The following is a 144,179-nucleotide window of genomic DNA, read 5'->3' on the forward strand; positions in this document are numbered from 1 at the left end:
AGGCAGTTATCTTACACATATAAACCACTTAGAGAGTGCTAGTTCACTGATAAGTGTTACAGAAATGTACTTCCTACTGCTATTGCTATTAGTGTAATACATTTTTTGTGAGCATTTTATCGTAATACATGGATTTTTGTGCATATGTTTCTAAAGTGAATATTAGCTTCTGAAAAGTGCAGGTTGTGTACAAATTTGTACCAAATAATCAGGCAAAATTAGTTTCCCCCACAGCCTTAATTACAACTATTGAAGTCGGTTACATTTTTTTCCAGGAAAAACTGTATCTTTCTACCAAGGGAACTTGGGCGAAGGTTATATTTTTGTAAATGGGTTATATTGATGTTGTTACTTGGAAACAAGCTAGCAATTACAGGAGTACAGCCCAGGTATTAGAATGAGGGGGATTATGTTGAATTCCCATGAAGTGTGTGCCCCCCCCTTCCTCCTTCTATCAAAGTGTAGAATTGGTGAGCAAACACAGATTAGGTCAGAATTTTCCTATTCATGGTTTTATTTCTTTGGCAACAAATACATCTCATCTCAGAACCACATTAGGAGAAAATTTATGTGGAAACCTTAGTTTAAAACAGGGAGCATAGTTCAGTAAAAGGTTCAATAATTATGCTTCAACCTCACCCCAACAACCCATGTTATACTGATTTTTGCAGTGACTCAGTGTTGACATGCAGGTCAACTGTTGTCATGACTAGCTTGTCTCTTATCATTTTTATTATTACTTCTGTGAAAGAAGAAACATTGGCAATCTTTGTACAATGATTGGGTTTGTATGACTTTGTTTGTACAAGTATTTAAAAGCTATATTAAAAGTGAAGCTGGCACCATTATTTATCTCAGCATAATTTTATTGCTCAAATACCATTGATAAAGGAAACCATGCAAGAAATATTGTCTTTTCACAATTCACTTACAGGTTTATTCCTGTGAGTTGCTTTTATAAATTGTTGTAGCAGAGTTTTATATGAGCTGTGCTGTTCTTTAAAGTACTGCAATGCATGTTTGCATTTAAGATTTTCTCAAGTGCCAGGTTACAAGGGAAAACACACAGTCCCTCAAACAATATCAAGTATTCTAAAAGTATTAATATCATTGTAGTACTTCAGTGCTTGCCAGAGGTCTCCCCCTCCTCTCCAACTGCTTTTTTCCAAGATTTTAAAAAAATGTTTACTTCTCTCTTGGGCTGAAATTCTGGGCACATTTAGCTGAACTCAATGGGTCTTGCTTCTGAGTAGAATTGTTCCTTCAATATTTAACTTTTACTGTGTCTGAAAAAATTACAAATACAAAGCCTTCACAAATATGAAATTTTGCTTTTGTTGTGCCTATCTATTAGGGAACAAACAGGAAACACTTTGTAAATGGAACAAGAAGTAATAAGTCAAGATCTTTTTGTACTAGCTTGGGAATTAACATTTATGAAATGTTAATAAGTTTAAACATGCAAATATTACAGTGCTGATTCTAATATAGCCAAGCCTGAATTCTGGACAACATGGACAGAGGAAAGTAGGACACTGAAACTGAGACAGTTGTTTTGGGACTTAGAATTTGTTGTTGTTGTGTGCCTTCAGGTCACTTCCAATTTATGGATACTCTTAAGATGAATCTCTCACAGTTTTCCTGGCAAGATTTGTTCATAGGGGGTTTGCCTTTGCCTGGTCTGAGGCTTGGTGAGCAAGAGTTGCCCAAGGTTATGTGGTCGGTTTCCATGGCCAAACATTCAAACTCTGCTTTCCAGGGTCCTAATCTAGCTCTCTAGTCCACTATACCATCCTGACTCTTTAAAAAGCCTCACAACATGTGATATATGAATATAAGAAATAGAAAAAACCATGTTTTTTGTGGGGGGTTTTGGGCTATGCGACCATGATCTAGAAGAGTTTATTCCTGATGTTTCTTCACCTGCATCTGTGGCTGCCATCTTCAGAGAATGCAGGTGAAACGTCAGGAATAAAATCTTCTACAACATGGCCACATAGCCTGAAAAACCTACAACATTATGGATGCTGGCCATGGAAGCCTTCAACTTCACACAGTAAAAACATGGATAATATCAAAATTATCAATTAAAACAAAGCAGAACCATAGTCACAACAACACTGCAGAAACTGTAGTTGAAGTTGTAGCTGACGGCACAACTTCTTTGGAGCTTCACTAGGTAACCATTAACTGGTTTCCTGGTTGTTTTTCAGATCAAAGATGGATATAGGGTCAGTGGTTTAAGCAGGAAATGTCCTTGATGCAGTATTCAGTGTGACAGCTTCTATTCCACCCTTTCTCTCTTGATCCATAAAGTAATGGTTCTCATTTCCTTCTGTCTTCTTTCCTCCAAGGTATACACTTGCTTATGTTACTATATAAAGCAGCATGTAAAGCAATGGTTTCTGATCAATGAACAAATGAAAATGAGAGCCACAAAGACAGCCTCACAAGCTAGATGGCTTCTTTGCATCTAGTCTCCTTGACTCTTCCTTTCTTCATTGTATATCCAGATCAGATATCCTTCTCTTGTGCAAATTCTTTTGAACTCTTTATAATTTCTTAGACATGTGTTGTACACATGTGCTTTTTTAAAAAAGATATGGGTTTAATTTATTCTTGATTATTGTTGTCATTTTGAAAAAATTCCAACAAATGAAGGAACAGTAGCTGCACAACCATTTAGTACAAGGAGGATGTTGCTAATAATCTAACAATTCCAGGTTGTATTTGGGCACAGTTCCAAATGTTGGATAGATTTTCCTTCTCCAGGAACTGCAGGTCCACCATGTATCTGAACATGCACTTGCTCAGTCACCAAGGGGTCTATCTGTGAAAAGCTTTTTAGCCCTGGGGAAATTGGTACTGTGATTAATATCTGTTTATCCAAGATCATTTTTAATACAGATATTAAACAGAATCTAGTCACAACTAGGCACAGAGTGCAGTGCAGTAGTATAGACTCAAGTCAGTTGACTCAGATTCAAATCAGGTTCAAGTCACTGCAATGACCTGACTTGCTCGATTTGGCAATAAATGACACACTGACTCAACTCAGCTCATGTCTTGAATACTTTAAGCAACTGGCTTGCTGGCCTTGATATAGTAATATAACACATTTATCCTTCACTATCCCCCACACTGCCTTGCTTTGTCTCATTCACTGCCTTCACCTCACACACAGAGCCCTTCTTGCTTCCACTCCTTCTTTCCTTTTCTTTTGGTTTCTTGCTTGTTGATTTGGGGTGGGACTGGAAAGCCAGAAGTCTTTTATCCTTTTGGTGCTGCTACTGTTCTTAAAAGACCCCTACACACACCCTTTCAAGCAATCTGGAATGAGATCAAAATAATGAAGAGGCATGGAAGTGTTGGCATGGAGGGATTAAGGGAGGAAAACCAGATGCCACACCACGGGGCGTGTAAAGCTGAGGCTGAAGGGAGAAGAGGAGGAGGCAGAGGAGATTATCATATGGGGAAAAGGATATCCTTTTTGCCGTCCTTTTCCTGTCCTTATCATGTGATTGCACAAAGATTATCAGATGATGTTATGCTTATCTGTTCATTATTCTGTCAGTGAAGCAGAATTGTTCTGTCATTTTTCATTAACGGAAATTTCCATTATTCAAAAGTGACAGGACCATTCTCCATCACTGATAGGATAATGACCAGATAAGTGTGATGTTGTGATATTCTTTCACGCGATAAGGATGGGATAAGGACAGGAGCGATCTGCTTTGCTCCTCCCCCATCTGATAATCTCCAGAGAGAGGACAACTAATAAAATCCGAAAGAACTCAGAAAGGGCAAGTGAGCCCCCTACAGCAACAAGGGGCTGAAACATTGACTGTCTGCCTCCTTCTCCTCCCCCACCTCCTCTCCAGTGGACAAAAGGCCAAGTGAACCAGCCATGGATGAGAGGAAGGAGGTCTGGAGGTCTTCCTTCAGCCTGATTCCTGTATAAATTCTTTTTACATGCTCTCCCACCTTCCTCATGTGTTTCTGCCTCCTCAGTCCTTCAGGGCTTTCCCTATGTATCTCTGTATACCCCCAACACACACAGACACAGCCCTCTCTAACCACAGACTGATCAAAGCCCTGATGCTCCTTTGGGTTGTCACTTCAACAGTTTTGTTTGATTACCTCCCTCTCCCCCCACCCAGAGAGTCTGCTGGCTGAAGGCAGGCAGTTAGAGAAAGGGAAGGAAACCAGAGAGGAGGTGACAAGGGAGCCGATGTAGGGGACCAACAACCAGTGATGAAGACTGAAGTCAATTGACTCTGACTAGTCACTTCAATGACTCCACTTCCACCTACACACACACCATCACCTCCTCCTTTCCTGCTGTTAATACTGGCTCCCAGATTTGAGAGTTGATTCAGTTTGAAAGTATTGTGCAAGGTCTTGAGACTTGACTTGAGACAATGATAGAGGCATTACAGGTGACTTGAGACTTGGAGTAAAAGACTTAAATACATCACTGTTTTCAGAGTGGATTCTCCATTCCCCAGTGCTATAGGGAGGAACCTTAGGGCACAAGCTGCTTTAGGTCCTGTACGGAAAGAAAGATGGGTTATGAAATAACTAAACTGACCTTGAAAAGTGAGGGTGAGGGTATGTTCTCTCTCTCTCTTTTGGTGTTTTTTATTTGAATGGCATATTCAGTAGAGCTGTGCTTGATATTTCAGGTAGCATGCTTTATGACACCACTGAGGGCTGGCCCACTGTAACATCCTTCTTGTAACATCACCAGGCCCTGACACCTGTGAAATCACATGGGGTCATCCCTGGATCTCAGGATGATATGAAATCCATTTTTAAAAATACTTGATCATGACATAAATGAAAAGTTTGTATGTTTTCCTACAGATCCTTTAGGAAGCAATTGGTTTACAGGATTAAGTATTACACCAAATGGAATTGTTAGTTTTTGGGTATTTTTTAGAATTTTATATACGTTTTCAGATGTATAAAAACAGAATAACAACTAATATTGAAAAAGAAAATAAAAAGGGAACAAAGAAGAAAAAAGGCAGATACAAATAGAAAAACTAAGAAAGATAAAAGTGACTCCCAGTCTTCTCCTTGGTTATTATTAGACTATATTAAACTATAAGGTCCATCAATTCCTCTCTCAAGCCAGAAAAAAACCCTCCTTCTCTATATGTTACAAATTTTGTTTCTCCAAACTAAATCTTTTACAAATTAAACCTTTTACATAGTCCCTAATCAAAAGTCAATCAAATATTAATATGCCTATTGCAAATATTAATAACTTTTATCATCTATCAGTCTTCTCTTCAACTAAATCCACTACCTCTGTTTCACTTACTTCTCAAATACTAATGCTTCTATTAAACTCATCAGATTACCCCCTATCTGCCGAAAACGGTGAGCTTGGGGCTTGCCCTGCTCCTGGCCCCTTGTGCCCCTCAGGGACCTTTTTGCCTCCCTCCCTTCCTTCCTCCAGGGCCAGGGGGCTTCAGAAAGAGAGAAAAATCCCCTCTTTTTATTAGCCCCAAAGAGTTCTTCTTCTTTCCCCATTCCTTCTCTTTTGGAGGAGGATGGAGTGGGGAAGCCTGAAGAATGGGGGCCTGTCCTCAGGGGCATTGCTCTGGGCTCACAACAAACTCCAAATCCCAGAATTCCATAACCTTGAGCCACAAATCAAATCAAATATGTTTATTGAATAGCCTGAGGGCCGTTTGAAAATACTCAAAACATAGTAATACAAGCAATGACACACACCTATATATAAAATGTTAATATAGTGCACTAAGTACAATATACCACAATACAATATAGATACGTATGAATAGCCTAAACATGGACAGCTTATACACAGACTATACAAATCTAAATAAAAATATATACTGAAAGATATACAAATAAACAGGTAAGAATAAAAATGTTCACACAATCGAACAATAATGTGTAAGATAGTTACCATGGGAAGTAAAATAGAATTAAAATGGGAGATAGAAATAACATTAAACATCTGTCATCATATGTTAAATCTCTTCATCACCCTTACAGTTAACACCAATCATCCCCACATATCTAGATCCCGACAGTGATGTTTTATGAAGGAACCGAGCTGTGGCAATAGATATTTTTGAATCTTATCCACTCATAAAGTATGATATTCTGATGTGAGTATCCCAGAATATTGTTCGTTTAATATAGGGATCAAAGTATTGGTCCCTTTCCTGTTGGTACAGCCTTGAGCCACAAAGAGTTAAAGCGGTGCCAAACTGGGTTATTTCTCCAATGTGGAAGTAGTCTTAGTCACCAGCTCTGGTTCCTGCACAGCTTCCCCTGTCCTTTTCCCTTCCTCTGACTCATGGCAAGGCAGCACCATTGTCTTCAGTGGGACTCCCAATGGACCAGGTTAGAACCAGAGAGGACCGAGGCCCCCCACAACCTGGCTGCAGTAAAACTCTCCCAAATGGCAGGGACCCCAACCCCCCATAGCTGGAGACTTAAAGGCACAGACACAACCATCTGGAGACCCCCACCTCATTTTTTGGGTTTTCTTGGCAGGTTTACTCAGATGGGGTTTGCCACTGCCATTTTCTGAGGAGTCTGAGAGAGTGTGGCTTGCACCAGGTCACCCAGTGGGATTCAATCCCTGCCTTCTAGAGTCATAGTCCGATGCTCAAACCAAGCACAAGGTTGCTTTGGACTGATTTTGAGTTGGTGAATTTCCAACATAACGTGAAATAAAGGGTAATGAATGAATAAATAATGTCAATTGCCTAAATAATGTGAAATAAAGGGTAATGAATGACAAATAACATGAATTGCCTAAATAATGTGAAATAAGAGGTAATAAATGAACAAATAATGGGAATTGAGTAATAACATGAAATAAAAGGTAATGAATGAATAAATAATGTGAAACAAAGCAAAACCATGGGAACCGGAAGCAAGCCCCACCGGAACTGTAAATAGGTCACAATCCGATTCTGCCCTCACTGCACATGTCCAGGGATACTAATTTGAATTCTATACTACGAAGGGTACGTACTCATATGATAATTTATTTTGCATTCGCACTACTTTGGCTTTGGGATGGGCACTGTGTTCTTCTATGTGTTTGATAACCATTCGCGTAATAGCATTAACTTTCAAATTGGCCCTACTTTCTTTTCTTTCGAACTTGGGAGACATTCCTCCCATATGATAATGTCCCAAATCTTGAGTTTGCCCCTTTCTCTTCACAGCAATTTCTCCAGTACAATAAATCACAGCACAGCCTGATAGTTAAACTCTTATGTTAAATTAAGCTGTAAACAATTAAGCTGTTTTCAACAAGAGGACTCGTACAGCCAAAACAATTCTGTTTTCTGAAAACAAACCAGTCTCCCTCTATTAATCTAATGTTACAACAAAACCATAAATATTCCAATTCAAGGATTTTGCTTCATAATTCCAAGTTGTAATTTCCTCTTCTCACTGAGAATCTTATTCCCCCCCCCCCCTTTTACTCATATTTCATTAGACTTTCTGATTTAGTCAGTCTTAAAACTCCTTAGAAGTAATTCTCCATTAATCTTCCATTAATATGAAAGGCAGAATATTCACCTCCAGATTATTGACAACTGCTGGTCTGAAGATTTCTTTTCATCCCACAAATCTCATTCTTCTTACAAAGATACTTAATTAAAGAAAGAAAGAAAGAAAGAAAGAAAGAAAGAAAGAATAATTCTGTCTTACTTTTGATAAGGTCTTTCTAACAGCAGGATGATGAGCTGATGGAATTTTTTCCTTGATCCCCCTCCACTTCAGTCATAATTGACTGCCACAGTCCCCATGAGCTCAGTAAAGTTTTCAGATGTTTCTGGATTATCTCCTTGCTGCCCTGCCTTATCCAGGGAGGTAAATCACTGGTAGGAACTCCCTGCCAAACTAGTGATAGTGCTGCAGTAGCTCTATCTCTGTCTCTCTTATCAAACCCTGTCAGCCATTAGCCATACCCAGAAGTCCCCCCTTTTTATTCATTTTAATTTTTTTGTATATGCCTTCAAGTTGCCTGTCAACCTATGGTGACTCCATGAATTTCATAGAATTTTCTTAGGCAATGAATACTCAGGTGTTTTTGCCAGTTCCTTCCTGTGAAATATAGCCCATAACACCTGGTATTTGTTGGCAGTCTCCCATCTGAGTACTGACCAGGGCTGACCCTGCTTACTTCCAACATCAGACAGGATCTGGTGCCAACATTAGAGAAGGATAAATTTTATGACTACTGTGATTCAACTGCTGTAGGCTGTTTGTACTTTTTCAGAGCTTTTATGCTGGACCAGTTCATTTAACTATGAATCAAGCTTACCACCGATCTTTGCTTTAACATTATGTATAGATTCAATATTTTTCTTTTTAAAGGAAGTTTTTGATTTATTCTGGGTTCTAGTATTTCAGAGTTGCTGATATTAACAATACTTTTATGTCCTAGGTTTGCATTTTTTGAGAATTTACTAGTCTATTATGTGCTGTATATTATTACTTCACAAATGTTAAACCATTGAGACAGCTTTTTTATGGTTTCCTCTATTGACAAACATTCTCTGCAGATGCCTTATATTTTAATGATGGCTGTAATTGTTGGCAAGCTCTAAATTTATGCACAATCAGCTTCCCACACCAAGGTAAGTAATTGACATACAAATATATATAGTGACAAGACTTTTAATGTAAGACCTGACATTTTACTTTCAAATTTTTGAACACCAGCATGAAATCAATCAGGCTCCATAGGATCCTTCAACTTACATATGGCATAATTTTGTTATTTTTTACAACTTTAACAAAGACAAAAAGATAGAAGCTAGACAACTGGAGGTCACAGCTCTCTTCTCTACAGTTGACAATCCTATCTACAAGAATATAAACTGAGCCCTGCAGAATCAGACCAAAGACCTACCTAGCCCAGCACTTCCCTTATCAAACTATGGCCAGACAGATTCTTCAGAGAAGCCCCCAGGCAAGAAGTAAAGATGTTACTATAACATCTGGTAATTCAGAAGCTAACTCTGAATAAAGAGGTAGCATAAAATCATCAAAACTTGTAACCTGTGACAGCCTTATCCTCCTTGAATTTGTCTCATTCTCATATACAGTCATTACACTCAGCCCTTCATAGCCAAAAATCTTTATCCATGGTTTATCCACAACTATCTACAGCTTGGAAACATTTTAAAAATAAAAATTCCCAAAAGCAAACCTTGATTTTCCCATTTTTTAAAAAGGCAAACCATTTTACTATGCCACTGTATTTAATGGGATATGAGCATCCATGCATTTTGGCATCTATGGAGGATCCTGGAACCAAACCCCAGGAGATACCAATAGCCCACTGTATAGCTATCACCAACCTAACTGTGTGTCTCACTGTGTGTTCTGCTGCATTGGCAGACTGGTAGGTGACATCCTCAGATGCAGAGGGAAAAACCCAAGGAAACCAAATGCAGTAAGCAATGGACTAAATCTTAGTATTGATCCCCAGTTAGAGTAGACTCGTTCAATAAATTGGGTTAATCTATGTGTTGACAATAGATCCTATCAATCGACTCTAGTTTGGGCTAATAAATACAGCATACACACACACACACACACACACACACACACACACACACAGTCTGAGGACCCTGCTTTAAAACTTTAATAAGCCACCATTAAATAGTTCCTTAAAATGGGAAAAGTACTGGAGGACCATTAATCAGTCAATAAGAATGACAATGGACATATCTCTCCCCCCTTCTTTGTTTCTTCTTTTTGTGTTGATGATGCTCCCACAAAGGTCATATTCACCCAAGGCAGTGTGAAATCAATGTATAGTACAGCTCAACCAAGTTATTCTATTCTTACCTCAAAAAGGCCGTACTATGTAACTTATTTTTTTTAAAAAATTATTACATATTTGTAGTTACTATGTAACTTAAAGGCTGTATGTAAAGGCTGTACTATGTAATTTCAGGACTTCCATGCCCAGTGGTACAGTAGCAGATACTTCTGCCAAAATGCACATCTCTCAAACTTCAGAGATCCCTTAGAGAAATGTGTGTGATTTCATGCACATGTCTGGAAAGCATGTTTGTTAACATATTGATATTTTTATTTTTGGAGAAACATATTCAGGCTTATCATACATTAGGGGGCTTGAAAAAAGCTCCTTATGACAGATGACTATTTGTAAGTATCTGAGTTTTCATTTTGTCTTCTGTGAGCGAACTGTGTTAATTGTACTCATAAGTGCTTTTGTATTCACAGGCAAAATGCTCATGGAGGAGTGTGGACAAGCTGTCCAGATTCTATCCTTCTTTGAAATTGATTAGATAAACTTAAATCAATAGATAAGACTAGACTGAAAGTACTTCTAAAAAGCTCATTAATGAGTACACATGACAGTAGAGGAATCTAATAAAGGGAGAATTGTTTATACTTGGGATAAGATGGAAATCACAAAATCCCTGAGTTGAAAAGGACCACAAGGGCTATCTAATCCAACCCTCTGCCATGCAGGAATACATAGATAAAGCACGTATTAGTAATAGCAATCTGTTCTCTGTTTAAAGATCTCAAGTGAAAGAGAATTCACCACTCTTCGAGACAGTCTACTCCACTGTCAAAGAGTTCTTACATTAAAAAAAATTCTTCCTAATGTTTAAGTGGGATTTCTTTTCTTGACATTTGAATTGATTGGCTAATGTCCTGGCTCTAGAGTAGTAGAAAACCATGCTCACACCATTGTTAATATGGCATCCCTTCAGCTATCTAAAGATGGGTATCATGTCACCTTTCCATTTTCTCTTTACATCTTAGCAAAACATGTCAGTTGTTCCTCTTAGGGCTTGGCCTCCTTACCATCTTGGGCACCATTCGTTATTGCCAAATAATCTGCCATATGGTGTCATATTAGAGGTTTGTTGTTGGTTTTTTTTTTTTTTAAAAAAGCTAAATAGAGAGGGGCAGAAAGAGAAAGAGATATTAAAAACTCTAGTGAGAAGATAGTGCATCTACTAAACTCTACCTTCTCAATAATGTTTGTCTAAGAGCACAAGAAGATGCTTCCTAGATCAGACCAAAGGTCCATCTAGGATGAAGTGGGCAAACTGGGGCCCTCTAGTTGTTGCTTACTGCAACACTCATCAGGCCTAGCAAGCATATGCAATGGTGTGAGATGAGATGATAGGAGTTCAGCCCAACAAGATCGGACAATGTGCAACTTGTCAATCTCTGTTTTAGCAGTATTACTCCATTTTCTACAGGAGCAGATACATCTGGGAGTAGGATATTGTTTTGTCTTAATAACTGGTACTAATGGAGGCATCCTGACTGCAAAACAGAAAACTGCTTGAAATCATCTTGACCAGTAGCCAGTGATAGATTTTACTGCCATTAATTGTTGTATACCTCCCTATACAGCCTTCTGAGCCATCACCAAATGTTGCAGCAACATGTTCTATAAATTGATTATATGCTGTATGAAGTACATTCTTTTTCTGTCCTGAATTTCCTGCCAACTAGTTTCAATGGCTTGCCTCAAGTGTTACAATTGTGAGAGAGGAAAAGTCTGTGTAGAGAAGCTTATCTTTCTATGTAAAGCTGGGCTGTGATAGAGCAAAAGGAAAGGATTTTTTCCACACCATTTCCTGTATTTTTTAGGTTTCATTCCTATATTTTAAAACACTCATCTAGGCCCTTTGAAATGGTTTGGATTTCTATCATCATCTTCCTTAGAGAGGTGGTCATTTGATAACATGGGAATCATCGCCCAACACATCTGGAGGCTAGGGGAAGGCCTGTATAAAAACTAGGCATTTTTAAAAGTTATATAAAATGGCACAAGAACTCTCTATTTAATGTAAAGATGTAAGGGACCATTGACCATAAGGATTTCTGTTGTCAGGGCCAAAAGACACAGCTATTTTGAACTTCCAGCTGAAGCTAAGTGTATCCCTGCATGGATATGTTACATATTCATTGCACATGATAGCAAAGGTGTTCACATATTTATGCCAAAATATCATTCTGCAGCAATAGAATAGAATGTCTTATGCTGCTAGGCAATAGAAGTATATGCAGAAAACAACACTTAGCTCTCCATCTGCAGCAATTTAACATCTTTTATGTAGTAGCCCTATCTCTAGACAGTGAGGAAGAGGACCTGCCTTATGGGATAATAAAGTTCAGGGATTTATAGAGAATGATGGAATGAAATCAGACTGGTAATTTATGATGTGCAATGTGGCATAACTCTAGAGGAGCCAGCAGAGGGGTAGAGATGGAATGCAGCAGCTGGGCAACAAGCCAGTTTGCAGCATCATTTTAATTGCAGATGAAATAATAATTATTTGTGATAGCTTGCTAATCAGTGAAACCATAGAAAAGGCTGCTGACAAGTGCTATCAAGGTAATTAAGGTGAAGCATTGCATTTGCATACATTTACACTTTGATCATTGTTCACTAGGCACCTTTCTCTTGGAATGGAGTTTTCTGGTTTCAAAAATGAGCAGTAAATCAAAGCCAAGGAAGGCAGCAACTGAAAAACATCAATACTTACAAAATATGCATCCACCTTACATAGACAATTACCTTTTCTAAAAAAAACAAAACCCAACAACAACAGTGTTGTGCTTAATCATAAGATCATGCTCAACTTTATTCTATTAGTAAATAATATTCATCAACATATGTCTTTGTTCCCTTGCTTATGAGTCTTTAATTAACCTATGAAATGCATTTAGGCTGGGACACTTGGAAGAAAGAAAGCATTGCACTATATTTTTCTTATCTATTCCTAGTCTGCTTGATAGTACTAGCAAAATAAGAGGTACAGTTCCTAGTATCCTATTTGTCATTATTACGATATGCTGCCTTTAAGAGTTCTTGCAATAGTTGCACCTGTTCTGGGGGAGACATATTGAAGAAGGAATGGCGTGGCAAGTGAGGGAAATTTAAGATCCAGAAACATGCATTTTCCTTTACTTTTACCAGGGTCCTGTCTACACTCATGCAGGGCAGCCTGGAGGCTCCTGGCCCCAGAGCTGCCAGACCCTCCTTCATTGCAAAGGCCCTCTGTTCCAACCCCATGTGGCTGATCATATGTGTATCCCACTGAAATGTCTGATGTGTCTGTCACCACTGTGGGTCATTCATTCTGAATGAGGCACCCCACCTCAATCATATGTCTGGGTGCCTCATTCTGACCTCAAAGCAGGCAAAAGAGTGGGATGCATTTCAAATAGTTGCCTGGCATCAGAACAGCAGGCTGTTCTGTTGTTGTTGTTGTTGTTGTTGTTGTTATGCTCTATTTATATAGCACTGTAGATTTAGAGCAACTGGTGAGATATTTTGATATGTTTTAAGGGGAGTACTCCACATTTCTGGTGCGGAATAGGCTGCATATTGTCCAGTCTTTTTTGCACCAGAACTGGGGTTTGGGCTATGTGTCGTCCAGTCTCTCCACCTGGAGGATGGTGGAAGGCAATCTTATTTGGCCTGTGAAGATTGGGCCCTATTCATACTTTGCCCCTCCAGTTCTGAGGATTAACTGATAAAATGTGTAATTCTTATTAGTGTTCTTTGAGGAGCCTCGAAGTTTTATCCTTGACATATCCACAGTTCATACCAAAATCCATAACATTGGCCCCAAAACTTGCCCTCAACTTATACATGAGATTGACTTATAGTCAAGTATATATGGTAGGCAAATCACAGTGATATTGTTGGGTTTTGTACATATCTGTATCCTTAGGTCTCACTAGATCTCTGAGATTTAAGCAGGCTTACTATTTTCCAGTTACTATACAGTAAGTATATTTTATTCAGATAATTAATGCAATTACTTAAAAAAAACAAGATGAAAGGTGATCCATGTAGAACTCTAGAGCATGTATTTACACTTTCTCATAAGTTACTTTGACTCACAAATGTATCTTCTGTCAGTCAATTTTAAAATAATATACAGTAATAAACATGGTCCTTAAAACTGTTTGATCACAAATGTGATAAAAGAAAAAGAAAACTACAAAGTATATATGATTTGTTAATTTATTAAGAAATGTAGCTCTTAGTGGGTTGCTCTTTTTTTTAAAAAAAAAATCTCATCCCATTTTAATTATTAATGAGTAAATTAGCATCTTTGTCATTCATAATTTGCTTGTAAAGTTACAAAACTGACATTATTAATTGGGCTAAATGTTTCACTATGAGTTCTTATATTATTTTTCAATTTATGAGCAGGCATATGGCAACAGTACATCATGATCATATTTAATGTGGCAATGTTTCCCAATGGAAGGCAGTCTTTCTCTGACTGTTATCATATGTATTTTGTTATCCTATGTACCAGTAGTAGATCAGTGTGAGGCTCAGTGTCATGTAGTGGTTTGAGCATTGGACTATGACTCTGGACACAAAGGTTTAAATCCCTGCTCAGCCATAGAAGCCCACTGGGTGACCTTGGGCAAGTCACACATTGTCAGGCTCAGAGGAAGGCAAAGGCAAACACCCTCTAAACAAAGGAAACATCCATGATAGGTTAGATTTAAGGTCGCCATACATTGGAAATCACTTTAAGGCACATGACAACAAAGTAGATTGGCATGCCCTCATGGGGCAGAATTTGTGGTTACAGAATTAGAGAAAAGGATGTGTTTTATGAATTCAGTTCCTTTGGCAAAATGTCACTGCTTGACTAGAATCCAGTGCAATAAATGTGGCCCCTGCCACCAAGCAGCTGAGTTGTCAGCATCATGGCAAAACAGCTGTCCAGTGGCACGAAAGGATTAATTTGTAATTAGTAGGTCATGCTAGATAGTTTCACTTTACCCTAGCAATTCCAGCCATGGAACAGACCAGCAGCTAGTAACAGAGATGGGGAACAACTGTTCCTTTTACAGCAACATTAACACATACATACATACATACATGCTTATTCCTCATACCTATGCATAGCTGTTAGGATAGGAAGTGGGTTGAATGCCTACAGTTCAATTTCCTTTTGTCTTCTGACATAAATTAACCTGAGGATTCAGTTGGCTATCCTGGGATGACAGAGGATGTACTCTAGCCTAAGGAATCCATTGCTCAGCCATGGGAAATAGGAGGTTTGGCCCTGGGGTGGTCTGGGTAGAATTTATTGTTTCGGGCCCCAGTTATTTCACTTGCTGTGAAAGCAGCCCATCATCTAAAGAGCTGTGATGCTTCCTTTGCCACCAATCAAATTTATCTTATAGCAGTTATAGTGGGCCAGTTCGCAGTACCAAATTCTAGCTCACAATTTGTCCTGATGGTGACATACACTGGTATCCTCCCTCACTGTATCAGCATGTATCATTTGGAAACTATAGCGGAAGTATAGTATCTAGTACCTCCTTCCTGAGTGCCCTTATCCTGGGTGGGAAACAGAAACTAGAAGGGGGAGGCAAATCCACTCCCCAGTATACCCTGGGATGTGCTGGGTGCCCCTTAACAATTAGGGAAGAAGGAATAGCCTTAAAATAGGATCACAGTGTGGAGATATAGCCAAGAGCTCACCTTCCAACTGCTGTTGTGGACCCATAGAAGAAGAAGAGAAGAAAGGGCATAAATATGCTGGCAGAGACCTACAGGCACCAGTGAGCTACTTGGGTTGCTGTTTTGGTCTGTAGCTCATCATCTCTCACTTTTGGCAACACTGGCTAGGGCTGATACAGGTTATAGTCCAACAACTAGAGGGCTACAAATTGTCCACCCTGAAATAAAGTTCACATGAGAACAGCAAATGATATCCTTTTATTTGTTTCTGAAAATGAACATTTGAATGATCTGGGGTACTTAGTCTTGCAAATCTTGCCAGCATCAAAATTTTAAATGCACTTATAATCAAGCTCTATTTGAATGATGAAAATATTAAACTGCATTAGATCAAAATCATGACTTGCTATACATTTGAAAATTATGCAAATACCTGATTTGACAAATCAACTGAATTTCACTTTCAGTAGTATCGCTAATTCTAATATGCATACAGAGATACATATTATTGGACTAGGACTCTGGAAGCCCAGGGTCCAAATACCCACAGTCATGGTGATGCACTGGTGACCTTGGGTAAATCATGCTCTTTTTGCCTTTCAGAACCATTCTTCTGAACAAATCCTGCTAAGAAAATCCTATGATAATGTTACCATATGTTGGAGTCACCCTGAAGGCATATATTTGTGACAAACATAAAAATAAACAAAATATACACTAAGAATAGCCCCCTAAATATCCTAAAGCTACCGGATCCCATTTGAACTTGGAAGCTAATGAATGTCAGCCCCGGCTAGTACTTGGATGGGAGACTGCCAATGAATATCAAGTGCTCTAGGCTATATTTTAGAGGAAGGACCTTGGAAAACTACCTGTGAGTATTCTTTGCTTACAAAAATCCTGTAAAATTTCTGGGGTCCCCAGTTAACAAGCAATTTGAAGGCACATATATACCAAGAACATGTTTTTTTCCCCCTCAAAATAAATAAATAAATAAAGGTAGAAAATTGGTTTGTTTTTGTTTTTGTTTTTAAAAAGGTGAATGTTTTGTATTATGTTTTATATAGTCCAGCATCAAGCATTCAGACTGTGCAACAATGACAGGAATATGATCAAGCACAAGAATTATTCAAAGGGAGACAAAAATGTAATGTACAAAGTGTTCCTTACACCTCCTGTTATTTACGTTTATAAATAAAAATAAAGCACTTGCCATCATTGCCACAACATTAAAGTGACCCTTTGTACTGTTCCTTTGAAAGATTCAGTAGCTAAGTTGGATCTTTACATCAGGTTCCTTGGTTGTCAGCACATGTTTTGTGGATTTGAGGTCTTACTACTTGAATCCAATGAGCAGTTTCATAACAAACACCCCCGCCCCTTGTACAGGCATCTAAAAACATCTAGAAACTCAGCTAACATTACCAAGCATGACAAAAATGTCATGATTCATCAAACTGACAATATCGAGGGAGGAACAGCTTGGGAAAAATGTTGCTGCAAGTTAAAAAAGCACAGTATCCCCCATTAAAAGCTGACTTATATGAATGTAACTCTAAAAATGCTCTTTCCACCATATTGTTAGTTCAGATTCAACACAGTATGGAGCTTGACAATTTGGATCCATCTTAGACCAAGGTGGATTATCTCTACATGCTTCAGTTTTTGGAAGTTGAGGACAACTTATCAAGTAGCAACATACTCTGCCAAGCCCCCGAAACCTAGGAGGTTTCCCATCATCAAGTGCATTTCCCTATCATGAAATGTTGGTATTGTTATAAAATCTATTGTCCTTCATAGTACAGCTGTTAGTGTTGTTCATCTATTTAAAGTGTCTATCATCTAGTTAAAGATCTGAAATATTTCATGCATGTTTATGTTTCATGTTAGAACTGATTACAGAGAAACAGATTGGCTAATTTAGCCTGTACACAGAAAATACCATATGCAGGTTAATTTGTCCCCATCTCCCAAAAGAGGGGGGGAAAGATGATCCTAACAATTATCGTCCAGTTAGTCCGACATCAATACCAGGAAAGATCTTAGAGCAGATCATTAAACAGAGAGTCTGTGAACATTTAGAAGGAATGCCATAATCACAAAAAGTCAACATGGGTTTCCCAAAAACAAGTCATGCCAGATGAATCTGATATCTTTTTTTATATATATAATATTACTAGCTTGGTAGATGAAGGAAACACTGTACAGTGGACCCTTGTTATACGCTGGGGTTTGGTTCCAAGATCCCCTGTGTATAACAAAATCCGTGTATGCTCAAGTCCCATTAAATATAATGACATAGTAAAATGGTGTCCCTTATAAAAAATAGAAAATCAAGGTTTGATGTTTGAAATTTATACTTTTTTTGAACATTTTCAAACCGTGGATGCTTGAATCCATGTATAAAAAATTGTGTATAAGAAGGGCCGACTGTAGATGTAGCCTATCTTGATTTCAGTAAGGCTTTTGACAAGATCCCCCATGACATTCTTGCAAACAAGCTAGTAAAATGTGGGTTAGACAATGCAACTATTATTTGTTACTGGTTGACCAGGCAAATCCAAAGCGTGCTCAGTAATGGCTCTTCTTCCTGGAGAGAACTGGAATTCCACAGGGTTGTATCCTGGGCCAAGTGCTATTCAACATCTTTATCAGTGACTTGGAGGACAAAATTGGGGGCATACTTATCAAATTTGCAGATGACGCCAAATTAGGAGGAATAGCTAATACCCCAGAGGACAGGATCAAGATTCAAAATGACCTGAATACATTAAAAGCTGGGCCAAAGCTAACAAAATGAAATTCAACACAGAGAAATGTAAGGTACTGCACTTAGGTCAAAAAAATGAAATGCATAGATATAGGATGGGTGACACCTGGCTGAACGAGACTACATGTGAAAGGGATCTTTCCCTTTCTGGTCACTTCTCTCCAGGATGAAAAAGAGCCATTGTTGAGCACCCTTTGGGTTCGGCCGGTCAACCAATTACAGATCCATTTTACAGTTACTTTGTCTAGCCCACATTTTACAAGCTTGTTTGCAAGAATGTCATGGGAAACCTTGTCAAAGGCCTTACTGAAATCAAGATACAGTGGGCCCTCACCTTACGCGGGGATCCGTTCCGGATCCCTCCGCGTAAGGCAAATTCCGCCTATGCTCAAGCCCCATTGTAAACAATGGGACTCGTGCACAGTGGCGCGGCGGCGCTGGGTGCAACGGGCGCGCGCGCCCATGCAATTGAATGGGATGCCACGCCACGCGCACGCCCCGTGGCTTGAGCGCGTATGCTCAAGCCGCGTAAAGCGCGCCTGCGTATGGCGCGGGCGCGCTGTATACTATATCCACAGCATTCCCTTCATCTACCAAGCTGGTAATTTTATCAAAGAAAGAGGGATGGTGGACAAGAGATCATAGAATCACAGAACTGGAATGGACCCCAAGGTCTACTACTCCAAACTTGATCACACAGCCATATGAAACTAAAGCATTCTGGAGAGACTGGCTGTCCAACATCTCTTTAAAGACCACCAGAGAGGAAAAGTCCACCACCTAATGTTTCTTCCTAATGTTTAGGTGGAATATCTTTTCTTGTAATTGAGTCCACTGGTTCATGTTCTAATCTCTGGAGCAGGAGAAACAAGTTCTCTCCATTTTCTACATGACATCCTTTCAGATAGTTAAAGATTGCTATCATATTTAAAAACAAGTGGGAAAAAGCTTTTACAGAAATGGGGAATACATTTCACTTGTATAATGTAAGACAAGACAGTATCTAACAATAATACCTATTTTCAACAGAAAATTCTAAAACTAAAAGTAGGTTTCAGAACTTTTCTAACAGGGGTAATATTCATTCTGTATATCTAAACCAGCAGTATAGCTCCACTATTTTTTTTAAAAAGTAAAACAACATAGAGCTTTGTGGCACTGACAACATGTATTATAGCATACATTTCTATGGACATTGTCCGCTTCATCAAATGCACTTATTTGCATTACTTTTCATACTTATACAAATATAAATCTAGATACCTCATATAATGTTTTAGATGCAACTAGTACATCTAATCAAGGCAAATGTAAACTCCAGTTGTAACTGAAAGATGGGCTATAAATCAAATCAATCAATATATGCAACTTTTGTTGTGTGTCTTCAAGTCATTTTTGACTTATGGTGACTTTATGGCACACCTATCACAGGGGCTTCGTGGCAATTATCTTTAGAGGGAGTTTGCCATTGCCATCCTCTGAGGCTGAGAGATGACTTGCTCTAGGCCTCCCAGTGGGTTTTTTTTAAATGTGTGAGTGGGGATTTGAACCCTGATCTCCAGAGTTGTAGTCCAGCACTCAAACCACAAAACAAGCTGAGTCTCATATTACTTAAAAACAACTGATGTTCATCTGATTCAGTAAGAGATAATCCACTGAACATTTTTCTATGTCACATCAGCAATTGGGGTTCTAAATAATTTGCAGCATTTGGTTCAAGGTGCTCTCTTTCTAAGGAAATACAGAGTAGCTGTCAAGGCACAAAGCCATAATGCCTTTAATAATTATAATGCTTTTTACAACACTGTCTCTATATATGACATCTCATCAATGCACTTCTTAGAGATAATGTCTCTTTGTTATAGTGGAGAGACATCTTGTGAAATATTGTTCTTGGCTCAATAGAATTGATAAAGCGTAAATGCTGTTAAAGTTCTACATTGGGCTATCTGTTTTCTTAGCTTCATTTGGTTTGCATTTCTAACAGTTCTGTCACCACATTAACTCATAAAAATTAACATTTTGGAAAGCATGACTGCAGACGTTGTTTCTACAGTACCATTAACACAGTACAACAATTCATCCTAATACAAAATTTCATTATGTTTGTGAAACTACTGTTTTAGCAATGCTAAAAGCACTGAGACTTTTCAGGGAGCAGCACTTACTTTAGACCCTCAGACATCTCATAGACGAAAACCAGGACACCTTTGGTCAAATTGGCAAAAGTTATTAATGTGAAAGAACATACAAGCTAGGAAAGGGTGCAGAATTTTGCTTTTGTCTGAGCCTAGTGCAGTGCTTCTCAATTATTTTCTGTCATGCCCCCCCTAGAAAGAAGAAAACATTTCACGCCCCCCCGCGCGACTGTAAATAGTATCATTTGTCTATAAAATTGTTATAAGTACACCTCTGCATAACAGAGCCTCCCGCCCCCCTTTACAGAGCCTCGCGCCCCCCCCTGGGGGGCCCGCCCCACTATTTGAGAAAGGCTGGCCTAGTGAGATGGGCAAGACTCTGCCCTCTCCTCTCCTCTCCTCTCCTCTCCCCCTTTCTGAGTTAATTGAGTGAATACTACTGTATAAACTCATGTATAAGTCTAGAGATTTTAGTCAAAAAATTGTCCCCCAAAAAACTGAGTTGACATATCCATGGGTCAATGTGAGTACTGTACTTTAATTCTTACTAAAAAAATAAAAAAGGTACCCTATGAAAGGCAAGTGTGTAATCTGTCCTGGAAGCATGGAGTCCCTTCTACTCTCTCATCCATCCAGCCTTTAGTGTGAACACAAACAGTTATGCCTGCAGGGATTATGTAATTTTTTTGGCCTTGTTTTCCTTCATCAGATCCTTTATTACATGTCCTTTGGTTTTACTGTTAGGAAGTTTCTAATTAGGAGAATTTCTTAATTTAGCTCAAATTGCCGAGGGTGGAGTCCTGACAACACCCCTCGCAGGACCGTGTCCCGTAGTGTTTACAAGAGGGCCAGAATGATCCCTTGAGAGACGACGCTGAGACAGACTGCTACAATTAAGTCTAAATATTTATTAAAAGGGAAACAAAGACACAGCATAGGATACACTCACACACACCCACTTCTCAATGAAAGCAAAGAAGGGAAATTCAGGAGAGAGATGAGAGAGAGGCAAATCGACAGGAAATACATACTTCCGAAGCCTTCTCCGGGAACCCAATGTACATGTAGATGATGGAAAGACACAGCTGCCAAAACGTGGGGGGAAATGGCTGAGGCAGCTAAAATCAGAGTCTGGTCTGACCTGAAGCCAGGCTGTATTCTGACTGTAGCACACCAGTGTAACTGGATCTAAAGGTATATAGGCAAATTCTAGCCTCTGGTGATGAGATTAATGGCTTGGCTGCAGCCAAGACAAAGGGTATAAAGACCTGGGCCTTTGTTAAGCCAAGGTGAAGAATAGTCTAGCCAATGTACTTGGATCTGGACACCATCGAGGAAGGCAAACAGATGAATGGGTGGCCATTGATTTAATCACTAAGCCATCAAGTGTGAGGCTGAAAACAAACAGCTGGTATTGTGTTGGTTTTTGGAGGTGATGGCTTTCCTATTTAGCAAACTTCCTGTGTTATTCTCTCTAGGTCTCCTGCTTCCTCCTTTGCAAGCTGCCCACATGACCTCTTCGCTTTGGAGAAATGGTGGTGCCCCTAAAAGGTCAGCTTAGGGTCAAAGTGAATTCCACACACACTCCAAAATTTAATAAATCTATATGCTGCAACATTACACTCAACTTGTCCATGGGTCAAATCAAAATCCATAATTTTTACCCCCAAACCTGTTCTTGACTTATGCATGAGTCAACTATATATACTTATAGTTGACTATACAGTAATTTTGCACTTTGAAGTTAGTTTTCAACAACTGAAGTAAACTGAAGACAAAGGTGGAAAGTGAAAGGAGGAGAATGAAACCAGGACATTTTAAAAGCAGCTGAAAAAGTGAGACAACAGAGGATTAAGGAGGCTGAACCAGCATGTAAATTCAGCAGATAAGCTTAAGCAAGATATAGGTTTTTAATAAAAAAAAAGGGGGGGCTTCAGGAGGCTCCCCTGGTTACGATTGCATGACAGCAACAGAGCGAGGAGCCCAATTCCACTTCCGTAGCCCCACAGAGGATCTCATCCATGGCACATGCATGAAGTTTGGGGGAGCGCTTAGATGACATTTATCACATGGAAGGACGGCCGTGGCAAACCCATATTGAAGAAACTTGCCAAGAAAACCCTATCATAGGTTTGCTGTAGGGTTACCATAAGTTGGAAATGACTTGAAAGCACACAACAAGAAGAAGCCCTTGCCAAATCAAGACTGTTGGAGGGTGTCAGTTGTGCTTTACACATTGGCATCCCCACCCACGGTGTCACCAGGTGCAAGGAGTGAGGCTTCCAAGCAGGGGGCAGGGCTCCAGGTGGGGCAGGGCTTTCTGGGGGCAGCTGTGCATTTCATAGAATCATAGAATCGTAGAGTTGGAAGAGACCACAAGGGCCATCCAGTCCAACCCCCTGCCATGCAGGAACTCTCAATCAAAGCATACCCAACAGATGGCCATCTAGCCTCTGTTTAAAGACCTCCAAGGAAGGAGACTGCACCACTCTCCGAGGAAGTGTGTTCCACTGTCGAACAGCCCTTACTGTCAGGAAGTTCCTCCTAATGTCAGTATGGAATCTTATTTCCTTAGCTTGCATCCATTGTTCCGGGTCCTGTTCTCTGGAGCAGCAGAAAACAAGCTTGCTCCCTCCTCAATATGACATGCCTTCAGATATTTAAACAGGGCTACCATATCACCTCTTAACCTTCTCTTCTCCAGGCTAAACATCCCCAACTCTCTAAGTCTTTCCTCATAGGACATGGTTTCCAGACCCTTCACCATTTTAGTCACCCTCCTTTGGACACGCTCCAGTTTTTCAATGTCCTTTTTGAATTGTGGTGCCCAGAACTGGACACAATATTCCAGGTGGTGCCTGACCAAAGCAGAATACAGTGGCACTATTACTTCTCTTGATCTAGACATTATACTTTTATTGATGAAGCCTAAAATTATATTGGCCTTTTTAGCTGCCGCTTCACACTGTTGATTCATGTTCAACTTGTGGTCTACTTGAACTCCTAGATCCCTTTCACATGTAGTCTTATTCAGCCAGGTGTTCCCCATCCTATATCTGTGCATTTTATTTTTCCGCCCTAAGTGCAGTACCTTACATTTCATCATGTTGAATTTTATTTTGTTAGCTTTGGCCAAGCTTTCTAGTCTATTCAGGTCATTCTGAATTTTGATCCTGTCCTCTGGGGTATTAGCTACTCCTCCTAATTTGGTATCATCTGCAAATTTGATAAGTATACCCCCAATTCTGTCATCTAAGTCATTGATAAAGATGTTGAATAGCACTGGGCCCAGGACAGAGCCCTGTGGGACCCCACTGGTCACTTCTTTCCAGGCTGAAAAAGAGCCATTGTTGAGCACTCTTTGGGTTTGGCCAATCAACCAATTACAAATCCATGTAACCGTTACCTTGTCTAGCCCGCATTTTACAATCTTGTTTGCAAGAATGTCATGGGAAACCTTGTCAAAGGGAAACCTTGTCATTTGCCCCTTCTCTGCTGCTGCTGCTCGACCCTTTCCTCTGCTGCCCCAGGGTCATTCTCCTCAGGAGGAGAGCAGCATTGCATCATCACAGCAGGGTTGGGAGAAGTGCGGAGGAGGCACCCTCCAGCTTGGGAAGGGCCCAACTATCTTCTGGGATGTCACCTGTTATGGGCCAACCACCGTACCCCCTCCCCCCATGATGTCACTGGTTTTGCATATGTCATCTCCATTTCTTTATTTGAGGCCTATGGTTATTAGGGATAGCACTACACCTTGTAAATATTATGCAAATAAAAGATTTTGTGTGCCTTATGATCTGTGAGTAATTTATGACTTATTTGTCCCCATTAAGTTCTTAAGTAACTAAAAGTCCCTTTGAGCTTCCACATGAGGCACAGAGCTGTCAAGAAGAACAGGAAATATAATTTCTTTCTTTTCTGATATCATTAGCAGGACAGAGGTCTCTAGCATTGCCAAGTTAGCAAAACACAATTTCCTGAGATTTCAGGGCCCCAAAAAACTGAAATGAGAGATTGAGTCCTTGTGATGTGACAGAAGCAAGGTTGGAAAGAATACAGGATTGTTACTTGATTAGGTGATTGTGAAAATTGACACAAGAGCCCAGATTCTGATAGAAATCACATAACTAGGAAATATGACAACTCAAATTTAGGGGAGGAATAAATGTTTGATGTCTGGACAGATGGCAAATGTGCTTAATAGTAGCACTGGCTATTGCCATTCCCTCTAGGTCTCACTAACCACATAGACTTATCTATAGTATGGGGAGATTTTCCAGGCCCTCTGCAGCTATGGCTTGTGGAGGGCTCATTACCAGCCCAAAGGTTGTTTTTCCAGGGTCTTGGGCACAAAGAAGACTCCTGAGTTATAATGCTGGACTTCTGCTCCTTTTGGTTTCTCTCTTCCCAGTGATCTCTGCTTATATCTGTCTTTTTTGTGTGCTGTTGTATATGCAAGCACAGCATCTATACAAATGTTTTTGTGCTGAACCAGTAAGCCCTGGTGCGAACTGGGAGATTACAGCTGAAACATTAATGCAGAGGTATGGATCCAGTATAACTCTTGGAACTCCACTAACTTTCCCAATAGCCCCTGCACAGCCTTTTTCTACTGAAACAACCCACAGGACTACTGCACGGGGCTCCCCATGCTGAACATAGTAAAGAAAAATAATTAAAAACAGCCAGAAGATGAAGAGAAGTGATGCCTGTCACTTTCATTGTCCCAAAATGGCAATTATAATAGTATGGCTGTAGTGATCTGGAGGACACAAAAAATCAGATGGATTGGCCCTCAAGGCTCCAAAGTGTGCTATCCCTGCTTTCAAGCCACCTTAAAAAACACATATAGAACACTTGGCTCTCTTAGTATTATCTCCTCATCTGGAAACCCAAGAAAAGTATCAATTCACTGGGACTTCTGCCAGCATCCTGATGCCCTTCGACCTTTGGTTCTTGATATTCTGTGGTCCTTCTTTTGGCTGTTTGTGTAGTGTTTAAAACTATCTGGAGGCTCCATCACTATCCTAAGAGCTTTTAAAAAGGTTTGAGGTAAATGTCTTTCAACATTTTTACATGGGTAATCTGCTTGGCAGTGGGGGGGGGGGGGGGGGGGGAGAAAGACAGGACTGTTTGCAGAAGTTTACCAGGTTTACTTTGTAACAGGTCTAGGAGAAAATACAGGAAATTTTGAAAATGGTATTCTCATCGCTGGGAGTAAATTTACTGAACATTATTATTATTATTATTATGTTTATTATGTTTATTATGTTTATGTTTATTTATATCCTGCCTTCCTCTTAGTACAGGGACTCAAGACGACTAACAAATTTCAAACAGTCTAAGTTAAAACAGTATAAAACATGAAAAATACAAAGTTTAAAAAACAATTAAAGTAGTCAAACAATTAAAAACATGACATTAAAATTTTAAAATTTAAAACTCTTTAAAACAAAAACAAAGTAACATCCATATCAATATGCGAAGGCTTCGTGCCATAAAAATGTTTTTTATTTGCTGTCAAAAAGTATGCAAAGATGGAGGCATCCAGGGAGGAAGTTCCAAAGCTTGGGAATATCCACTGAGAAGGCCCTCTCTCTTGTTCCCACCAAACGCAGCTGAGAAGGTAGTGGGACAGAGAGAAGATCTGTCTTTTGACTGACCAGGAGCACCTCTGTCTTGTCTGGATTAAGCTTCAATTTGTTTTCCCTCATTTAGTCCATTACAGCAGCCAGACACTGGTTTAGGACAGTAACAGCTTCCTTGGAATTAGGTGGAAAGGAGTGATAGAGCGGGGTATCATCAGCGTACAGGTGACATCTTACTCCAAAACTCCAGATGACCTCTCCTAGCAGTTTCATGTAGATGTTAAAAAGCATAAGGGACAGGACTAGTCCTGAGAGACTCCACAGGCCAATGGCCAAGGAGTCAAACAGGAATCCCCCAGCACCACCTACTGAGAGCGCCCCTCCAAGAAAAAGCATAGCCACTATGGAACAGTACCTCCAAGCCACAGCTCAGAAGGATACCATGGTCGATGGTATCGAAAGCTATTCAGAGGTCCAGCAAAATCAACAGGGGCATGCTCCCCTTGTCCAGTTCTCTGTGTAGGTTACCCACCAAGATGACCAAAGCTGTTTCTGTTCCATAACCAGGCCTAAAACCAGACTAACATGGCTCTAGGTAATTCATCTCATGCACAAATGCCTGGAGTTGGGAAACCATCACACACTGCAGCACCTTGTCCAAAAATGGAAGATTGAACTCAACAGGATTTCTGAGCAGAAATGCATAATGCTATGCTGTGAATTTATTCAGAGGAGGAAAATCTGGAGAATTTATTTGAAGGACAACAGTAAGTTTAAATTATTTCCTCTGTGCTTGTCTATTTTATAGATTACAAAGAGTAGTCAGTGCCTTTGCAGTACAGACACTGAAAACTGGACCCAGATACAATCACATTCGGAGCAGATCCATTGAAAACGATAGTACTTATGGTAAATTTGCATACCATCAATTTCAACAAGTCTGCCCTAGGTATAACTAAGTCTGGGTCTTACCCAGTGAACTGGATGAACAAGTGAACAAGTGCCAAACAAGTGAACAAGTGCCAATGAACCAGTGCCAAAGAAACTTGTATGTCCTGCATACCTACTTTATTATTTCAATAGGAAAATTCAAGCCTCTGCTTTAAGGGCTCTCGTACATGTAACAGCAGACCCATGTATCAGAATGCAACTTAAATCCAGAGAGGTGGGCAGCTTAAAGGACACTAGCTGGAATTCCTTTGGGAATTTATGTATGTGCAAACATGTTGCTACATAGTGAACCCCATCCCAACCCCCCAATTTCCATTTACCAGGAAGCAGCTGCTACACTTGACAGGGTTCTATTCCTCTGTCAGTCAGGAAGCAACTGGCTGCCATGTCCTCCCCCTCCCATGAGTGTGTGATAAGCAGAACCAGGACACTTGTGCTGTTCTTCCTCACCACTTGCATGAAGGAAGATGTGACCATCAGCAGCTGTACAGATCCTGATTTGATCTCAGTGGCTACTTCCCAGTAAGTGGAGACTGAGGGACTTCCATAGTCCCTAGGTAATCCATAAACTAGGGGCTACATAGGGATCAAGAATATGAAACAGTTACAAGCGTGTAACTCTAGATTATGCATTCATAACTGCCCAACAAGATTCTGGCCTCTATGTGTAGGTGCTGAATCTTTTTACTATTTGAAATTTATCCTCCCTCCTCCCCATAATACTTCTACAGAGATGGATTTTCTTTCACTAATTAGCTTTGAGACCAGATGAATGCCCAGTGGGAGGACAATTCTATGGAAGTATTTTTGGGGGGAAAGAATGTGAGGGTCAAAAGTTATTTCCCCTTTCTTTCTTGGGTTAACACAGTGTAAACTTTCAGCCATCCAAATCCAGAAATAAAGTAGCAAGAAGAAATCAAGAAATCAAGATTTAGACAGTAAATCTGTCTGTCTATGCTACTCAACCATCCTCGCTCCATCTCAGATTAGAATGAGAAGGCAGCAATTGCCATTTAAAATCTATTTAAAATATGCAACTTTTTTGACAGAAGAGATTCAACAGCTGAATATCCTGTCTGAATTTAAAAGAACTTTAAAGACTAGTCTCTTCTGGCAGGCATATCTAGATTATTTTTAAATTGAGAATTGTAAGTGATGAATTTAAATGTGCATTGTTTTAATATGTTTATGTCTTATATGTCTTTTAAAACTGATTTGTTTTAGCTGATGTAGCATGTCTGTTAATTGTAGTTGTTCCCTGCCTTTATCCATAGGAAGTGACAGGTAAGAAAATGTTATTATTAAAAGATTTCCAAAAATTTTAATCGATACTTGGAAATTTCCTCAGTGAATTTCTGAGGAGCATCAGTCACATCTCCATTTGCAGCTCCCCGAGAAGAAAAACACACACACACACACACACACACACACACACACACACACACACCCAGGTTTCAAGCCAATATTATGAACCCTAACACCCCCCCCCCCCCCAAATGTGTCTGTTTCAAATGCATAAGCATTTGAGATTATCCATGAGTCCTAGATATCTTGATTCTCTCCTGAATCCCCTGGATGTTATGGTTTATGACTAACCCTCAATAAAAAGGCAAGTGGTTCAGAAGAACCTCCCAAATTCTGTCAGCACATTGACCGCTTGGCATAAAAAAATATTTCTCTCTCTTGCTGTTGATTCCATGCTAGGGGCACTGACTGTTGATACAGTGGCCTGAGCTTTTAAAATTTTTTTGTCAATGATTTACAATGTGCTTCTAAATATGGGAACTTGGGAAAAGGTAGATAAAAAAGAGAGTACATAGAGCTACAGCACCATCAAGTGTCAATTACTTCTGCCACTGTAAACTCATATCCCCAACAGTACCACTTAAACATCCATGTGATCTCTCTCTCTCTCTCTCTCTCTCTCTCTCTCTCTCTCTCTCTCTCTCTGGCAAGATTGTATATAATCTTGATGGGTGGCTGTGGTTGGTTGTGCAGTAAGCTGATTGATTCTTTTTGAAAGCATAACTCTTAACACTGCAATCTCATGCATGTTTATTTGGAAGTAACACTTTCTGCTGTGTTTGATAGAAGCATATATAGAGGTTTTCAGGCTTAGAAGGTTAACAATCAGTTTACTAACACTACCCTTGATATTTCAAATGGTAAATTTAATTAAGCCAGTACTTCTAATAGTTAGCCTAATAGGCACCAACAAATAAAACACATGTACTATATTCACAATTAAGTCTTTGGACTGTGATTTGGCAAAGCAGAAGCATATATTCAAAAGAAGTTGTTAATGAAAATCAATACTGTTGATGTCTCTGGGGTGTTGTTTTTCCTGTACTGTATCTGGCAACAGGCATTGTCTTTACATTGCATCCAAGATCCATCAGAATCCAGTTTAAATCTGTAAAGCAGTTGCATTGAAAAATCATGAGCTCCACACTTGTGTAATTTTTAATTAAGGAAAACTATTGAAAGTATGGAAGACATACTCTGGAGAAAGAATGTGGAATGTAATTATTATTATTATTATTATTATTATTATTATTATTATTATTATTATTTCTATCTTCCCACCTCTCCCCATGGATCAAAGCGGGATCACAACAAGGTTAAAATCATAAAGTTAAAATTACAACAACATTAAAACCACAATAAAATAAAAACATCAAATCTAAAACAATAGCATTCATCAATCAAGGAGTCAGCTGGACTCGTTCCATACTAATGATCTTCATAGGAGGTCAGGAAGATAAGCACGGCGAAAGAGTTCTGTCTTTACCACCTTCTTAAAGATTTCTAGAGATGTAATAAGGCGGGTCTCTTCTGACAGTCCATTCCAAAGTTTGGGGGCAGCTATACTAAATGCCTTAAGGGAAGTAGAAACATGTTTGGATGATGGTATTTCCAACAAATTCTTCCCACTTGTTCTAAGGTAGGGCAGAAAAATAGAAAGGAAAGGCTTACTTACATACCTTCTTTCCTGACCCATCTGACTATAGTGTAAATCACTCCTTTGTGCTTCACAAGGGAGAAGAGCAATCAGAGATTCATTAGCTGTTCATTGTTGTTAACTGCCCTGCAGTCATCCCTGACTCAAGGTGGCCCTATGGATGAGACCTCTCCAAGCCCTCCTGTCCTCCACTGCTCTGCTTAAGTCTTGTAAATTCATGCCCATGTCCTCCATGATTGAGTCTATCCATCCCCCTCTCTTTCTAGTGCCCTCCACTTCCCCTAGCATCATTATCTTTCAATTTAGACAATGAGGAAATCAAAATAGTTTTAAAATTCCCATATTTTAGATCAAACACTGGCCAGAATGGAGACTTCAGTCAAGAAATCAGAAGAAGACTCTATAAAAACTAGACAACAATAATCAACTAGACATTAAAGTTAGAATCATCCAATCAATTGCATTCCTCATCAACATGTACAGATGTGAGACCTGAATAATGAAGAAAGCAGACAAGATGGAAATTAACTCTTTTGAGATGTGGTGCTGGAACATAGTGCTGAGGATTATTGGTGCAAATAGCTGTCAAAATTCTTCTTGTCCCTGGAGAAGGAGGGGAAATATATTTATTGTTCTCCCCACAGTGAATTATGATAAAATTAAAATGTTTTGTCTCGTACACAGATCTTCTGGGTGATTTTATTTCCTCAGTACTAAGTTGTGCAGTTAAACAGAAGGGGTGCAATTGAATTGCACTGGTCTAGTTTTGCTGCTGCTGCTATTCTGTGCCTTCAAGACATTTCTAACTTTTGATGGCCCTAAGGCAAACCTATAATAGGGTTTTCTTGGCAAGATATGTTCAGAGGGGGGTTGCCATTGTCTTCCTTTGAAGTTGAAAGAGTGTTAAGTTTATCGCACAGACCCCTGGAATGGGCCTGCCGCATTATGAAAGGGAGTGGGATGGGAATGGGAGGAGGCATAGAACATATCTCACTGCACAGGAGAATGTTGCCGCCGCCGCTGGAAGTTCCCATTCCATTCCAGATGCGTTCCCCAGGGGTCAATTTTCGGGAACTGTTTAGAAGCGTTCCCCAAAATCAGCCCCTAGAGAACACATCTGGAATGGAATGGGAACTTCCAGCAGTGGCGCCGTTCTCCTGTGCAGTAAGATACGTTCTATGCTGCCTCCAGTTCCCATCCCACTCCCTTTTGTAACACGGCAGCCTGTTCCAGGGGCCTGTGCAATAAACTTGTGTGACTTGCCGAAGGCCTCACAGTGGGTTTCTGTGGTCTAGCTTGCCTGGTGCTTTTTGGGGCCATCTTAGATCTAATAGATTTAATAAATAAAGGCAGACTTGTACATACATATTGACAATGAGATGTTGAAATACTGTGTTGTTTTTGTTTTTGCAAATGTCTGAATTCAAAGTTATCAATTCTAAAACAGAAAATGTCACACAAAGGAAGGGGGAAGTATCTTTTATGGGAAGGCATCTTTTATGGGAATATAGTAAAGACAAGCTGGAATCAGTTTTCCATTTCAGCTTTTTACAGAAAGGATCTTCATAGTACCTGGAATACCAGCAGCCACAACAAAAAATCCCACAATCTTTTAATAAGAAAACCCATTACATTTCAGACCATACAGCAACTTTTAAGTTCACCTCACCATTCTGGATTGTGGCCAGAAGAGATGCACATATACCAAGAGAGAGAGAGAGAGAGAGAGAAAACAAATTCATACATTTTAATAAAGATATAAAGAATTATTAAATATTCAGGAAGGGAATCAAAAGCCATGAAAGATCCCCACTTCACCATTATCCTTCCTTGTGGATGGGAGAAAAGTTAAATGTGTTCTAATGTTTGAACATTATAGAAAAGTACTTTGGCAATGGATCAATCATAAGCTATTATTTCTCTGTCTCTCACAGGGCCATGTGTGCATCTCCAAAATGCACAGTCTCCCCAGATGCCTGATCTGCTAGCACATCTGGCCTCAGAAATGTAAATGTGACTGTAGTCTGCCTTGTGGGATTTAGACTAATATGTTTTTCTCAGCAGGAGCACAAAAAGCTTCATGCAAAAAGAAAAGGGAAAAAGATGTGCCACTGAATTTGCTAACAATTATGAGGAAAGTGTTGAGGGTAATTTCTTTCTGCCAACCACCTTGTGAATATGTGCATGCAAACACACACAGGGAGAAACATTTACAAGATGGTTGGCAAAATGATTCTATCTATCTATCTATCTATCTATCTATCTATCTATCTATCTATCTCCTGGCATCCCACAATATTTCTCCAGTGTATAAATAGTTTGGGGATTTTGTATTTGTTTTCTAACTTAAAGGCATGTAAATCTTGACCTGTAAATAAGCATTGTCAGAACTTTTTTTTGTGTCATACTTGAGAGAATCATTTCTACTTGCTTAGATTTCAGGTGATGAAGCTCTGATGCCCCAATGCTACAATTCTACATGTTAAGCATGAGAATATCCATCTCTACTCCCATGTTGAACAGGAAGGTCTGCCAGGTTTTACTAAGTGGATTCAACTGAATATGTTCAGAAATATCATCCTGTCTATCTCATTCCATGCCTGAAAGTTGGAGACATGTTGGGTGACAATGTTTGGGATTATGCAAACCACTACTGTGGTTAGAAGAAAGTCATTAGCATTTCTGTGAGAAAACAAATTTCCGGTGCAAAAAAACCAGCATTTGTTCATTTTCTGGACTAAAAAAACACTTCGTTTTCTCTTCTTTTTTCTTCTCTCATTTTTAACAGATATTTTTCAAAAACTGCACAGTTTTCAATGAGATGTCATTCTTCACTATTTTTCTTCTCCAAGAAAGTAATTAGTAATTTTATCCTTACTGTGAGAAAGTCTTTGAGACTTGTACTTTTTTCAAAGACTATTCACAGTTTAGAACTTATGTATTGATTGTATCTGTAAAGTGCCATGTAAACTTATGGTGCTATACAAATAAATGATGGTGATGATGATGATGATGATGATGATGATGATGATGCTACAAAAACCTTTTTTTTTTGCACAGAAATATACTTTTTGTGCATAGCAAGTATAGAAATGTACTTGCTATTGCTACTGGGTAGAGCTGAGTCAGCATGCTTCCCCCCTATGAATTACTGGAAACAAATTTGATTTCTTTATCAGCCTGAACCTACTGTAAAATCTGGCTCTGTGATTTAAGACCCTGGACTGTTTCTTGACCTCATTATCTGCTACTCATGGACTCTGCTTAGCTTTATGGCTTCTGACTCGGACTGTTTGGTTATCGGATATTGCTTGCTCCTTTGGCTTCTAAACTTCTGGCACTCTGCCTGCTGGTGCAGTGTGAAAACATGAAAAGTATTAGTTTATTTATTTATTTTTTAAATCAAATTTTAACCAGATATAATCAGCATGAAGAAGTTTCCATTAGGATATTGCCAAAAATGGCTGGAGTATGTTCATTATCCCAGTGACATGGAAGCCACCAGACTCCATCAATTTAAGGATATGGACAATCTTTTTTTTCCCCTTTCAGGAACAGAGCTAGAACCACAGACTAAGTCTGACAGGTAAGTGAGGTAAGACCTAATAACAGCCTACTGCTGTGTCTGTAGAAAATCAGCAGAAGAAAACAAACTGATGTATGACAGATTTCAGACCCCTCCTACCCCCCCCCCCCAAAAAAAAAAAAAGCTTGGTAAACTAAAACACATTCAGGTTTGAGAAATGTGTCAGCTGCAAACTTTGTCAGCAATGATTTCATGTCATCTTCTAAATAACTGATAAAAACAATCCCAGAGACACATCACACTCACGTCATGCCATCTCTGTCAAAGAACCACACAAATGCTGTTTGTAAATTCTTCCACACTGGTTTGAAAGACTACTTTTAGGACAGGTTGCATCCTGTTGAAAAAGTGCTCTATAACACATCTTTCTTCTCTTTGGGGTGTGGCTTCACAAAAGCCATTTATTGACAAGTCATTGCCACCGTTTACTCATAAACACACAAAAATTGTTTGTTTCTGAAATGTGCAAATTAATGGTCTCAGAACTCACATTAGCATAGCTGGGTATTTGATTTTGGTTTTGTTATGGTACTTGCCCAGTGCTCTCATTTCTCATCTTATGCTTTTTTAAGTCAGTCAGATATCCCTGTCTTTACTCCATTTGTTCTTACACTTCCCACTTTTTCATCAGAATCCTCTTTCTTTGTATTATTTTCTCTTCTGCCCTTCTTTCTTCAGATCTCTGCCTCTTATTGGCTACTGTATTACTTTGTTGCTTCAGTTCAAATGCCTCTTTTCTCTCTTCCCCATGGTTTTCTCAGATCCTGGGACTTCCAAGAGCTATGTGTCCCATCTTTCTCTTGTTTTATACCTCTATGTGGGGATTCCCTATCCAATATTTGGATGAACGTATACAGTCTGGATTCAAAAAGATATCCAGAGGCACTATGAAACAAATACTATTTTAAATCCCCCATTTTTTGAGAGAGAAACCAGTCACTATGGGAATAAAAGATTAATGATCTGGAAAAGGAGGTAAACAATCTAAAGATAAACCTTTATTGTGATTTCTTTTGTGTTACTGGAAATGACATTTGGACTTAAAGCCAATTGTTAGTCCTAACCCATCCGATCAATAGAAGTTACAGCTGAACTGATTTACCAAATTTCTGTTGATTTAATGGGTTCAATTTAGTTGAGATTACTAACTGAATTTAGGCCTTCATTTCAGCATTATCAATTTGAACCTGAATGAATATATTGAATTTTCATCACTGTGACCAATGGGATTTGTTAATCATGATCCATTACTTTCAACAGACATGGAATATGGCTGAATTGGTTTATCTCTAGTCCTATGCCTTTTGGTTTTGGTTTATGAGTTTCTGTTTACAGTTCACACTTTGGGTTCATCTTCTCACAATACATCAGGATTATAAAAAATATACCTGCTGGACCATATCAATGGCTTATCTAATTCACCTGTTTCATTGAGCAGCCAAGCAGATTCATATAGAAAGCCCACAAACTGGACATGAGAACACCAGTTTTCTCCCATTATTGTTCCCAAGCAACTGGAGTTCAGATTATGCTATTTTTGATGCATGAAATAGCATACAGCCATCATGACCAGTAGCCACTGGTACATTAAACTCCATGAATTTGTGTAATCTCTTTTGAAAGCCATCTAAACTGACGAACTTGTAGGAAAGAAAACTGACTATCTAGTGGTGGGTTAGTACAAACAGAATAACAATTGAATGCTACTGTGACCTTGACTTCTCACATATCTTTCTTAAGGCTGGGGGGCTTGTGAAAGATGGAGGGCAGAAAGATGTTTGTTAGGCTTGCAGGGTATTTTGGAGAAGAAAATGTGCACAAAAACTATGTGTACCTTAGAAAAGTTCACAAAACTAGAGATGTATACAATATGCAAATACACTTTAATGATTGAGGAACAGGCATACAAAAATGTGTACCTTATTAAAACTTGATGCATTCAAAACATTTAAAAATAGGCATGGATTTCTATGCAGAAAAGGTTAAAAGTTTATTAACTCACTATAGAATCAAAACAGAATGCCAGTGGAATCCTGTAAAACAAATGAGGAGATGACTGACAGATTTTCACATCACTATCGCTATAATTTTTTTTGTCTAAGAGAAACCAAACTTTAAAAAAGTGCATGAAATCCAGTTAGGAAATTGTCTGAATTAATGTGTTTCTCTTCTTTGTTGCTTTTGCATTAACATGTCCCTGTAGAGGCTTGAAGAAGAAATAGTTCAAGTATTTGCTGCCATAAGCTTTTGGCTTATACATATGATGTAAAATGGACATAAATGCTGCTTTTGCCCTGGTGAGGGGAATGAAGTCATCTTTCACTTCCATAATGGCAATGACAAGAGTTGCTGAATTGAAAGGTCACAAGGGAAAAAAAAGGCCATTTTCCTGCTTCTTTAAGATGACTTGCAAGAACTGTTACATCAGCAGCTTAGTTAGTTGGGTCTGCAAGGTGAAAGTTTAGTTTTTGTAACAGCAAAATACAGTTTTGTTTTTTTAAAAAACAAAACAAACACAACCCTTTGTTGGATTTTGCTTTCCAGGGAAGTGGCACACCAGTGGATTTTTTTGTTTTGTTTTGGTTTGGTTTGGTTTGGTTTTTAAAAATGTGTATAGGGAACTAGGCTATAAGAAGTAACCACTGAAGGATTTCAAAAGTTTGGTCAATTGCTGACACTTGATATTCCAGGGTACCTATGTCTCCTTAGACCATTATTTTACCAGTATCTTTGCTGCCAGCACTAGCCATCTGCCATGTCATGGCCACCAGAAAGTCCAGGGATTCTGCTGGGATACACAAAAAGCATGTGCCTTGTTCCTGAAAAGTGCTCCAAATATGTGAAATGTTGACAAATGAAGTGTATCTTTCCTCCCTGACACACTCAGAGTGTGGTGGAGTCTCCCTCCTTGGAAGTCTTTAAACAGAAGCTGGATGGCCATCTGTCGGGTATGCTTTGATGGAGAGTTCCTGCATGGCAGGGGTTGGACTGGATGGTCCTTGGGGTCTCTTCCAACTCTAGGATTCTATGATTCTATGTTTCCCAAAAGAATAATTGGGATGTCTATAGTGGTGGAAACCTTGACAGTGGTGTCATGGGTACCTGGATGTGCATGTGAATAAATAGCATGGCACACAGCCAGTGACCAGCTTGTTGCCCTCTTTCAAGGTAAATACTGAAGTAGTCTAATTAATCACTAGATTATAGAAGACAGCAGACTTCCTATCAACACAGTACTTATCATCTATAACCCTGTACATGCTTTAGCTTTCCATAGAGCCTTCTCATGTCAAGGACAATGGGACCAGTCTTTTACAGCTCACCGTAGTATCACATCACTGTTATTTCACATCTGTATGTTAGATGCAGTTATTTTAAAAAGGGACATAATACAACTGTTTCAATGCACTGCAAGTGGAGAAATGGGGGTGGTGGTCAAGGGGCACTTTTCGGTCCTTTAGACACCCCCCCCCCCCATGGCTATAGAGACTGCCAAAATGGGGAGGGAACAAAATCCCACAAAAGCTATTGCAAGTCCACTACTCAGTTTGAAAGATAGGTATATTTTAAGCAGTATGTGGGATGTCTGTAGCATATTTTAAAATCATGCTACTTAAAAATTAATTGCCAAGAAAAGCAATTCTCCTTTTGGAGAAGAAAAAGTATAGACAAGGGAATCTGGCAAAGTCAAATGCTGCAAAAACAGCCTTGGGGACCATATGGGGTATCATTGGTTGTTTTTGTTTTTGACATACATTGCAAAAAAAGTGAATTTCTAAGAAAATAATAATGATATTCAAAGTTCTGTATTATAACTTGCTAAAGTGGCCCACCCTTGCTACAAGAGAGAGCAACACTGGGACTGCAGTGAGGGAAAGGCAGCTGCAGGTGAACGAAGTAATACAGAAGGGTCAGTGAGTGGGGAGATAGAGGAGAACAGTGGGATGGAGTTTGAAGAAGTCACAAGTATAAGGTTGGCAAACACCCTCCTTGTCCAGGGCATGCCCTTTCTTTCAAAGCTAAAACTTCTGTCTGGACAGATTTTTAAAAATGTTGGGGGATTTTTAAAATGTCCATTGCTGCTTTGCTTCCTGCCTGCTGATGTTGCCTGGGAGTTATCATAGTGATCAGTGGTTTGAAGTAGTCACTCACTAAACGTGTCAACTTAGTTGCTTTCCAAATTATGGTAATTCTACACAGATAAAACACATATTTTAAAGTTATCAGAGGTAGTGCATGAGCACTGGCTTAAGTGAGGTGCAAAAAAGGTGCACTACTGGCACACCCTTAAAGCACTGATGGCCCTGACTTTTGATTCAAGAAGTAGCTAAAGACGCTTCTCTTTAGGCAGGCTTATCCCTAAGCCTCTGCCTTGTGAGCCCTTCCCCCCTCTGTTAAGTCCCTGTTAAGTCCCTTTGTTAGTTCCCCTGTTAGCCATTGGTGAGTCATCTGTGATTTGGCACAGACTATTTTTACTGTATTGATGGTTTTAATATGTTGTTTTAATAATTGTATGGATGTCTGCTGTGAACCGCCCTGATGTTTCGAAGGGCGGTATACAAATAAAGTTTATTTATTTATTTATTTTATTACCTATCATAACTGATCAGACTGACTTATATGGGAAGAGCCAGGGTTCATCAGACAGAACAGTTTGGTGATGATTGTGATGATGGCTGAAAATCCAAAAATGTACAGCCCACTATGGCCATAGCTGCTTAGAGGAGGAGAAGGAGGATTGGGTGAGTAGCGTCCCCTTTCTACCACTGAGAATATACCCAAATATCTCCTAGTTGTCCAGGCCTGGACACTAAGGGGCTTGCAATGCTAGAGGGAAACAGTCTGTCTGTGGGTCAACACAAGAAGCTAGTCAGGTTGCTAGGAGTGGGGGGATGGCTAACTGTGGGTGGAAACGATTGTATGTATCTCCCCTCTCCACAAAGATCCAAAGGATTTTGAGTGGGTGAATGAAATTTCGGGGGGGGGGGGGATCATAGAGGCTCAGAGTAATTCTTGGTAGGCCTGAATAAATATTAGATGGACAAGGCTGGTGTGAGGAGCATGAATAAAAAACCTAAAATTTCATTACAATGCCTATAAATTCTATAAATTCATCTGAGTAAGAACACATTCTCAAAATGGCACAATGTTGGCTGCCATAGTCATAGAAAAGCAGCACAGATGGAAAGCTCTTTTTCAGGCCCATAAAGGTAAGACTGAATAGGTGAAAGGGTGTGAGGGTATTCTGGGACCCTAGGATACATTGCAAAGCAGCTGCTGCTTCAATATTTTCATAATTTGTCTGTGAGTCACAATGTCTAAGACTTTCAGGCTTCACAACTAAACACTGTGAAATCACCATCTAATTGTGAAGTGGTAAACAGACCTAGCCAGATTAAACAAGGCATTTAAATTGCAATAGTCCCTGGAATTTATTTAGGACTCAAGTACAATAAACCTTAATGAAGACTTTAAAGGATTTGGGGATACTAGGGTGATGCTGAAAGTCAACAGCTATCAATTAAGAGATTTTACACAGCAAGCTTTCAAGTGAAAGCAACCATTCTTTGTAACTCAAATGTGGCATTTTTTCTGAAGAAAAGGTTTTTTAAATGTATTAGGCTTTGAGAAATGCTAATAAAAGGGCTTCTTGAAACACAGTCAGAGCAAGCCAATATTAATTTTAGACTGACATCAGAGATACATTGCTGTTATGCTGCTGAAACATCTACTGTATCAAAAGTATGTTCAGCCCAGGAGGGGACAGAAACGCACACACAGCACCATCATGCAAAACTATGTCAAAATTACTGATAGACTTCTATGTTTCCTTGCTGTTTACCTAGGAGGATGATGTCAGTTTTCTTCCACCAGCTGCAGGGCTGTGACCAAGTATTGCCTGGGGTATCTCTCCTGGATCCAACAGCTAAATGGACATGATAGCTACAGGCCAGAGGGAGAAAGGACATGTTTCTGCACAGGTAGAGTGATATTCTTCCCCTACATAATGCAGGTTGAGTATCTCTTATCCAAACATTTAAAATCCAAAATGCTCCACAATCCAAACCTTTTCTCATAGGAGACACCTTTGCTTTCTGATGGTTCAGTGTACACAAATTGTTTTATGGACAAAATTAATATAAAATAGTATCACATTACCTTTGGACTATGTATACAAGGTATATATATAAAACATAAATAAATTTCATGTTTAGACATGGTCCCATATGTCATTATATATATGCAAATACTCCAAACTCTGAAAGAAAATCCATAATCCAAAACATTTCTTGTCCCAAGCATTTCAGATAAGGGATTATCAACCTGTATACAATGCCAGTCATTGCCTCCTGACATGGTGGAATATAACACTTTCAGTCATTTCACTGGAGCAAGATTGTAAATATGAATTGCAAAAGTTATGCATTAATAAATCTGTTTTACTAAATCATAAATACTGAACAGGATGTCAGCGAAGATTTATTGTTGTTGCTGTGGTTGTTCATGTTATTTCATTTATATCACACCTTTCCCCTATACTGGAACTCAGGGTGGGTCCCAAGATATTTGAGCCACCTTGGGTCCTTTCTGGAAGAAGGGTTGCATACAAATGAAACAAACAAGCAAATATTAAAAGAAATACAGATTAAAATTCAAAAGCTTTCTCAGCAAAAAAAAAAAGGGTTTAAAGAAATTTCATCTCATGTCTGCCTAACACTACTTAGCATTTATTTAATATCCCAGCAATATATTTCACACTAGCATAATCTGATGTCTACTCACTCTTAGGAAACAGACTTTTGTGGGCATGTCATTCACTAAATGGGATACAGAGTTCAGGGATGTAGCCAAGGGGGGGATCTGTGGGGTCCGTACCCCCCTTCCGTTAGATACAATGAATAGTGCGCACAACTGCGCCGCCACGCCCAAGCCCCATTGTAATGGTGGCACTTGGTCTGGACCCCCCCCCCCCCTTTCTAAAATCCTGGCTACATCCCTGCAGAGTTGCTTTCTCACCCTGTTCCTTCCTTTTATTGGATCTTCATTCTCCACTGAAGATGGATGGAGAATTTATGTGACTTTCATGGAATTCCTGTTAGGATACAGCATTTGGGGGGACAGGATACTAATTACCTCATCCCCCAAAATGCTGTACCCTTAACAAGTGGGCCAACTTGTTTCCATCCTTTTTTTTTTCTTCATTGAAATTTTAAACAAGGGGAAGCCACAGCAGCAATCTACAGGCCAGTTAAACATTTATGTTGAGAACAGCATTTGGAACAACACTGTACATATAATAAGTTGGCATGGTTCCTAGTAAAATTGTAGATAGGGAAAATGACTACTTGTGGAATCAGCAGCTGGATTCAATCCTTCAGGTTTCCTCATTAAATTAGTTATCAGCAAGGTGCAAAGTTTCCTTTCCTGATTTACACTATAACTCTGTAACATAATACCCTCCATATTTCAGACCACATGGCCCATTAGCCATAGAAAAAAGTATTCATGCTAGCTAGGAATGGTGAATGTTGTAGTCTATTACATCTCTAGGGTGCTCTGTTTTACCCATGTTTGTGCATCACTTAATTACTGGGCTCACAAAATGTAAGATGGTAATAGTTTATTAAATGCTTTGGGGGGTGGGGGAAATGGGTTAATTAATTAAGTTCAAAAGTTGTGGTTGATGTGGGGCTACACAGCACACTATGAACAATGCTGCTATACTACCACTTCTATTAATGATTTAAGAGATTGACAAAGGGTTTGGTGTATACAAACCTACTTTGGTGAAGAATCAGTACCTAGCAAGTATCCACAAGATGCATAATTGCTCACAACTATCATGGACAACCACCACCCCCCCTCTTCCTTTTCTTTTTTTTTTATGGTGCTGGACCTACAGCTGTAGTACCCAAGAATAGTACCCAAGAATACTGGGTAAAATAAGCAGATGGAGATTGTTGGAGCTGAGATGCAGTTGCCTCATGGCATTGGTGGCATTTTTAGTGTGATGATTCCTGACTGCATCCTGTAATACAACTGTATCCTGAAAGGGGTAAATTGCTTTATTTTGAATGGGATAATCTCCATAATTACACTTTTGTCTCATTATACTGGCTGGAAACTCTCTTCAGAAGCAGGCACGCAAGAGTCTTAAAGGGCAGAATCAAGAGCTTGAGGTGCCAAGTAGACATCATAAGGTATAAAGATGGGGGCATCTTGCTCATCTTAGTAAATGGGGAAGTTAGAATACCTTGCATTTCTCCAAGGGCCATTAAAAATGTGGTGTGTGTATGTGCATGTGTGTGTAAAAAAAAAAGATTGGATGAACCTGAGCAAGCAAAGGAAGAAGAAAAGCCTTCAGAGGTTGATTGCTGATAGCGAGTGAAAACTTGACATAATTACTCTGGAAGCAGAGCCTCTTAGAGGAGCTATCAGTATTCAGTTGCTGTTCAGTTTATCCCAGATGGTCAATATATATTTCGTCTGTTTTTACAAACTTTAATAAAGGATCCTGCACTGATGAAGTCAATTGTGAGATTATGCAACAATAAAGATTGGGGAGGGTGGTTGATTTTAGCTGAAACATTACAAATTATGAAAGAATGGCAACATGTCCTGAGGGCTTTCCTTCATTCATATATTGTGCCTCTGATATATATTTCATACATACTATGCCTTTGGCCAATAAACAGTAAATCTTAGGTATATGTTTTAATTCATTCTTCCATTGCTTTCTTGTTTGAACAATATTCATTCAATTTGTTAATCTATCCATTGCATGGTATTTAAACCATTAATCTTTTGCTTGTTTTTGGAGCCAAAGTTTACAATTATTGATTTTTTTACCCTCCCAGTTAGGTATTTTCAGTCTTTTCTTCCTATTTTCTCTTCTCTCCCCTCCCCATGACATGAATTACAATGCAAACAGTAAAGCCACCTTAAATGAATTATATATCAAAGAATTTGTCTTGTCGTTCTGTGGAAAAACAGGTCTTTGGTTGTTTGATTTCTTTGTGCTAAGGTACAAAAACAGCACAATAACAATCAGTAGTACAAAATACTTAAGGCAGTGCACGATGCATGACAAGCAAATTGGGACATTTTGTTCAGGGGAGCTTCTGATTTGACAGTCTGAATCTGGAAATGCTGTGCCAAGGGCTGTCAAGAACCCTTCAGAGAAGACAGGCACTTTCTAAATCAAAAGTGTCTCTGTTAAAGGATTTGCTGGAGTTGGCAGGATGTCCAGCCTGTCATACTTTTAAGAATAGCTCCTGGAGATACCAGATAAATGGAAAATGACCAGTCACAGATCGTATATACGAGTGACTTTGTCAAAATCACCTTCATGTTTCATCTTTCTTGTTCAGTCTTTCAGTCTTGATAGAGATGAGGCTTGGCCCACACCTAATAACTGAAGTTCACATGCTAGTGTTTGCAACAGTTAGAATGAGAGCCATACCTGTATTCCAGTGAGATGTTTTCAACCCCACCAGCAATTTCTATTCAGTTTGTCATTTAAGACAATCTTGGAAGGGGTTACACTCTCTCTTCATTTCTGTTACTGCCTTTTGTCTGAACTGTGGCTGAGATTATGTGATATATATATGAGAGAGAGAGAGAGACTGACTAGCATATGCAGAGATTTGTGGAGTTATGTTGAATGTACCAAGTGTTTTGAAATCCTTGGTTAAGTTAAACAAAGGTCACATGGGCACTGTCATACAAATTGACTACCAATAGTTTTTTGTGGGGTTTTGGGGCTCTGTGGCCATGTTCTAGAAGAGTTTCTTCCTGAAGTTTCGCCAGCATATCTGGCTGGCATCTTCAGCCACGGATGCTGGCAAAACGTCAGGAAGAAACTCTTCTAGAACATGGCCACAGAGCCCCAAAAACCCACAAAAAACTATGGATGCCAGCCATGAAAGCCTTCGACTTCACATGACTACCAATAGTTTCAAAGGAAGGTAAAATCGAATGGATTTTTAAGACCTCACACTTTCCATTGAGCCTCCTTCTGAAGATACAGCATTTATAAACTGGTATTAGGTTGCTAAAGGATTTTGATTGCAAGTAGTTGTTAGGAGTGTTCATCATTATATATATTTCCCTCTTCCTTTAGACAACTTGGAATGACCTACATGGTGTTCAGTGGTTTCCTACCAAGGCAGCAATCAAAACATTATCTGACAAGCTTCAGTAATTCAGGAGGTCTCTGAAGCCAGATCATATGTGCACCTTAATAGAATAAATAACAAGGTCAAACCATTTCAGATTTTACAGTATGAGGAAAGTTCACAGAAAATTTGCTGTAATCTCTAACCAGTCCAGTGATTTTGTACACAGACATTTAAGAAAAAAAACAACTAAAACCCAATGCAGGCATTTCAAAGAATGTATAAGGGATAAATTTAGACAGAAACATATCGTGATGCAAACAGCTTTACCCAAAGACCATCCCCTTTATTGATTTGTTGAGCTCCAGTTGGCATCAGCCAAAGTCAGTCTGGGCAATGGTGAAAGTTGAGGGAGAATAATAGCTTATCAGCACCTTGTCAATCAAATGCTCCCCATCTCTGCTGCAAATCTACTGAGAACTTTCTTCATACTGTGAAATCTGCATGACTTTCCCCTTGCTTCTTTATCTACCTGGATCATTAATGCCTCCAATACTCTATGGCAGGTTACAGACCGCCCATTTGGGGCGGGCTGTACCCGCCCCTTTCCCCGGTGTATCGGGGCCTCAGCTGCCAGAACGGCAGTAGCTGAGGCCCCGATCCGCCGCTTTTCAGGCTGCGGGGAAGCGGCAAAACGCCGCTTCCCCGCAGCCTGAAAAGGGGTGTCCTTGGCCCCTTTCTCCCTTGCTTCGTTGGGCGCAGCCATCTGAAGGCTGTGCCCAGTGACGCAAAGCGGTGCTGCAAACCAGGAAGGAGCTCCGAAATGGAGCTCCTTCCTGGTCCGCACTAAGGGCGCACTAGGCACCCTGGCGTGGAGCGAGGATGTCACATCCGCGCCACCCTGTATAGAGGTGGCGCGGCCGTGACGTCCTCATGGCGGCGGCCGTCTGGAACGGCTGCCGTCATTTTTTACGTGCGGAGCACGTATTAGGGTTAGGGAGGTGTGGAAGCACCGCACCTCCCTAACCCTAGTACGTGCTCTGCGCGTACTTTAATGGCGGTGTGTAACCCGCCTATATTTCCTTTTCCCTATCAAGCTCTGCTTCTTAGGACAGCCTCTCTAACTGTTCCTTCCAATGCTTATGTCATTCCCCAGTAAAACCTTTAAACTTTTTCTGCATTTTCAGCAGTAGACCAAACCCTCCAGTCTTCACAAATCCTTGATGAATAAATGTGTTTTCAAACTCAGGAGCAGTCCTGTGGCACTTTTATGTTCTTTAGGATGTCTGATGCAAAGCTGAGAGTTGGGCTGCCCCCATTCTAGTGGGTGCCCCGTTGACAGATTTCAGAGCTCCTGAAAACTTGATTTGCTTGCAATACAATTAAAGGCAGCACTCTAATTTACTGTTGTATCGATCACTTAGAACGTCTTCCTTGCAACATGTGCAAGGCAAGCTATTCCTTCTAGAAAAGAGAGGAAGAACAATGATTTAAACTTAACTGTGGGCAATTAAGAGCTTAAAATGAATTAACTCTTCTTGTAGCTCAGCATCCTGTTTGTTAGTGCAATCCATACCTTTTGGAAATGTCAGGGCATGTTCAGTGGTCCTCTGAAATGGTATTTCTGGGGACTGGTAGGAGATACTTTGAAGATGAAGGTCAGCAACAGCATTCATGGTATTCATGATAGCTGATGTTATATGTACTTTAAAGGTCATTTTCTATTGCGGGTGTTAAGATATTCCTAAGTGAGGGAGGGCTGTGGAATCAATAACTACTTTTTCTCTTCTCTTCAGTGAGCCATACAGTATGGGATAATTAGGAATATTAAATTCTTCTGAAGTATAATTTTTCCAACTGCTGTGAGACCAAAAATCGACATTCCAAGTAGAAATTCACCTAAGATAGTGGACTCCTCTTAGGGTGGGGATGAGCAATTGATAGGGGCCAGGGGCCATATTCACTGTGTGAGCTTCTCAGTCCTTTCAAGAACAGGGAAGAAAAGAAAAGATGCAAAATAAATTGTAACGGGAAATCCAAAGCAATGGTTCTCAAGTCTGCTAGTCTTTTTGCTAGGGTGTTCAGTCCTATGCCTTCAATCAGTTTCTTAGTGTGTGGTATTATATGTAGAGATGTGAACATTCTGGTGATAATATTGCATTGCACTAAGCACAGCAATGAAGGCTTGTAGAATGTGTATATGTAACTAGGTAGGGGTGTGCGTGTGTGCGTGTGTGTGTGTGTGTGTGTCTATCATGCGATAATAACAAAATGTGGCAGCAAAGAATTGAGAATTTGGTCTGTTTTTATGCAATATGTTCGCAATTACATAATATACAAGGGCAAGATTTACCTTTAAGAGTAAAGACCTGTATTGCATTATGTTAACACAGTAGCATTATCATCTGATAATATGGAATGAAGGATAACCTGCCATTGCTGTAGCTCTGTGTTTGATTTATTTGATTGTCAGCAATTGTAAAAAGGCAAAACAGAATCAAGATGTAGCAATTTGTGCAATCGGCTTAGCTCTATGAAATGAACCAGTGACATTTATGCCAGATGTTAGCTTCTGTGGATTTTCTGCTCTCTTTCTGCTCTCTGAGTACATTCTTGACTTATCTTTTTTCTCTGAACATAAGGAAATCCATCGAAATACCTCACTTCCAGAGCATTCTGTAGTCTTTCCATCAAAGCTGACATTACAAATGGCTGAACATAAAATGCAATTGTGTGATACAGCTAATGCTTTTCTTAGTGCACAGAGCTATAGTAATTCAGAGTTATAAATCAAACTATGCAAAACTAGTTTAAATGACTGAAGATGTAACTCTTTGTAAAAATGTCACATTCTTTCCCAGTAGGATATTTCAATGTAAATTTTTATATAACATATGGGTGCTCAAGTTAGATTCTTTCAAGCAATTTTATGGGAAAATAAGGCTGCATGAGAAAATTGCCCAAATGCTCACAGTCTTTTTTAAACTCGCTTTGTTAATGATATTTTCATACATAGTGCATTTATAATAAAAAGCAACATTGGGCCCTGAATTGTCAGTGACATGCATGTGGGTGAGTTGCAAGCCCATCTAAATAGATGTAACATAGACTACCAGAGGTAGAGAAATTTTGCCCCTCTAGCAGCTCCCCTACACACTTTTTTTAAAGGTCAGGGAGCTCAACACTGGCAGACAGGTGATAATAAATTTTGCTTACTTGCAGGTATGCTTTTACAAAAACAATAAAAACACATAATACATTGTAGCTGTCATACTGTTGAATAGTAACAATATGGTAAACCAGACAAGTTCTTGTAACTTGTGGGGTTTATGTTTACAGATGTTGTAGACTGTAATATGACACACACACACTCCAGATCCCTCCATTTTCAGCCAGACAGTGCCTGGCTGAAGGGTTTTTCAGATACAGAAGATTAGGATGCTGAGAAATAATGTCTATTTTCCTCCTGGTTACAGGGTGCCTTGAGAGAAACAGCTGTGGCAGGAACTCAAGACAGTCTCCCCAGCTGCCTGTCCTCAGTATGTCCCACTACCGGGAAAGCTCTGTAGATGTCCTGCTAGTGTTCCAAACTTCAGTGTCTTGGATCTAATCTCCACTGCAGAAATAATGCAGTTTGACATTGCTTTAACTGCCATGACTCAATGCTATGAAATTCTGGGATGTGTAGTTTTGTGAGATATTTAGCCTTGTCTATCAGAGAGCTCTGGTCCTACAATAAACTCAAAATCACCATGACAGTTAAAGTGTTGTCCAGCTGCATAATTTCTGTAGTACAGATGCAGCCTTAGAAACCCTTAGTTTGGGGCACTGCCTAGCAGAAAATATAGGGGGTTTTTTGGTTTTGTTTTCTTTTGTTTTGAGGGGGTGAGTGGCCTTATCCTTCATAGCTTATGGAGCTTTTGTTGTAGCTACATTTGATGAAGCAAACCTTGGTTTGTGTTAAAATAACAACAAGAATAACCAGCAGAAGCAGGCAACTACCATGAAAACAATGGCAGACTAATACATTAAATTTTAAAAAATCATAAATGAAAAGAAATAAATGCAATTAACTCAACTTAACTATTGACTGAAGGCAAAAGTGGTACAAGGTCTCATAACAAACCCTTCTCCGCCCCTCTGCTGTACTATTTTAAAAGGAAACGCTGTGGGAACATGTTAGAGAATACAAGAGTATAGACAAACTACTCAAAGAAAAGGCAGAGCATATACTTTATATCTACCAAGCTTGAGATGTAGCTTATTTCCTGATGCAAAACATGGATTTACAAATGCAAATTGAAACAGTCTCTCTGACTATTGCTGATGACAATAAATAATTAAGGATGCTGAGAAGAAAAAGAGATTGTGAAGTGTTCCAGAGATGAACAGAGAGGATGGACTTTAAAAAGGCAAAGAAAAATTCATAGCAAACAAGTGTAAAGTTGTGCATACTGAGGCAAAAGAAAAAGAAAATGATGTCAACTTCACATATGTACTGATGGAAACAGCTGGCAGCAACTGACCAAGGGATCTGGGGGTCATGGTCCCTATCTCTCTGAAAATGTCAACCCACTATGTGACTGCTTTTTTAAATGGCAAATTCAAATTTAAGCACAATTAGAAAAAGAGTTAGAAATAAAACTGCCTTTTACAAATCTTTGGTGCAACCACATCTTGAATACTGTGTACTGTTCTAATCACTGCACTTAAAAAGGATATTTTAGAGAGCCAGAAAAAGTGCAAAAAAGGGCAACCAAAATGAACAGAGGACTGGAAGAACCACTTATGAGGATAGACTGCAAAATCTGGGGCGGATCAACTTGAGATAAAGGGATGTGATAGAGATGTGTAAAATTATGCATCTCTCAGAATCTTAGAAGCAATCTAATTCCTTTTAGACCTTAAGAAATTCAAGACAGATAAAACTAACTACACAGGACATAATGTAAAGTGTGGAATTCACTACCACAATATAAAGTGGTGGTTGTTTGGTGGATGAAAAAAGGGCAGAATAAATTTATAGAAGATGGACTCATAAATACAACTAATTAGGATGGCTATATGTCACCTCCAGTATGAGAAACAGTATGCTGGAGAATTCCTGGAGAGTGCAAGATGGAATATGCACTCATGTTCTGCTAGGAGACTGCCTGTGGATGATTGATTAGTCATTATGTGCACAGAATATTGGACTAGATAGTTCTTCAGTCTAATCCAGCATGCCTCTTATGTTTCTAAATCAGCCCAAAGGATGAAGAAGCAAGAAAATTTCTGTGGGGTTCGAAAAGTACTCTTTAAGCAATATAACCCAAAAGCAAAGTTTTGGGAAGAATGAAGGCATCTTTAACAAATTAATGTACAATATGGTCTTCTTCTGCATATATTATGCAAATACAAATGACTGCCTTGGAAGGCTGTATAATGTCCACTGGAAATTTCTAAGCAGAGGTTGGATGATTTACTGTTGATTAAATGGGCAGGGGATTGGACAAGATAAACTTTGAGATCCCTTCTTGTAACTGTACAATTCTCTGATACAGATCTGTGCCATCAATATCCCAAGGCCCTAAAGTATTGAGAAAAACTAGTATCAGAGAATATTCAAATAAAAATCCAGGAAAAATATTTTGTAGCTGCAACTCACTCAAGGATAAATCTGAGCCACAATATTAAAAGAGATTTTGGACTGAAACAAACAGGCTGCCACAAGCTCTTCTACCCAATTCCCCTACTCCAAGGAGTAAATTCACCTTTGGCTCAATGAAACAATTAAAGAGTGTAAATGTTTTCAAGGATCACTGAGACTAGGACAGTCTGCCTCTTGTAGTGATATGGGATCTCCAGTCAGGCCATCACAACATCTATCATAGTGCTGAGGACACAGGCAAGGGGAGAGTAGATTACTTTCCCCATCCATTATCACTCAATCAGTCATAAATATGAAGGTATTTACAAGCGCATATGCTCTATGTGTTCAGTGTAACGTATTCTGCAAAAAAATCAATTTTGCATGATGATGGTTGGTGGTGTCTCAGACCTCCAAGCCTACTCAAAGGGTTGCCGCCTCTGCCTTCCACCATTTTGGGATCCATTCCTTCCAGATGTTTTGAAGAACAAACCTTATCACTGACCATGCTGGCTAGGGTTTTTGGAGCTGAAGTACAACATCCATGGAGACCCAATTTTTTCCTCAGTGCTGGCCTACATGGAACATTTGACACACTTTGCTAGTGTTCTTGTAGCCATGTGCTTCCATTGGTGTTTACTGCATTGTTTTAATTGTGAGGAACTCTGGAAGTAGTTATCCAGTACATCCAAAAATCAGTCCTTCTTTATGGGGAGATACATTTTAACTTCTTACTTTAAATTAGAAGAACACCAAGACCTTAAAGATTTCCTTCTTAGTCCCCTCATTTTTCATATTTTTCTTCTTTCCTTCCTTTAGTTTTCCATATCCCTACCAATGTTCATTCCTGGTTTTAAAGTAATCTAAAATGAGATTTAATGCCAAATATGATTGCTAGAGGATCCCAATCCAACACTCTAACCATCACAAGTATAGCATGTTGGCTTAACGCACTGTTCTTCTGCATCCTCCAAAGCCCTTTCCCACTATACAATTATAGCACTGTGATTTCACTTTAACTGCCATGGAAACAACCCAATAAATTCTGGGTTCTGAGGTTTAGGAAGGGATATTTAAAATTCTCAACTGAAATGCTGAAACTTTGCCTGCCCCTTTTCTTCAGATGTCTAAACTGTATTTCTAAATGCTCAACTAAAATTCTAAGTTATGGCAATGCTAGAAATTTCGGTAATGAAGGAAAATTTCACGGAGGAGGCAAATGCTTATTTGAAGTAGTAATGCCCTCATTTTGCCCATTCATGTAGCTACACCCCTGGGGTTAGCCAAGTTTCCACACGTCTATCTTTAAATAGCAGTACACTGGTAGAAAGTGATCGCTGGGACTGCTTGTCAGCCTTCCAATTTCTCACCTAACAGATATTATCTACCTTGTGTGCTGCATCTAGTCATATAAAAAAATGTTGTGTGATGATTCTGTGCAGACAGCTTTCAGATAGTCCAAGCCCCTTTCATTTTAAGGAGGATTGATTTGTAACCTCCTCAGATACAGGCTTCAGATTTCTGACTTCACAGGAATGATGTTTACATTTACACCTTGTGAGAACTTTGACTTCTTTTAATTTGCTTTAACAATTTCATGGCATTTAATTTGCTCTGAAAACCCTGCATAAGATCAAAGAAGACATTTAGTTTCCACTAGAGGGACACTTGATGTGACACACAGTTAATTCACCACAAGCTCCATAAACAAGTCTCAATTCATAACTTTGAACAGATGAAACAGCAAATTGCAATTCATGAATAGAAAACATCAGATTATGAATTCACGAATGGAACAATGGGAGCTATGAATAATGAAATAAACATCTATATAAATATGCTAATAGGAAATTCATAGATAGGGTGGATTCTCTTCCCAATTTAGAAATCACATGTTCATGTGAATGTCAGATGTCTTTAATGCTTTCTGTGAAGTTAGCTTTTATACATATTTCAGACCACGCCCCAATAACCCAGTAGCACCCAGCGATATTTCCACAATAGCTGATTATTAATATCCCGCCTTTCTACCAAAACTGTAACTCAATGTGTCTCACAAGAAGATTTTAAAAAATGGTACAAATGGAACCTCCCCCCCCCAAGAAAAACAATTAAATGACAATACTATAAGAACTTAGTCTTTAGTGTATAACAGTAAAGTATAGCATGCACCTGCTAAAATTATCTTCCGCCAGTTTCAATTGTCAAAAGCCCAACTGAATAAAAAAGTCTCTTTGTCGTGTTAAAAGGGAAACAGGGAGGGGGCCAGCCTAGCCTCCTTTGGAGGGGAATTTTCATATACTAGGAGCAGTTATCAAGATGGTATTATGGTCATCATGTCTTCACTGAATTTGCCTCTGGAAGTGCCAGAAAGGGGTCTTTGAATAGCCCAGGGAAGTTTTAATGGGAGCCCAGGCATGTTTGCATGACAGAGGAGATGTGATTTCAACATGCTGTGGTACTTGGCCAAACACGTATTGCGTAAGAAGGAGCTAATCAAAAGAATTCATCAAAGTAAAATCGTATGTCAAATCATCCAGTTGGAAAGATTATAACACTGTTATCTCACCTGCAGCAAAAAGTTTAACTTAATGCTAAAATTCTTCTGGGAGTCACAGGAAAAGGTAGAAAAATGGCTTGCATTAAGATGTCAAATAATTCAAACATACAAACATCTCAGGAATCCTAAATCTCAAGATTTAGAATCCCAAATCCTGCAAATGTAGTGCAAAAGATTGAAAACCAGATGAATAAACCATTTTTTAAAAAAGTATTCAGATTATACTGTACAGAATGTACCATAAAGAAAAGGCCACAGACTCACGGTTGGATGGTATTCAACTCCCAAGACTGAAAAAGTTGTCCAAAAAAATCTTAATGGCTTTACTCTTTATAGTCTCTGAAATACAGGAGGAGATAATGAAGACATAAATATCTCAAGGCATTGATAAGCATCCCACTGAATGATATTAAACATCTGGGGCAGAACTAACCTTAGTAATATGTGAACTGGGGCATTCCTTCCCACATTGTATGAGGCCTGCATATTTTTATATTACTATCTTCAGGTTTTGACAGCAGGCAAGCAACCTTTCAGGTACACCAATTACCTCAATTGTCTTTTTAATAAATGGTGGTGGAGAAGTAATCTTCATGGTCTTGTCTGCATGCTTGTGGAGATATGACTATATTTATTCATCCAGCACAGCTGGAGTTTGTACACTCAAAAGGAGTGGATTCTTGACACATTTTGATCAACTGAATGACAGATAGTAGGGATGTTTTTTCATACAAAATCTTTTCCTTGAGTATATGACAAAGTTACAATAGAGTGCTCTGGGTTGCATTTGTGCTAGTACTACAGAGGCACCTCAGTTATATTTCTGTATTATAAATAAAGGCAGACTATCCAAAAGTTGTGACAATGGGCAGGAGGCAGGTCAGTAAAAGTTAGTCATCATTGTCTCATTTGTGGATTTTGCTGTTTTATTGTTGTTATTGCTCCTGCGTCTTCTGCTGCTGTTGATGTTGTTGTTGTGTGCTTTCAAGTCATTTTTAGACACATGACAACCCTATCAAAGGGTTTTCTGTGACTGACAGTCTCCCAAGGTCACCCAACAGATCAAATGGAAAATCCAGCTCTGATCTCCAGAGATGTAGGCCAACATTCAAACCACTACACTGGCTCTCATGGTAATATTATATATATTTAGGAACCTTAATCTAATACTTCTCATATATTTAAAAAGGAATAGTATTGTCAATTCCAGGTTTATTGTTCTAGAAGTATAATGAGAGTGTCCTCAAATCCTATTTAACACTGATTAAAAGGACATTTTTATGATAAAGTGTTAAGACAGGCAAATTACAGCAACTGGCTTAACAAGAGAAATTTACCGTTTTATAATCTATTTTCATCTTAACACTAGATATCCTTTTTTAAAAAAACTACTAAAATCTATTTTACCCCTTATTTTCCTTTGTATGATTGGAACAGGTAGTTCTTTTATATTATAAAGAAGTCAAGGAACAACATTCATTGTGAATGTTTTAGATTGCCTCCCACACTTATTTTTACAGATCTCCATCTGTTCAACTCTGCTCAAATATTTTGAGTCTTACCGTAAATTAATTCTTAGTTCCCCTTTAATATTTATAGGATAGAAAAGCAGTTTTATGCTCCAGCCTAAGATGGATGCTGCTTCTCTAGTTGGTGACATGAGCTTTCTTCAAAACAATGTTACAAGACAATGATAGTAGGCAGTAATCTGATGAAAATGTCATTACCAATGCAAAACATCAACAATCAAGCAACAATTTAGAGACTGTCTTGATTTAATAATCCACTTAACACATTCTATACCCTTCCTATGTCCTATAAAGAAACAAACAAATAAATAACCTAAATTTCTTGAGCCTGCTATGAATGCATAAGCTAGAGTTGCAACAGGGACTCTGCTTCTGCCTGTTGCACTAGATTGCTCATAGGAGGGGATGGGACTGTCAGTCATCTGCTTCCTGATTGACAGAGGAACAGGCCCCTGTTGGTCATAGCAGCTGCTGCCTGGTAAGTGGCAGCTGGGGGGATTGGGCCACCACCACTGAGTAGCTACAGTGCTCCCTTGGCTTACGCAGGGGATCCGTTCCAGACCACCTCCCCTCCCCCTGCATAAGCCAAATATTGTGTATGCTCGAGCCCCATTCGAGTGAATGGGGCTTGTGCATGTGGCAGCACAGCGGTGCACATGCGCCACTCCTTGTGCCCTGTGCGCTCCCACATGGCTCTACGCAGCTTTGCGCGTAAGCTCAAAGCCATGTATAATGCGAGTGCACTGTATAGTGCTTACTCATTCATAACTACCCAAATGAATTACAGCCAATATCCCTATAAATAAATGGTCAGAAAAATTTTTCCAGTGGTACACAGAAAGTTAATAGTTCCTCATTTGGTTTCCAATCCTGATTTGGAAGAAAATATCCACTATAGTTAGTTAATTCATCCCAAACCAAGAAAGGGAGCAGGAATAGGAGTGGATTTCTGAAAGTTTGTAACTTGTGAATACCTGAAGCACCTTGGTGTTTATAATCAGAATTTGAACAGTTTAGGTCCCTTATGCCAGTAATGCCAATCTTGTCTACATGTGGTCCCAATGTTGTTGTTATGTGGGCAGAACAGCTGCAAAATATGTTTGCTTCATATGTTAATGTTTTAATATGAGCTAATCTAACTCAGACTTTCTAACTAAAAATGCTTTCATTTTTGCACTTCACCAGATCTCATGATGTAGTTCTCATGTGAGCCAGTGGGTGTAGTACTTTGAATCCCTGTTTAACCATAGAAACCCACTGGGTAACCTTGAGCAACTCATACTGTTTCAGTCTTAGAGGAATGCAATGGCAAAATACTCCTGAATGAATTTTACAAAAATAAATAAATAAATCCTAAGACAGGGCTTCAGTAAGCTGAAGTTTACTTGATGGCACATAACAACAAACAGTTATAAAATCTAGGAAAGACTGCATGCAAAAATGTGTACCTTAAGGGAAATAACACACAAAAGGTTATTCATAGGCTAGTGTTTCCCAAACTTTAGCCCTCCAGATGTTTTGGACTTCATCTCCATAATTCCTGACTGTTGGCCTGGCTAGGGACTCTGGGAGTTAAAGTCCAAAACACATGGAGTAAATCTGCAAAGTTTGGGAAACATTGCATTAGGGGAAAGTACTGCAAAAATACAAAATGACAAGTATAGATTTAAATGTGCATTAAATGTTCATGAAAGGACATATGGGTCTTTCTTGCCATTTATCATCAACAACCCTGCAATACTTTCCAGAATAACAGAGATAGCTCATATCAATATGTTCTTGATGGAAAAATTGTTTTCTTACAACTACTGTAAGGAATGCAATTACAGTCAGAGGGAACAAAGAAGTTTTGGGGGCTGTGGTAGATGGCATAACTATCCCTGATAATCAAATAATCCCAGTACTCTAGAGGTAAAAGCTCTAGCCCTTGCCCAAAAAGCTAGGAAAACTGGCATAGTTGTGCATCTCACAGATAAACACTTCTATAATTCCAGTAGATTTTTTCAGGCATATAAATAGCATACTTATATATGTAGCATATGAGAGCCAGCTTGGTGTAGTTGTTTTGAGTGTTGGATTAGGATTCTAGAAGACCAGGGTCTGAGTCCGTGCTCAGACATGGAAACTCATTGGGTGATCTGAGTGTACAAGGCAGACGTTATGAGAAAATGCAATACCATAGGTAACCTAGACACAATTCAGAAGCATCCCTAAACTGAAAACACAGTATTTTGGGGTGGGAGGGTGTAACCCCATCAAGGACTGGTTGACACAACTCAAACCTCAGGTTAGAAGCATTAAGAGTATAAACCAACAGAAGTCTTCATTGCTTTGTTTGAATTCCCCAAAAGATTTACAAAAGCAGTGTCAGGAAAAAACTAAGCTAAGGCTGACCCCTTCTGGTTTTAGATATCTAGGGGTTTTAATAACAAAGGACCTGTGCCAGATGGTGCCCCACAATTATAAACCCCTTACGAAATGGCCGAAGAAGAAATTACAACTGTGGAGGTCCTTTCATCTTTCCATGTTGGGGTGGGTAGCATTATTTAAGATAGCTGCATTGCCAAAAATTATGTTCTTTTTTCAGACTACCCCTCTCCACCCTCCCAAGCAATATTTTGATACGTGGCACTCAGAGATAAGCCAGTTTCTCCAGGAGTGTTAGGCATGGCACTTTGGAAAATGGCAGCCTAGGGTTGCCTGAATTGGAATTTTATTTCAATGCCTTCCAGATCAATAATGTCATTCAATTTTTCCACCAAAAAGACAGACCTTCCTGGGCTGCTCTGTAGCTAGATCTGTCGTCCTTGCAGAGTGCATTTTTTTTACCTTCATTGGGGAGGAAAATTCATAGAAAAGATATTATTGCATTTTTGTTGGCATTTGCCAGGATTGAAATTGCCAGGGCTTGGAAAACTGGAAAGGTCAATATGACTGATTAGTGGTCTTGATTTTGGAATTTTTGGTTTATGGAAAAGCTCACTGATCAATCTAGAAGGTTGTGGGGGTGGAATCCTCCTCTGCCTTTTGAAGATTGATGGTCCCCACTTATATTTTATCTCAATAACATTGGAGCAGAAGTGGGTCTTCCTTTATAATATGATTCCCTTTCGACAACTGAACTGGTGCAAAGAAGGTATCTCTGTGTTCTGAGTCCATCCCTGTTTTTATGTAATGTTGCTCTTTTATATCCCATGTGACTTTGAATCTTTGAAGTTGGTTTTTAAGGATTTGCATTTTTAGCCTGTTTTTGTTTGTATTTGATATTGTTTTCTGCCTTTTTTGGTAAGAAATAAAATTTTAAAAAAAGAAGCATTAAGAATAAGCACCTCTATCTTGTCTGGATTCAATTTCATTTTGTTTTTCCTCCTCATAATACGTAGATGTGGTGGCAGAGGACAGTCTGAAATCCTGTATTTACCATGAAATGTTTCTGTATGCTCATCTGTATATTCCTACATTTGTTATGATGCACACCTTTTAATAAGGGAATTGTGCTTGAGTGCTTTCCAGATGACAATAAACCACACTCTCTTCATGTCTCTTGAGATTTTGCTTTAGGAAAGAATCTGTGAAGTATGACTAGGCTTCCTTAGATATATGTTTACACTTCCCCAGGCTTTTGCATAATAACAATCTGCCACATTGGAACTAGCCTTCATTATGAATTATGCATCAGTGTCTATGAGCAGTAACCAGGCTAAAAGCTTCCTTGGTGTTTAAACAGCATGAACACAGTTATAAGGATATGGTTGGAAAATATTTAGGCACCTGGGTTCAAGCAAATATTGTTAAAAGCAAGAGCAAAGCTGTTCTGGTCAACATACCAGAAAGGAGATGTGCCAAAGAGAATGTTTCACTGCTTATTTTCAAGTCAACTTGGTGCCTGCTCATATGCTCCCCTCAGCAGGAGGCAAAGGCATCCTATAAGAAATTCAGCTTGTTCTTAGTAGTGCCTTGCCAAAAGCCAGTAGGGCTGGATGCTCTTGATGATTCGACATTATTTGATGTGGGCAGAATTCAGCATAGGCTGACATTTTCCCAACAGATACCCAGAGCCAAAATGGTTATGTGAAATCACCAGACATATTCTGTCACCCATGGCCTCCTACACTCCAGAAGGAAGCATAGTTTTCTTCTCCCTGCCTACAAAGATGATTGTCCCTTAGAAAATGTCACGAAACTGTAGGATATAAAAACAGGGCTGTAATTGTATTGGAACACCATACCTATGCAGTTATACTAAACAGCTGAGCTTATTTTAGTTTGAAGTATTTGTCTTGGCTTGTTTGCTCCAATTACTTAGAGCACTGCATAACTACTACAGTGCTTTTGCCATCTCCTTGTAGTTTACTTTTGTGAGGAGAGCTATGACAGGCTGTTCTTTCTGCCCATTACAGAACTGGACTAGTGGTTTTTTGTCTCCATTAACAACATGAGTCTAAGAATAAATACAATGTTGTTTATGCATTCTCCCATGTTTGTTGGTTTGTCTGTCATAAACTTTCATTTTTGATTATGAGTCTAGGCCATTAAATATTGACTATAAATTAGGCTTTATTTCTGAAACTGAATCCATAGAGGATAAATTATTATTAGCCACCCAATTAAGTGTCACTGTTTGCTTTATTTTTTTCAGTTTACTTTTATCTCTAACCTTACCCTTGTCATTGACAACCAAAGAAAAAACATTCCACTGCATCAGGGAACACTACAGCTAACCCTGCCCACAGAAATTGTCATTTATTTATTTTCAGAAAACTGAGAATAACTGTTGGTGGCATCTGCTTGACATTAATATCCCAAGAGGATATCTGACTATTTGGATGGTATGAGAGTGGGCCTTTAAATGTCAAACAAAACTTGTCCTCTAAGAGATAAAGGAGAAAGGAGATCCATGTTTATCACAATGGCAACTCAGTTTGATCTTTTACCTCTTTTTAAACATGGTTTCATTGCTCCTGGAGGTGTTTCTCTCACTTAGAAGTTTGTCTCACTGATTGATTGATCGAGTGATTGATTTTGCCTTACTCCTCACAAAGCAGAGAAACACGTTCTTTTACTGAAACCTTTAGGCTTCTGATCTGCAGATATTAACAGCTTATTACTCAGTTATGAACCAGGATTTAACTCAGAAGTGCTTTCCATTGTATAAGGAGCAATCAAGGCCATTGGATTTTTTAAAAAAACTATTTCATAGTGAAAAGCAGTGAAAAGCCTGAATTTTAAGAGATACATTGGATTCCATCCACTGTTCAGGCAAGCACTTATAAGAACCTATGAGTGCTAAGTGTTAAGCCAGGAATAGAATAGTGATCATATTGAACTTCCCCACTTTGTACCTGTGCATGCCCAGACCTTCATTCCCTGCTCTTGTTACATGAAGTAGCAACATCTGGATGTAGCAATTGAATACAAAGAGAACATTCTATTTGTGACCCTGTTTTATTACAGTCCCTGATGATAGGGAGCATTCTGCTCATGTTCAATTCAATGCGAGAGGAACTTGCATTTGCATGTCCTGATTAATGTTTTCATAAGTTTGAAGAAGGAAGAAAGGAGGACAAGAAGGTATTTAAGATCTGGGGATTTGGGGGTGCTGGAAGGGTTTTTGTGTATTTGCACACATTGGGGGGGAGGGGGTTTGGTGTGATATTTGGCTGAAAATCAGGCTGACTTTTTAAGGGGCCACACTACACCACCACCAATTTTCAGAAGCCACAAAAGTAGGGTCCAAGCAGGCCACACTCTCCCACTAACAATGAAAATGAAAGGAGATGATTTCTGTTGATTCCTATTCTCACTGCAGCTTTAACTGAGAAGTATTTCCACTGTGTAAGGAGCTATGGAGGGGGGTCAATCTGGTGGAAGTTCACCATATTTTTAGAGATCATCAGGGAAAGCAGAAGGAGAACAGCATAACACAAAATCTAACTCCCTTCTTCCCCAGTTCTATGAGTGAAAAACTCCACTAAACCAATAGCCTCTCTATGAACAACAGACACCCCCCCCCTTACATTAATGGGACAACTGGATCACACCCACTGCTTTTCTCCCTCCTTCTTTATCTATGCATCCCTTTATTTATACCCTGCCACAGAGATACCCTCCCACAGATTGGGAGTTGGGGTAAGAAAAACTCTTCCATATTCTTTGGTTTGGTTTGTAATGATTCAGACCTGTGGGGACATAGGGATAAACTGAAAGATCGATCCAGCTTACTCTTCTTCCCATTTTGTTTATTTCAAAATGAATTAACTGGTCAATAGCTTTCATTCCTCCTTCACAGAACTAAGCTTTAAGCACTTCTTCCTTCCCTTCACATAACCATCCAAGTCAAAACACCTTTGACCTTCTTTGAGTTTTTAGCCTTCCTTTTAAAATTTTACGTTATCCCACAGAATTTTAGGGCTCATTCCCACTTACAAAATAATCCAGTTCGAAACTGGATTATTTTGAAAGCGAATTCCCTCCGGGGCCATTTACTTCCCTTTTACTCCCCTTTATCATTCATATTAAGGGGAGGAAATACAGCCACGGAGAGAATGGATGGAGGAGGAGGAAAGAAGAGGGGGGGAACAATTTCTTTCTTTCTTTCTTTCTTTCTTTCTTTCTTTCTTTCCTCCTTCTCCTTCCCCCCTTCCTCCCTCCCTCTGCCGGCCAGCCTGCCTGCCTGGGTGCTGCTGGTGGATGGGCCTCAGTGGTGGCGGCAGTGGCAGCAGCTCTCAGGGCTGGGGCTGGCCCTCTCCTCCAGTCCTCCTTCTCCTTCTCCTCCAGGCCAGACCTTTCTCTGATGCCCAGATTCCTTCTCCGGGAGTTCTCTGCCCTGGTAGGCCTGCTTAGGAGGAGACCTGGGTGGAAAGAGACAGGCAGGCAGGGAGGACACAGGACTGGAGGATGCAGGATGGAAGCACGCACACCGTGGGGGCACAAACGCATGTCTTCCGTCCTCCAGATCCGATTTAAACCTCAGTGGGAATGAGGCCTTAGAGTTTCCTTCAACCCTGTAAGGATTCTTGTAAGTATAATTCGTTATGCAAAGTACATTCCATGTCTTTGTAATATACCCCATTAAATTATGATTTTTTACTGAACACACATGGAAGGAGCACAGTCTTAATGCTCCACATTTCAAGAGACAAGCTCACATTAAAAACTGACTCACCTTTTTAATGTTTCCATTGTACATATTTCCTACCACCTTTATATAGCTGCCTGGCCTGCTCACCCTGGATCATGCAACCATTTTGCACTTCTCTGTGTAATATAATCCTATTCAGCTCACATTCTCTTTTAAAATTAAACTCAGAAAGTCAAGCTGCTATCTCCCAGCTATATAATTGAAATTCTTTAGCTTTTAGGCAGCCACACATAAGTAACTCAATGTAAGAGGAGAAATAGGTAGTTATATTGACAATTATTCTTCATTTGTATCGACAATTAATCCTCCAATTTGTCCTCAACATCCCTGCCCATTCTGTCCTAGTCACCCACAGTCATGTTTTTTAAAGTAATTTTATACCATTGTGTATAATGTTCCACTTTGAAAGGCCATTTGGACACTTGAATGAACTCTGGGAAGATGTTCTTCTGACTAATTCTGATTTAAGTGAGAAGGTAATAACCACTCCTCTAGTATCAAAGAAGTGTCATATGTAAAGGTTAATTCATACACTTAAAACAGGACTCTGATCACTCTCAAAAATGTCAATTGGAAACTTGTTCCATCAACTTAATTTATCCATGTAACTTTCACATAATTTCTGTCACCTTTAGGGTATCAAAATGCTCTAAGATATTGCGGCCACCTGGACCTCTAGGAAGATAAAGGACAATGCTGGATCTAGGAACAACATACTTCTTCAAGCGATGAGTGAAACCACTGGTAGCCAAAGGACAGAAAATAGGCCTGAAGCCTCATAGTATAATTTAGGGAAGTAAATAGAGTTAGTCTTGAGGCCTGATTCTTTGTGGTAGCAATTGACATTCCTTTCCTTGCACTCCCCTTCTCTCTTTCCTGACAGAGGCCATTCATCAAGATAACCAAATTGAGTTCATTGCCATACTCTGGTTTAAACTCAATCTGAAATGATTTTAGATAATTGGCTTTTTCTCAAAATACCACAACCACCCTATCAAATACTCTGTCCAAACAAGGGATATTTGACAGTTGTTACAATTGCCTGTGCCCAGTGAGGCTTTCTTAAGAAGTGGTCTCACAGCTTCTTATTTCAAGGCAGCTGGAAGTAGTAAGTACCTGTATCTTCTCCCACTTCCCACAGTGCTGTCTTTGTTTCACTGCCATGCTGTCTTGTGGACTTGATCAGGCTTGTATATGGAGACTGTGATTACAGTTTTATTCAGGAGCTCCATTTTAACATAGAGTAAATTCACAAAGGCCAATGTCCCATATCAAGCAAGCAGAGTATAACAAACCACTTGTACAGTTTTGTGTCTTCCCTCCCCCATTTACAGCTACATCATTTGTATTCCTTCCCCTCTCTCTCCCTTCCCCATCAGTAAGCAGCAGCAGTGTTCTCTCCTAGGGCTAGATAGCTGTGTTGGGTGTGCTGATCTTGTGGAAAAGGCTACAGAATAGCACCTTACTCTTTATTCCAAAACAGACATATATGGATGTAAGATATACTTACACACACATAATCCCACTGACAGAATCCTGGCCAAGAAGAGGAAGCCACACCATCAACATTTTCATCATCCCCTATATGTGGAGAATGACAATTTACAGTCAAACTACAGAATTCATTATACCACAAGGTATAGTGTAGACCATGAATATGCATGGCATTAAGAAGGGAATAGAACATTTCATGGAGAATACTGTTGTGAGTGGTTGCCAGTTTGCATATCATCTCCAGTATCAGGTGCATTATCCCTCTGAACAACACTGCCTGGGGAATATGACTGTGGTGATAATCTGTTTGTGAATTTCCCATGGACTACAGATTGATTCTCCCTTATCTGGAATTCCAAAATCTGAAATCCTCAAAAACATTTTAATGGTCTAGATAGGTCAAGGCTTTTCTTCCATTAGCCCTCATTAGCACTTTCACTAGCACTAGCTCCATTGAAATAATTGAAATGAATGAGGGAACTCAGACCTCCCCACTCCTAGAACAGTTGTTAATTGCCCTTGAGTTTGACTTCAACCCATAGTGACCCTGTGAATGAGACTTCCCCAAGACTCCCTGTCCTCTTTGCTCTGTCCTGTAGGTCTAGGCCCAGGCCCATGTCCATGTCCTCCTTGATCAAGTCTCCCCATGTGGTCTTCCTTTCTTTCTATTGCCTTACATATTTTTAGCATCATCACCTTTTCTAACAATTGATTTTCCCTCATGATGTGTCCAAAGTACGACAGCCTCAATTTATTGATTCTGGCTTCCAGGGGTAGTTTGGGCTTGATCTGTTCTAGCAGTAGCTAAAGCATTATAGTAGTTTTAGATCTATTGGGTAGCCAACCCTGATATACCAATATCTGTATATGTGGTTTCTTTGTGTGTGTGTGTGTGGGGGGGGGGGTTAGTCTTTCATTGCCAGTGATGCAGTCATAACATTTGTGGCAGAGATTCTCACCAGAGACTCTTATAACAATCTCTGAACAGGCTGTGTTGGTTTAAAACATTTAATGGAAGTATTCATTTCTAATCAGGAACAGGTTCTTTGTAAAGTCATCCTCAAATGCATTGGAGTACAAGAGGGATAGCTCAGACACATAGGTTATCCACATTGCCTATCTAGTTACATATGCATAACTAAGTAACATCTCTTGGGACTTTATCAGAGAAGGGAAATTGGAAGTATAATCCAATGGCAACCCGAACGCAATCATGGGGTTTAATGTTATTGCGTGATAGACTACCACACACAAATTTGGGCAATGGGGAGTCAGTCTGAGTGCAATCATGGGGTTTCACGTTATTGCATGATAGACTATCATATGCAAATGTGGCATGCTATTTTCAGGCAATGAGAAGCCAGTCTGAATGCAATTCACATTCACGTAAATTCACTGAACTAGCAAATTCAAGTGAATGCGTTCTGGCACCACTTTCTTTCCATTTGAAATTAAGAGAAATTCCTCATGTGTGATAAAGTCCCTGGTGTGTGTGTGTCTCCCCCCCCACCCCCACCCACTTTACCAGGCAACAGATGCACTGAAAGATGAGGCTCTATTAAGCTAGTAATCAAGGAGTATGAATAGGATGTTTTCACCTTTCTCCTGACAGCAAGTGAGGCTGTGTCAAGGAAATATAACTGAGGACTTGCTTCTGCTTATCACAGCCACTCATTGGAGAGAGAGGGTGGAAATCTGATATTCCTGTCCTCTGGTCACCAGCTGAACAGACCTCCACCTCTTGGTGTGGCTGCTGCCTAGAGATGGGAGGGCATTTATGTTTATTTACAGTTGTAGAATAGTGTTTGTGAATATGGAGCAGTTATGGATCTGTAACTCTAGATTATAAATTGGTGAATGCAATACAGAATACCAGCCATAATTCCTGGGAAAATTCATTTTCCCTTCCATTTCCTGTGGAAGTTTCAGTTAAAAAACTCAAAGGGAATAGGGAAGCCATGAGGGTGGCAGATGATAGTCATGGCTAATGAAAAAAAATCACAGATCTTTATAACCTGGTTCCAATAATGCCAAAGAGCAAAGTAGAAATCTTGATTCCACACCAATGTTGTTGTTGCTGTTTACCTTCAAGTAATTTCCAATTTATGGCAACCTAAGATGAACCTATCACAAGATTTTCAGGGGCTGAGAGTAAATAATAATAATAATAATAATAATAATAATAATAATATGCTTTGTTTATATACCGCTCTTCCAAAGCGATCAAAGCAGTTCACAGAATCATTTAAAACTTTTACATCATAAAAGCAGCATCTCAATATATATATATCAATATGACTTGCCCGAGGTCACCCAATGAATTTCCATGGCTGAGCAGGGAAATGAGCCCTGATCTCTAGAGTTATAATTTAATACTCAAACTACTACACCATGCTAGCTCTCCCCTAGTAGCACCATTTCAAATTCCTGTGTGTGATTTTATCACATTCATGGAAGAACTTTTTTTTAAAAAAAATCTCTGCCTTCCTCAAAACTAGATCATTTAAAATGAGGTCATTGGTAGTTGCTGGATAATCTCAGCATGGCCAGAAGTTGATTGTGAAGCCTGGGGTTTGAAAACTTGCGACATTTGTTTCTCACCCCTTTCCTTAGCATCTTAATGAGTTCTCCCTCCCCGTAGTCCACACTCCCTGTTTTCCACAACAGCATTTACCTCAGTTAGATCCCCTTTTCCAGTCTGTTAAAGTGGTGTCAAGCTATTTTAACATGAACCTCTGCTATTATAATGTGAACTTCAGTCCCCAGATACAACAAGGCTGGCAGCACTCTTAGCATTTTAAATACATTGTTCTCCTCTGCATCAGTAACCACAACAAAGATCTGTAATCACACTGAGGAACTACAGGCTTTGGCAAGTTGCTTTTTAGCTTTAGGCTTCACTCTTTCAAGGCAAGATTTTAGCAACACAGGCCCACACCACCCAGCCAATATTGGCCAGAGTCTTCTGGCACACAATGCTGGTGTAACTATGGCAGCACAGGCATTGGCAACAGGAGGGAAAAGGCTGTACGCTCAGTGACTGTAAAGGAAATATGAGACTGAATAAACTGGCTTCTCAGAACTGGCAGATTTTGTCAGCCTTCTCTTGTCACCATTGCATGACCCTGGAAAAAGTACAACCACTTAACGTAGCGCACCAACAGAAATCTAGTCATGGATACATTATCAGCATTTACTGTTTGAAAGCAGTAGCAGAAATGGGGAGATCTGGAGAACCCCCAGCTAGCATGTAGGCCAAAACAAAGGGAACTTTTCCAACCACTACTTAATAGTAGTGATACAGATTTTACTGACTATGTCATAATATATTTCATGCCCAAGACAAGCTTGACTGAAACAAAATAAGGATTTATACAGTCCATCATTTTTGCATTTATAAATCCCTTGTATCTGCCCTCCGAAGTCATAAGTAACCAGTGCAGAAGGACAACAGCCCTCTCTTTTGTTTGTCCCCAGTATCCAACCAGTGGCTACTGGTGGTTCCCATAACAGTGGAGCAATGAATTCACTCTGTATTTTAGCCTGAACTTGAAAGAAGCTATCCAAAGTGCTGGATCGATTTTGGGGCTAGGGTTCCTCATGTTGAATTGTGCCTTTAAATTTTGGATTAAACTTCACAGGGATTCAGCGCTGTGATAACATTGAAGCCACCAGCTGCCACTGCATGTAGCCTCTAGAGCTATATTGCCTTGGAACATGGAGGCTCCAATTAGATATCCAGGTGGTGGCATCATGGCTAGATCAACAGTGATTTGGGTCTGATAACATCGGAGGACATCCCAGATCCTGAACTGAATGTGGAAGAGGTAAGCCAGCTTATTTCTTCGTGTGATAAGCTCCTTCCATTCCCTGTTAATTTTTTTCAAAAGACTTCTCTTTAGACCAGTGCGTAAATCTGTCCATTTCCATTGTGCCTGCTAACTTCATCAGCCATTCTTCTGTCCAGGGTGGTTCCTGTAGCTTCCATTTTTGGGCATATATCATTCTAACGACTCTGATCACATGTAGTATTATTCTCCATGTTCCTTTTTCCAAACTTTTTTTCAATTTTGTCCATCATGTTGAAGAGATATAACTTGAGTTGTAGGGGAAAATTATTAGCCATTTATCTCTATAATCAGATTATGAACTTCTTTCCAATATTTTTCACTATTGGGTGTGTCCCCCACATATAGTAAAAAGATTCCCACATTCTCAGTACACTATAATTCCTTTTTAACTTTCATGACTAGATCCTATGGGATCCTGGCTTGTGGCTTGGCGAGGCACTAGAGCTCTCAGACAGAGAATTATAAACACTCTCTAAACTGCAAATCCTAGGATTACATAGGATGGAATCATGCACAAAAAGTGGAATAATGGCACAATCACTGTAGTTTGAAACACCCCCATGTCTAGGTTAACAGAATGTGTGATATGTAGATGTTCATTAATTAAGGGTTGAGGGTGAGAGTGAGGGAAGACTGTTATACTATTTACAAGAAATTTCTCTCTCTCTCTCTCTCTCTCTCTCTCTCTCAAAAGTTAAGGATCAACACAGCGTTTTGCATTTTTAGACTTTTCTAGATGGCGTAAGAGATGTCATGATGAGTACCTGTACTTCCAAAATTACTTTGTTGATGACCTTGGAACAGTATGTCAATTTGTTTTAAACATACACACATAGATGTGTGTGTTATGGATTTTGGGGAAAAGATTTCCAGACAGTGGCACTATTACAGTCCAATTACCATGTGCGGATAAGGTTGACAGATAATAGCATGCTGTTGTTGTCATTGTTTTTCTCCTGATAAAGCATAAAGCAACCTCAAGGGTGAGTGAGAATGAAATAGACTACAAGAAATTGAAGCCTCTCCAATCAATCAATACATAATTGATGCTGGCACAACAACTGGGAACTAATAGACGGAACAGTTTTATTTGTCTGTCTTCTGTTCAAATTACAGACTATCCATTTTGCACAGTGATCAAACCCTGGAAACCCATCCCTGAAACTGAAGCATTCCCCAGCTGAACATTTCTCTCAACAAGAGCCCCTGAAGAGAAATTAATTACTTCCATGCAGCCAAGAGAAGCTTTATAATGGAGCCCTTGGGTTAGGTGCCACTCCTAAGACAAAAGAAACCATTTGTTAAAGCAATCTTGGGAATATTTTTCACTCAGACTGCTGTGTACAGCTCTCTGACCTAGTCAGGCACCATGTGAACTCCATGGTGATAGACAGCGCTGAAAAGCAGGAAGAGAAGGCAGGTTCACACAGTCCAAGTTCAAGCTTGACGTGTTTCTTTTGTAACCCTAGTGACTGCAAACTGCCAACACTTGGCAGATTCATTTATTCAGAGTGGTTCTTTGCTAGGTTACTTGGAACAGCAGTCAGAAAAACAGTAGACGACATAGTGTCTGAGCCTGGTTTCATCCAGATAATGGCACTTAAGAAGGTATTTTTAAAATTATGAAAATGGAGGCAGAAGAAGGTATTTTTCACTGTTGGGGGGGGGGGACTGCCTTGAGGGCAGACATTCAGGTTCTGAAAGAGCAATAAAAATGAGAAAGGGAAGCTAGACCATGATATTAAAATGAGAAATTTGTATGCTGTATTGTGTCCCTCTTAAACTTCTAAAATAGAATAAAGAAGACCCAATACACTACTGTCGGTTTTATAGGTTTTTTGATTTAAAAACAAGATGGATCAGTCTATTATACATTCCAGGTCTATCTTGCTTGTGTTCATTCTCATACCTATGTCATCCTGTTCAGAGCAATCAGCAATAAGACACACAGAGGGGGGGGGGGGGGGAGAGAGTGCATTACATTTTAGCACATTTCCTCTAAAATATAAATATTTTTGTTTCCATCTTACCTAAAATTCAGTTTGTTCATAGATTCTATCCCAAAATATGCATTTTAATGCACTTAGTTTGATACTTTTTTGAGCAAAGAATTGCACTATAAAACCCAGAGAACTGCAAAAATCAACACTTTATAAATTCTGACCTGTGGTATTAATCTAGGAAGTCCAAATCAGGTTGGTTTGCTCAAAATATGAATTGAAGGAAGTCCTTCAGCTTCCATAGACTGTCTCTGTAACTTTTATTATTATTATTATTATTATTATTATTATTTTAAAACTATATTGATTGCAATGATTTTTAACTATCTCTCTACTTGTCAGTTTGCAAATAATTGGACTTCTAAGCATTCTTCCCTGGAGTTCAGTGATGGAATTCAACTCCAATTCATTTTATGATTTAGTGAATTAAAACAATTAGGACTGGCTGCTTTGGTTTGGGATCAACAGCCTAAATCCTATTGTGGCTATTTGCACAGACATTGCTGTGTGAGTCTATTTCAGTATAAAAAGAATTATTGAGTTCCTATTTCAGCATAAGCTTCTATGGACTCCAGTCCATATATTCATATGAGGCATCAGTAGAGAGAGACATGTATTGGGGCGGGGAAGTGGTGAGGTGAAATGTAATACAGATGCAAAATATGCTGGGACCATTAGGTACAATCTTAAGTAAAAAGCAGTAGAAAAGAAAAAGGTTGGTGACAGGTTTTGCATACCAGCAAGACAGACTTTGCATACCAATAAAGAAAGGAAACACATCTGTGGTAGAATAAACTCTGATATGTAGATATACTGTTGGCCCTCCTTATCTATGGATTTTTTATCCATGGCTTCAAGCTTCCACAGCTTGACAATATTTTAAAAAATATATAAATTCCAAATAGCAAACCTTTCCATTTCATATTAAAGACACCATTTTTTTTCCATTGTATTTAATGGGACTTGAGCATCCATTGATTTTGCTATCCATGGGGGATGCTAGAACCAAACCCCAGCAAATACCAAAGGCCCACTGTATTACCTTGGTTCTTGATGTAGGGGGGAAATACAAACATTTTCACAATGCAAGTCAATAGTTTTCTCGATGAAATTTGTCTACACACAGCAACAATGAAAACCAGTATATTACTATAAATACTGCGCAAAGAACAAATTACCTTGCTTCAAACTTTTTCTGATAGATATTTCTGAATCTATCCCAATTTAATATTTTTCTTGTTCAGTCTTCCTCAAATCCTTTTGTTCCACAACAGAGGACTTTAGAGGTACCACAGTCAATGGATTCTTAAGGTAGTGCTACTATTTCTTTTTGCTTTTCTTTTTTCTGTACATGTATCATGAACTAGGAATAGAAAGAATATTTATTACTCAGATGAAAAGGTGATTTCTTGAGCATTAGGAAACTCTGCCAAAGAGAATCCTAGATGGGCAAAAAAAATTACATTTCTCTGCCTATTCTGCACGAGGGAAAGAAAGATGTATTTATTTTTATTTTTTGTGCAGAAAACATCATTTTCTAGCAGGCTTCATGCACAGAAGACATGATCTTCTGATCAGAAAATATTTCTTAACAACCCACGTGTAGTGTTTTTAAAAAAAGAACAGAATGAATGCTAAACTGTGAATAGTCCTTGAAAACTGTACAATTTTCAGGAACCTTCTCACAGTGAGGAGAAAAAAATGGTTAAATTATTCATTCTTGCACATGAGAATGAAATATATGCACCTTTACATCCCTATTACGGACATAGTTGTACTTCTTCTCTCATCCCGCTATACTATCTCCTGTTGCTTTTCAGGTTTTATGAGGAAGCAAAGCTGAAAAGACCCTATTACTACTTCCTGCTTCCAACTCAATTAACTTCCTTAATTCACAAATTGCCAGCTAAATGACAGCTTTGAAGAAATACTGAGGAGCAGATAACACTAGATTCCACAATCATGAAGAATAGCTACCTAATTTCTATCAGGAACTGCCCTGTTATCCTTTGGGCAGAAACACATATTCATCCCTGTACTACAGACATTCCCAAAGAATATGGGCTGGAATTCAGTATCACGCTAACAGATGCATACGTAATTTGGTGTTATACAGCTGTAACTGATCTAAATTCATGATCCCAACCAACTTGAAATCATTGCCATGATTGTAACTGCCCCCACCAATTTTACTTTACTGGGCATCAGCCATACAGACAGAAGGAGGTCTATTCTCATAGCTATCAGAAACCACCTGTTAGCAAAGTTGAATCAATGAGAAGCAAGATCCTTGTCACCCCTCCATGTTGCAGCCTTGCTCACTGGTAGGAGAGGTGTAGAAAAACCATCTACCCACTCCCTGATCACCAGCAGAACAGACTACCTTCTCTCAGTGGGATGGGGATTGGCTAGGAGACATTACTAGATTTTCACACTACACTCTTAGGAGTTTATTTCACACTTTAAAAACCTGACTTACCCCTTCCATTTTTAAGTCTGTTATGGGATAAAGTTGGGTATTATCGCAGGAAAAATGACACCGATGCCACCGCCTGACTGCATCCCACCTAAAACCTGGCTAGAAGCCATGCTCAGCTGGTCGATTTATAAAGTCAGGAGCTTCCCAACCTGTTGATAGCAAGATTGGCAGGTTGGCAGTTTGAGGCCCCGGTGCCCTATGATGGAGTGAGGTCCCATTACTAGTCCTAGCTTCTGCCAAACTAGCAGTTTTAAAGCATGCAAATACAGATAGATAAATAGGTACCACTCTTGGTGGGAAGGTAAACAGCATTCTGTGCAATCATGCTGGCCACATGATCACAGAATAGTCTCTGACAATGCTGGCTCTTTGGCTTAGTAATGGAGATGAGCACTGAACCCTATGGCTGGACATGACTTGACAACCTTGTCAATTGGGAATACCTTTACCTTTACCTTACTAAACTCCTTGTGGTTTGTGAGTGAGTGGCTGCAGTACAGGCATTTAACCACTGCCCCTCCAGGGCTCCTATTTGCCACCAGGGTTCCTATTTGCTGCTATTTTGATATTTGCTTCCCAATGTCCTTTTAGTAACCAAAGATGATAGACCTGTCATCCTCAACCTTGTTGATTAAAAATACAGGAAAGGGGTGGGGGAGCAGGGGGAGGAATTATGTTCAATTCTCACTAGTTTGGGTATTTATTCTTTCAAGACTTCCAGTATTTGTGGAATACAGTGGACCCTTGTTATACGCTGGGGTTTGGTTCCAAGATCCCACATGGATTACAAAATCTGTGGATGCTCAAGTCCCATTAAATATAATAACATAGCAAAATAGTGTCCCTTATAAAAAATAGAAAATCAAAGTTTGATATTTGAAATTTATACTTTTTTGGAACATTTTCAAACCGTGGATGCTTGAATCCATGTATAAAAAATCAGTGTATAAGAATATACTTCGAAAGCTTGCACTATGTAATTGTGCATTTTGCTTGGCCCAATAAAGGTATCATTGTTTGGATGTTACTAGATTTGCTATATGGCCAACACAGCTACCCCTTGATGTTTTTATCCAATATTTGTGTTGTGGATAAAGGCAAAGATATGAGATATGAAATTTCCCGGATAAAGCAGCTAATTCGATACGATCCAAACATGAGTAGGTATCCAAAAGAAATCAACCCAGATGCCCATGGATCCAAGTTCCATAGTCATGTTCCAAATTTTATTAATCACATCTTTGTTACTAGTTAATCCTACAGCTCAAATTGGCAATAGTCCCAAAAGAGAGTCTGACAAGATCAAGGAATTATCATGTTTTGGTCCTTAACTTACAATAGTGACATTACAACAAACATAAGTTCTGCCATCATGATCAACAACTGGATCAACAGTCAAAATCTTTTTTGATTCCCCAACCTAGGGATACAATAAGCCGTTTTCACTCTACTATCAAAGAAATCCTGGGAGCCACCAGTATAGATCATGCAACAAAGACTCCATCAATATATTCTGAAACCATATCCTTTATACAATGAATACTAGACTGTTGAGATACAAAATCACTTATACAGTATGCACATCCACCAGAGGATGAATCCATGACCAGCCATAATAATTAAGCAATCTTTCCTGGAACAATATAGTTGTGCTATGTTTTTTTGACACATATCAAACTACAAGAGTTTGCTGCTTCAACTTCTCAGAATCACCAGATTTTCAGAATTGATCATATAGCTCTCTAAGAAGGTGAGGATGGAAAGAATATTTGTTTTAAAAATGGAACCACAATTGAAAAGAGTTTTTTTTCCAAATGTTGTGAAACTCCAGACAAGGAGAAGCACAAGCAACAAGAATCCCCAATGATAAGCCCTGAAACTGACTTGCCAGACAACTGGCTTTCTATGGTGGTGGAGTGGCAGAGGGCCTCCATCTTCTCTCTCTGCATGTTAGCTTCCTTCCCAGAAACTCGTGTATACTATGGGCTTCAGGGAAGGAGCAGCCAGTCAGATGCATAGAGGTAGGGCAGTACTCATAGCAGCTCCAAGGCTATTCAGGGATGGTCCAAGTTATTTGCTGATCTTGGCAAATGAGCCAGAAAAAAGCATCTCTCCTCATCCCCTGCAGCAAGAACACATTATTATTATTATTATTATTATTATTATTATTATTATTACTATTGGCCAGGATCATACATAAAACAGGTGTAAGGTTCCATCCATGTAGATCTGTATTATCTCCTGTCCCAACAGCTGTGAAGTCCTGAGAGGAGTGGCTATTGCTGCTTCTGTTCACTAGTGAACAAAGGAAGGAGGGAGAGACAATGAAGATGCAGATGGTTTTGGCTCACGTGGGGAAGAAATGAAACTATATTCACAGATGGAATGCACCATCCTTTCTGTACCCTCAGAGCTACAGACCAGCTGCATTTCCAGTGTCTGACTTGCTTCTCCTCCACCTCTCCTGTCGCCACTGATAAGCAGCAGAAATTATGACTGCTTCTGGGGCTTGACAGCTGCCAAGAGTGGGGGGTTGTGGATAAAGTACGAAGGGCTGGACAGTAGCTTCCTGCACGTCATCTAAAAAGAAGCACAGGCACATGTCTACATGGTTTGAGTTCAAGTTACCTACAGGATCACTTCCTCCCATACAATCCACCCATTTATTCCAATCAACCAAGACTAGGTTGGCAACTGTCAGCCAGAGGATGTTTTCTTCAGCCACCCCTAGACTTTAGAAAAACCTGCTGGAAGAGATTCGACAGCTGAACACACTGGCTGAATTTAAAGCAGCACTGAAGACCACTCTCTTCCAGCAGGCTTATCCAGATGATTTTTGGGCGGGCTACAGACGGGCAGGGGAAGACGTCTTGGAGGTGTATTCTGCTGAATATGGAGCCTCCAGACCGCCCGCCCCGGGGGCGTGGCTCAGGTGATGGGGCTTCCACATGGGGGGCAGTGAAGACGCCTCACCTGGGGCCGTTTCTGACCCGTTTCTGACCCGCAGTTTCCAAACCGCCACCTCGCAGGACGCTGCAAAGAGAGAGGCAGCTTCTGCACGGGCGGCCAAAAACGGGGCTTTTTTTTCTTTTGCCGGCAGAGGCGGCAGAAAGCCTATGTGCACATTTAAAGTGCCCAAGCCCCTTTAAAACTTTTTCCCTCACCCTGCCCAAGAACAATAGTGGTCTCCTGCCAGCTGGTGATCAGCTGGTGTTGGCATCCTTGTCCGCTTGCACATTGCCAATGTCACCAGCATCATGGATGCCTCCTCTCCTTTGGTCCCCGCGCTCTTGCTGAATCTGCAATGCACAGCCACAGCTGTCGCCGCTGCCACCGCTGTCCCCCTGCCATCCCCCATCACCTCCCTTGTACATATGTAAATATTTAAAGTTTTAGGGGTTTTTATTGTTAGGTGAAAATGGCACAGGAATGTGTGTAGGGGTTCACTTTAAATTCCAAACTTTCCCCGATTCTAGCAGCGCATGCGTACATGTTGCTCTAGGGTTAGGGTTAGGGTTAGGGTTAGGGTTACGAGTCTTAAAATGCGCTGCAGCTGTGCTGCAGCTTCCACACCTGCATGACAGCTGACGCTACAATTAAAGCCTGACTGCAAACTGCGCATGTTTCAGGACCCCGACTCATTATGTGACGCAGCAGACATGGAGCTTTTAAATGGGCAACTTAAATTAGCAGCATAGCAATTCTGGCGTACCGGTGCAGCAGCTTACAGACAGAACTGCGCAGCTGCGCATCATACAGAAAAGAAGCGGGGAAAAGCAGCACCTTTTTAATGCCGCTTCTTCCCGCTTGGGGCGTGCGGGTGGCGTGTTCATGGCGGCATTCAGGTAAGGACCGTCTGAAGGCTCTACCTTCATGACGTCATGAACACACCCCTTTTTGCCCGTCTGTATCCCGCCCTAAATTGCCTTCCTGATGTGTTGTACTAAAAGCCTTATTGTCACCTCCTTGCATTGTATGCTTTCTAAGCATGATGGGAGGTACAGTTAAGTTATCCAGAGGTGCCAGGTTGATGTACACTTCGCTGCTCAGCTAATTTTGACCTCTATAATAAGTTCATGGGACAAATTTATCAGAATTTCTGTTAATTTTTAATGCGGCTTTCTTTCTGAATAAGTCAAAGCTATCTGGGCATTCTCAAGGGAAAAACTGCATTGAGACAAATAGATCCATGATGTTTGGCCATAGTGTGGCAATCATGTTACATATTCATTCATGAATAACTTAAGAGGCTGTGGTTTTTGTCTGGATAAAACCTTTGCTCTTTTTCTCTGGCATGAAGTGAATGAGGTTTGATCTTTTTAATTATTAAGGATAGCATACTTCTTGTTTCTGTTGCAGTTTGAGCCCTGGATTATCACATGATCTGAACCAATACAAAACCACAGAGTTATTCAGCTGGAAAGAAATCCAAAATCTATGAGCAGTATTTTATGAAATATTTGCCAGTGGGATGTTGGTGAGAGCATTTAATCATTATTATATATTGATTCTAACACAGCAGCTCTGCATAGTCTGGAGCCCAGTATGTCAGGAAGATGTTTTATGTTCAGAGCTTGAAAAGGTTATCCTTTCTGCACTACAGCTACCAGAATCACCCAGCCAACATGGCCAGTGGGAGTTGCCACCCAAAAACATCTCCAAATTCTCCTTACATTGCAATAATCTTCAGGTTCTGCTTATACTGAAAAGCATTTCCAAGCTGTGCTTATATGGAGTGAGGCCCTTGGTCAATATTTTCTCCACTGTCTAGTAGGATCTCACTAGGGTATTAGCCAAGGGGCCAGTCACAGTTGTACCTACTCAGTCTAATAGCTTGTCTATGCAAAATGTGTGTTCTATTATAGCCGAAATAAGATGCAGTATGCCAGCCATATATGACAAGTCACCATGAATGGAGCAAACCTCCTGTCTGTCATCTGCTGTGGAGCGTATGTGTGTGTGTGTTTGAGGTACCTGTCAGGCACAAATAGGCAGATGACAGGATGCATTATAGATCATGATCTTTGCTAAGCCTTTATTACAGTGAGGTAGTTTTAAATATGTTCATCATATTTTGTTCTATTTCATTAGATGTATCTTTATTCGAATTTCCCACCAGAAATGCATATCCAAACTTTTTTTTTTCTGCCTAAGTCTAGTATTTTGCATTTCCCCCTGCTGAAATTCATTTTGTAAGTTCTGGCCCAGCTCTCTAATCTGTTAAGATCATTTTTAATTCTGATCCTGCCCTCTGAACTATTGGCTACCCATTCTACCCCTGGTGTCATATGCAAATTTGATATCCATTTTTCCCTGTTACTTTCAACAGAGTTCTTTTGGCCATCATATTTAGTGTTGCCTGGGTCAGACATTTGTTCTTTACCACGAGCAGGGACTTCTTGGAAGATTAAATTGTGTCCTTTTATTTGTCAATAAGAATGCCATAGGCAAGAATCCTGTTGGTAACATACAGAAGAACTGCCTTTGTATGCCTTTTTCTAGTAATTGCAAAAGGAAACATACACTGTCCTGAGCTCTTGTAGTGATACTGCAAGTGCGTAATTTCATCTTCTAGGGCCATGATGACGAACCTATGCCACGCATGCCGGAATTGGCACTCTGGGCCGTTTCGCCGGGCACAGGCCCTTGGGGAAGGAGAAACAGGCACGCGTGTGCCAGTTCCTCCTCCTCACTGCCATTTTCAGGCATCCCTCTGTCTTTCAGAGACAGCGGGAAGCAAGAAAATGGCGCTGGGCAAAAGGAGCCAGAGGGGCACATGTCTGGCTCCTTCTCCCAGCCTTTTCCCGCCTTCAGCTGCCCACTGGAGACAACTGGAGGCTGGGAAAAGGTCGGGGGGAGGCGGAGCAACCGGCGCGTGCCAGTTGCTCCTCCCCAGAGACCTTTCCCAGCCTCCAACTGTCTCCAGAAAGACAGCTGGGGGCAGGGAAAGGCCCCTGAGGAGGAGCAGTGGTGGCGTGCCGGGTCCTGGGCTCCGTCATGGCCCCTTCCTCTCCCCAGGGCCCCCTCCTGAGAAAGAGATCTGGGGCTGGAAGGGCCGTGGAGGAGCAAAGGATGGCGGTGTGCCAGGTCCTGGGCTCCTTCGTGGCCCTTCCAGCATCAGAGCTCCCTCCCGAGAGAGAGCTCTGGGGGAGGAAAGGCCGTGGGGAGCCCAGGATAGCGAGAGAGAGCTCTGGGAAAGGAACAGCTGTGGGGAGCCCAGGACGGCGGCATGCCGGCTTCTGGGCTCTCACTAGGCCCTTCCTTCCTCAGAGCTCCATCCCAAGAGAGATATCTGGGGGAGGAACAGCCATGGGGAGCCCAGGACGACGGTGTGCCATGTCCTGGGCTCCGTCAGGGGCCTTTCCAGCCCCAGACCTCCCTCCCAAGAAAGAGATCTGGGGGAGGAACAGCCATGGAGGAGCCCAGGACGGCAGCGTGCCAGGTCCTGGGCTCCGTCAGGGGCCTTTCCAGCCCTAGACCTCCCTCCCAAGAGAAAGATTTGGGGCTGGAAGGGCCGTAGAGGAGCCCAGGATGGTGGCGTGCTGGGTCCTGGGCTCCGTCGGGGGCCCTTCCAGCCCCAGCCCTCCCTCCCAAGAGAGAGATCTGGGGCTGGAAGGGCCATGGAGGAGCCCAGGACGGCAGCATGGCGGGATGGCAGCGTGCCGGGTCCTGGGCTCCGTCAGGGGCCTTTCCAGCCCCAGACCTCCCTCCCTAAAGAGAGATCTGGGGCTGGAAGGGCCGTGGAGGAGCCCAGGATGGCGGCATGCCGGCAAACTGCAGAGGACAGCGCGCCTGGAGGGTAGAAGCCCCTCCCCTTGGATGGAAGCCCTGCCCCCAGCACCCAGCACCCATCCTGGAGGTAGAAGCCCCGCCCCCACCACGTAAACTGTAAAAGGTTCGCCATCACTGTTCTAGGGTCATGGGAGATCTGGGAGGATGCCATCTTCTTCATGATCCTGCTGCAAAAATGCAGCCAAAAATACAACCAAAACAGACTGTTTCGCAATTCCCCTTGCCATTAGATGGCTATGGGAGGAGGTGGTTCAGCTGTAGAAAAGTATACTGCAAAACAACACATGCAAATTTTATGCAGAATAAGTCCCGAAATGTGAAGATTCTCTTCAGTCCAGGATTCTTCTCATCAATAGCCAAAAACCATGTTTTTCATTCATTTTTCAAATATTGTTGCATATTCTTTCACCACTAGTGCCAGCCCATATTGCCTATAGCTATGATTCCTCTTTAACACATATTTAAACACTAAGAATAGTTGATGAAGGTGACACTGTATTTCTTTACTTCACTGGCTTCTTTCTCTCCTGCTTGCAAGGCAATTAAATCCTAATGGCTGCTGTGAGGGAAGAACATTACGATATAACCTGAGGGCTCAGAAGTCCTTGATTCACCTAGTCATGAACTCATTTGGATGCCTCAGGCAAATCTTTCCATCTAAATTCCCCATTGCATTAAGGGGAGTAATGCAGGTGTACCTCATAGGACTGTTGTAAAATGGTGATGGTTAGAATGATCCTCCAGCCTGGTGAAAAACTGTCAAGGAAATGGAAACAGCTTCTTATAACTATGTGGATTAATTCTGTCTGAAAATATTATGGTGACCATAAATTATATGAAACCTGTTCATTGCAAGTGGATACATTCAGAAATTACTATTCAGTACATATTTTATGCATGTTTCTATTTTAATTAGAAGGGTTTTTTATTTTTAATACAGTGCTGAATACATTGAATAATATATTGAATAATATATTCAATATTTCATATATTGAATGTTTTTACAGTTTTTAAAATTACTTTAATAATAGTTTCTCTCCTTCCCACACTCATAGCCTTGTAATACAATACATAATTTAGAATCTTAGATTTTGTTCATAGGGTTTCAAAGATTTTATGTCTTCATTACGATATCACAGCTACCTGAAAAGGTTTATTTTTAAAAACACACACCTTTAAATAAATGATTTGCTAAATAGAAAGGAGAGATTCTGAAATAATTACTACTCTAAATTATTTTTGATGTTTTTTAAACACAACTTTTCTAAGTATTTAAGATTCTTTTGATGTTCCAATCACTCTGATCTTTGCTCTTTATTCTCTCAAGACTTGTTAGTGAAATGTTTTACAAAAGCACCTAATCTTCTGTACAAGTACTGAGAATAGGCTATAGAAGGTGTGCTCCTTTATTTTCACTGGTTAGCATTCAGTCATGATACTCCTTTTGTGTGGAAGATACAATAACAATATTTTCTAAAACCCAGCCATGTTATCTTGAAAATCTGCATGCGGAAAAAGTCTGATGTTCAAACATTGCAATCATCAGAGTAACTAGTGCAGATGGATTGTTATCTTTTATTGAGGATTGTATTAAGATTTGATGTTACCCTTACATCCATTTTAAGGGGGGCCTAAACATGAATTTATTGGCTTTTCCTTGTCTTTGCCTAACTTAGTCACCCCAGTTCAGCAACTCATGGGCAGAAGAAAACCCCTGCATCTCAACTGCCTTGCACAGAGGAGACACATTGAAAACAAAATGAAATAAAGTTTTTTTTAAAAAAAGACAGAAAGAGGAAAAGGAAGGGAAAATAGGAAAAACAGTTTTGTGGAGTAGAAAGAAAGAAAGAAAGAAAGAAAGAAAGAAAGCCTACACTCGTTTATCAGATTCTTGTTGGACCAGGTCTTCATATGTCATTGAATGAACTGCTGTTTGATAACAATTGCTTAATGATCAATCATCAGCTTGTGGAAGTGGGGCAAAGTAGCCAAGTGCTGCACGTTACACAGGACTGTCAGACAACAATCTCTACCTGAAGTCTTCCACTTGAAGATATCTTTTGTTTGAAAGATCATTCTAAGCATGGTTTAAAGATAAAATCATCTAAGAAAGGAGAGTCTGTTGTGTTGCCCATCAGTGTTGAAACTGTTGAAAGTAACCTTCTGGAGTAAGAAGATTCAGACACCGAGGTATCAGATTTCCAGGAATTCACTACTCCTCATGATTGTAACTGGAGTCCAGGGGTGTCACAAGTTGGTTCAGGGTGTGTGGACTTCACCAAGTGACATCTCAGAGTAGGGATGAACAGGTGGGACAGTTGCTGCCGTCCATTAAAAGACACTTCCCGGGCCAACCCCTCCACCAGCCAGGATGCTAATGCCATCCATCAGCTGCAGGCACTGGTGAGGGTGGGGTACTGCTGCTCCCTGGTAGCGCCTTCTGGGACTGGCTCAGCTTGTAAGTGAGCAAGAAAAGAGTGGGTGAGCAGCCACGGAATACTTGGAAGGAACAGGTTGCTAGGCAACAGTAGCTCCACCTTCCTCACCAGTGGTGCTGGTAGGTGTGCAGTGCCTTTTCTGTCTGCAGTGATTGCTGGGTGCATAGCTGTGCCAAACCCAGCAGACTGACTCCCCACCATAGCAGAGATAGTTTTGCTGGTGGAGGGGGGTTGGGGGTGTTTGGCAGCCAGGAAATCTGGAAACTTGGGGGGTGACAGCATGAGATGGCACCAATCCTAGTGACACCAATCCTAATGATGCCACTACTATGGTGTGAGGCAGGTGAGGACCCTACTCCCCAGTAAGAGGTGGCATATATTGCCATCCTTTCATAATCATCAAAGAGATAAGGACAGACTACGGCAATTCCAACAGCTGTTAAATAGGAGACACTGACTCATTAATTACCTAGTGTCTTGAAACAGCTGCCTATAAATCTCCTAGCAGCTTGCTGGCATAATTGCTCTTTGCAACTGGTCTATCTTGCTTACAGGCAGTCCTCTTCAGTGTTAGTGTTTTCTTGACCTTAGACTGGCTATGACTAGTGGCTCTGTTCTTGCTGGCTTCATTTAGCTGCACTATTGATTCCCTGTAACAAATCCGTCTACTCAGAAGTAAGACTCATTGAGTCCAGTATGGATTACTCCCATGTAGGTGTGTATAGAATTGCAGCCCAACTGTGGAAAAAAATCATGAGAGTCACTAGGCAGAAGAGCAGATGCTATTGGATCATGGGAGATGGCTTCTCAGCCATGGCACTCCAACTTGGAAGACCTACTGGCATCAACACTCATGTCATGTTAAAACTTGCCCCCCCCCCCCCAAAGGCCTTTGGGCTTTATTAATTATCTCAAATACAGTCCTATGTGTTTTTTTTTAAAAAAATTAAAATCTGTTTTTAACTCTATAGTATAACTTTATTGTAGAGATCAAGCATGGTGCAATGGTTTGAGTGTTGAACTATGACTCTGGAGATCACAGTTCAATTCCCTGCTCAGCAATGAAAACCTACTAAGTAACTTGGGCACGTTACAGACCGCGTAAAAGCGGCTGTCTGCCGGCGGCGCCAGTTGCTGCGTCCAGGAACCGCAGCGGCCAAACTGCGTGATTCCCGGGTGCAGCCGAAAAGAGATGCCAAAATGGCGCTTCTTTTTGCACCCCGGAAGTGGTGCCGCGAGGTGCTAGTCACGCACTCGTGGCATCACTTCCGCCGTGCGACGTCTGGATGCTACACATCCATGACGTCAACATGGTGGGCAACGTGTGGAATGGGTGCCGCCATTTTGTGCACGCTCCGCGCGTACTAGGGTTAGGGGCGTCAGGAAGTGATGCCCCTTTCTAACCCTAGTACGCACAGAGTGCGTACTTTATGCCCGTCCGGAATGGGCCCTAGGGTGAGTCACACTAATCAGTCCCAGAAACCCCAGGGTAGAATCACCTTCAGGTCACCATAAGTCAGAAATGACTTGAAGGCATACAAAAACAACAGCACGTTTTAACTTATTTAATTATTTTTATATTTCAAACTTTTTAAAATGCTGCTAAAATCTGGAATGACCTGCTGGATGAGACCCGCCATCTAACATATTTGGAGGCCTTTAAGAAGGCAATAAAAATGGATCTCTTCTGACAGGCCTTTCCAAACTGATCTCCTCAGAATTTTCACTCTCCATTTGTTTAGCTGTACCCACTGGACTTTGATCTCGATTTATTTATTAACCATTTTATTGGGAATTGTTTTTAATGGTATTTTAGGGTGGGAGGGAGATTGGGGAACTAGGATCTAATATGTCCTGTTATGCTTTTATCTATTGACCTTCATGTTTGATCTTATTGTTTTTGTTTGCTGTTTCCCGCCTCAATGCAAAATAGGGAGAGGCGGGGTACTACTACTACTACTAATAATAATAATAATTGTTATTATTATTTGATAGCTGCCTTGAGATGTCTGATATACAGTAGGGAAGAAGAAAGGAGGAGGAGGAGGAGGAGGAGCTCCCTGTGTCCCATCCAAAAACGGATGTATGACCTTGTAAGCCACACTTATATGTACATATATCTGTAACAGGATTCTGGCCCTATTCTGCATCTGGTGAGAATTGTACTAAAAAATACTACTTGAAAATCTTCTATCACAACACTGTGCATCCAAGTATTTCATCACTAGTGTATATCTGTGTGAAGCAACAACTTTTAAAAGTGGAAGGATAGATAGAGTTTATCGCATTAAAACAAAATAGGGCTTCCAATTCCACCAATATTATACATATAATTGAATGCCACCACCCAAATGCAAGAAACAATATGTGGGGGGAAACTCAACTGATCTGTGCACAAGATTCAGGAACCATAACGTTTGAACAACCTGTTGCTAATCAGTTTAATGCTGAGGGACACAGTCCATTCCAACATTTCTATATTTCCAGTACAGAAACCCCATCATCTAACCAAACCTGAGGAAATTTCTGGAACTATAGACGTGACATCTTGATGTCCTATGGCCTTAATTCAGAGGACAAGACATCTTGTCTATATTTCAATCCTCTGAATTTCAGCAGCATCCTCTGAACTCCATTCCTAGACCCTAGGGATTCTATGGCCTGTTACAGACTGCCAAACTAAAGCTGCTTCGGGTCTCTTTGGAGGTATGCTATTTAAATGATGCATGGGTCCTAAGAGTCCAGAGGTTGTGCCAAAGCCACACTCCATTCCTAAGCACTGGAGTGCAGCTTTGGTGCAGCTTCCGGATTCTTAGGATGCATGCGTCATTTAAATAGCATACCTCCAAAGAGACCCGAAGCAGCTTTATTTTGGCAGTCTGTAACAGGCCTATCACTGCCACTGCATGTTTATTTCTCTCACTTCATTCAGAATCACCAAGGAAGGTGGAGGCTTTCTATAAACCTCTCTTTTTACAATTTTATTAAAATTAAAATGATTTAACTCCAGTTTTATAGCAGCCTTCTGTGATCCAGTTTCTATTGGACAACAGTGCTGTTAGTTCCTTTTTTACACACAGTAGGCCCTCCTTATCTACAGATTTTTTATCCATGGATTCAAGCATCCATTACTTGAAAATACAGTATTCAGAAAAGGCATAAATTTCAAATAGCAAACCTTGATTTTCCATTTTATATAAGAGACATTATTTTGATATGCTATTGGACTGAATGGGATTTGAGCACCCACAGATTTTGTTATTCACGGGGGGTCCTGGAACCAAACCCTTGTGGATAACAAGGGCCCACTGTACACATATCTCAGGGGACATAACATAGAAAGTCTATCAATGACTGACTAGATTCTCTCATATTTTAGATCCTTTGGGTAGGAGAAATGCTTTTCTGGGATTATAGATATGACTGCAAATCACATAGTTTGTTGAGGTTGTTAGGGTATGCAAAACTTCAAAGCTTAACTTAATATATACTATGGAGATTTCAAAAATAGAACAGAACAAGTACTTGTATATGAGGTGGGGAAGTAAAGTGAACTGAATGGAAAAATCTGGCAGACATGTTGGCGTTTTGTATTCATTAACAGTTGCACGAATATATATTTATTCATATATGTTCAGAATACTGAAATGGGAGGAAACCCTCTTTTCCAAATACTGACAGTTTCAAAAAGAGAAAATGCTAAAAAATGTTTTGAGAATATTAATGACCATAATGGTACCAGCACTAATTTATAAGCAAGGCTGAGACATATTCTAAAGATTTTAATAGAATTTCATGCAAATGGCCCTACAGGACCATTAGGTGAACCAGTGAAGATAGTTACCAATGGCTACAATTGTCGTATGCCTCTTACCATTACTTGTTGTTGACCACATGCATTGTAGTCATTATTGAATTATTAACCATTCTTTGTTGCGTCTCTTGTCCTTCAACCCAATAGTTCCATTGCTTTCAGTACAATCCTTGCAATCTTCATATGATCTACAAAACAGACTTCAGCTAGATTTTCCTCCAAAGGTAGACTTTCCTGCAGTGTTATTAATTAACCCAGGATACCTGGAAATTAGAAATAATTGAGGACACATCACAAATATCAAAGTATATGTGTGAAACTTCATTCATTAGCTAAACACATTCAAAAACAGGGAGGAACATGCTTCTGGACCTCAAAAACAATTGCACATTTTGTGACTGCACATTTTACTCAATAGCTGTTTTCTTATAGGGCTGGAGACTTACATTTTAAAAAAATGAAGACTTCATGATGATCCAAAGACACAAAATGGCATACCTAGAAACTGGATCAAAACTGTCTATCTGACTAGAATGACAACCCTAGTCTTGATACTGCCAAAAGTCACTGAGGGTCTGAACAGACTGGCAAGATACTCCAGCATCAGGATGGAGTGGGGGCATAGCGACCTCATGTTGCATGCCCTGACTCTTGCCCGATGCCGGCATCGCACCACCCTCCCTCCCGCACAGCGGGTGTTTTAGACATGCTGTGCCAAAGAAATGCCAAAAAGCCATAGCCGCTGTTGCAAGGGTGGATTTCTGCCACTCTAAAAAGGAGCAGCATTTTGCCATTTCTTTTTAGACTGGCAAACTGTCAGATCACGGTTGCAGAATGTGGTTGCTGCAGCCCCGATCCAGCACTGAATGGGGTGGCGGGACGCCACTCTATTGGGATGGTATGTAGAGCCCCTGAGTAACTTAAACTCAGGATAACCCTAATATCTACATGCCACAGTTAACCCATTCTATATCTTAACTAAATAAATCAATATAAATATAATTGAAGTTTGTGCTTCATGAGCTAGAGAGATGGAATATCTGTTTACTGTACTTAGATGGGATAGCTTTTGAATGTCATTTTCTTTTGATTGATCAAATTTAATGTATAATAATAATTATACATGATTTAAGAAGATGAGCTTTTTAAAATATTGTCAATGAGCCAGGACAGAAATAATAATACATTATATGGTTGTCATTTAGAGTAGAGTTCATAGAACGCCTCACAATGTATTTCCAGCATAATAGAACCATATATCATAGATAGTAAATGAAGTTTGTCATAGTTAAGTGGTCATTACTACTTGTGGTAATACTCTTCTATAGGCAGAAGATTGATAGTAATTTTCATAGCATGGTATATTAATCAAAAGTATATTTTTTGTAACAAGCCATCATGCGCAGGAAATTAGACTTAGAGTTACTTTATCTTCAGTTAACCTAAGAAACTTTTTTGGGGAGGGAAGAATATCACTGCAAGAGATGTTCAACTTGATCTATAACATATCCATCTTCACGTTGATAAATTCTAGCTTTTATTATCCTTTTGTGCTCTAAAAGTTCAGACTTTGACATGCGAGAGGAGGGCATTAAGGATAATACCTATATTGGAACAATCCTCAAATATATGTACTAAATCTAAAAATTCACAAGATTTGACATGGTCCAGGGTTGGGGACTACCCAAAAAAATCATATTTTAGTGCTGGAACAGAGAGAAGAATCAGGGTTAAGGCTGTGGTTGTGATACTGGGGGCCCTGAGCCTCACATCGTAAAATATGCTTCTTAGTAACAGAGCCACCATGATGGTGCTGGACATAGGATAGCTCTGCATAACTTCCGTTATGCAGAGAAATGGTGGCTCCATAAACGCTTTAATGACGGGATGCTTCCATGACAATTTCATCACAGGATACAAACACAACCAGCTATCACACCCTTGCACTTTAAAAATGATCTAGCCATGTTTTAAGAATGTGATAATCTCCTAAAACTCTGTAAAAATAGAATTCAAATCCCCGGTTAGCCATGGAAACCTACTTGAGCAAGTCCAAGTTTTCTATCCTTAGAGGAAGGCAATGGCGATGCATCTTGCCCAGAAAACCCAATGATAGATTCATCTTAGGCTCAACATAAGTCAAAAGTGACTTGTGGGCACACAACAACAAAAGTCCCAAAACTGCCTCTGTTTCAGTCTCCTATATCAGTATAGCTCAGATGAGAATGCTATTTTGAGAATGATTGATACCTGGGTTCTTCATCCTTATATTTGGCCTCTGACAAGGAGGTCTATTGTGGATTGTGAGAAAAAATATTAAAACAAATATTCAGCTAGGTACTGTAAATGCCATCTTCTATCACCTTTGTAGATTTGTAGGATGTGCTGCTGAGAGAGTAGAAGCTTCTGTTGATTCCCCCCCCCCCTTTTACTCAACCAACCTTCCTGTACCAGCTGGGAAGAAAAGCAACCCTCTAGTGCCCTCCTAGCAAAGGGAAAATTTGTTACACAGTAGTCAAAGCAAGAAGAAAGGCTTTGAATAAGATGAGACATTCGTTAAAATTCAGGATTTGATGGATTATAAAAGGAAGCATATTCATGCTTAGAGGGTTATTAGAAGATCTGAGAACTCATGCTGGCATAACTTCTGTAACAGTATTAATCATCACACATCAGTAGAAAAGACACAGAATAAGATTAAAAGGCTCGATGGCAATGGGGTTAGATCTTTAGCAATACCTACTTTAATTAAAGGTGAAGCAACTGCTGATTGAAATATACAAAAATGTTAACATGCTAGGTGGGAGCTCTGAAAATGTTAAAAGTGATAATAACCAGAGGACACTGATTCCCTCCCTTCCTATGTTCGGGAAATCCTTTTATTTCCATCTGCAAAAATGGAAATGTATATTTACATTCCTGAAAACTGGTGTGTTAAACTCACAATGGTAGTTCATATCAGAATTCAAATTATCACTCTTCTTGTACAAATGCCTTTTTGTTGTTGAGGGAATCACCCCATGTATCCCCTGATGTGGGCAAAAAGGATTGAAATCTTATATCTTTTCTGTTCTAAATTAGTTGTTCTTAACCTGATGATCTCCAGATTTTTTTGATAGCACCTTTCTATCATCCTGTAGTTAGCATGAACACACAGCATAAAAGGGAACTGATTTTACTAGGCCAATAAAAAAGACAAAATATATATGCAAGCTTTGTAGATCTTGAGATCAGAATCTCATTAGTGAAGTGGCTTCCAAAAACAGGGGGGCAAATAGGCAGGGTGGAAAGAATGGGTAAAAGAGATATTTTTAAAATTAGTGCCTTCTGTCATTTGTATATTGTTATGAGCTGGAGAAGATGCATTTGCAAATGGGCCTAATCAGGTAATGTGGCCAGATTAATTACCATCTGGCATCACCTCTAAGATGGCTTGGATCAAGAAAAACAATAAACATAGGGCACATTAAAATAATCCAAACATAAAATTAAAGATATACCAGTTTAAAATTAATAGTTTAAAATTGGTTGGGTAGGCCTGCTAGAAGAGATAGGTCTTTAAAACTGTTTTCATAGTAAATGTTTAGCTGCTAAATCTTACCCAGTAGGTCTAGGGGGTGCCGGCACAAAGGTCTTCTCAGTGACAGTTGCCAGTGTAGAAATGAGAAATTTGGCCACATGGGTTGGACAGATTTTCATTGCAATGACAGGAATTTAGCAGCAGCTCATCTCTCAGCAGGTAGTGCAAGAGGGGAGGTAACATCATACAAACACTGCCCCAACAAGTAGAATTATGTCAGTTCCTGGACTCCTTTAGTTACCTAAAGGCAAGACAGTTTTCACAAAGTATAACGGAATCATAGACTGAAAATTAAAATACAGTTGGCCCTTTGTTTCCATGGGGGATCTGTTCTTGACCCCCCGTGCAAACAGAGGCTCATGCATATTCAAGCCTCATGGGCTTGAATGGGACGCACCTCCATGAGCATGGCCTGGGTGCACGCATTGGGTGCGCACTTCATTGGAGACAGCAGAGGTCGCTTCTCCATGGGTAATCGAGGGTGCAGATCCTAGATCCATGAGTTAAGAGGGGCGACTGTAAGGTAGTTGGTAATTCAAATTACTTGCCTGAATATAACTGTAAAAATTAATTTAAAAAGACAAAACATAATTTCATACAGATAGGGTCATTTTGAGAGATTCTGACATTTTATGTGCCTTTTTGTTGCTTCCTCTTCCAACTGCTACTTGTTTAAGAATCTCAATAGTGTGGGTAATAAAAGTAACTCATTTGGTTCATTTGCAGGTGTGGGCGGGGCTGGCGTTCCTGGCTGCATCCGTGCAGAGCGTCTTTTCCTTAAATCAGGAACACGTGAGCTCAAAAAGGAGGACACGGGTTTGCAATGCAACAAACTTAACTTTAATTGAACCAAATCTTTCTTTTCCCAATAACAGTCAATGTAAAAACCCCAACCACCAGCACCTAAGGCCTAAGCCCTTTATCACGAGTCCACTGTCTTGGACAACTCACAGGGAAGAGCCCTCCCCTGGAGGAACAAGACCCCTGCGATGCTTCTCGAGGGATTCCATCTCTGCTTTTCCTTACATGGAGGCAAGGGCCCAACCTCCCAACGTTCACCTCTAGGGTCCCACCACTCGTCCTCTAAGTCCAGTAACTTGCGAGTAGCCCAAGCCTCGTCGTCAGGGAAAGGGAAGTCTCCCTCTTCCCTTGGGTCCCGCAGCTGTACCTCTTCGTGTGGGCCCTGACGCCGTCGGCTCCCTCGTCGCCTCAGGGAAACCGGGGTCCCGCTTCTTCCCGGACTCCGTCGTATCTGCCCTTTCCCTCTCTCGGCTGCAACTTCCCGTCCAGTTCTTCCGTGTCCCAGCTTACCCGCCCGTTCTGGCCCTGCCTCTTTTATTTCCCCAGGGGCTAACTCCGCCTCCCCTCCCGACTCAAGCTCCACCTTCTCCCTTCTCCAGCTGTCTCCTCTCCCCACCTGGTCCTCCTTAGCCCCTTCATCCCTCCCAGTAGCTATGGCCTCACTACAGCAGGCAACTGTTGGTGATTTGGGATGTTGTCTGTGGGTGTGTCTAGCATCCTTGCATCTATCTTCAATTTTCTTTCTGTTTCCATTTGTACTTCACTTTGGAAGTTTCATGTTCATTGTCTAAACTGTAAGCTGAAAGTATCACTTTAAAAAGAAATTAAAAGTGAGTTGTAAAAAAAGCAGAAGAGTTGTTTTAAAAGGTGGAAAATGAGGCCAAAAGCCATTGATTAGCAGAATGCCATTTAACTCTCAGAGGTAGAAAAAGCAATAAGTATGGCACAGAAGCATGGCACTAGAAAGACATACTTTGTATAAATGAGCCCAACCAAGCTGGGTATGGAGAAAAGGTGAATGTATCCCTTTTTACAAGATTGTCATGTCTGACCATAAGGAGTGGTGTTCATCTCCATTACTAAACAGAGGGAGCCAACTTTGTCAAAGATATCTCCATGGTCATGCAGCCAGCGTAACTGCACAGAACTCTGTTACCTTCCCACCAAAGTGGTACCTATTTATCTACTTGCACCTTTTACATGCTTTTGAACTGCTAAATTGGCAGAAGCTGGGACTAGTGGCAGGAGCTCATTCTGTCATGCAGCGCTTGGGTCTCAAAGTGCTGGCCTGCTGACCTTGCAATCATCACAGTCAGTGTTTTAACCACTGAGCCACCATGTCTATGGAGCACTGAAGTGAAATATCTTACTTGTTTAGAAATATAACAGGAAGAGGCAAAGTTTGCTCCACATCATCCCAATGTTGACAGCTTCCCGAACTGCTATTTGCACAGTTTCCATAGAGGCTCAAAGAAAGACTTGACGTGATCTCCTTGTCCACACTTTTGAGCCTGGGCAAGTGACTCACAAATCTCCACCAGGTCTTATCAGTCACCACACAGTTTGAGAAGCTGAAGAATAGAGCTATGCCTAAAGGAAAAGCTATACAAGCATGTACAGATACTGAAAGTAAGACAATACTATCTCAGGTAGGTGTGTGAATGTTCAGAACTCAAACTGAGGAGACGGGAATAGTTTGTTTACTCTTTGCATATCCGGAGCTAAGATCTGAAGGGAGAATCTAAATCCTTCCAACTGAGCGTGTTTCAAGTGTTCCCTGCAATTATCAGAGTTTGTGACTTTGGGAAGATTCTATGAGCACTGAGCTAATGTGCTTTAAAATCTCCCTTCAGGCCTTGGTTCAAAACATGAAAATAATAATAATAATAATTTATATTCCACTTTTTCTCAAGGAATCAAAGGGAATTACAACAGTATAAAATAACACAGCATACAGTTAAAATTACAATTAAAAAAGAAAAATCCCCAAACCCAGCTCACCCCCCATCATAAAGACATAAATCAGAAACACAGGCAGCATACTTTATCTTCTTCACACTATATACCCACCTGCCAAATGCCCAAACTTCTCCATTTCAATTATGTCATGCTCAATGCAGCCCTGGGCATCATACATAAACAGTCTGGAGCAAAAACCAGTGCTGATGTATATGTGTTATGTTGTTGTGTGCCTTCATGCTATTTCCAACCTATGGCAAACCTAAGACAAATCTATCATGTGGTTTTCTTGGCAAGATTTGTTCAGAGGAGGTTTGTCATTGCCTTTCCCTGAGGCTGAGAGCATGTGACTTTCCCAAGGTCATTTACTGGGTTTTATGGCCAAGTGGGGAATAGAACCCTGGTCTCCAGAATCACAGTCCAATGCTTAAACCACTACGTCATGCATATAACTAGTATATTACTATGAGAAGGATTTGCTCTTTCCTCTTAATGTTGTCTTTAGTGTCCATACCTCATGATGAAGACAAAAATGATATGGGTGGCTCAAAGGCCTATCTTCTGGCATCTTCTACTTTATTAAAAACAGCCTAGTAAAAGATTATTAAGAAGGTCCTTTTCTGTGTCCCCAAATATGCATTCATGACATTAAAACAGTATATATTTTTACAAGTGCCCAGTAGTTTCAGGATAGCTGGCACTGTGTGTACTCTCAGGATATTATTGTTATAACCAGTTTGCTTCCCTTGTGAGAGGTATTGCATTTTTGTTGTATAACTCAGTCTAACTCAGCAGTACAAAAACACTGAAGCCTTGTGCTGGAAGTAAATAAGCTACTTGATGTCAGTGAAACACCTATTACAAAAGCTGGCTTTGGTGCTTGAACTCCTTGAAAACACTTTGCTTCTGAGAATAATGTGTGAAGAACATGGGAGACAAACTTTCTTTATTCTTCCTCATCACTGAGTTTATATATAGGCATTCAGTATATTTCTTACTGTGAAAGCTCTTGTCAGTCTCTTGCATTAAGGAATTTAACAGCATTTGTTTACCTGTACACAGATGGCTCTTGTGGGGGTTAGGGGCTCAGAAACTGCAACAGTAGGAAAAAGTATGAATACAGTGGCCAGCTGCACCGGTGGTGGCAAAGCCTGTCCACCAGGCTCACTCCTTGGGTTTGTAAAGCTGGTACTGGTGGGTTCCCTGGAGGTAGAAGCAAAAAGAATGAACACATGGCAGCTAGGCCCCACTACCACTGCTGCCACTGTGTGAACACTGAGACTGAATATAGATTTTTTAAAAAAGAAGAAATAAAATGAGGAAATAACTATATGCTCCAAGTGCTGAGATAGTGATATTTAGAAATGTGAAAATTTTGACAATGAAGGGTTGTAAAAAAAAGAAGGTACAAAAAGTGTACTATGATAGAAACTATTTTATTGTTATGTTATGCTGTGTTAATATGTGTAAGTACATTATAAATATTTTTTTGAAGTAATATCAGTTTAAAAAAACAGCCTCAAGCTTCAGGAGTGGGGAATACAAAGAATGCATGCCTGCCAACCAGGCCTTGCACTGCTACCACCCACTTCGAAGCTTTCACATGCACATTCACACAACAGCCTCAAGCTTCAGGAGGGGGAGTATGAAGAACACATGCCTGGCATCCAGGTCTCACCACCACCACCACTATCCCTCTTGAAGCCTGAAACTGTTGCATGAATGTATACACAACAGCCTCAAATTCTGGGCAGGTGGCAACAGCAAAACCTGGCCACGCATGCACTCCTCATGATCTTTATCTCTTAGAGAAAGGAATACAGACCAAACCAGGGGGGGGGGGGGGGGGCTCAACTCAGACTATCTCTTTGGGCTAAGGAATCCAAGCAAAGTGTCATTTCTATCTTGGAAAGTGGAAGGAAAGCAGCAACGGTAGGGCAATGGGAAATTCACAAATAATCCAATTCATGGAAGTTAAACCCATGAAAGTTGAAGGCCAAGTGTGTGTTTTGGTATATGGAAGAAATTATGGAGCATAGGGTTTTCTCCTCAAAGCACAACACACAGGAAGTGTTGGGAGAGGACCTGCCATGACCATGATTGCATACTTTTCACAGATGAAACAGGATGTGGGGCAGTTATGGCCAAGCAACATCAGAGTGTGGCCAAGATGGCAAAATTTATTAATGAGGAAGAACACCCAAACCAGGAGAGGTTGCAAGCAGATTGATTTTGTCTTCGCCTTTTGGGAAGGGTAAGATTCTGCCCCTTCCTCTTTCTCCTACTGAGTTAACTGAATGAAAACTATGTCTGCACTTTGAACACAGTCTGCAGCAACTGAAGGGAAATTGGGAGGAGGAGAAAGAAATTGGGATATATTAAAAGCAGCTGAAAAAAGGGATGATGGAGGACTTTGCCCAGACAAATTAAAACATTTGGAAGATATGTAACTGTCACAGATATAACCTCCCATTAATTTCAAAAAACTCTCCAATGTTAATAAATAGCTAATTGTGCAGATATGCGCAAGGCAATTTTGCTATTACCATCCCCTTATCTCTCATATTTCCTGATGGCCTGAAGCATTTTAGATACAATCCCAAGAGTCAAGGTTTGAATAAAAGACGCTGTGGAAGTCCACTAAGGAAGGAATCTCTAAAATCATACCATATAATCCATTAAATGCACAAAATGGAAATTATTAATTCATAAGCAAAAAGCTGCATTACCAATGGAAAACAATGGCTAGATAGAAAAAACACACTGAGCAACAAAAAAATTGGGTATTTTCTCTGGTCCCTGTCTATACTAACTCTAGGTCTGGGGTCATTTAAAGCAGGGATAAAGAACAACCAAAAAAGAGGCAGAGGGAAATGATGATGATGATGATGATGATGATATTGACTTCCCAATCCATTTTGCTTCAGTTCGATTGTCTTTATGTTCCTGGTTCAGTCAGTATTTTCTCGCTCTCTCTGTTTGTGTGCCTTCAAATTGCCTGTAGATTTCTGGACGCCTCAAGAATTACACAAGGTTCTCTTAGGCTAGGCATGTGTTACCCAAAAACGTGGAAGGGGGACTGGGGGTCCCCACTAACTGTGTCAGCATCTTTAAATGTTTGGGGAATTGCTTAGCTCAAAGGACATTTGTAAAAGGCTGGGTAACCTTAGGATTGTTTTCACCTGTGTATATTGGGACTAATTGTGAGAGAACTCAGGTTAAATGAATAATAAGGCTTTTATTTTGAAATAGGTGAAATACGACATGTGCACAAGTAACAGTAATTCAAACAGACACATCAAACAGAGTTGACTGAAATAGAGGTACAGAGGTTGGACAGCGGAGACTGAGGGTTGTAGAGAGGGTAATATTTACCAGTCTTGCAGGAGATTCCATGGAAAACGGGGTGTGGCTCAGATGAGGTTTGAGAGCAACACAGCGAGAGAAGGAGACTCTCTGTGTGCATATGCAGGGCTAGAGCTGGGACTGATATTTGTATCTGATGTCTAGCCTCTAGGGATACTTGGTGATATCTTGCAGTGTGACAAAAACAGAACCAGCAAAGGAATTCCAGAATGAGTGATGGCTCTAACTTCAAATTAACAAAATAGTGATTGGATTTAGGACAATCCCAAGGTAGATGGCAAGGAAAGTTGGCTAGGAACATGGTAGGGGGCTGTAGGAGATACTGGCTTACTAGCTTTGGTAAAATGAGATCACCTTTGTCTCTTGGTGAAAGATGATATGCAGAGAGCCTGGAGGAGGACAGAGTGATCAGCACAGCCATTTAACCTTTTTCTTGATAATACCTAGGTCCTCCATATGTTTTGGGGTCCATATTTCTTTCCCATCGGAAATTTCTCTGTGTTTCAAAGACCATTGTGACCTCTCAAACATTCCTGGATTAAGATAAGAAAATATGAAAAGCCCCATGTACAGCATTTGGATGCAAGGTGTGCTAAGAAATACTCACAGGTGGTTGTGCCAGTTCCTTCCTCTGAAATATAGCCAACAGCACCTGGTATTCATCAGTGATCTCCCATCCAAGTACTAACTAGAGATTACCCTGCCTAGCTTCCAAGATCCATTGGAATAGATACCTTTTGCGCATTTAGGGCCTAGTTTCTCCACATATGTGCTATTATTTTCCTTCCTTTTGAAATTCCTTCCTTCATAATTCTAGTTTAATTGAAATTGCTTCCTTCATAATTCTAGTTTAATTTATTTCAATGCATTCTTATCTTAATAATAATTTAAATGTTATTTCTTTTTTAATTATGTTTTTATTTATATTTGTTCCAAGCATAATTTAAAAATACATACATTAAGATCCATGTTATCGTCATCACATGTGTCTATTCAAATGTTTTTTCCACATTTTGTATAAACATGTTCCATATTTATCCATATATGTCTTTTGCTCTTTACATACATTTCTTATCCTTCTCTGTAAATATATCTGCTTGCAAACCTATTCTCTGTGTACTCTGATGATAACTTTAAAATAAAACTTTATCTACAACCAATTTAAAGCTCACTCAAAACCTTTAAACACTTTTTGGGTTAAAAAACATATTACAACTCTGATTTCCACATTCTTGCATATACCATTCTAGTTGCAGATATGATATAGAAGATTATTCTCCTGTATTTTTTTCTCCATATTTTCCTTTAACATATTCAATTAAAATGTCTCTGGTTGGAACTCTATATTTGCTGCAAAATTTAATTTATCATATGGTGTATCTGGGACCAATTTATTTTTATTTTATTTTTTGCTTTTGGGCAAGTCCACCACATGTGATATATTGACTCTTTTTCTTTTAAGAATTTCCAACAACTGTTACTACATCTTCCATATGTCTTGGACAATTTTTCCAGTATTAAATACCACCTGTAGTATATTTTATAATAATTTTCTTTAATACTTTGGCACAAGGTACATTTTAGCCTCTTTTCCCATGTTATTTCCCATTGTCTAAGTTCAATGTCATATTCAAAAATTTGGGCTCATTTCACCATATTTTCTTTAATTATTTCCTCTTCAGTATACATTTTTATTACACATTTGTATAATTTTGATAATATATTGTTACTATCTGTTAAGATTGTCTCTTCTAGCTCTGATTTTACACTTCCTATTCCATCTTTTTAATGATAAAACTTTCTTTTAGCTGTCTATATACAAACTCATTGCATACCGTCCCTTCCATTTTTAGCTTTCCTTGGGTTTTAAATCTCCACTTGTTTTCATGAATAACCACATCTTTGTACTTATAGCAACTTTCATTTCGCCACAGAACTGTCCTAAATAGCCTTCATGAGGAGATGCCCATGTTGGAATTTTTGTACTTATTTTTGGTTTATACTTCTTCCAAACCCTAAGTTAAGAGTCTCTCACATAGTGATACTTAAAATCTTTACTTTTTCTTTGTTGTAACATAAATAGGCATGCCATCCAAAGCATAAATCTGAACCCTCTAATTTTAATAATTGCTTACTTTGTAAATAAATCCACTCTTTTATCCATGAAAGACAGCTTGCCTTATAATACAACTTAAAGTTTGGAAGAGCCAGGCCTACTCTTTCTTTCAAATCCTGTAAATATGTTAATTCTTGATCTTCTGCCATTCCCTAAAAGGTATATTATTTTTTATAATAGGGATAGTTTGAAATAGAAATAACATCTTGGCAAGTATATTCATTTTGATGATTGATATTTTCTCTAAAAAGACAGCTTTAGATCTTTCAATTTTCTAAATTCATGTTTTGTTTTTCCCAAAGTTTTTTATAATTGTTTCTAACAAGTCCAAATTTTTGTTTGTAATCAAAATGCTCAGATATTTTACTGCTTTGCTTATATTAAATCCTGGTCTTGTTTTTAACCATTTATTTTTTTATTATTATTTGGGGAGGGGGGTATCCATATCTTTTGTCAATATTTTTTTGTCCTTTTTAAGTTTTAATCCTGACTTATTTTCCAATTTTTCAAAAAAAATTCTATACCAGTTAACAGGTCTCCTAATAGGTCATCCACAAATGCTCATGTTTTAAATTCTGTCCCTTTAATTCTTACCATTTTAATAGTCTGGTCTTTCTGAATATTTTTCAATAGTACTTCAAGGATAATCAAGAATAACAAAGGTGACAGTTGACAACCTTGTCTAGTTCCCCTTTTTATATTTATCATTTTTGTCTTTCCACCATTTACTATTATCTGGGCATTTTGATTGCTATAAATGGCTTTAGTCCAATTTAAAAACCTTTTCCCACATCCAGTTTTGCCAGTACTTTCAACATTAAGTTCCAGCTCACGTTGTCAAAAGCTTTCTCAAGAACAAAAATGGATCGTTTTTACAGTTAGTAGCTTGTCTTTCTTTTTTTCTCCCTCCTCCTCTTCTTCACTTTCTTTGCCTTCCCTCCCCTTTTTTTCTATCTTTCCTTCTCTCCTCTTCTCCTTGTTATAATTATTAAGTTTGTTATTGTGGTCTGTTTATTTCAAGTTGGGGTACAGAATACTGATTATAGTGTTCTTTGACTTATAGTCCACTGCACTTGTCAGGTATTTGTCAGGTTTGTTGTTGTTGTTTTTTCAATCTTCCTTTGCCAGCTAGTTTCTATTTACTCTGCATTTACAGAATCTCTGTTGTGGAAAGATTTAGTCTTTTATATATTTCACTGTTACCATTCCAGTTGTAGAATCCAATCTTCTTCTTTACTTTGTTGCTTGTATTTTTTTGAAGTTAAAAAAAGTTGCCAGGGGCATTTGGTAGCAAAAACCGTTTGCACATGGCTTGGCTTCCCCATGACTTCCTCTGCTTGTCTGCATTAGGTTTATCCTCTCCTTCTCTGAAAACTCACAAGGTATTTAGCCTCTGTGGGGATCCCTGGAAACCTCTTTACCAAGGGGAAAGCTCACTTTATTAGCTTTTTTTTTGGGGGGGGGGGGTTGTTATTATTATTATTATTTTCTTTGCTTGCTATTTGGAGATGGAAAGTAAATTTAGTCTGACTACTCTCCAGCCTTTCAAATAAAACATGCTTCTTTTGTACAGTTACAAACATAAATATGAAAACACCATAAAAGACCAGAGGCAGGTAAGTGAGAGACAAAAATGAATCAAACATGGAAATGTGCAGACATTAGTCATGGTCAGGGCAGGAAGGTGGAAATTAACAACACAGTTGAACCTCCGTATCCATAGAGGAACCGGTCTGGACTGCCTCCCATGAATACCAAAATCCATGCATGCTCAAGTCCCATTTTAGTTAAAGGCAGGGTGGTGTACTCACACGTATGAGTATGGCTATGTACATCTGCCACCATTAAGAAAAATAGGGGCTTGCCATCCGCAGATGGTTAAATCCACAGATGGCAAGTCCGCCAGTATGGAGAGTGGACTGTACTTGTGAATGTCCATGTCAGTAAGACAGGGATCTTGGTATTTTTCAATGCATCATCAAGAAAATATCCAACCACTACATTATGTCTCAATTTTTTTTTATCATTTATTTGTGTAGTATTTGTGGGTTTTTTGGGCTATGTGGCCATGTTCTATAAGAGTTTATTCCTGATGTTTTGCCAGCATCTGTGGTTGGCATCTTCAGAGAATGCTGACCTGGAAAAGAGAGAGAGATAGAGAGAGTGTGTGTATATACACACACACACACAGTGTGACCCTGGGTGAGGAGTAGTGATTCCCATGTTAAGCTGTGTATTGTTCTGTTGTTGATGGCCTTCTCGGGGAAGGAAGATATGCAAAAGAGGATTCATGTCTGCTAATTGGTGATCATTGTTTGCTGGGAAAGCCTCTGACCCTGAGTGGTTCCTCATTTGCATTTGCTGAGTCCTGGTTTTGGCGTTCTTCAGGACTGGTAGCCAGACTTTATTTACTTTGAGGGTTTCTTTTTTCCTGTTGAAGTTGTCCAAGTGTTTGTGGATTTCAATGGCTTCGCTGAAATGGCGCTCCTTTTCAAAACGCGGAAGTGGTGCCACGAGGGGCGAAGCGCGCCCTCGCGGCATCACTTCCGCCGCAACACGTCTGGACACTATGCGTCCAAGACGTCAAAATGGCAGCGCCCATGTGGATGGGCGCTGCCATTTACGACGTGCTCCACGTGTACTAGGGAGAAGGGCCGTGAGGAAGGTAAGACCCTTCTTAACCCTAATATGGCCCTTCCTAACCCTAGTACGCGCGGAGCACGTACTTTATGGCGGTCTGTAACCCGCCTATGTTTCCTATTCTAATACTACAAGGACTGAAAAGGTGGAAACTTATTGAGGAAAATGCTTAGACTGAAATCTTATACACTGGGAGTGGGCAGTATATGACCCCCCAGATGCAGTTGGACTACATGTCCCATCTGTCCAAATCAGTAATGGGAACTGTACTTCCATTATTCTTTGGCATTGTTCATCTGTAGGATCACCTCTTCCCAACCCTGTTATCCACACTCATCTTGAAACACATTCAGTTAATGCAGGGGCAAAACAGATGGCCCCAAAGGAGCGGTGTCATGCTGCCCCTTTGATCATTGAATTGGGGTTGTGGCAACCACACACCATGGCCCCAATCTGGTGTTTTCCCAGCTCAAAAAGAAGAAGCAGAAAGCCACTCCTTTTTGAGCTGGGAAAAAGCCAGTGTTGCTGCGGTGGCAGCTTTTCAGTATTTCTGTGGTGTGGTGCATGTAAATGCCATGCCAGATAAACATCATGAATTTCTGCACATGTGGTCAGCCGTGCAGCTTCCCGGTGGTGTGGGAGCAGGCTCAGAGCATGTGGCATCTAAACACCATGTTCAGATGCTACCCCCATTCCGGTGCAAAGGACAGTCTGCTTCACCCCTCAGTGGAGCTTACTTTTAAGTAAACTTGCATGTATCTTAGAACACTGTTAGAATAGTAAAAGTTATATTTCACAGGCCAGGTAGAAATAAAGCATCTTAAAAGCATAGTGAGCTGTATTCATCATGCCACATGTGCTGGAGAATGAGAAATAAATTTAGTAAAACACAATCCAGATTACTCATGGAATATTGAACATCATGACAGTGAACAGGAAAAGTGCTGCAGGAAGACAGAATAGAAAAAGATGATTTTAAAGTATACTCAAGGGGAGTGTCCACATAGAAAGGCTTTGGGGGGAAATAATACATCTGTATATCCAGGAAATGACTTAAATGCAGATTAAAGTGACAATATTAACCAACCATTTTCAGGAGAAGATAATGTAAAAAGCAGTTAAAATAGCTTTTTAAAATGTAAAAAAATTTTTTTAAAAAAGATATGGGTACTAATAGCCTCTCCCTGATTAATGGGTTGTCAATGTTTAAAATAATCATCATGGTGTAAAAATATGACCAGGAAAGGGATCCCCTCCCCACTCTAGCCTCTTCAAGTAGGGTATTTTTATTCCACTTCATGAAATATATTAAGTATAGCCATTATTCAGCCAAACTGAAAATGGAGTACTTGAAATAAGAAACGAATGAGTGGACAACATATTACTTGTAAGAGAGCATTGCCGTCATTTTTTAAATGAAATTAGGTGACTAGAATGCAAGATGGATGCCCCACGCTATGTCTGTATTACAGGTTGAATTTCCCTTGTCCAAAATGAGGGGGGGCAGAAATCTTTTGGATTTTGGTTTTTTATTATTATTGGGAATACTTATATTTGCATATACATACATAATAAGATATCTTGGAAATAGGACCCAAGTCTAAACACAACATCTATTTATATTTCATATATACATTTTTTAAAATCATTTTGTGCATGAAACAAAGCTTATTGAACCACCAGAAAGCCTCCCCCCCCCCCATATCTTTTTTCAAAACTTAAAAAAGTTTTGGTTTTCGGAACATTTCATATTGTGCAGTTCTGGATATGGTAAACTCAACCTGTACCACATAGAAAAAAACAGCGTATTGATGATAAGGGGTTCACCACTGTTAAACCCATCCTGCCAGCTACTGGTGTAAACAACTACCTGGTGTGGAACAACTAACAGGAGAATTCCTTGAGCAATTCAGATGCTTTATGAAGCCATATAAGACTAGAAGAAAATCTTTGTTGATCTCAGATGCTGTGTTTTAATTGTAAGTAAGCCCACTTTGTGATAGTAAAGTACATCAATTACTCGGCATTTATCCTTGTTTGTCATCCTTCCTTATGCTTTCATCTGATGCTTCTTGCCTGGGGAAGCATGAACCAATATGAGATCACTTTTACTCTAGCCTTAATCTGGTGAGTTTTAAAAACAAAGCAAAACAAAACAAATAGCTGTTCCATCCTAAAGGTGTTGAAAAAGCAGGCAAACTGCTCAGCATTTTTCTGGACTCACCCTGGTACTCAAAGCAGCTTAGAGCAGAGCCAAAACAACAACGAAGCTGTACATTTGAAGGACACCGTTTTTAATATGTCCTTCCTTCCTTCCTTCCTTCCTTCCTTCCTTCCTTCCTTCCTTCCTTCCTTCCTTCCTATTGCTGTCCAACCATTCTCCCACAAAAGGGATTCAAAGCAGCTTACCATAAAATACTGCAAACAAATATACTGAATAAATTCACATCATTTTAAAACATGTCAGTGCGAATTCACCAGGGCAATTATGAATGTATAACCTAGAGTTATGCATTTGTGACTGATTCATAATCCTGATGTATTCACTGCTTTAGGGAATACACAGGGGCCATAAAAGTCCCCCAGCTCCTAATTACTAGGCAGCTGCTGCTGCATTCAAGGATTTCTTTCCCTGTGAAGCAGAAGCAGATGACTTTACAAGAAAAGAGATTCCACCTCAACATCTAGGAAGAACCTCCTGATGGTGAAAGCAGAGTGTGGTGGAGTCGCCTTCTGTGAAGGTTTCTAAGCAGAGGCTGGATGGCTATTTGCCTGGAATGCTTTCATTGTGTATTCCTGCATGACAGAGGGTTGGACTGGATGGCCCTTGTAGTCTGTTCCAATTCTATGATTTTCCCACCCAGCCTCTGATGTCTGGTAGTGGGAACTGTGCTCAGGACTATATTTCTGCCTTTCACCATGCTCATAAGAGGCATAAGAGGCAGTGGGAACATCATTTCTGATCAATCTCAGCAGCTGCTGTCTGGTCAGTGAAGACTGAGAGGGTTGGGATGGCAATCTCTACAAATCTCTGTATCTACAATTACCATGGTTATGTTAAGCAAATAACTGATAGCTCTTCTGTAAGTACATAAATTCTGGCCATTTAAATAATAACTCAGTTCTTCACCCAATTGGAACTTCCTTCTCCAGCAAGGGAGATCTGTTACTCAAAGCTTCTCTAAAGAAAAGCATCTTTGCTAGCTGAAGAGTCTTGTTAGTATATACATCCACCTGACTGATTGGAATTCCTGTATTCATTCATTCATTCATTCATTCATTCAGTACTCTGCTTTTCTTTCAGAAAGGACCCCATGGCACCTGACAACACAGATAAAATCAGATGCAGCTAAAAACCTGATGATATGAACATTGTCAAAATTAAATTAGTTTGCATGCTAAAATCCCATAACTTACAGCAGTATAAATCGTTCAAAACACAAAATAATAAAAATAAAAATGTAGCGTGCACACACACATAAGTAAAAAAGATTTTTGTTGAAGTCTTTTCAAAAGACTTCAACACCATTAAAAAAGACCAGTTGATCTCTAAATGTCTGTTTAACTAAAAAGGTATTTAGCTACTGGTAAAGAGCTTTCTTTTTTTTCTCTTTCTCTTTTCTCCTTTATGCTCCCCCAAAAGTGGATGAATAATCATCGTTAATTTGAAATCCCTAATACACTTTGTGTACTTGGTAATCTTTGTTTGATAGATTTGACATCTATAATAAGAATCCTAACATTTTCTTTTCATAGATATACATTTTTGCCACTTTAGATGTTGTTGAATTACTACTCCCTCACTATTGACTATCCTGGCTAGGACTACTAGGCATTGCTGTTCAATGATAGATGCATCTACACTGTAAAAATAATACACTGATACGACTTTAATTATCATAGCCCCATCCTGCAGAATCCTGGATTTTGTAGTTTTTTGAGGTACCAGCACTCTTTCTCAGAGAAGGCTAAAGAGTTTGTAAAATGGAGAGGAAAAAAAACAGGATTCCATATAATAGAACTACAGCACTCAAAGTCAAACTGTATAATATCTACAGTGCAGAAATACCTACCAATACATGGTAGGAGGCATAATTCCCAGGTGCAGCAACTAGGTACAGCAACAATTCATGTAACTTTGGTGAATTTCTTTCACTCAAAGCATATGGAATTATCACCAAATGAATATTGTAGGTGTTCAATATGTATACGTATGTGTGTCAATGTACCTTCAAGCAGAGGTCTTACTGAGGGGTGACACCAGTCAGGCCCTTCTCCTGGTGAACCCCTCCTGGCTTTGCCATGGTGGCATGGGCCTCCTTATAAGGAGACCACTGCCACCATGAATGAGAGAGCTGAGTGCCCCTCTCCCAGCTTTGCCACAGCGGTGGAGGCCTCCTCATAAGAAGACCTCTGTTGCTGCTGCAAAGGAAAAGGCCGAGCATGCCCTTTTGACTGCTGTAGCCCCTCCAGCAGCCCTCCCTGCACCAGGTGACACGATGGATGGGGGATGCAACTGCCTTCAAGTCACCTTCTTCTAAAAACCAGTGAGAAAATGGGACAAATAGAAAGCATCACACGGTCTAGAACAAAGAGAATTCATTGTAATCTCTACATCAGTTGAACACAAGCAATATTTTGGAGGCTGTGTATAAGAACACCAAAAGGTGGGCAAAATATTCTAGGCTGGATTTCATAATTTGATCACAATTTAGTTAAAGATTTCACTGCTGAGCACTCATTTATAGATGTGGGCTTCTTTGTTATGACTGACAGTGATGTCTACCTTCATTTTTTAAACAGTGAGCTTCCATGACAACCATTCAGATTATGAAAAATAAGTACGCTGGAATATGCTCTGAATATTTGTGCAAGTAATAAGGAAATACAATTGTTGTACTTGAGCTGTTGCTTTGATACATATGTTTGTTTGTTTGTTTTAAAAAAATCATTGTGGGCCTAATATTTAACCACATATCAGCTGACCAATTTACAAAATATCCATCTACAATTGGAAAAGTATGGTTAACGAGGAACAATAATTCCATTTATTTCTGATAAAGTAAATCAGACCAAATATTCTATGAATACATTTCCCAATATTTTTTCCAGTTATACAATATGTCATCATCATCATCATCATCATCATCATCATCATCATCATCATCTCCCTCCTCCTCCTCCTCCTCCTCAATAAATTGTTGTCGCTATTGTTAATCCCTATGTATACTATATTTCAGATACACATGAAAAGTGCTGCGGCAGCTAAAAAAGCCAGTGGGATCATAGGCTGCATCAATAGAAGTATAGTGTCTAGAGCAAGGGAAGTAATAGTGCCACTCTATTCTGCTTTGGTCAGCCCCCACCTGGAATACCGTGTCCAGTTCTGGGCACCACAATTCAAAAACAATGTTGAAAAGCTGGAGCGTGTCTAAAGGAGGGCAACCAAAATGGCAAAGGGTCTGGAAACCATGCCCTATGAGAAATGACTTAGGGATCTGGGTATGCTTAGCCTGGAAAAGAGAAGGTTATGAGGTGATATGATAGCCCTGTTTAACTATTTGAAGGGATATATTGAGGATGGAGCAAGGTTGTTTTCTTCTGGTCCAGAGAATAGGACTCAGAGCAATGTTTTCAAACTAAAGAAGAGGAACTTCCATCTCAACATTAGGAGGAATTTTCTGATGGTAAGAGCTGTTCAATAGAGGAACATGCTTTTGTGAAGTGTGGTGGAGTCTTTGAAGGTTTTTAAACAGAGTCTGGATCTGTCAGGAGTGCTTTTATTGTGTATTTCTGCATGGCAAGGGGGTGGGATGGATGTCCCTTGTGGTCTCTTTAACTCTATGATTCTATGATTAAAAAACTAACTACAGTGGTGCCACCATAATGGTGGGCTAGCCATCCATTGACTGGAGGACACCCTCTCTCTATTGCTACTGCCACTGCTGTAGGCTCTGAGGGAGAGAAGGGCCATCGTTGCCAGTTCCAGGAGCTGGTGAGACAGCCTTCCTCCATTGCAACTGCTAATGCTATGGACTCTGAGGGAGAGAAGAGCGTAAAACAGCCCAGCAGAGAGAGAAGGAAAGTCACAATGACTATCAGGAGTCCAGGGGGAGAAAGAAGCTGCTGGTTCTACTGGTATTTGGACCTCTGCCTTCCAAATGGATTCCTCTCTCTTCGGGACTGAGGCCCTGACTCAGTAGGCACTGTGTTTGCCATCACTCAAAGCTTTGCCTGCTAGGGCTATAAAACCAGGACCTGATGGGGCTCTGCTGCAAAACACCCCAGTGGAGAGAATGGGAGGACCAGAGTGACTGTCTGGGGCCAGGGGGAAGAAGAAGCTGCTGGTTCTACTACTACTTGGACCTCTGCCTTCCAAGTCCCTTCTAAGAAGCAGAGTCCTCCATCTGGTGCCATCCAGCCATGGGGGGATAGATGCAGGCCTAGCTCCACCGGTCCTGGTCTAGATTAAGAAGCACAGTCCTCCCTCCAGTCCATTTGCCTTGGTCCAGGCCTCAGAGGCAGAAAAGAACTGCAGGACCCAATCCCCTTCCCGACCACCATTCCTTTCTCCTTTTGTGTCATGTCTTTGTAGATTGTAAGCCAGAGGGCTGGAAATCATCTAATTAAAAATAATAATAATTGTAAGCCACTCTGAGCATATTTAGGGCTGAAGGGCGGGGTATAAATACAGTAAGTAAATAAATAAATAAATAAATAAATAAATAGTCAATGATGTTGTATGCAAGTTGTCGTCCATTGATTAATATGGGCATGGACTCCGACATTTTTTCCTAACCATGTGTAGGGTGGGGTGGGGACTGAACCCCTGCAGATGAAAAGGGTGCATTGTATGTATAGTTTAATTAAGAAGACAAGCTGTAGTGGATTTTTTTTAGTTCATTGCTTTTCTTCCCTCTTTTGCTTTGACATGGTAAAATTAAGCATGAGCTATGATGCTTAACTACTATATACCAACAGCAAAATACCATAAATAACACTGTCATTTTGACATGGACAGATGTTCTGATTTCCAGAGATAACAGCTGGTATACTAAGCTTCAACTACATAAAGCATGAGTTCAGTGTTATTTCCCAACTCCACTCATTCCACTGTTCTGTGTTTTGTTTGTAGTCACAAAATTAGATGATGTTCACATCTTCTACCAAACAATGGAAATTTAGTCAAAACTCCCTTAGATGAAAACCCCAGAAGTGGTTTTGATAAAACTAGATTGCCTATGCAATTATAAAATACATTTTGTTTGTGGAATGATGCATTTACAGACCCTGGGATTTGGGCTCTCCTGCAGTGAGTCTCATTGTTATCTGCAAAAATCACCAGAATGCAAATGAGATTTAGTCCGTAAAATGTGCTTACTATTAGAGACGCTCAGGATAATCTGCATCACCTGCTTTCAATTCTGGAGGAACAGATACAAAAGCAAACATATTTAGCAGGTGATCAAACATCTTCATTTCAAAGCTGCTTTTCTCTTAATACAGAGAAAGTACTCAGTCTTGATACAGCAGATCAAATGAGGCTACAAGGTTGTATTCCTTATTCACAGGAGGACACTGAAGACAGAGTCCTGTGCAAGCAAACAGTTAGATTGATGGCAGCTCTTGGAGATGAAGGATGATCATTCGCATGCTGTCTCACCTCCAAGGTAGCTGTGCTGAATTGTCAAGTGGTCTTTGTGAACCTCTTAGGTATTTCTATGCCTAGGAAAATATTGGTGTATTGTACTATTAATTTCAAGATTCACATAGGAATATAAATTTGGATCCTATGTTCCCTGTTCTCCTCTTCCCCACTATAAATATGTGCAACCCACTCTTGAAACAATCACCTCTGCCATATCTCTTGAACAATAGGAGGCATACGTGAGGGGCCACATAAATGAGGAAAGGGATGAAGTAGTTTGTGTACATAAACTTTCTCCATTTAACACATTTTCTAGCTTCAAATTGAATTTTGGACAATTATACCTTTCCTCAGCAACCATGGCAAGCCATCAGATATTCATAATGGGGACCAGTGTATACAGCTTGCTGCAGAACCATTCCTTAAGTTATCTCAGGTTTACAATAATGCCTCTTGACCAGCATTTGTGAGAGGTACCAATCCTACCAGGATGAGTTGACTTCCCCCAGGTAAGGGGAGGGGATGAGAGTATTTGAATGATATCATAAGACTTTTTAAAGTATTGAGTAAGTGAGAATGGGGAAAACATTTGGATTTTGCTGCAGTCAATGCAATGTTTTATGCTGGCACTAAATCATATGTTGAACTTGACTTACATGAACAGTTTAAGCCTCCATAAGTAAGCCCACTCTGCCTTTTGGAAGAGTGCTGTGGTGATTTCAGTGGAGAACTGCTCAGGGGAAGTGTGAAATTGTTGGAGGAAAGAGCCAAAAGCAACACCGCCTGCCCTGAGTCCTCTATCCACAGAGTAGACTTCTACTTTAAATGTAAATTTTCACTTATTTCATTCTTTCATGGAAGAATGAATAATTTCAACGGTTTTCTTCACCTGGCTGATATTATGAGAGTTTTGTGCATTGTTTTAAAATATTTTGCTTTCTTTTGTGTGTTTTTTAATTTAATTTAATTTATTTTTTTGGTGAAAAGTCATAGAAAATATTGTTTTCTGTACAAGATTTTTCGTTTGGACAGGTTTTTTTTCCCACAGCATAAATACACTTGCAGGGGCATGTTTTTTCACAAAAATAAGCTTACTACCCACATAAAAGAAAGGGTTTTTTTTTTTTTTCCACAAAGGAATTTTTCAGAAGACATAAAAATCCTATGATTGTTGACTGCTGTCTCCAGTAGGGTAACTCAATGTCTCAAGATGCCATTTCTTACTAAGTCTGAACAAATTTTTGAATATTCTTTATGCCCCTACTTAGAAGCAGTAAACAGTGCTGTCCCATTGCCAGTATTAAGGAATGATTAGTCTGTCGGTTCAGCAGGCTTTTGTACATGGAATGAGAGGGGACACCTTATTTCTCACATTGATCTGGGCATGGCTTTGTTGATGATGTCAAAAAAAAAACCACCCCTCTTATAATTGTGAAGTCAAAGGCTTTCACATCCAGAATCCATAGTTTTTGTGGGGGTTTTAGGCTATGTGGCCATGTTCTGGAAGACTTTTTTCCTAACGTTTCACCAGCAACTGTGGCTGGCATCTTCAGAGATCTTCAGCCTCTTATGATTCCTTATCATATTTCATCAAGTCATAAGGCTACAGTTTTCAAAATCTCCAAGGCAGTATTGTCATTGGCATGACAGCTGGGAGATTGTAGTAAATGTGTGTATGTGCCTCCAAGTCGCCTGTTGATTTATGGCAACCCCATGAATTTCATAGAGGATTTTTTAGGCAAGGAATACTCACAGGTGGTTTTTCCAGTTCCTTACTATGAAATATAGCCCAGCACCTGGTTTTCATAGGCAGTCTGGTGCATGTGGTCCTCAAAATGCAGTTTTTTTAAAAGTTCTGGTCTTAATCATCAAAAAAGCCTCAATAATATTATACAACAAACATCATCCACCCCCTTTTTTCAACTTCCCTTCCACACTTGCTTTGTTCTTGCAATGTACAAAGCATTTTCTATTCCATTGCCAGGCTAAATGTGCTGTAATACAGCCTAACCTTGCTCCTGAGAAAACAGACAGAAGCCCATTTATAGTGCAGACTGAAGAGCAAGAGCTGGCCTCTGCCTGATTACAATCAGTCCTCTCAAAGGGTTTCTTTATTTCGACAGTTTCTCTCTGTGTTCAGATCCACAATACAATCAAAAGCTAATTTCAGATTCCTTGCCTGTATTGCAACCCCCCTTTTGCATTATTCAGGTTTAATATTTCGTCACACACCTTCGCAACTATCTTTGCTCAAAGCTCTAAGCTTGACTGCATTGCCAGGTGGATCTTGTCACATAATTACTCCCTAGAAAGGCTATTCATGCTAACAATCAAAGCGTTCAGATACCAGCCTTTTCTCCTCCTCCCCTCCCTGGCTCTTTAGGAAGAGTGTTAGGAAGGCACTGATACATATTAGAGCAATATATGGTTGGTTCACGAGAAAAAGAAAGCCTGCCTGTGAGCCGACAGGATTCATTTCAGTATCAGTTCATATGGAGCCAATTGGTTATGAGATGGCAAAGGCGCCTACAGCAGTGATTCTATCTTTCCCCCTACTTAGGCTGCTACACATTTAGTGTTTTTTTGATTCCAAGATAAGCATAGCAAGTCCATTATTGCCCACTGGTGGAGAGAGATAGGCATGTCATCTAGCCAAAGAGAAAGTAAGAAGGTTGTGTGCTGACCTTACTGGAAATAGCCTTATCCCACTGAAAAAGATGCTGCAGAGCTTATAATGGTTTCTTTTCTTTTCTTTTCTTTTTTCTTTCTTGCTCTTTCTCTTTTTTTTATTTTTTATTTTTTATTTTTTTTTTGAACTACAACTTACAGAAAGTCTGCATTGACTGGCTGAGGTATTCTGTATTCCAATAATAATAATAATAAAAAGAGAGATATCCAGCTTCTGAGCCACAACTATGAGGTAGCTTGAAATGTGGCAAATCAAGCCTAGTTCATGGCTGTGATATTTCATGATGAGGCAGCTGTCAAGACACTTTTTGAAAAGCCAAGCATTGTTCTGCAGGAACATAGTATTTTCAGAATTCACAATGACATATCTCTATTTTATTGTTGTTTACTGCCTTCAGATTAACCTTAACCTATGGTGACCAAGTGAGTGAGACACTTCTGGGTCTCCCTGTCCTCAACTGATCTTCCAGACTTGCAGGCTTAGGGACATGGCCAGCTTGATTAAATCTATCCGCCTAATATGTCGCCTTCCTTTCTTTCTACTGCCATCCACCTCTCCTACAATTATTGCCTTTTCTAGTGCAACAGCCTCAGTTTAGTCATCTTGGCTTGCAGTGAGAGTTCAGGCTTGAGCTGTTCTTGGACACATTTGTTTGTCCTTTTGGCAGGTATCATGGTATCCTCAAGCAATTTTTTTTCTCAAATGAGTTATTTTTTTTCTTTCTGCTTTCTTCACTGTCCAGATCTCACATTCATACATGGCGGTAGGAAATACAGTGTCTTCGACAATCTTGACTTTCAAGTTCATTTTTATGTCTTTGCATTTTAGGAGCTTGTCTAGGTCTTTCATAGATGCCCCTTCCCAGTCCAAGTCTTCTTCTGATTTCCTGACTGCAAACTCCCTGTCAATCAATTATTGATTCAGGGTATGGGAAATCTTTAACTATTTCAATTTATTCATCATCTAGATTGAATTAAAGTAAATTTTCCATGGTCATTATTTTTGTTTTCTATGGCGCGTTACAGACCACCATTTAGTACGCGCTCCGGTTAGAAAGGGGCATGCTAGGGTTAGGAAGGGTCTTACCTTCTTAACCGGCCCCGTACCTAGTATGCGCAGAGCAGTCTTCTATTGTGGGAACCTGGGAAGACTTCCAGTTTTGGACATATAGCAATCTGGCCGTAGTTACCATATATGTTATCATTTTCCACTATTTTCCTTATATGTGTCATATTTAAAAGATAAAGTTCCAGTTTCATTAAAAAAATTCCCCAAGAATCTCCATTATTGCCATATGTATGTTCTTCCAGTATTTCTTAGCCTTATTACAGTTCCACCATGTGTAGGAGTATGCACCTTCTTTCTCTTTACATTTCCAGCATCTAAAATTATGTCTTTATAGACCTTGGCCAATTTCTGTTTGTAATAGTTTTCTTTAAGATAAAAGTATAAGGTAAATGTATTTGTTTTATACCAGGATAATCTATAAAGCACATACTTATTTTCTTCTGGAATTTTCTTGTGTGCTCCATTATCTAACTAATGTTGTGCACCCCCATGTTTGGTTTACATTTTTCTTTGACTTCTCAGATCTTGTGGAAGAGGTCTCTTACTTTTCTTTTTGGCCACAGATAGTGACATTCTGCATTCCTCCTTGATTATGTCCCTAGCTTCAGACCATAGTTCATCTGGTTTCATTCTGTTCGGATGTTCTTCAGATTGTATTGCAGTGTGGTTATTGATTTTGTGTTCTTCTGCTGCTTTTTTCTAATTTTTGATGTAAGTAGTTCATGATCTTTGCTGCAATCTGCACCTGGTCACATTTTTGCTTCGAGAATAGAGCTTCTCCATCTTCTGTTTCCAGTTATGTGGTCTATCTGATTTTTTCACTGGCCATCTGGTGATGTTTATGCATATAGTCTCCTCTTAGATTTTATGAAGATGATACAGTGAGCCCATGCCATATGCAGGCTCATTATAGGTGGCTTTCAGCTTACGCTGAAGCAGCCTACAAAACTGGAGAATGTGTGGAGTACGCACATAGCTGCGTGGCAAGCACAAGCCCCATTATATCCAATGGGGCTTGTGAATGGCATGCATGGCTGCAGGGTGCACATGAGCCCCATAGAAAATAATGGGGCTCGAGCATACACACATTTGGATTTACACGGGGGGGGGGGGAGGGGACGGATTCATCACGTATTTTCAATGAATAGATTGTTGGCTTCACAGACCTCTATCAGTTGCTCTCCTGCTTCATGTCTTCTTACTAGTCCAAATATTCCCTGTTTTTAATTCTTCTTTGCCTCTTAGTTTATCATTCCATTTGCTTATGATTAACAAGAAATCCTGTCTCTCCTTCCTTTTCTATTAGGAAGAAGAAGGAAGAAATATGCAAAACACAGACACCAAGTCTACAGCTTTCTCTTAGCTGCAGCAGGGATGGGAAATAACCTCTAATTAGTAGACTCTAATTAATTCTTTTTTAAAAATTAGGAATGCCAGAGAAATTTGATATTTATAAATTCTGATATGAACCAGTGTGTGCAAGTGGTACTTTTGTGGACTAGATTCCCAGAATTCCACAGCCATGGTGACCATGCTAGGGGAGAGATTCTGGGAAATGTCATACAAAAAAGTAGTTTGTTTTTTTTTTAAGACTGATACAAATTGACTTGACTAGAGTGCAATTTGAAAATTTGTGATCCATCAGCCTTTGAACTTCCTGACTATCAATGGAGTTCTGTGCTAAAAGAAAAGATTAGAATACCTTTTAAAATGAATAGTTTGAAAGAAAATGTATTGAAATGTATATTTTCAAAGTCAATGGATATCTACCCAAATACTCTTTTAATGCACTTTTTGCAGATTCATACAGAAACAGAATGGAAAGGAGTTATGAACTGACATATGTGCAAAACAGCAGGAGATGGGATATTGACAGAGGAAAACAAAAACAAAAACCCAAAACAAAGTTTGAAAAAACAAACTTCCCTGAACAAAGTTATAGACCCTTTAAGTGAAAAAAATAGAAAGCTTGTAAATTAAAAATGCAATAATGTACAAGCTTCTTTACATGACTGCCATTTGTAAATAATTTAACTGGCATTGTTATTCATGTACTCAGTTTAACAAGGTTTATTCATTCTTGGCTGGAAGTAACTTTCTTTTAAGAAAAAGCTCTCCAACCACAATTTTATTCTTTTAAAAAATAAATAAATAAACCTGAAAACTGAATAGAGCCATAGAATAGCAAATACAAAGCAAATGCTGAAAGCTCTATTTGCTTGGGGCATTTTGTGACTAAGCTGGGTAAACTGTGTACATGAATGATTCTGGCAGCCACTTGCGTAGGATAAATGTTTCTGAGGGAGCATCCCTCTGTGGGTCAGCATCACAGCTACTTAAGAAAATGGTTGATTAGCTCATATCCAGAGTCACTTACAGGCAAAAATCAGTTCAGACGTTATGGCAGATATTTCCCCATGACTGGTTTTGCAATGTTCTCTTCTAAAATGGGAGTTATTAAACAACATCCTGTTTGCAATGTATACATATCCCAAGAGGGGATGCTGCTTTACTTATCTTTACATATGGGGAAAGCTAGTGGGGGAGCCAATTCAGAAGTGAATTACTTAGTCTTCAGAAGGAAGGGAAATGATGGTACACTCCATCTGTGAGTGTACCTCCATCCCCACTCTGGCTGAGACTGGTTGCTTCTTCTTCATCTAAATTTGCTCCTTTCTACTCCCCCCCCCCCAAAAAAAAAATAAGATGAAGGAAGGGCTTTCTTTCATGGGGCTTGACAACTGCTGGGGATGAGAGCAGAGAATTACACTGGCAGAATGTTATACTCCACCCACTCAGTGTAGGGGGAAAGGAACAAAATCTGAATTTATTTGTTTGTTTGGCATACAATTCCTAGATCCCTCTAAGCAAACCAGCATTACACACTGTTCAGACTGGCTAGGTGATTCTGAGAGTGGTAGTCCAAAAATGTAAGTGCAAGGGTTCTTGGACAACAGTTTCATCTTACGGATGTCACAACCCATGCTGTTTCACTAGTGCTGGTTTTCCTACCATGTGTCATAACTATATACATAATTTCTGTATAGTTTGGGCACACTAATCTGACAAAATCACTTTGGACAGCCATCTTCAAATAATAATAATAATAATAATCAGGAACCAAATCGTGGATATTGGATGCCCCTTATCCTTGCTTGGAAGGAAGAAGTGGAATCTGCTACCAGACAGCCATCTGTCAGGTGTGTTTTGATTGTGGGTTCCTGAATAGCAGGGGGTTGGACTGGATGGCCTTTGTAGTCTCTTCCAACTTCATGATTCTATGCATGAAAAAAGTTATAATAATAACAATAAATAATAAAATTTATTTATATCCCGCCTCTCTACACAATGCAATTGGGGCGGCTTACAAGGTTAAGATATGCAGTCCAAAAATATACAGATTCTATGCATGAAAAAAGTTGTGAATAAGGAAACAGACACAGGCTAAGACAGCCTGCTTCAATTTGTTTTTGCCTCAGTCGACTGGGAAGGACAAGAGTCAGTTTTCTCTCCTCCTCCTTCTCTATCCTTTCTCCATGTTAACTGAGTGCAAACTACTTTTTCACTTTGAACTCAGTTGACAGTGGAGATTATCACATTGGAGACAGGACTCCCATCCCTGTTCGGTCCTTCCAGCACAATTGCACAGAGATTTTCACACGACATCTTTATCATTGCATCCATAACACATTGTTATCGTGCAATCACAATAAGATCTTCATACAATGTCACGCTTATCCCATCCTTCTCCCATCCCTGAGGTGGCATGACCCCATCAGTTTGCATTAACGGAACCTTACGTTAATACAATGATGGAACCACTGACAGGAGAAGGACTGGATAAGTGTGGAAGTGATAAGGATGGAAGTGATCCTATCATGGGTCACTCTGTGGAGAAAGGATATAAATAAATAAATCCCCCCTTACCCTGTGTGTTAATCTCCAGTGACTGAAGTAAGATGAAGAAAAAGGAGAAGTAGGAGGAGAGAAAAACTGGGACATTCTCTCTGTTAAAAAGAGTTGATTGTGAAGCACAAAGTTAGAAATAAGTGTACATTAACAGTTCTGTGGTGATAATTATTAGCCTTTTCAGTTCTCTTTATTTCTTTTTTTTTTTTTTTTAATTATGGTAGTGCTATTTAACTATGCAAAGCCAGCAGTAACTATTAGGAGCAACAGCAGCATCAAAAACTTCATTTCAAATCAGGATAACACAATGTACATTGAATTCTGATTTCTTTGGGACCTCAAAAAATAATATTTTTACTAGATTTTGGAAAAGATAAAGTGTCTAACAGTGTCTCAAAGTGTCTGTCTCACAGGATACAGAAGAATTCAAAGATATAGATATGATAGTCTGTAGATATTTTTATCATTTACTGAAGGAAACATTTTTAGCCATGTGGTACGTGTCTGTCTGTCTGTGTGTTGATGCGCATGTATGACAGGAGGTAAGTTACCAATAGTATTTTGGACAGTAAAAACTGGGATTGTTCCACTTTAGAAATCCTTGACATGATATCTATATCATTAGCTTGTAAGATACTCAGAAAGCTATGGAAAAAAAGAAACAGAAAACTATTGCAGCAGCAGCAGCAATAGTTTCCATTAGGAAACTAATGAGGCTATAGAGCAGCTGCCACTATAACTGTGGAAGCTTCGCATTCCCTTCCGACTTTTCACCTGTTATGCAAAATCTTCATACACAAAATTCACAAATTAAGTCTGCTTTAGACAACCCAGTCCCTGATCTTGTTCAGTAGTCCAGGTTCCCACCATAACTAGCTCTTGTACCTGCCATCATTTATTTATATATATATATATTCTCTGCCTTAAAACAGTTAACATCTCCTAAAACAATATAAAATTAAAATATAATGGAAGTTCAAAGGCAATACACATGCTCAATATAAAAACCAGCGTGGTGTGCTTATATTTTAAATGCTTGTTTAAATAAAAACATATTGGTCTGCCTCCAAAAGCAAGCAGGGAGGGGACCAGTCTAACCTCCTGCAGAAGATAGCTCCAGAGGTGGAAGCAGCCACCAAGAAGGCTCTCTCTCATGTCTTCACCAAACAAACCTGAGATAGTGGTGAGACTGGGAGAAGGCCTTCCCTCAACACTCTTAGTGTTCTGGCAGGTTCATATGGGAAGTGCATTAGATTAGTGCATTACAGCAGTTAGGATGTAACCAAAGTATGTGTCACCATAGCCAGATCTGGCATCTCAAGAAGCCATGAGTAGTATCTAAAGGTAACTTTATGTTAACAGGCCAAATTAAGGAACTCTCATGGATCTAAGGGCATCCACTGGTCACCTGGCACCAGGGAGCTGTATCTAATTCTTCTAGTTTTCCTATACCATTATAGTCCCTTGTGTCCCATTCCATAGCATTTCCAGAGGGTGTCTCAAAATTCAAGAGATGTCTTTTGTCAAGAGGTAGCAAGAAGGAGCCAGGAAAGCGACTCTTTATGTGTGGTCTTCCATTGGATCTTCCGTGTATCAATTCTTTTGACTGTAATCCAAAGAAGCACATAGGGGGCATATGGGAAAGTATGAAAATGGCCAGGAGAAAAGAAGGTAGATGTCCAGTTATCATCTGATCAACAAGAAAGACTGTTAGTGTACTAAAGCTAACCATCTACTATCCTTCCAGCTAATTGGCAGAAAATCTAATTTTCTTGCTTGGGCTATGCTAAATGTGCATGAACACCCATTACAATTCACAATTTCCCATCTATCAGAGATATATACATATTGGAATCCTCTTCTGCATACATATTGCCTTTAGTTAAATAAGGTATCTTGCCAATTTCCCAGAACACATTTTTCATTTTTTTTTTTTACATTTAAGGTGATTTTTAAAAAATAAATGAAAAACTATGACTTGAATTCTTTTCCTTTATTACAGAATAGAAATTCTAGCTTAAATTCTGTAGTTGAAATAGACTAGTCCCACTGAAACATCTGAAGCTACGTAAGTGTTGATTTATCACATTACAACAGGATTTGGGTATCCCTGCATTTTGTTAAGAACACCAAACAATCATTTTTGTTTCTGTGTCCTGAAGCCCCAAGCTTGTACTTCATGCATCTGAGAAAGTGGATTGTGAAGCACATATTAGAATAAATGTGTTAGTTTTAAATCAGCTACACAATTCTTTGCCATTTTTGCATCTCTTTTAGAAACACTGTGGCAGCAATATATAAAGCCCATGGCTGAAATCAAATGGAAATCTAAAATTGCTACATGTGGACATGGTTGAGTAGTTTAGGGTCCAGCTCCATGAAACTAAATGCATAAGAGTCATTCACAAACTGAGCTTTGCTGCCATTTGGCATGTTGAAACTTCTGGGCTCAAATACGACCACTTATAGTCATGAATCTGGGCTCTGCCAACTTCATTAGAGGCATCAAGATTAAGTTATTTTAAAATTTTCATGGATAGTCCACTTTTGTCACAAAATGGAACCCAGAGGAGCTTGCAATGTAAGTTACAATAAAACAGCGAAAACAATATGTGATGCAAATATGTGCAATGTAAGTTAAAACAGAATAGCTAACACAATATGTGGTACCAAAGTTTTAAAAAGAATTAAACAATCCAATTAGAACATTGTTTTGAAAACATTAATATAAAACAATTAAAACACATAAAATACATATTACACATTAAAATAACAGCACACATACAATTATTTCTTTAATTGTTTCATGTATATCTTTCACTGTCAAAGGATAAGTGTCCTCACTTCTGAGAAATGCCATTACTTTCCTTCTTTCTAGATTAAAGTCTCACAGAAGATCTACCTCCCTGCCTTTGCAATCCTACCCTCCCCCACCATTATATATCTGCACTCAGAGACCAGTCTAGTCTATGTTGTTGTAGCTCAGCAGGCACACTTATAATGTGAGCAAAAATCACCCAAGAGGGAAAACAAATTCCCTGTGCTTAGAAGAGTCTTTGGTCTGAAGCAGACAATTTAATACCTAATGAAGGGCTTCACAGAGGCAGTCAGTTGGAATGGTCACTCCAGGGTGCATACCCAAGCAGATTTCGCCAGCTATGTTTATACTCCAAAAAAATCAATCCTAAACCATGCCTATCTGGGCACAGATGATGGACATGAAATACAAAGAACTAAATCAGTTGAAAAGAGCACATGGAACATCAATAGATAGCCCATTTATTCCTGAAGATGTGTGACATTGGAAGAAACTTGCACAAGTCAATACAACAGTTCATTCCATTGTTTTGAACATGTAATGCAGTTGCATTGTTCTGCAAATGCAATTCTCAGTCACGAACATCATCCTATTGTCATTGAGAGGGTAACCATATTACAAAAAAGTGTTCCTTAGGGAAGCTGAGAGAGAGATCCAAACTCCAATGGTGCAGCTTCTCTATCTAAATATTAGAAGCTTGTCCCTTTCCTAGCTTTATGGATCACTGGGATACACCCCAGTTTAAACAATATTTTAAAAAGCACCCAAGATCCTGAGGCTTTCAGAGATATACAGTGAAATTAAGGTTACATTTTGAAACAGTGGCTGAGGTATTCTATTAGAAATTGTGGTGCTTAACTTTAAATGATGGATCTATGTCAATGACCCTGATTGGTAGTGAATGGCGCACAACTCTTCTAACGAACTGTGATTCATGTACAATGGGGCACTGAGAAGGATGAATTGGGAAGACCTGGCTTGAAAGCAACCAAACACAGCCCAGGGAGGCTCTGAAGAATGGCTGCAGGGGAAATGAATTGGATCAAAAGAGATTGGTATCTATGAGAAGCCAGATAGGAAGCAGATACGGTGAAAAAGACACAAAGAGAGGGTTTGGAGTTGAGAGAGAGAGAGCATTCTAAGAGAAAGAAGGGGTCAATTTGATAGAGATAGCATTTGGATTGAAGACAGAGAGTCTAACCACTCAGGAGGGAAAACTGACTCTGGTTTGGAAGATCATAAAAGAATAAGATATTCAAAAGCTTGTGTGTTGTCTTACTGTTGTCCAATAAATCTATACTTATGATGGTTGTTGCTGTCTTTACCAAGCTTGATAAGGAGTCAAGCCATAGAAATCAATACAATCCCACTACAGCAACACAGCCACAGGTCCACATTTCAGGTTCAACATACTCTGTTGCCCAAGTACCCTACCCCGGAAGGGACTAAGGGGGAACAAAGGCAGGGTGAGTGGCAGGACCCCAAGGGTTGAAATTGTGGGATAGCCTGGGGTAAAGGGATCTGTCACATGAAATGTGTCCTGTTTCACAATAGGGACTCCTGTTGGGCAACAGGGTATGTTAATAACTTCATTTGTATAATGGTTCCAGTGGTCATTATGCCTCCTCGCCCCTCCTGATAATGCAAATATTGGGCAAAGACATATTTCAGATTTACATGATTGTGAGTTTGTGATGATGCAAGTTCTCAACAGGATGCCATCCAATTTTTTATAATGGATATGATTATGATTGTTGTTGTTACTATTTTCAGTTTCACAATCTACCAGATCTTACTGACTGTAATTTTGGACTTTCAGTTATTCAGATTCTACCCAAGAATCTAGTGATTGCATCATCAGATAATATGATATGTTCCAAACGATGTCACTTTTTGCAATTGTGGTGTTGTGATACTAGCTATAGTGATATCATTCAAATGTTTTATCAGTTTGTCCCAAATTGCTACATCTATTACCACATTTGTAGTATATCATCATCATCGTCATCGTCGTCATCTTAACAAAACCTCATTGCTGTATAAAATGTATAAAAAGACAGGAGCTGCTTAATTCTGTCTTGCAATCTCATGCAGACATCTCATACTTTTTAAAAAATAAACATGGGAGAAGGAGAACTGAAAAATTATGATAGGAATAAAATAAAGTAACTATCAGTTTACATTCTATTCTATTAGTGAGGGGCACGAAATGAAAAAGAAAGAAGAAAAAAGAAGCAAAACAGAAGAGAAAATATGTTTGAATATATACAGAAATTAAAGATAAATAGAACCTAGAGGAAAGATCCACAAGATCTTAATCAAAATATGAAATTTAAAGCAAAAGTGGAGAAAGCATACAAGGTGCATGTAAAATATGAGTGCAAGACAGAAAAAATGAAGATTAAGACAAAAATGGAAAAAATAACTTGTTAAATAAGTGATTTTTTTTGGGGGGGGGCGGTGAGACAAGTAAATGAAGAAGGAATCCTAAACTGCCTAGATGGAGAGGAAAAAAATCTTTGTAGTTAGAGACTTATTCTGCACAAAATTCTCATGCCCTTGGCCCTCCATATCAGAAGGCTAGTCATCTGCAGCTGTCTAGCAACCCATTATCATCAAGGGTAGCATGTGCACGTGGTCACACCAATGCAGATGCACACACGACAGTAACCATAGACACAGGGAGATAATAACTTCCACCAATATGGAGGGCAAATTATTTGGTTGTTTGGCACAGAAAGCATTCTTTTTCTGTGCAGAAAGTGGTTTTTGTGCAGAAAATATCATTTCCTGCACTGAAATATTTCCTTCACATCTATGCAAGGTGCTAGTTTGTGCACCAAAGTACTTTAACTGGAAATTTATTCTGTGTAGAATTTGCACTTTGTTGATTTACATTGGAAACAACATTTCTGTAAGCAGGAAACAGCATTTTTGTGCAGGAAATACTATTTCTGCATAGAAAAAATATTTTTACACAGTTTTCGTACACAGAAACTGCTGCGTCCTGTGCAAAACAATCACATGAAAATTTTACACAGACTAAATCCCAACTCGCAAATAGTTATAATGGTGTGTGTGTTTATTAATGCCTCTCATACAGTGGGAAAAGAATTGCTAAAATTAATCACTGTTTTCTTCAAAAAGAAACTAAGGGGCAGAACTGACTGCCCCTGAGCAAGCCGGACTGGGACCAGGGCAACTGCATGCCATCTCCCCAATCCACTTTTTTGCTAGCCCAAAAAGAAGCAGCAAATTGCTGCTCCTTTTTTGCACTGGCAAAAAGCCAGCTTTTCCCTCCCCACCACAGTTTGAAGGTGCTCCTGCAGTGTGCCACATATAAACATTGTGCCGTCAGAGTGCCCAAAAGCCACCCCACGTCTGTGCAGCTGGGCAGCATGAAGCTAGTTTCCAGGAGTCTTGGGGGCGTGTGTCATCTGCACACCATGTCCCCAAGCCGCCTGGAAGCTGGCTTTGTTGGCCAGTCTGTTTTGCCCCTTAGTGAAGTATTACATCCTTAGTGAGCACCAAATAAAGCAAGAGATCAGGTGAGGGATGTGGAAGGAATATGCAATCATTATTTGTGTTTCAAGTCAGTCTGTGTTTCAAGTCACCTAGCCATGTTACCAATGCTGGCCACTCTGACCTAAGAGTGATTTGCACCCACAAAGTGACTCTGCAGGAATGCTTGCAGGGACCTCATGGGAATAGGGTCAGCCATGGTCACCCACTTTGCTCCAGGTTTCCTTTTCAATGTGGGACAAGGGATGGAAATCTTGAGTTGGGTCCAGGTGTTGTGAAAATAACCCAGATGTAATTCAGGGTTGGGGTTTGGGGCAGCCATGTAAACCCACTGAGTGACCCTAAGCACGTCACACTCTCTCAGCCTCAGAGAATGGCAATGACAAACCTCCTCTGAAGAAAGGTGCCAAGAAAATCCCATGATAGATTCATCTTAAGATCACCATAAGTGGGAAATGACTTGTAGACAATCAACAACAACAATGTAAACAGTGCAAAACAAGCCCAGGGCAAACTTAGAGTTTATAAGTAATACAGACAAGCCCTTTTTGATGCCTCTGATGATTTGGCCAAAATTAATTTAGACTTGAGTTGTCTATTACTGGTCTTTTGAAAACAGCCTGTGGTATTTCTGCTTCTTTTAAATGTTTCAGTTCCAACCAATATATGCACATTTCCATATATGCATGGAACTATTAAATACATATTACAGCATTTACTATTTTATTTTTTCTTCTGTTTGTTAACTGTTTTCCAAAGCTGCTTAAATTCTGAAAACCCACACAGCAATAAAACTCCTTATTCTTGTAGTGGATGTAAAATTGTTCAAAAATTTAGTTGACTATATTAAATCATAAGTTATAAATCTATAAGAATACTTGAAAAGTTGTTCCAACTCCACCCCAACCTCTCCCCAAAGTACAAATTGTTCCCATATTTACAGGTAGGAGTACACACTTACACATGATGTACTGTTTCATTTTCTTGGGCAACCTAATAAAGAGCAAGGTTCCCTAATAGCTCTAACCAAAATAAGAAGTAAATTAGATGACTTCAACTGCAGGTTGTTATTTCTGCATCTCATATATTAGAAAAGGAGATTATCATTGTATGACAAAATCCCCATAGGGTTTAATAACCAAGTGTATTAGGACACATCACACTGTGCCTTCCAAAATAGGTGCATAGAAATACAAAAAGACAAGATCATTTATTTTAGCTATTTACTGTCATTTCAAAGCCGAAATAACAAGGGTGAAGCACAGTTTAACAGCTATGGTTGTATATAACAGGGATAGGCAACTTTAGTAGATGTGGGGTCCACATCTTCACCTCTGGTACATTTCAGGGTCATACATATGCCCCTGCCCCCAAACCAGAAAACAATTTAAAAGGAAATGGACAGAAATCTAATGTTTTGAAAAACTAGTATTTGTTTAATGTTAGATAGTGGGGAAGGGCTGCAGCCTATTGAAAGTATTAATTTTCCATCATGCTGGCTTTCAAGCGAGGCACTTCACCCTTTTTGTTTTGCAAAAAAAAGTGGGAAGGTAATCAAGAGACTCTAGAGGAGACAAAGTGTGGGAAAACAGCTTGGGGGCTGCATGCAGCCACAGGACCACACTTTGCTTATAATACAAGCCCTTCTTTATAGTATTTTAATGGCTGGCATAAACATTGAATGGGTGGCATATCTGCTATGGATTCTCAGCCTGAAGACTTCCAGAATTTAGATGCGCTGTATGTGTTACAGCTTCCCATGCCACATACAGGTGGCAATTCTTCCAATGGCAAGCCCAGTAAACTACCCAGGACAGTTTAACAGGGAAGTCCACTTGTTAAATATTGTGTGTGTATGTGCCCTCAAGTTGCCTATTCACCTCTTTACTTTAATAGGGATTCCTTAGGCAAATAATACTCAGAGGTGTTTTGCCGTTTTCCTCTGAAATATTGCCTAAAGCACCTGGTATTATTCAGTGATCTCCCATCAAAGTACTCTCTAAGCCTGAACCTATTTAGCTTCCAGGGTCGGACAGTATCTGTTGCTTTTGTAGTATCTGATCTTAGTCAGTTTCAAAATATAAAATGTGATTACAATTTGCCATTCATAGTCAGGAATTCCTTATCCATGGATTCAATCATACACAGCTTGAAAATATTCAAAAAGTATATAAATTCCCAAAAGCAAGCCTTAATTTTACAATTTTGTATAAGAGACACCATTTTACTGTGCCATTGCATTTTTTAAAAAATTAAAAATTATTAATACATTCTAAAACAAAACATGACAACAAACAGTACACCAAAGCAACAATAAATATGCCGTTGCATTTAATGGGACTTCAGCATCCATGGATTTTGGTATCCATGGTGGGTCCTGGAACAAAACCCAGTGGATATCAAATACTTCTGGATTGGGGATTATTTGAGAACTTTTTTGTTGTGGCTTTTCTGTCAAACAATTATATCTAGATCATGAAGTATTATCATGATTGTCATTTTGGGAAACCTTCCCCTAGTACCCCACAATGATAACATTCAGGATTCCTGTTAAATTCTGCCAGAGATCAATGAAGCAATAAATCAGTCGATTGAAGGCAGTAGGGAAAAAGGAAGACTACATTACAGGTGGATAGACTGCATCAAGGAAGTGGCCTCCTTGAGTCTACAAAATCTAAGAACTGTTGATAACTGGGACAGTAGGAAGTCTCTTCTTAGGGTTGCTATAAATCAAAGCCAGCTTGGCAGTAACAACAACAACAACAACAAATATCACAGTGGCCTTTGATCCACCAAAGACATAGCATATGTGTATTGGCCTCACAAGACACATAAACATGGAAAATTAAACACTCAACTTATTTTACTTGTGATGGCCCATATAAATAGACTTGAAATCCAGTTGCTAATCTAAACTAGAGTAGACACATTAAGTCACTGGTATTTACAACAGTATTAATAATAATAATAATAATAATAATAATAATAATAATAGGATTTATTTATATGCCGCCCAATCACTGGGAATCCGGGCGGCTTACAACAGAGGGGATAATAGATGGTTCCCTGCCCTCAGGCTTACAATCTAAAAGACACGACACAAAAGGAGAAGGGAATGGTGGGGGGAGGGAGGGGATCAGGTCCAGCATTCTTCTCTTCCTCTGAGGCCTGGACCAAGGCAGATGGACCGGAGGGAGGGCTCTTCTTCTTCAACCATTCAGTGATTGATTTAATAGGGCTCCTATTGTTAGAAATAGAAGTTGGATTTAGCCTTGTAAAGTTTGTCTTTGTAGGGAAAAAATTGTGAGAGAAGTAGCCAATCTTCATATTCTTAGGTTGATACTGATCCGGTCTACAAGTGAAATGGACAAATCATTGTTGCCCAATGATCTGAACAATCTTTTAAAAAGAACTATAAATTCCAAAGGGAAAGCCAGCATGGTCTTGGTGTAGTGGTCTGAGCACTAGACTATGAATATGGAAACCAGATTCAAATCCTAACTCTTCTATGGAAACCAGCTGGGTGACCCTGGGCAAGTCACATACTCTCAGCCTCATAAGAAGGCAAGAGCTACCTCCTCTGAGCAAATCTTGCCAGGAGAACCCTGTGATAGGTTCACCTCAAGGCCTCCATAAGTCAAAAATTACTTGAAGGCACACAACAATAACAACAGCTTCTAACGGTCCAGCGAAATAAAAAAAGAAAGAAAAGAAAAATGGATAATGTGTCATAGAAATTCACATTCTTTGAATGTCTGCTACTTAAAAGAATATGGTTGGAAGGCAAAAACCCACCCCTTTGCTATTCCAGTGGAACAAGGAGACCACCTACAGATAGTAAGATTTTGCAGCAGTTTCTTTGAGACTAAGGTCCAAAACAGACTGCAGAAATAATCCAATTTGAGAGCACTCTAACTGCCATGGCTCAATGCTAGGGAATTCTGGGAACAGTAGTTTTGTGAGACATTTAGTCTTCTCTGTCAAAGAGCTCTGGTGCCACAATAAACTACAATTCCTTGGATTCCATAGCAGTTAAATCCATCTCAAATTGGATTATTTCTGCAGTATGTTTTGGATCTAACTCTCCAATACAACCCATAAAGTGAGATGTCTTCCCTTTTTTTGGCGGGTTATAGACCGCCCATTTGGGGTGGGCTGCACCCACCCCTTTCCCCGGTGTATGGGGGGCTCAGCTGCTAGAACGGCAGCCGCTGAGGCCCCGATCCGCCGCTTTTTAGGCTGCGGGGAAGCAGCAAAACGCCGCTTCCCTGCAGCCTGAAAAGGGGTGTCCCTGGGGCTTCAAGCCCCAAGGACACCCCGTGGCGGCGGGGAGAAGGAGAAAGGGGCCGCTTGGCCCCTTTCTCCATTGCTTCGCTGGGCGCAGCCGTCTGAAGGCTGCACCCAGCGAAGCAAAGCGCCACCGCAAACCAGGAAGGAGCTCCGAAACGGAGCTCCTTCCTGGTCCGCGGAAAGGGCGCCCTAGGCGCCCTGGCGCGGAGTGAGGATGTCACGTCCGCGCCGCCCCGTGTAGAGGCGGCACGGCCGTGACGTCCTCATGACGGCGGCCGCCTGGAATGGCCGCTGTCATTTTTTACGCGCAGAGCGCGTATTAGGGTTAGGGAGGTGCGGAAGCACTGCACCTCCCTAACCCTAGTACACGCTCCGCGCGTACCTTCATGGCGGTTTGTAACCCGCCATAGTTAGACAACTTCCAGTGTTCTACCATCCAACAGACCTCCATAACATACAAGTATTTATTGCACTGTTCTCCATAGTTTGAATTTCTTTTTGTTAATATTTATATTGTGCATATCACTCTTCGTTATGCTTCTAACAGGATGTTTTATTGGATGCTATCAACTTTTTAAAAAATTCAAAACCTTAAAAGAAACTTTGTATTCATTAATTAGCTGATAAATAGTACAAAAGAAAGCATTCTTCTATATACCAGTCCATTATATTGAGGGCAGCTTAACATTTTTTCTATGTTATCCATAATAAGAATCCATCCTTCCTCCTGTATTAAAAAACTAAAAGCACCAACAAGGCCAGTTGCTGAGAAACAACAGATCTGTAAGTCTTTGTGATGTCTGAAAGTCGCATGCTATTGTGACATGGAACAAGAAGAGCTTCTGAAGTAGCTTTGCAACTGTCAGATTCATGTCCAACCTTCCTGAGGTGATAATCTAACTGCTACCATTTTTATGTGCTTCACTAGCTGCTTGTCCCTGTAAATTTATGGTGTCAGCTTATGGTAAGTGGAGCTCAACCAACAGTTGCAACATTTCTTCTGACATGTTTATGACATTTCTGTGACACTGGTGTTGTTACAATATTCTCCTAGTATTTCAACTCAGGTTGCAACCTGGCAAACGTACTTTATGTTTAGGTATTCAGTTGCCTCTAAATGTTCAAATTTTCCTATATATTATTTTTCAATTGTCTCCTCAGGTTCTGTACAACAACTTAGTGGCAAAGCTATTTAACAGAGCACTACAGCACACAAGCAATCTCAATAAAGATTGACATCCTGGACCAGATGCCGACACATGAGTAGGGGTACATTTACTTCTCTCTCCCAATGTTGTGCCATCTTAGAATGGCTATACTTTTCAACTTCTTTGAACTGCCCTTGAAACATTCAAATATAGATACACTCCTGTTACTTTCGATAAACTAAAAAGAAAGAAAAGGAAAGGGATGAGTCCCAATAAAATCATTGCTTCCCTTACACCACTTCTTTGCTATGTTATTACGTGGAGCTTATTTCTCCCTGCCTGTGTTTAGCTTTGAACTAACCCTAAAGATGTAGCCGCCCAAGTCAAGGAAACAAATGTCAACCCCCTACTGTCAACAATATATATTCCATAGACAGAGGTCAATGGGACAGTACGCCACCAATTGAGGTTAGCAGTCTAGCTTTAAAAAATGGCAGTCTAGCTTTAAAAAATGGATGGCCGGCCAGCTTATAACAACCAATGGGTTACAACCAAGTGGGAACAGCTGGAGGTGGGAACTGAAGAAGAACTATTTATTTTATTTTAATGCCTCCTTTCTCCCAGAAAAGGACCAAGGCAACTCACAAATAAAAGCATTTTAAAAGACTTTACAATAAGTTTTAAAAAAAAATATCAAACAAAAACAGTATAAAATTACATACATTAAAAACTACAATACACACAACATATAACAAACTCCATATAAAAACCATTTAATTATTATGCATTATAATTCTGGCTGAATAAAACTATTTTGCTTGCCAATAAAAGGAAGCAGGGAGGGGGCCAGTCTAGCTTCCGGTGGAAAGGAGCTTCAGATGGTGGGAATAGCCACAGAGAAGGGTCTCTCTCATGTCCTCACCAAGCAAGCCTGCAATGGTGGTGGAACCAAGAGAAAGCATTCCCCTGATGATCTGAGGGTTCTGGCAGGTTGATGGGCTGCTGCAGTTGATGTTTCATACACAGCACTATATGAACTTCTGGCAGGTTCATATGGGACTCTGGCAAGTTTTTATGGGCTCTGGCAGGTTGATGGACTGCTTCTATTGCTCTTTCACACCTTTACACCAATACCTGCTGCTTGAACAACCAGCCTAATTGCAGGATTGACTCCCGATGACACTGTTGTAGAAAACCGGGATCTTAATAGCTTGGACTACTCTCACCTAGTCCATAGCTTGACAGAACAGAGTTGACAAGAGGACCCAGAAATTTGCTGAGAATTCAGGGTTTATTATGCTGGCAGAGACCCCAGTGGAATTCCAATTCCAAAAGACAAACTGGGGCCTAGAACAGAAGAAAATGACTACCTTTATAGTAGTTCAAACAAAGAGGTCCCTAAAATACATTCTATTGGCTAGTTCAAAGTTTAAACATATAGGCAGGTTACAGACCACCGAAAAGCGGCGGCCTGCACCCGCCCCTTTCCCCACTGTATCGGGGCCTCAGCTGCCAGACCGGCAGCCTCCGAGGCCCCGATCCTCCACTTTGCAGGCTGCAGGGAAGCGGCAAAAGGCCGCTTCCCCGCAGCCTGGAAAGGGGTGTCCTTGGGGCTTCAAGCCCCAAGAACACCCCAACGGCAGCGGGGACTCCCAGAAAGGGGCCGCTCAGCCCCTTTCTGATTTGCGTTGCTGGTGCAGCCTTCACACGGCTGCACCAGCGATGCAAACCAGGAAGGAGCTCCGTTTCGGAGCTCCTTCCTGCTCCACCGAAAGGGCGCATTAAGCGCCCTCGCGCGGAGCGATGGCGTCACGTCCACGCCGCCTCATTTGGAGGTGGCGCGTTCATGACGCCATCATGGCGGCAGCCATGTGGAACGGCCACCGCCATTTTGTGCGCGCCGAGCGCATACTAGGGTTAGGGGGTGCGGAAGCACCGCCCCTTCCTAACCCTAGTATGCGCTCTGTAACCCGCCACAGTTTCTTCTTGCAATCAGAGCAAAGATACATGGATACATTAAAATATGCTTAAGGTACATTTGGAATATTCCATCACCCTGTGTTACTTTGGCCTCCTTTCTCTTCCTGGGATGCTGTTTTTTATCTTTGATTTATTATGGCTTTCAGTGCAGTGCCAGGCGCCTTGATGAGCCTTCAAAGGGTCATTTTGTCTCTAAACATTCCTACTGCAAATACTTTTCAGCATTCTCTTTCTTCACAAGTCCTCAACTCAAAAATCATCTTCTGTGTATTCAATTTGCATCCATTTTCTACAAATCTACTATGGCTATATTGATTATTAAAACCCATCCATCTCAACACTTATCCCATGATTTAGAAAAAGAAAAGAGTGCAACAGACACATTAAAAAGATATCTCAGCAGAAGACAATGCAACATTTGAAAACACCACCACCAACAACATTAATTTATAATGTCTTTCTCACCAAAGGACAGAACATCAGATACAGTGGGCCCTTCCCTTTTGCAGGGGATCTGTTCTAGACCCCCACACATACATAAGGGAAAATCCACATATGCTCACGCCCCATAGGAAACAATGGGGCACGTGCATGCAGCAGCATGACAGTACACACACCATTGTTTACATTGTTGCACAGCTTCCATGTAAGCAGAAAGCCACGTATGGTGCAGGCGCACTGTATATATCATCAAGAACAAAACAGTAAAACACAACAGTATAATATACTAAAGTACTAAAATAATATGCTAAAGTACTAAAAACAAAATTCTCATCACTTGCTACCCATCTCAGCCACCTTAGATACACTCAGCAGCTTAATCTGGTGAACTGAAGAGGAAGATCTTCAACCTTTTGTGAAAATGAGTAAGATCCTCCTCCAGTGGGAGGTACAAACAAAAACTGTTTTATAAATGCAGAACCAGATCCTGAAAGGCTTGCAGCCTTAACAGAGCTCTACACATGGTTGGAACTGCCAATAATCCTTTGCCTGTAGACCTTAAATTCCTAGAAGGTAGATACTATGCTAGTTGATATGATAGATACTGGGGGAGGTTAAAGTGCAGGGCCTTAAATACTTACTCTAAGATCTGTGATTATCAACAGCATCCCTCCACCCCAAAGACAACCTGGAAAAACTGGTGGGTTTTTTTGGGTCACCATGCACACCTCATGAGTGCACCATTGGTATACTCATGATGTAAGCAATGTGCAGCAATGTCTATACACTGCACATTGCTTACGTCAAGATGGCGGCCCCTGTGTGGATGGGAGGCTGCCATTAGGCTGTCACCTGCACATCCTAGAGTTCCAGAGCATGTGGATGCTGCCCACTCCAGAAACCTAGTATCGGTGGCAGCACGGCACTTTTGGCCTGTCTGTCTCAGGCCTTTATTGTCTTTTTCAGTTAGACACATTGTGTCATCATATGTCCAAAGTACAACAGATGCAGTTTAGTCTTTTTCTTTTCTAGTCTGATATCCATTCATCTTTTTAGCAGGCCAAGGTGTCCCTAGGACACTTCTCCTATGTCATGAGGATGTAAAGATAATAATGTGAAAAATCCAGTGATGCTTTCATTGGATTTTTGTGGTTCCTATCTGCATTCTCATGCAATCCTTTATCCATAGGCATTTTTTCTATTGTCTAAAGCTTTGTTGATATTTTTTCAACTGCATGCATTTTGTCTTTGTCCATTTTTTTAAAAACAACATATATATATATATATATATATATATATATATATATATATATGGTTTTGTGCATATTTCATGTCTCTGAAATGCAGTTGAACTCTGATGCAAGTTATACTTGGTCTTGCAATGAGTCTCAGAGAGAGCAAAATGAGTACTTAGTGAGAATTTTGATTTTACTGAAACATAATGGACAATGGGACAATGGGTGACAGAGGTCTAACCGTTCTATAACAGTTTTATACCATTGTTCAACAGACTATGTGAATGTTGGTATCAGGGATATTCATGTGATCCTGTTCCTGTTCATGTGCTTTTCCTATTAGAAACAGTGTTTGATAAAACTTGATTTTTCCCCTTTTTCTTTTATTGTCAAAAAGCATTTCTCTTTTACACTGTAGATTCACATGAAGAAATTTGGGCTTTTTCTTTCATTCAGTTTTGTAGGGGTGTGTGTGCTTACATTATATTATAAAGAAGCATGCAAAAGCACTCAAGTTATTTTCTGAGTCTAAGAAAGCTCTTGATTTTGGAAGTCAATGTATCATTGCCAATGTTAGTAACAGTGAAGGGATGTAAAGTCGAAGGCTTTCATGGCTGACATCCATAGTTTTTTGTGGGTTTTTGGGGCTATGTGGCCATGTTCCGGAAAAGTTTCTTCCTGATGTTTCGCTAACATCTGTGGCTGGCATCTCTGAAGATGCCAGCCACAGACACTGGTGAAATGTCAGGAAGAAACTTTTCTGGAACATGGCCACATAGCCCGAAAAACCCACAAAAAACTACTGAAGGGATGATAAGAAAACTGCAAAATGTTTTTATTCTCAGTGAACAAGGGTTTCTTGATATTTTTGAGACTCCATTAAACAAAATGTTCACCTGCCTCAACTTTTTTCACTTTTCAAAATTTACTGAATCAGAGTGCTCTGGTGCCATAATAAACTAAAATTCCCAGGACTTCCTAGCATTGAGCTAGGGTAGTTGAAGCAGTCTCAAACTGGATTATTTCTGCAGTGTGTTTTGGACCACTATTTATAATTTATAATTAATTTGTTTTATTTATATACCACTATTCCAAAGATCATAGCGGTGAACAGCAAGTAAGCTAATTAGCAAGTAAGCTAATTCGCCCCCAACAGTCTGGGTACTCATTTTAGTGACCTCGGAAGGATGCAAGCCTGAGTCGAGCTTGGGCCCTTTTGCTGGTCTTGAACGCGCAACCTTGTGGTCTTGAGTGAATGGCTGCAGTACAGGCATTTAACCACTGCACCACCAGGGCTCATTTCAGTGAGAATTCAGGCTTAGTCTTGCTACCAAGATTGTCTTGGTTGCTCTGCATGGTGACTGCACTGAGAAAAAAGAAGGTAACGTGTGTTCCTGATAATATTCCTCAAGACTGTAGTGATATTTGATACCTTTCACTATGGTATCCTTCTGGAGTGGCTGTTTGAGTGGGGAGTTGGGAAACTGCTTTGTAATAATTTTACTCCAAAGAATTGTGTTTTGATACTACTCTTCAGCCCCATGGAGTATTGGGATGTTTAACAAATTATTGAATAAGGCAGGCATCTGCAACCTACGGCCCGCGGGCTGGATCTGGCCCACGGAGACCATGGGAGCGGCCCCAGGCCGGCCCTGCCGCCGATTGCTGCCATCGGCGCCCTCCTTCCCCCGGCCTGTGAGAAGGCTTCGGCCCTCCCAGGGGGTGGGGGAACCTCTGGGGCCGCCGGCAAACCCACAATCAGCGGCGTTTGCCGCCAGCGCCCTCCTTCCCCCACCCTGTGAGAAGGCTTCAGCCCTCCCAGGGGGCGGGGAGAGGCTGTGGGGCTGCAGGCCTGGGGAGAGGGAGGCGGGGGTCCCCCTTCTCCCCAAGCCCACAGTTGCTGCACAGCCACGGGCCTGGGGAGAGGGAGGCAGGGGCCCTCGTCTTCTCCCCAAGCCAGTGGTTGCGCCACAGCCACGGGCCTGGGGAGAGGGAGGCGGGGGTCCCCTTCGTCCTTCTCCCCATGCCCACGGTTGCTCCACAGCCGCGGGCCTGGGGACAGGGAGGCGGGGGTCCCCTTCGTCCCTCCCCCCAAGCCCGTGGTTGCTGCACAGCCGCGGGCCTGGGGAGAAGGAGGCGGGGGTCCGCAGGAGAAGAGGAGGAGGAAGAGGAGGAGGAGGGAGGAAGGAAGGAAGAGGAGGAGCAGGGAGGAAGGAAGGAAGGAAGAGGAGGAGGAGGGAGGAAGGAAGGAAGGATGGAGGAGCAGGGAGGAAGGAAGGAACAGGACCAGGAGGGAGGGAGGGAGGGAGGGAGGGAGGAAGGAAGGAAGGAGGAAGAGGAGGAGGAAGGAGGAGGAGGAAGAAGAAGACTCTTTCTGAAGGTGAGATAGTGTGACTTTCCAAAGTGCATTTCTGTGTATTTTCAGTGCTTTTAATGTTAAAAGTTCTGCTTTAACAATGAGAGTGGTGGTGGTGGTGGTGGTGGTGGTGATGATGATGATGATGATGATGATGATGATGATGATATGACTCAGCTTCACATTTGGGTTCAGATGTGTTCAAAGATGATTTCAGAACTGAAGCAGAATCTCATGGTCAGACTATAGACTGGGATCAGGTGACATGAACATGGGAACACTGAGCACTGGTTGCCAAATTCTAGGTAAATTCTGGTTTCAAAAGCCCCATGTGATTTTGGATCCCACTACTGAAAGCACCTCATCTTTCCAACTACACCTACCCTGTAGCAGAGGTCAGGATTAGAGCCTCTTCTCTTTCAACCACCTCAAAGGGAGGTCTGGCAGCATGTGAAAAAGGGGTTGAGGAGGCAGACTTTCTGGGGGAAATCCTACATTTAAGAAATATTTTCACCAAGAAAGTTTACTTGGCATCAACATTATCCTCATTTTTCCACCAGGGCAAGATCTACCTTTTTTCTCAGTCAGCTGGAGATTAATTTGGCCTGATTTTTATGGACTGCTTCTATGGTGGTTATTCTCAGTTCATTCATTCTAGCATTTATCTGTATGTTGAAGATCAACACTTTTACTGCTGCACTGTTTTTAGAATATGTTTATAACAATGTGATCTTAATATATCTATATCTATAGATAGATATAGATATATGATTTTTAAATCATAATGTAGTTACAGTTTATGTCCATTTTGGTTTTTCTTTATATTCATTATGGATTTCTGTATTTGTATTTTGTGCATGCTGTACAATTTGTGTCATATTTTTTTACAGCAAGAAGCAACACACACAACCACAACCACCAAACAACCCAAAAAGTCTGCAACAAACTACTTTCATGTTTTTCATTATTGTTGAAAAACACATATAGAAAGGATTTTCTACCTGCCCATCATTGAGCTAAGCAACACAAGTGAAATGTGAAGCAGTGATTCAAATGAGTGGCAACAGCATAGGTTCATGGTTGAGATAAGATGTTAGACTTCTTCCTGTCAGCATATTATTCAAGAACAAGGCAATTCACATTATCTCTCTACTCAGGTCCAGTTGTGATAGATGATTTTGACAAAAGAAACTGATACGTAGGCTGGTAAAGATGGCTAGGTGTCCTGATTTTCCCAGGGTTCAGAACATTATGTGCAGTTAAATGCTGTGGATTTCTCCTATTGTGCTTGTTCTACGCCTTTAAAAAACCACAAGTAGGGATTAGTGTTAAATGACAATTACTTCACCTGAGAATAACTATAATCTTACTTCATAAATATTGATGAAGGAACAAATTATAGGTAAATGCAGCTCTTTAACTGATGAACCCCTCCTACTGTGCATTTATATTTTCTTCAGCTTTGTAAGTGCATTTTCACTGATTTATATTTTTGTTTCTTTCTTTCCCTTGATGAGTGTCAGCATCAGTTCAGCGCTAGCATTCCAGCTATATTGTTAATGCACTTAGGAGGAAATAAACAATTTCATTTTTATAATTATTAAATATACCATTTCAAATGGCTGTCCAGTATATGCTGTTTCATAACATGAACCATATTACTTTACAGTCCTGTGGTGCCTGGGAGACCTTCACAAAGGTCATTCCAAAATATAAACTCACATTAGAAGGGGACTCCCTACAGAAAGAGATGTCCACTGTGGAGGACCAATGCAATATAGTAAATATAAGATCAGGTAACAAGTAAGGAAGAAAATCTCTGATGTAACTTTCCCAGTAACAATCAAGACAAATACTAGGCATTCATGGGGCATGTCAGATACAGATCTAGATCTCTGTTGGAGTAATTGTGCATGAAACAAGAAAAGAAAATATTTTGATTGATAAGTGACATGTATTCTATGGGTGTGGGCGGGGCCGGTGTGGCGGGTTGCATGATGGGGGTGGTAGTTCCCCTCTTGTTTCCCACACGTGCGCAACAAACTTGCCTTGACTCACAGGTGCTGCAACAGTAGTGCCTTTTATTGGCGACAGTTAAAGAAACAGGGTGCCTTCAACCAACAACTAGGGCTTAAACAATAACCGGTGCCCAACCACCCCGTCCGGGCGTCTAAACAACTGCGAGTTCAATTTAGAGTTGGGGCTCTTCCGCCCGAATGCTTTTCCAAGCGCTCCCGGTCGGCCTTCTCCCAGTCCTGTGGCTCGGGTCCTTGCTCCCAACGCTGGCCCTTCCTGTCCCACCATTCACTCACCAAGCTCGGTGCCTCTGCCTTTCCCCACCCTTCGTCTTCGGGGTAAGGGAAGTCGCCCTCTTCTCTAGGGTCTCTTAACTGCAGAGACTCATGTGGGCCGGGAGGTCTAGGGCTGAGTCTGGTCTGCAGGGACACGGGCCTCCCTACCCGCTGAGGACTGCGGGCTACCTTGGCTATCCCTAGTTCGACTGCCTCTCCGCGCCCACCTCTTCCGCGTCGGTGTCCTCTCCCCGCGCAAGGCTGCCCCTCTCCTTTTATCCCCTCCAGAAACTCCACCTTCCTCCTCTCCTGCTCCGCCCCGGGGCTCCTTTCTCTTCTCTCTCCCACCTGATCGCTCTCTCCTCCCCCAACTCTCCCTTCATTCACCTCTACCTTGCTACAATGGGACAACCACATACTGCTGAGTATTGGTGTGAGGAAAAGATGCAGCAAGTTGGGATCATGCTATGTGGCACAGAGCAATGACTCAGAACCGCCCTCCTATATAAGGAGATCAAGAGACTGACCAGTGAGGATTTGTTGGGTTTGTTGGAGAGTTGTTTGGAGCAGATGCTGGAGTAGTTGTTGGAAGTTGACAAAGAGCAGTGTGTATATAGTATCAAACTGAACATATTGCAACTGAAGATAAAGCCTCCAGAACTTTGGATGAATCAACTATGTCTGTGAGTGTTTCTTTTGAGTGTGAAAACTGGTCAGTGCATTGTCAATACCAATAGCTGGGTATTTTTGTTTTTATCTCTGCTGCGATATTGTTTTGGCTGCATCTGGGTAGACTTGTACCCACACTGCACTGGTATTTGGCTTTCCCTTCACTATCAGTCTCTTCATTCCCTTCACATGATCTTGAAACAGAGGGAAACCATCACCACATCTCAAATGAATTGATTTTCCTGCCATCTTCTTTCTTGATTGTCCAGCTCCCACATCCATACATGGTAAAAGGGAATACAATGGCTTGTATGATTCTGACTTTTATACTGAGTTGTATGTTTTCACATTTTAGGATCTTTTCTAGTTCTTTCATAGCCATCCTCCCCATTCTTAATCTTCCTCTTCTGAAGAAGGACTAATTTTTAGACATGTGATAACTGTAGCGAGATCACTCTTCCCTCAGTTTATAATGAACTGAGGCACATGTGAAGAAAGAATGAATTATTAAGGTTGCTGAGTTAGCAAAATTAACATGGGTTTTAAGGATAAACAAGTTGAATATTTTCTGAAAACCATTTGTGCGGCAACAAGAAATCTAACGATGTAATAATTTGTGGTTATGGTTACTAGTCACCTCAGTAAATGAACTTAGTTGGTTCTGAAGTAATAGATTTCTGCTTTTGGATTCCCCCCTCCCTTTTTTATTATAGATTAGATGGGAAGTGTCAGAGCCCTTTATGTTTTAGATAGTTAATGTAATGTATTGGCTAGTTTTAGTTAGTTAATGTACAGTTGGTTGAGTACAGGTAAAAACAATATTAAATGTTCCTTCATTTCATCTGCAGTTGTTCAGATCCATGGATCTTGAACCCATGGATAGCAAGGTCCCACTGTAATATCATTTTTAGCAGTAAATTGGTGGTGCTATATTCATAAATAAGGAAAGAATTTAGGGTTTTATTTAGCAACAAGTTTTAAAAACTAAGTTTAATAGTTAGAATTATGGTTCCAAACATCTCTAAAATGTAGGCATATTTCCCCCCCCCCCCCCCATATCTCATAATGAATAATAAAGACACGAATAATGTACTGCTCTAACAATTTTCATTAGCAGCTGAGTTTAACACTGACAATTAATAAAGGATTCCTACAGAAACTTGATGAATTTCAAGCATGGGACTTCAGGATTAGGATTGTATTTATGATTATCATAATATTGTGACTAAGAACTAACTCAAGTGTAAAATGTTTTAATTATTTTGTTCAAAGTTGTTGAAGTCTTTAGTGCAGTAATATTTGACAAACATGATATTCACAAGGCGCTGCAGAAGGCATAGGGCTAGAAGTGATTATTTCAGGAAGAGAATCTAAAAAATTAAGGAAAATAATGGTAACACAAAAAATATGTTTGAGGCCTTATTGGCAAGCTGAAAACCAACAAAAAACTGGGACCATGTGATTTCCATCCTAGGTTTCATAGAGAACTCAAATGCTGATTTTCCAAAAAAATATCTAAAATGTCCTGTGCTGGACAGTGACCAATATAACACCCTTTCTCTGAAAATGGACTCAGTGGTCTTCTAAAAATTTATATATCCCTTATCTTAATATCTATTCCATGTAGAACTGTTGTAGGAGATACTTCAGGCATATTAGAAGTATAATTCTTCTTGTAGAAGAATAGGACAGTTTCTGGCAAGGTAAGTACTTGGCAGAACTAACTTCTCAGAGTTATTTGAGAGTATCAACAAGTATTAGATGGAATGGTCTAGTAGACACTGGCTGTCATTCTATTAATGACCTTAGAGTTGCTAGACCTCAGGATCTGACCCTACATTGTTAGTTATCAAGAGTGATCTATTATTTGTTACTGCAACTTGCAGACTCTCCAATGGGGGGTCAATATATTTAGTTAGTGTCCTTATTTCCACCTGTTGTGGTGGTGCTAGGGTTCACTCTCCACTATGCTCTGCATCCACCTTCTGGCTAGAGGCAAGTAGGCTAGATGATCCAATCTGCCCAAGTAAGTGACAAGAAATAATCACCTCATTTCACCTTGATCTGGGAACAGCCTTTTAAGCTAAGATTTCTGTCTTGATTCCCAACTAAGAAAATATGTTCTCTCTTCCTCTCACTCTATCTCAGTGTTTCTCTGTGTATGTGTGTGTGTGCGCGCACACACGTTTGAATGATAAGCTATGAATAACTGGGGTTAATAATGACATGATCTTAATGACATGATCAGGAGTCATCCCTAGGTCTCAGGTTTTATCTTTGAAACTTTGGGCTCTGGCATGATCCTGAACTCGCAACCCTAAGAGGCATATGCAAGCTAAGTCTAAACACCTTTCTCTCTCTCTCTCCCTCTCCCTCCCTCTCTCCCTCTCTTATTATAATGGCCAGTATTCTTTTCACCCATCCCCAATACACCATCCCCTGGACATGTTGCTACAACAGCAGTCTCCCAGCCATTTATTAAAACAAGTGGCAACAACAGCAATAAGGTGATCATTCCATACTGCAAGTTTTTTATGAAACTGCCCTTACTGCCTCCTTGCTGCTCTCTCTCAAACTGCATAATTGCCTGGCTGCTTGGAAGGCCAAAAATGTGCACATTTGTCTGCTGGCAGAGCTACACAATTCAGTTAGGAGCACTAAGGCTCACGCCACAGCCCTCCAAAGCATTTGGATTTACACACCAGCCCTCTGGCATAAATTTAACCTAGCACTTCTCCTCCCCCATAGAGTTGTTCAGCAACTGCCATTAGAAATAACATTTGTGATGCATTTAATCTATAAGCCAGGCTGAAAAGACCATTTTATGGTCTTCTGTGCCTGGAGCTCTATTTCCCAATGATAAATAGAGCCTAGAAAGCAGAATAATTAGTGCATCATAATCTGACAGGAGGATTACTGCTGTGACCTGTAGGCATCAAGAGATTCACTGGAACATGTAGAATCATTTTAATTCCTTTTTCAAGTTCCACAGAAGAACTGCAAATGCCTGTTCAAGTGCTATTTATATGCCTGAAAGACATCAGTTCTAAATCTAACTGTTGGAAGTACACATATATCTGCTGAAGAATAGAGCCTTGCCTTGGCTGGGCCTTGGCCAAATATTTGCTAGAATTTATTCAATGTCCTATGGAGCCTTGTGTCAATGTAACACTGTGTGAGTAGCATGAATATTTATACAAATGTCTTCTCTGTTTTTGTGCTACTTACAAACAAAAATAGAATTTTATTGTATTGATGAAGGAGTGCAATGCTGTGGAAATTTTTATCAGATATCACTGAGTCCTTGGTAATTTGAAAGACTGATTAAAATTATTATTATTATTATTATTATTATTATTATTATTATTATTATTATTATGCCCTTTCCCCAAAACTGGGCCTCAGGGCAGCTCACAACATTAAAAAAAACAGTACAATTAAAAGAAACCCTCCAAATATCTTTATTTCTACATTTAGTGATAGAAACAAATATGTTACATCAGTTTGCAGCCTTTTGCTATGAGTTCCCAAAGTGTAACCCATCTCTCATTAAAAATAATCCTTCTTAATATATGTTTTGTTACAGGTGTTATGCTGGAGTGGGAATATGACATCTCCAAATAAATTTTAAAAACTGAGGGTAGAATGGGGATGATTGTCCAAAACTCAATTTCAGACATAGTTGAAAGTGTTTTGCTGCTGAAGCTCCTTATCATATTTAATTTATATTCATGAGATGTGTGGTGCTAAATAGGAACTGTACAGCAGGTAGGGATGTGCTCTGTTAAATGACTTATTCCCATAAGGGACAATGAATAATATAATCACTTCTCTCCCCACTGCCAGATATCTTCAAAAACTGTGCAGGTAGGAGAAAGTATCTGGCAGCACTCTTATACAACACAAAGAGGGGAGGGGATGACTGAAGATAGTTTCTAGCCTGGCTTCCCCCAGTCTCCTGATGTTATGGGAAGCAGCTGGGGAGAGCCAGCAGAGGATCATAGAAAACTGTAGCTTTGTTATGCTCCAGCTATCAGAACATATCCTATGATGATCCCCCTCAATAGGCTGCCCCACAGCCGCCATCCTGGCTTGGAGGGAATAAGAAATGGGTGGGTGTGGGGTGGTCATTAAGTCAAAGAATTCAATTCAAAAATTTGGCAGAGGAGAAAGAGGGACTTGAGAAAGATTCTCCTCTTCAGGATTATTGGTTACTTGAAATGCCCCTTTCTCATTTTTTCCTCGAGTATTTGAATTGTCTTTCCAGCTCTGGCAGTAGAATATTGTATATTCTATAAAAAAAATTTACAGCAAAAATCAAACACACATACGAAACAATCTGCCGGTACAGACAGGCAAAAAGAGCCAGCTTCCTGGCAGCTTGGAGGCATGGCGTACGCATGACGCACACCCCCAAGATGCCAGGAACATGCTGTGAAGCTGCCCCAAGCAACTACACAGCAGCAGCGTTGTGGTGGCATGGCATTTAGATGCTGCACACCGCTGAAACCCATGCCTTTTTCCTGGTGCAAAAAGGAGCAGCTATCTGCCACTTCTTTTTGTGCTGGAAAAATGCTGGGTCGGGGGCATAGCATGTGGTTGCCACCCCTTTACCACCATCTGTTTTCAGCCACAGTTGCTAAAGGCATAGGAAGGAAGACGTCTGCATCTTTCTCCTTGCTAATTATGTCACACACAAAATGATCACGACATTAACCTATCCCTAAACAATTCGGCAGTCACAATTGCAATGACCTAAATCCTCTATTCATAGAACAGGGCTTTTTCTCACTCATTCTTTCCTGCTGCATCTCCACAAATCTCATCCTAGGAGCTGGAGTGTTGGCAATGGTGCAGCACAGGGGTGGGGAATTTTGGTCTTCCACGACTCATTGGACAACAACACCTAAAAATCATAAGCCAGTAATAAGGGACAATAGAAGATACAGTGTGAGTTATCTGGAAGACTGCAAACTGGTGTAGGATATATTGGGAATTTTACAGATTTCCCAGATGAGGAAATAATTGGCTGGAATCGCTTTTTACTCCTATGAACAGAGGAATAATTTAGGATCCAGGTCATTGGGGCCCCGTCAACTATTATAGAAACATCTGGAATCTTGGGAGTTGCAGTCTAGGAAGGAGTATGTAGAATTGTATGTATGTATGTATGTATGTATTTATTTATTCATTCATTTATTTATTTAATTTCATTTATACCCCACCTATCTCCCAAAATGGGACTCAGACAGAGACCTATACCACTTAATGAGACTACAAATTTTAGGATTCAAAGAAAAAGTGGAATCATACTGCTATAACCGAGCCATGTGATAGGGTCTCAGAATATCAGGCAATGGCAATGTGTTTCCTCAAGTGAATACATGACATCTGTACCAAAAAGCTTACTTCTGGAGAAAAATATGGACTGGGTGCACAGCATATGGGGGAAATGGTTTTTGTTAACAGAGAAAGTCAAAATCTTACTCACCTAAAGGCCTTTATGTGGGGCAAGAAAAGATTTCTTCCTGAGCCATCTTTGAAATCTGCAGCTGAATGAAAATAACTGGGGTGTGTCCATATATGAAAACCAAAAGGTTGGGGCATATGAAAGGAGTCTGGAACAGCCCGATATTGTGTCAGAACTAGGAAGTGTGAGGAATTGGGTTGTAGTGCACTTACCATAAAAGCTTCTGTTCCCTCGTTGTCCTGTTTGTTTGTCCTGGTGGTCCTGGTGGTCCTCAGGTTAATTAGGCAATGAATGCTATGAAATCCCTTACAGCCAGTTTCATGTGATTTTATCTCTTTTCAACATGCTGCAATTAATTCATTGTTGCATATGAAGTTAACTACACAAGCAACAGATACAACCATCATGATGCCATAATTTAGAGATCGTAAAAAGACATAATGTGCAAGCCACTAAAACTGATCTCAAGGTATTAAAACAATTCTGTAGTTAGCTAGAAGAATCCTTATAATTTATGAGACATTTCTTCTCAAACTAGTTTTTAAAAATATTTCACATGATATTTTAACCTTAGTTAAAATGTAAAGTTAAAATTTTAATTTTAATTTAAAATTATAGTTTATTATAGTAAGTTTTAACTATTTTTTTAAAAACTAGAATATATTTTATTTTATTTTAAAGTATTGCAAGTTTAACAGTCTGTCACAAATAAAGTTGATAAGCAGTCAATATTAATAAAAAAAATTGTATTAAAATATTTCTGTCCTACTCTATATCCAAGTATCTCAGGGCAGTGTCCAATGTAATTAATTTAAACAGATTAAAGTAATTTACAAAGCTGTAAAAACGAACACCTAAAACTATATACATGTACAAATCAGATGAAATAATTAAATCCCAAAATAATGAAAAGCTATGTTTTAACCCAGCAAAACGAACCCAGTGTTGGTGCCAGGCAGGCTTCTGAGAGAAGAGCATTCCATAACTGGGATTCCACAACAGAGAATGTCCTTTTTCAATCCTTACATAATCACTGGTGCGACATGAAGCATACGCCGTGGCCCCAATCCAGCTGCCCCCATCTTAATTTATTTTTCTTTGTAAAAAAGAATTGTGACTCAGTCTCTGTAGCTGTTAGATATGGTATCACGTTCTTCCACTTGACAGGATTATTAAAGCTATTAATATTCCACATTGCAGCATCTAACAATGAATTATCTCCCTCATCTTTTGCAAGCTAAAAATGTGCACGTAGGCCTGACTCCTCAAGGAAGTGGATATATTTTCTATTATCTTTTATTCCACAAATAATCCCTGCACAAAAGCACAGAAAGACTGGAAATCTTAATAACTGTAACACAGAAAAAAGAGATGAGCTGTACTGCCTGAGTCTGTTGAAGAAACAAGGAATGGGTTTTATGTGAGGCAATGTTCTCTCTTTCATATCAGACCAATAGCCAGGGTGTGGCAGACCTACACACTTCTTGTAAAATGATACTTCTAAATTCATCACATAACAGCTGACAAATCTGAGAGTTGGTGTTCACTGTTGTTAAAAGCATAAGCAGCAGCTAATGCACACGTTCCTTCCAAACAAACAGCAGTACTCCAGGCTCAAACTACTTCACCGACCCAGTTTTTCCCACACATGATTTTTTTCACTTGTTCTGGGTAGATTTTTCAAGAATGTTATCATTGCCACGATGCTTAAATCATTCCCAGCTGCGAACGCAGTTGGATGCTTAGAGGAAATACGAGGCAGCTTAATAAAATCATTGATTTTAGGAACTTCCACATTATAAATTTTAAAAAGCTTTTGAATATACATACATTTTTATATAACACTTTATGAAAAACAAAATAAACAGAACACAAAATTTCCAATTAATTTTCTTCTCCTAGTACTCAGGAGTATTGTATACAGTCTGTATTGTATACAGCCTACATCCCCCACTTCCCCATACATGTATATTGCCTTCAAATATCTATCTATCTATCATCTATCTATCTATCTATCTATCAATCTATCTTGAACTGCTTTTGGCTTCCCCAGAATATTTTATCAGGCAGTTTCAATATTTTTTTCCTGTAGTTCTGTTTAAAAATATATTTTCATGCCTGTTTTTAATTATACTGTTTTTTAAATGTAATTACACTGTTCTTTTAAATTTCCAATTTTGGGGGGAAAGCAGGATGTAAATATATATAACATCAACAACAAAAACAACAACTGACAGAACTCATGCTTTTTTAGATTAGACTAAGAGTTCACAGCTCTTAGTTGTGGATTTGAGAATTTGAAAGTAAAAGCCCCAAACAATAAATGCTTATAGCAATGACATGTGCAGTTAAAGACAGAGCCCAGGAAATGCCAACTGCTACCTCCTCCTTTAGCTTTTAGGTCTTTAAAGAAAGAACAGTTAATAGCAGCTCACCCAAGTTTATGGTGATCAGGCTTTTGTTTTGTTTTTTGCTAGCACCTCTACTCAAAAGTTTACATCATACAAAAAAAACCCCATGAATCAGGAGTTATTTGTTTTTACAAAGAAGATTCCGATTTGGTGTATCGGTTAGTGAGACAATTTCTTTCTACTGGTGTTTATTTCTGTTGGTGTTTTAACTACAGATTTCATGTTTATAAGTTAAGTACAGTGTAACTAGAAGTAGGATTTGACCCTCTGAATTTACAATGCAGAGAGATAATAAAGCTATCATTTGGAGAGAGCTTTTTATTATTTCCCCTTTAATCTGCATTCCACCCCAGATCATGATGGGTACTTATATAGCAGATGATTCAGGAACCCACTGCATGTAGCAATAAAATTTTAACTGAAGGTTTCAAAGCCAGGACCTTTAATGACCACACACAATTTCCTCTGCCCTCTTATTCTTGCTTGAAATACAAATGACTTCTTTTTCCAAAGTACGAATTTTAAATTATAACAGTTCTAACAGAAGATCTGATAATGGTTTATTTCCAACTAGGATGATATTCAGCTAGGGCATTGAATTGGCATTTGGAAAATCCAGGTTCTACTCCCCAGTGAATCTTGTTCATTCAGTGCCAGACTAACCACTAACAACACCAGAGAGTTGGTGTCACAGTAACTCATGGTATCATACACACCGCCATTGACCTCCTCCCAAACCTCACCGTATAGAATCCTTAGTAATGCTTTTGTACTAGTGTTATTCTAATTCTTGCATATTACTAAATGTAATGGCAATAGCTGTGACATAAACAACTAAAAAAATTAAAATTATCCCTTTAAATTACAATATCATAGACACAGCTTAAATGTATTTACATGTATATAGTTTCATGTGGTTAAAGTAAAATTTGATAAGATGTGATGTTTTTAAAGAAAATTTAAAAAGAACAAACATATTTTTATAAAGGTTAATTTTTATTTTTTTTAAAAAAACCTGATCTTTCCCCCCTCCCACTGAGCCTTGCCCCCATTCAAAGCATCTCTTCTGCTGAGCTCCAGTATTTTAAATGAATGCAGGAAAATACCATAGTGTGCTTCTGTCCAAAGGCAGATGTTTGGGGAGCAGTGCTGCCATCCCACCTTCAGGTATCACTTGGTGTGCCCTCCCTAGTGATGGCCCTGAGCCTAACCAACCTCACTGCCTTGTTGTGAAGAGTTTTGTGACTGGGGAGGAACAGAGACATGCATCCATCTTGAGTTCATTGAGCTGAATAAAATGTTAAGCAAAAACAATGGTTAAATAATCTCCCTATATAAGTCTAACCAGTTTCTAAGATCTGCGGGGAAAGGCTTTGGCCTCATTCCCACTACATTTTAAACCAGTTTGCAAACTGGTTTGAAGTGGTTTAAATGACCCTTGTTTGCACTTGAGCCAAATCACTGAAGTGGTTTGGATAAGGGGAGCATGCACTAGACCCATTTAATGTGCTTCTTTTTGACACTCCTTTTTTCAGCATCTTTTGCAATAAATTGATTTAGCGCAAGTGTGAATGATATGCAGATCGGAATCGATTTTTTAAATTATGTGATCGGATGATCATCCACTTAAGAGGGTCCCTCTGGAATTGAATCAATTGTTCAATGTGAACTAGAAGTGGGTTATTTTACAACAAGAAAATGTGATTGGGCAAACACAGTGTGAATCACGCTTTGCTGTCGAATCAATCCATCAGTTCAGATCGCAAACTGATTTATTTGTAAATGAGAATGAGGCCGTTCTCTCAGTCTCACAACCCATTTCAAGCATGCTAGGGAAGATGCATGAATGAGCCTTCTTTGGGCTGCTCTCAATTTGTGGAAATCTCTTTCTTAGGAGGTCTGATTGGACCTCTCCCTGCTGCCTTTCTGCTAGCACATTAAGACCTTTTTATTTAAGGAGATGTTTGGTTTTTAATATGTCATGGTAGATGAAGTTTTTAATGGAGGCTGTTGTTTCTATTTTATTATGTGTTCTTTAAAACTGCTTTTAACCTGAATTTTTAACTTTTTTAAAAATAAAAGTTTGATTTAATTATCTTTTAACTTTTGTATTGAAAGTTTTTTTTAGTGCTATTGGGTTTTTAAAATTTTGTACATCACCTTGGAGCCCATGATGGGATAAAGGAGGTATATCAATTAAATAAATGGTGTCAGTGAGAAAATTAGTGAACAATTACATGGATGATTGGTTTCAAATATATCTGCACTCAGTAGCACACTTCATGTCATGGATTAGATACTTTTTCCCTTTTACCCACAATATCAGATATAATACTGTGAGTTTTCATTTTAAAAAAAGTGTTCATGGATGACAGACAAAAGTTGGTCCTTTTCTTCTTTGATCACCAAGTT

This window comes from Sceloporus occidentalis, unplaced genomic scaffold, assembly GCF_023333645.1.
Source record: "Sceloporus occidentalis isolate IW3139 unplaced genomic scaffold, rSceOcc1.0.p SCAF_2, whole genome shotgun sequence".
Classification (NCBI taxonomy): Eukaryota; Metazoa; Chordata; class Lepidosauria; order Squamata; family Phrynosomatidae; genus Sceloporus; species Sceloporus occidentalis.